Here is a 144179-nt window from a genome sequence, read left to right on the forward strand (position 1 = left end):
TCCCGCAAGCCATCAGGCTCCTCAACAAAGAACTGAACTGAACTCTCTCTCACACACACACACACACACACACACACACACTTACACACAACTGTGTGACTGATCCGCACAAACCGGACTCAACACCCATCATACACTTCGTTCACCCAGGTTTTCAATACCAATCACATTTTTCACGATCGCAAAATGTTTACATGCCGTCTGTTGCTGATTCCGGGACTTGTTATTTTGCACAATATTCTGTCCAAATCCTTTGGTTACTGTTAACTCTATTTTTGATTGCTGCTACTGCTGAATTGCACAAATTCTGTTTACATTTTTCTGTTTACACTGCACCTTATTCTGTTACGACAGGTTTTACTGGCGGAGCTATTTCTATTTTTAATTTTATATTTTGTGTATTGTGTATTGTCCTGCACTGTCCTGTGTTGTCTTGCACTGTCTTGTGTTGTCTTTTGCACTGTTTGCACCAGCTGCACACATGCACTTTATATGGCGAGGATCTTAGTTCTCGGCCCTGTGTTCTTCTGTTCTGTACTGTTTGTTTTATGTCGTTCTATGTAGCACCTGGGTTCAGGAGGAACGTTGTTTCATTTCACTGTGTACTGCATCAGCTATATATGGTTGAAATGACAATAAAAGCTTCTTGACTTGACTCTTGACTTGACCCCGCCATCGCATTCCCAAAGCGTTACGACGAAGCTTGAGTTCCTGAAAGGGAAATGTATTCAGCCCCCCTGAGACAATACTTTGTCGAACCACCTTGCACTGCAATTACAGATTCCCAATAGGATTTAGGTCTGGACTTTGACTGGGCCATTCTAACACATAAATATGCTTTGATCTCAACCATTCATTTTATCTCTGGCTGTATGTTTAAGGGTCATTTTCCTGCTGGAAGGTGAACCTCTGCCCCAGTCTCAAGTCCTTTGCAGCCTCTAATAGGTTTTCTTCCAGTATTGCCCTGTAATCAGCTCCATCCATCTTCCCATCATCTCTAAACAGCTTCCCTGTCCCTGCTAAAGAAAAGAATCCACACAGCATGATGCTGCCACCACCATGTTTTATGGTGGGGATGGTGTGTTCAGGCTGATGTGCAGTGTTAGGTTTCTGCCACACGTTTTTGCATGTAGGCTAAAACGTGAAACATTTTGGTCTCATCTGACCACAGCACCTTCTTCCACATGTTTGCTGTGTCCCCTACATGGCCTGTGGCAAACTGCAAGTGGGACTTCTTATTATTTAAAGTCAACAGTGGCTTTCTTCTTGCCACTCTTCCATAATAGCCAGATTGGTGGAGTGCCTGACTAATAGTTGTCCTGTGGACAGACTCTTCCACCTGAGCTCTGGACCTCTGCAGCTCCTCCAGAGTTACCATGGGCCTTCTGGCTGCTTCTTGGATCAATGCTCTGACAATGCCCTGTCCTGTCTGGTGTGTTCTTTAGTCTTCATTTTCTTCTAATGCGCTGTAACAAACTTTTGAGGCCTACACAGAACAGCTGTTATTATACTGGGAGTCAAGTCAAGTACTGACTTGAATAATTTATAAATTACATTAAGAGAACACACTATCTTGGAGTACAGAGATTAGTATAAAGCTCATATTTTTCTGACACCTGTAAGAAAACTCTAGGTATGAACTTGTATAAAGCAGCAACCCACAGTTTTGATTTTTAAAAGGTTGCCATGAAGCATGTAATGATAGGGTGACTATCTTTTGCGGTCATAGCCAGTGAAAAAGGATGCATACGAATTGTCCACAAACTTTTATCCATATAGTGTAGTATTTTTGATGCAACATCATCGCTTGCTAATGTCACTGTGGGTTTGGAATTTTTGTTTTCAAATTTTCAGCATTTGGACAACATTTCCAACTCACTAATAAGGAATTTATTTTTGGCATCAACAAGGAGATACAGTTGTACAGATACAGGCACAAATTGTGGTATATTTGTGAGTTTGTGAGTTAGACAGTTTTGATCAGTTGTATTAGTGTGTAAAAGAAAAAGTCATATTCATGTTGTTGTTCAGCACAGTTAAGTATTTATTGAGTAACAGGAATTCAGGACAAACATTTACATGCCTGCATGCTTCCTCAGCGTAATGGCAGCTATCAGAAAGAACAATGGCTCAGAAACGAATCTATAAATTCAATATAAATGTTGGTATTGTTTTTTTTTCCTAATAGATCTACTGCATACACAATACCGTTTTCTTTTTTTTTGTTGTTTTACTTTATATACACATAACAAAGTGAGCAGGTTAACCTAGTTCTTGTTCTTGTATGTACAACAATGATAAAAAGAAACTTGATTGTATTTTTTTTTTCTAATTTAGAAAACATTTAAAGCAAAGATTAGTCGTTACTATCCATCAACATATATTCAAATTCACATTTTCAGAGGCTTTTTATTTTCTTTCCAAGCTAGGAATTTTTAACATATGACATTAATGTTTTAACATTTTTCGATACAAAACAAAAACCCCTGGATCTGAATTACTTTTTCAAAGCTTTCTCGCTGGTTTTAAATACAGTATAAAAATCTTCAGTGCTGTGTATTTATTTTGTTGTAAATATAATCACCATGTGTACCTCACGGTACATTTTAACTGTGCTCAAATTGTCGCCTTCAGAACTGCTGACATGTTTAACCCCATCATTAATCTGTCAGGATATATTGGAGAAGAGGAATCCTAATTCTACGTTCCGCCACGGCCCTCCTTTAGGCTGTGGGACAAACTCAGTCATTTCTGTGGAGCCTCTGGGATCAGCTTGACCTGTTTTTGTAACTAAAAAGCCCCTTGGACTGGGCACACTTTATACGATGTCTCTCAAATCTTCATATGAAAGATTTTCCTAAGTCCACCACTTCATCCCATCAGTACATCACGGTGGTTTTCAAAAATAGTCTTCCGTCTGTAGATAAAGAAAGAAATATAGAAAAAAAAGAAAAACACAGGTGTGTAAGTAATTACTTTTTTTTGTTACAAAGTATATATCATGATGTTTCATTACACACAATACACTGGCAGAAGATGTCTACAAATTCTACAAAGGTATGTAAATAAGAATAAAATGTATTAATAACTGAAAATAATGGAAAAACCAAAGCTCACTCTGTGTTATTGTTTATTGTGTTTATTCAGGTAAAACTGTAACCAATAAGCACAAGCAAGTAGACTGCTTCTCAGAGTACTGTCATTTCATTATTCTCACTTCACCTCTCAGCGAAACCACATTTACTTCACACTATCATACCAAACACAAGCACCTGATACTCTCTGAAATGTGTGTTGTTTTTGTCTTGCCAATGTGACAACCGTTACTGGACTCAAACTCTTTCTCATGAAACTTTATGCACTTGTTGAGGTTTCTACTTTGTACTGACTGCTGCATTGTAATTCTGCATAGTTTACTATAATATCAGATCATTTTATCACCCATTACTACTAGTAATTTAATTATATTCACACCAATTATGTGGAGTTTACAGAAGTGGCTACCCGGTTTTATCATATCTATCACAATGTCACTCAATACTGCTTCTCAAAATAATTTGCCAGCACAAATCTCAATTGGCTTAAAGTAGGCTATTGTACCAAAAATTACTGGACACTCAATGGATAAATAATATCCTACAAAAAAAAAAAATGACTGAACACTTTAGAAGCAATATTATATCCTAAAAATAGATCAAGAATTTACACAACTCAATATCACAACTTATTGTCATATTTCATTCTTTTGTTCCGCATTAAGTTCAAGCGCTTTAAGTCACATGACAGCCTGAGGTGAGCCAAAATTTTTTATCATAAAACATATATTTAAAACTTCAAATAAAAGTCATATTCCCTGATAATATAAAAATGTGAATATTAGGGCTTGACTTTATGTAAAGCATTTCTTCATGGAGCTGGCTTTGTGCACAGGGGCGCTGTCATGCTGGAACAGGTTTGTGTCTCTTATTTAATGTGAAGGAAAGATATACATAACATAAAGATAATTCTACAACATCACATGTCCCTCTAACTTTGTGATAACAGTTTGGAGATGAAATACATACTGTATGGCTGGTGTCCAAATAATTGTCTATATAGTGTGTATAGGTATGTGTGTGTCCTAAATATATGTAAAATCCTAAAACAGATCATTATAATAGTGCCTGTATGATTAAACCGAGTATTTCATGCAGCAAGACATACCTACATACAGTATATGTCATATATGTTTAAGACATTTCTTTTAACATGCTTGGGCAAATCGTATATTGCACAAATGATGTACAAATGACACTGCTTTGGTGGAGAGGCGTTTATTGAAAACGGCAGCCATTCTTCTTAGCTGCTATCTCTCGGCACATGCAATCTAATGAGTATTGTCCATTTGCAGGGAACATTCGCAGCGGGTGCATGCCTGAGTGAACAGCGGCCGTTCACTGCCTCCGTTGGTAAAAGCATCTGTTAGGCATGGCTCAGGAGCTTGTTTGACGTTTATTACTCAAACAATTCTTGTGTTCGTGAGACGCTCTGTTTTTTTCTGTCTTTAAGCAACGTTCCCTTGTTTTTCGGCAGTGTAAGCTAAATAATTCAGTTTGCAAAAGTTAAAAGTGCCCGAAATACATAAAGCGGTGACAGACAGACAAAATGGTACGATGGGACGAGAATAGGAACTTTACACTGTAATGTCCTCGGGGTGACCTATTTATTTTTTTTGGTACATAAAGTGTTAAGTTTTAATACAGAACGTGTTGCCGGTTCTGTGTGAATAAAATCACCTTTTTTTTTTTTTTTGGACTGTAAACAATATGCTCATAAATCATCCCAACATTCTGACTTTTCTGCTTCTCGCTAATAATCTGGTGTCCGCACCAAGAAAGGTTGATTAATATAAGCTCGAAAACCCTGTGAACTTTGATTAATTGTGGCTTGGCTATGTGGCGTTCTGTGTGAACAACAACAAAGCCACGATACACAGACAGACAAACAGTAAGGCTAATTACAGCAAGAAGACCCGAGTCTCTAACGTACTGTACTCTGACCCTCACCATTCAACCAACACTGTAAAAGTCATTACTGTGTGAATTGTGCTGCACGCTACAACCCTGACGGTGTGGGAGAAGGAATTGCAGCTAAATGGAAACTGTTTAGCATGTATTCACTCTGGAATTACAGCTTTAGAGCTAGCTTTCAGAATTGATTAAATATAGCCACAATTTGGCTTAAAGTAGGACGTAGAATTCTTTGTGTTGAGTGCATAAAAAACCCATAAAACCGCAGTTTTCATTTGAAAAGAAAGGACTAAGATTCAACTTCCGTATGCGTTCATGAGAAATATAAAAATCTATTAGAAGAAATTAGAAAATAAATATAGTTAGAATGTAATTCTAATATGAAGCCTGAAAGGGTTTAGCTTTGTATAACCAATTGAGGATCTCATTTCATTTGAAATGATGTGTAAAGATGCATATCTCTCACATGCAGCAGACTTGGAAAGTGTTTAACAGCATGCATAGAATATCATTACAATACAATACATAATACCACTTTTTCCTTTCATGCTTTAAAGTAGGGATGTGGCTTATAACTAATACAGCTAAAGAAAACCCATAGTGATATAATGCTAAGTGCTATTATGTCGGGGAAAGAGAATAGAAAAATGAAGCAATGAAGAAATGCTATTGTGAAGAAATATATTTGCCTGGAAGCACTTTTTTTTTTTTCCAGAGGAAATCTATGTATCAATGTATCAAATAACATATTAATTCAAAGTTTTTTTAGAGAGGAAAACTGTCACTAAATTCCACAGCATTTAAAAAAAATAAAAATAAAAATTGGAAGATAAAATAAAATCTTTCAGCTCCTTGAGTGGACAAAAATCATATGGCTGGAATGTTGTTTTATAAAAGAAACTCCTCATTAAAATATGCTAAAACTTTGGCCTTTTTTAAAATAAAAAAAAATATTCAAATCGAGACGAAAAAGTTCATTAAAGTGGATAAATATTTCATCAGATGCTAAATAAAACAAAGGAAATTTTTGGCTTCTCTCAGCATAAAATGCCTTTGAAAGATTAATTAATACATGTAAATTATGCAAATTATGCCCATGCAAATATTTTATGAAGACAATTAAGGGAACCATTAATTATGGCCTTTTTTGCTTCAGTGACACTCATTCATTTAATTTTAATTTCACTTTAACTGTTTTGATGTTTAATCTCGCAACAAAGAACTTTATCTCTCCTCACAGGGTCGTGTAAACTTGCAGCACACATCAAGAGGCAGGAAGCGAGAATCGGGAGAGATACGGAGTAGATATTATGTGCGTTATCGCTAGGAATTAGTGGCAAGATGCTCTCCCAGAAGCACAAGGCCAAGGAAAACAGGCGAGTTTATTCTTGGAATGGATTCAAAATGCTGGAAAAGCAATTAATAAACACAGACCGCGTTAATGTAGCAGAATTACAGAGTGTGACAAAAGACAAATAGAAATAATTAGTTCTCTGAAATTATGCCCTCATTATTATTTATTTATTTCCCCCCCCCCCAAACAGACAAGAGGTGAAATTATAGAAGGCATCGTGCTGGGCTTTAATATATATATATATATATATATATATATATATATATATATATATATATATATATATATGCAGATATTTGCACACTTGAAAATATTTTTCAGGTAGTAGGAGACTGTTGTACATTGTAACTGTTAAGATCTACCTGAGTTGTTACTCTACTGTGTGTCTATTTTTATAGATTGTGGTGACAAAGAAGCCTATTAACGAATGTTATCGTATTATGCACACCATCCTTGGGTTTTATTACGTGCCTTTAAAGTGACACCTTCTAAACATAACAATTAATGCATAAATATGATGAATCCTGAACATAAAAAACTTCATTATAATAATGTGCATGACTTTAAGTTCTAGAACAAATTTATTCAGGCCCCAGTTATCAGTGCAGCGAGCTTTGATTTAGTGGGGTTAAAAGACTCCTTTCATTGAATCCTTCCTTCACAAAAATATCTTTTAAGTAGGCTAATCAAACTGGGTTATGGGGCTTTTACTCGTGACTGGGTATTAAAATGCCATTTCCCACATTTCATAGCAATTTCCACGGACTATTTTCAAAGGGAAATTGAGACCAGGCACAGTGATAAGGGTGGTGTTCTCAGGGCGCTCCTGGGTGCACTTATTTCACTTTAAATGCTTAGGCATGTACGACTTGAGGTAAACTACACAGCCACACTGTGCACTGTGTTCAACACAAAACATCACACAAGAGCCAGTCTTAGTTTTTGTGGCTTATTTGACATCCTCTTGCTGTTTGGTAATTGAAATTAGATGTATGCTAATTTACTTCATTAGCACATAACTGATTTCAATTATCAGACTATTTTTTTTGTGTGTTTTCCCCACACACACCTACTGTGCTAGTAGCCTGGCAAAACAAACTGTTGTCACATTGCAGAGGCAGAGGTGTCAACGATGCTAATAAGAAAAACTAAGCTAGCAAAAAAAAAAAAAGCACAGTTCTACCACAAATCCTCATCCTACCTTAAAAATGTTTTACTGACTGATCTTTGTACTCAATATATGTGTACTCTTATATATGTATATTCAACAGACATTGCACTGGCTTGGATTCAGTAGAAACCCATTTTAGTTTCTCATATTTAGATCTAGACTCCAGATCAAGATGTCTTTATTTGATTACGTGATAACACCGATTTGCATGCATTAACACTACGTAGTAGTTCTGGCAGGTGTGATATTAAGATGCTGGAAAAAAAGGAGGTGGGATTGGTGGTTAATATAGTTTTTTTTTCTCTATAAGTGCCAAACATTAGTGAAGATCTAGCAAAAGTGTGGTGTGAGTGTTAATTATCAGCACTTCCATTATTTTTCAACCTTTTCCTTTTTGATTGGCTCACAATAGAAGAATCACTTTTTGTGCAGGTCAACATTCATAAAGTTTGCACAGCATGAAATGAAGTGCTATCTGAAGCAAATGCATATATTTGAGCATTTTTTGTGTAATGGATGTGAAATGTAAATTTCTTTCGCATTCCGTCTGTTCTTCATGTTTTTAGTTGTCTCCATTATCAGTGTGTTACTGTACCTCCATTATCTAAGCCCCGTAATCACAGCTGCTATTAAAAATATGTGGAATCTGATGCATGTAGGGGCAAAAAATGACAATAAAATAAAATAAAATAAATAAAAGGTGTAATTGTAGACTCCTTTTTTTCTCACTTTTGAATAAAAAAAAAAATCCAGGGTGTTTGCTATTTAATGTTTATGATTCTCAATTACGATAAATGAACGTATAATATCAAAGTAATGCTGAATTCACCCAGAGGATATCTTTGATTCTGATTATAAAGTGTACAATGCAGCCTAGAAGAGTCTGCCATGCCTCTTTAGAATGTCATCTGGTAGTCATTAGTTACACTGAAGCATCAATCTCCATTTTCTCTGACACACTGTTCTGCCAAATGAGTTTACGTCCGACTCGTACACGTGTTCATTGAAGAACTGGTTTAGTCGAATTAGATACGTATGACGAGTTGTAAGCTGCTGATTCAATAAAAAATAAAAATACAAATTAAAAACACTTCAAAATATAGCGTTCACAATCTTATCTGGTGGCTACTTTTGGAACAGGAGGGGCCCAACCCTCCAGATTCTAGACTTTTTTTACTCTCCTGCCTTCCGCTTCAAGATTAAAGATTAAAGATATACCTTATTACTGCAGTGCAAAGCAAAAGCAATATGGACATCTGACACAAGGATCAGAGGTTCTGGCAGTATATTGACAACAACTCAGAGTTATACTGTCTAAAATCAAATCTGGCCAAAATACTAAACTGGCAGACAGAGAATAGACACTAGTATTTAACTGATTTTTTTTTTTCTGTGGCCCTTCTGGTTATTTAGGTGAAATAGGCAATTATTAGTTCTGTAAATTGTATAGACACTGTTACATCCAGTCACTTTAAGGACATTCTGGTACTTCCTGTACACATACTATTTGTATACATTATTTGTGAAAAGTACAGTATTTTTCGTTGTCTTCAGTGGTTGTTTCTTTTGCTCTAGCTTGCACATGTACTTATGTTTATAATTAAAGCTGATTCATACATGTTTTGTAATTGGGGCTCATTTCTCAAGCCAGATATCAACAAATGTATTTGTATATTGTTTAAAGCATTTTTATACAAAAGACATGGTATTCAGAAAAGTTCAAACATGTCTATATCCTGTGAGAGCTCGAGTTAATGCTGTACATGTTGAAAGGCATTCAATAATATTTACATTTATGGCATTTGGCAGATGCCCTCATTCAGCCCTTATGCATCTGCCCATTATACAGCTGCCCATTATACAGCTGAGCTGGGCCTTGCTCAAGGGCCCACCAGTGGCATCTTGGTTGTGCTGAGATTTGACCCTATGACCTCCTAATCAAACGTCCAACATCTTATTCACTGGGCTATTACTTCCCCACTACCACAAATCATACACTGATATACTGATATGAAGCATATGTTCAACTAATCCAACTGGCACAAGTTGCAATTTTATATGCAGATTATTATTTCAACAGTATGTATAATATTTTGTTATACTCTTTTATTTCAGATTAGTGGATTAATATAGAACAATCCAAAACAAATACATAAATGAAGACAAATAAGATCAGCCATTTAATTACAAAATGGCTCCCTATAAAAGAGTTGGTGTGTGTCTATAGTAGCAGATATACTGCAATAGTTGAGTCTCATTACTGCAAGATTTAGCACATTTAGCTGTTTAGATGTTATTTTGTCCTGCTCAGTTCTCTGTGAGCTTTGGGGGGTTTTATGGGGTTCTTTGGGAGTCACTAAACGTAAATCAGCTGTACCATAAAATAATGCTTGGTAATTTACAAACATGTGAGTATGAAGAATGCTTTAACTGATACTTCTATAAACCTGACTAAAAATGTTTTGTTTTGTTTGGGACTATTAAACAGTTTACATAGAAAAAAAAACTAGGTGGGCACAATTGGACAAAAATCTATACATTTAATTCATGTAAAAGATACTTTTCAACTGCCAGACATTTTCCAGTAGATAGAATTTAGCCACACTTGTCCTTACTCTTGAATGGACTGCCCCTAGGTTTGACTAATGGGTTAATCAAACCTACAATGGGTTAGTGTCCCATCCAGCATGTATACTAAAACTCTAACCAGGAACTTTCTTTCGGCTTCTCCCATTAGGGGTCGCCACAGCGGATCATCCGCATGTTTGATTTGGCACGTTTTTACGCTGGATGCCCTTCCTAACACAACCCTCCCCATTTATCCGGGCTTGGGGCCGGAACTAAGAGTAAAACTCTAACCAGGAACTAAATTATTAAAAATGAATAAATAAAAAGATGATCTATTTCTCCTTACTTTAAGTGTATCAGTATATTTATTTAAAAAAAAATCCGGAATATTATAAAATTCTTAGCTAGAATGACCTTAAAGTAATTCTTATGTTAAAATTGATGTTAATGCACTAAATCACCTGTAGCTTTGCTTGTAGGTAAATACTTGCATTTATGCTTCCAGAAAAAAAGGATGTAAATGTGTAAACTTAATCATTGTAAACAGCCCAATTAATCTCTTTTTTTTGCTTGCCTGATGCTGACCATTTTACTGCACACTTTCTAAAATAATCATACACGCATTTGTTAGACAAACTGATTTTCGCTTTTTTTCAACAAAGTGTTCTCTTGACGAATCCCAGTGATCTTGACCTTCCTCTTGAACTGTGAGAGCTGTGGCCCAGATGGTAGGCTGCATGCTTGAACAGCTGAAACTAAGGCTCATAGAGAGAGATTTATAGTCTCCTCAAAAACATGTACCTTGTATTGTCCTTTCAGCATCTGTTCTGCCACTGCTGCGGTCAGTCTCTATCTCCTGGGTCAACGAGTCTGGCAAAATGAAAGGATAATGACGATTAAACATCCATGACATCTGCACTTAATTAGGGAAGTTTTTTGAACATCGTTTTTCATGATGGATGGAGGGCATATAGGCAGCATTGCATATGGCACAATAAAAGTTTAAACCATTCGCTAGGTGAGGGATGTTTGTGAATGTAAACCAGGAAGGCAGATTTTTTGCACATGTTAAACCAAACCTGCGCCTCTTTCTTCGTCCGAGACCTCAAACGTGATGCTTTTTGTGATACATCAGGAGTCTTTTATGGTGCATAAATCGTGGCCTCTTTACTGAGCTATATTGGAGACGAGGACACAGCCGTAATGCTTTCAAGAGCACGTCTCAAGTACAAGTCAAAATCAATCCTCGCATGGGATTCTGACAGCAAGCACTCAATCACGTCAGAACAAACCAGATTTGGGACAAATGTGTCAAGCGATTATACGGCCGAGAAAGTGTTTGTTTTGAAGTCCCTCTATCATTCAGTCAGGTTAATGAAGTTACATAAAATATTGCGCTGCAAACATTTCAGAATCATAGTGACGTGAGGGAACATTAGGATTTCAAGCGCAAACTGCAAATTTGCATGAACAAACCATAACGATGACACAGGAAAAAATTAGAATGGTTAGGGTTAGCGCTTTCATTCCGACAGTTCTTCAGTAGATGTGTATTTTTTGTCTAAATTCAAGGAAGATTTCTTTTTGTATTTTTTGTTAAACCTGTTAAACCTCTTGTACGATTCTAACACTACATGGACAAAAGTATTGGGGCACTTGAATTTCCCCATTGAATGTGGTTCTTCCACAAACTGTTACTACAATTTTATTGGATGCCTTTGAATGTGATTCCTTTACAATTCCCTTAATTAAACTGGCAGACCCAAACCTGTTCCAGCATGACAATGCGCCTGTGCACAAAACCAGCTCCGTAAAGAGATGGTTTTCATGGTTTGGATTGGAAGATCTTATATGGCCTCATATAGAGCGCTGACCTCAACCCTACTGAACATCTTTGACATGAATTGGAACACTGACTGCACCCCAGGCCTTCTCACTCTACATCCAAGAAAAACGCGGGTTATTATAACAGCAAAATGGGACTAAATGTGCAATAAGATGCTAAAAAAGCACATGCGAAACCCTATGGTCAGGTGTCCACAAACTTTTATCTCTTTCAACTTTATAGTGTATATAGTGTATTTTAATTTTTATAAAAAAATCTTGTATTTTTTTTAATGGTTGGAAAAAGAAATTGTAGTTCACAGCTTCCTTCTCAACGCAAATGTCAGACAAAACCGAGGTAATAGGCAAAACTGAGTTGCTGTTGTTATACCTGTCACACCTATAACACTTATTCTTGCCAGCTTCAACCTAATACCAGAATAAAGCAGCAGTCAGTAAGATGGCACTATAATGTTTCAGAAATGTTTCCACTGTGGGATGAATAAATGTATATCTTATCTTATGTAGTGTCAGGCCTCACCATTCAGGGATCGGAGACTCTCTGTAGGTGAGCTCTGTTTGAGGGAGTGCTCTACCTGTTCCCGCCGCTTACATTCGTACTCCAGCGCCTCCTGCAGTTTCCTTTTAGCCTTCTTCTCCTTCTTTAAGCGTTTCTGAATGATTGCTAAAGATAACACACACACACACACACATATAGAGAAAAAGTGGTTAAAAGCAGTCACAGTGATAGAAAAACTCAGAATTCTGGACATATTCGTGTCAGTATTGTTCACAGTAAATGGGGAAGGGATGTTCTCGTTCAGTGAAAATGGGCCGTGTCATTAGCAAAATAATTGAGCCAGAGATAACCTGGATTAACCTAAAGTTCGAATGCCAATGAGATGAGGTTCAGCGAAAAACTTTGGCAAAAAAGGAGGAAAAGCAGTCGCTGACATTATAAAATAGCCAACGGCTGCTGGGCTTCAGCACAATTACTGGGATACTTATGAGAAACTGCCTTATTAAATTCCACGTGATTCATTATGGTAAGTGAACGCACCGAACACTAACTGAGCTGTGCTCTATAGCGTTTTTGTCTACAATAGAATCCAAAGATTACAATATATACATATAATTGGATGTGTTACTACACAGCTAGAAAGTAAAGAGGAGAAATATCTTTAGGCAATGTAGAATGTAAAGAGCATTTGTCTTTTTTTTTTTAGGATGTGGCTGTAATTTATTAGCTGAACTATGAACAATGTCATCGTTCCCCCTTGAGAAATGATGTGCTACATTTAGAACGTTTACCACACGAACCTCTTTCCACATATTTATTTATAATTACATTAATATGAAATGTGCTCACAAGCATGAAAAAAGCACTGTATGCTCAGATATGTAATATGAAATAGATTTGAATTGTTTTATTGATTATCGGTCTCATCTGATACGCTCATGATTTTCTTAGTGAATGGTAGAGAAAAAGGTCTGGAAAAGCACATATTACTTAATCTAATGACAAAGCCAAAGTGATTGTGGCACAGAATAATGTTGGATGTCTTATAAATGTGACTGATTCAATCAGACAGCAAAAAAACGTCACCTAAAGTTGTGACTGAGTGGACCTTCTGGGACACAATCACTTTGGCTTTGGACATGACAAAGAGTTAATATGTTCATTCATCCTTAGAACTCACTTAGTCAGAGTGGTTTAATTTATGCTATAGTTTGTTCGCCAATTAAATCTATTTAGAAATATTGCAAGAAGGTAAAAACTGAAGTAATAACTGTGCAAGTAATATGTGTATATGGTTCGTATTTAATACAAAGAAATTGAATAATCTTTCTTCCAATTTAGGCCACACCCATATCATGCCCAAATCAGAATACAGGTACACTTACACCCCTCTTATACATTCATATGTTTGTAAGTGTGAATGTGATTGTGTGTACCTCTGTTCTTCTGTTCCATAGCCAGCTGCTTCTCCAAAGTCTCTCGAAGTTCCCTCTCCCTAAACAGCTCCATTTTCAGCTCAGTTTTTTCCAGCTGCACTTGTTTCTCCTGAGCACGAGCATTATCGATCGCCACCTTCAGCAGGCCCTACCACATCATCAAGAGCATACTTTACAATTCACACACACACACACGAGAACTGCGCTGCAAAGAAATGCTATGAGTTTAAACACCAATATACACAATCAGCCGAACTTAAGCTCGACATCCCAGTAATAATCACATATAATTGATGATATACATACACTGAGCACTTTATTAAGAACACATGTACACCTACCCATGCATTTTTATAATCAGCCAATTATGTGGCAGCAGTGCAAAGTATAAAATAATGTCAGTTAGGGCCCTGCAGCTTTGGATAACATTACCATGAAACATCAGAATAGGGAAAAAATATGATCTTGATCATGGCATGAATGTTGGTGAATGGCAGTTCTGCAGATGAAAACACCAAAAAGACAGCGAGTAGTGAAGCATTTCATCATGTGCAACATGTTTAAGCATGGGCTCGTCAAAAAAAACATAGCCTTCTCTCAAAAACATAGCCTGGTCTGATGAACTTTAATTTCTGCTGAAGAATTTGGTAAATCCATTGACCCAACCTGCATTGTTTCAACAGTCTAGGCTGGTGGAGGTGATGTAATAGTGTGGGGAATTGGCATAACATTGGACTTGTTAACACCAATCAATCATCAGTTCATGGTCATCTTCAAATGGCTACCTCAAGCATGATAATGCACCAAGTCACAAATTAGTTTCATGATCCTGAAAAATTGCAGAAATTGTGTGATGTAATCATGTCAACATTCGAGTCCATGTCAAGAAACAACTGAGGCTGAAAGCCAATGCAGATCCCAACCAGTTTTATTTAAATGTTCTTAATAAAGTGCTCAGTGTGTGTATATGAGTAATTTATTTACAAATCTTCAATCACTTTTTAAAATGTATATGAAAGTGAAACACAAAGCTTGCTTTGGTCAAATGTTAGATATTGAGAATCATTTTTGCATCACTAAAGTTATGCACTGCATCTGCCAGTGGCTAGAAAGTTTTAGTCAAAAATAGCTGTAAATCCAGTGTATTGTGTATTTGCAGTTTTGATAGTGCTGTGACCATTTACAAACAATTCTTTCCCACACACATGCAATTAAGGCAGAAGCAATGGGCTATATCATACTAATTGTTCCTCGTTATGACCCCAATTTAGACTAAGTTCCTTTATCTCAATTTTCTGCCTGGATTGCTTTTGTTGATTTGTATATGCGAGTGCTCAATCAAAACGTTACCACGGAATCATGATTAAAGATGACGAACTAAACTCGTGTGGCTGCGAGAAAGTCTGTGCATTCAGGCTAATTATCAGTGAGGCCATCAGGAGCAGCATGGCTCTGATGTCCCTATCACAAGAACAGTGGGCACTGAGGCACTCCCTATACTGTACTCACATCATTAGTCTCATAGGCCATGCTAATCAACGGCATTCATCTTTCTAACTCACTCGGCTGTGCATGGAAACAACACTGTTGAATTTGAAACATAACGCTGTCCATTTATGGAGACTATAAAAACAGAGAACTGAATGAAGCCATCATGGGTAAAGGCATTAGAGGCAGTACTATATCAGGTGTAACCTAAGTAGCAGTGATGATATTCCTGATTAGGTCAATGGCACAATTACTTTAAGGTTATAATGTCTATTCTGTGTAATGGTTTCGGAGTGCACTATATATATATATATATATATATATATATATATATATATATATATATATATATATATATATATATATATATATAGGGTTAGGGTTAGGGTATATATATATATATATACACACACATACACACACACACACACACACACACACACACACACACACACACATACACACACAAATGCTCACACCTTTGCCTATTACTGTGTCTGACTAATGGACACTGGCAAGAAAGGAGACAGAACAAACTCTCGCTGCACATACAGACCATTATCTAGATTTAGTGAGGAGAGGAGTTTGTGCTTTTCTGGCTTTTCAATAACATGGCAAGCGGCGTTTTTTCTTTTTTTATCTTGAATCTTCTTAACTTCATAAAAGACACAAAAACTAAAGCTGGGGACAAAGTGTTTATTTATAGTTGCTACAAATGATTGATATCAGGATGCTCTTTCAATAACATTAAAAGTAACTAAAAGTGGTTGTAATTGTTGGCACAATGCTGTGGTGTAAATGGATTAACCCACCAGGAAAGGTATTTAATAGGAAAATAATTCACTTCAAGGCCTTGCTATGGATTATTTCCCTTATACAGCACTTCCTGTTCTGTGGTGTTCCATTCATACAGTAGTCAACCATACTTACATGTTTGTGGTAATTTTGATTGACTTCATTAGAAGTTATTACACTGTTAGAATATCTGCAGTGGAAGGTTTACAGATCTATCTAAGATGCTTACCTGAATATTGGTCAGTAGGGTCTCTATCGATGACAGCCCGTCAGGAAACAGGAAAGGAGATGGGAACCCTGGTGGTAAAGCTTGACCTGCCAACGACAATCTTTCATAACTGTCCCTCGCTGTTGGAGTGCACATGGGGGCTTCTTCTGGTGGCAAAGTTAAGAGAGAGATACACACTCAGCACAACTGTATTCAACAAACACATTAGACTGCAATTGTAAGCATGTAGCATAGAATAAATCATCCTCCCCAAGAATTGGTGTTTATACTTAGATTTTGTTTGTGCAAAAATCACATTAACATCTATACAAGCAAGCCCGATCAGCTGGAAATGACTGATAACCCATTCTGAAACTGTCATGTGAAGCAATGCTGTTATTGATGCTACTATACGTGTGGCTGTTAGCGATGCTCAAGAGCTTCCATTCGCATGAATGTAATGAGATTCCTGTGCACCATGAGTGGTTCTACTCTAGGACTGTTGCGCTGGTGGTCATTTGCTGTACCGTCGAGGGCATAAATATGATAGGAGATCTGGGCTGCCCAGTCCATATGGCACGCTAACTTTCTCTGATATGAAGAGGCCACACTCAATCACATGCATATGGCAGGCCTTGATTACTAAAAGCCCTGCCTCTCCAACCAAGACCATATGGCACAAGGAGGTGAACCTTCATTTAGTGCTTTTCAACACCAGAGCAGCACATCTGACACAAGGAGCACTGCGAGTATGGATGAATGGATTTTAAGCCTTGAAAAAAAAAAAAGAAAGATAAAAATCAATAGGACAGACGCAGAAGTTATCAAACTAAAATCAAGGGTAACTCAAAATAGGTTTTAAAAGAGGAGGAAAACATTGCACATAGTCATTCTCTAGGTCCCCCAGTGGGGTGGCATGAGCATGAGGGGCTGAGAAGTGCTGAGTAAAAAGGTGGTCGCTAATCCCCAGTGGAAGAGAGCCTGAAAGACCTAAACACAGATTACCACTTAAAAAAGGAAAAGGAGAATCTACTGGGGCTAAGCATGAGCTAGACCTATTAAAGCAAGAACAAACTAAAATGGTCATCACATGCAATTTCAGAAATAGAATCAATTACTGGATCATGACAAACTCTTTAGAGATTTGCTTAATGTAATGGTCGTCTCTTACTATTTTAGGCGTGTTACAAATTCACATAAATTGCATAAAATTGGTTCAGCTGTACAAAGAGTAGACTTAAGAAAGAAAAGCCAGAAAATCACTGTAATTGTATTCTTATTTCTGTATTATTTCTAAACATATACAGCGGTGGCACCTTTCTTTAACAAGGAATCTTCTCAAAGTGACTTTTTAGTTCCAAGATATATATATATATATATATATATATATATATATATATATATATATATATATATATATATATATATATATATATAAAATTCTAATCCCTCTGAGAGACAGCTAGTTCATGAGATATAGCGAACTCATTTTTCTTATAGCAGAAAAGATCCATCAGCCCTCTTTAGGCTGCACTGTGGGTGGAGGCAGCGTCTTAAAGAGCATAAATCTGAGGGTGGACACTGAGCAGATGTCCTTTGTGTCTGAAATGTAAAGCGGAGATCAGATACAGAGCTCAGAGCGAGGCTTTGCTTCCTCGGAGGAGCAATTGCAGCATGTCAGAGCCCTGATGACATCATCCGCCATTCATCACGTTCGTGAGGGCAGGCCTCTGCCATCTGCTGCACATGCCATCATAACTCTACATCTATCTCTTTTTTCTCTCAGTCTCTCTCAGTCTCTCTCTCTCTCTCTCTCTCTCTCTCTCTCTTTCTCTCACACACACACACATACACACACGTATGTGATTACACAACCTCACAACACCATAACCACAAAAATCATTTCTCTCCACACAGTCGAGTGATGACACTATCTCCGCATTGTCACGGTGAGCAGACATTCAGTTTCTTTACACAAGCAGCAGCAGCAGCAGACGGATTAAAAAAAAAAAAAAAAAAAAAAAAAAAAAAAAAAAAATTATTCTGATTGTATTGTCAGGTTGTCACAAATCAATTCGGTAAATTCATTTATTTATTAATTACAAACAACACCGGCAGAAAATGAAAAAAAAAATTCTTTGTATCAGATCTGGCACTCAAATCCACAGCGGGCCTCTCATACAGAATTAATACGTGTTTGTATGGCCCTCTAAATCATGCGCAAACATGGCAAGACTGGAGGAGACCCACTGCTCCCATCAATATTCACTAATGCCAGCCAAGGCTTGGTAACAGCTGGTCTTACATTAATTAGTTTAAAGTATTTATTTCATCCATCTCCAGAGCAGATTGAGCAAAAACATTAGAGATTATTTCAAGCATCTGCAAATGCCCTGGAAACATCAAGCAAACCAACAGTCAAAAATCTCAGCCGCCAGTATCAAGGCTCGATAATTTACGATTCTTGGAAGAGGGGGAGGCTAAAAGGAGTGCTGCGCCTCCATAGAGGAGCTCCCAGCAGCCTTTCCCTAAATTTCAGCAGCACTTCCCTCTGGTTCATTACCGACAATGGATGGCTGCCTAATGGATAAACATTTGCTGCTAATCTAATTTCATAAATATAAAAAAATTAAAAATACAAAAGTCCATTTTTGGAGAGGTTATTACTGCCACTCAATGGATTGGTTTTCGTGCACAGATAAAGGAGTGAGTGTGTTAGGGGAAATAAAACCGATGTGATTATTAGATCATGAAATGGTTTTGGGGTATATTTACAGCCCCGGTGATTTCCAATGCATTGATACTGCGAACGCCAAGGAAGCGAAGCAATACGGCGAGATTTTGGACGGCGGCAGCACTGCAGTTGGTTTGCAGCCACTGTTGTCCCATATTTCATGTTGGCATTAATCATACATCATTGCTTTAACCAACTTCTGCTTGGGACACAGCAAGGGGCTCGCCGCATGCACAATGCTGGATCACAGGGTGCTTCAGAGTGCTTTGTTACGGGGGAAACAATCTGTCGCGCATTACAAAGCGAACAGCGCATTTCCTCTCAAATTACCAATTCGGCTCTCAAAATAACATAAACCCAGATGCAACTGAATAACTCAAGCTGCAAATTAGCGCTAATACACTAAGCAAATGCTCTCCTCCTTCACTCTCCTCCCATCATCCTACGTTTGCATTAGCCGTTCTCGACTTGTATTGTGTTCTCTTAATTCCCTCCTTGTTTCGTGCACTTCAGTTTTGGCCTGCGTTTGGGCTGTTTATTTCTCACTGTTGGTCCAGAATTATTGACTTGGACTTAATTACAGTGGCAGATGCCAGCGGGTTGGAGAGAGTGGCGGAGAGAGCTGCATTTTCCAGGTGATATTTCTCCACCGGGGGCTGCCAGCAGCAGCTGTGACAGGTCCGAGCTCAGCTCTACCCAATGAAAAAAAAACGAAAAAAAAAAAAACCCTTATGAGATCCTTTCGGGTCAGCCGTGTCACAAATAACATTTCATGCACAACTGTTTTGCAGGATAATAGGAGCCACAAATAAAAATGGGACGCTGTAAATACGATGCATTCTGAATAAAACGCCATAATTTAAAATGACACTCTCTCGAAGCGTTCACATCCAGACGTACGCGCGTACACTCCCTCCCTCCCGTGGCAGCCGCAGGAGTCCTTGACAGTATGCTTGCAGTGATAAATCACCTTTCCAGTTAATTTTCTCAGTCGTTATGTGTTGTGCTGCTAAAACAGGGGCTTAGGAATTGACTTGACAAACTATGAATGTAAAAATATCACTCGCAGGGATCTAGGCTTATCTCCAATTTACATGTTATTAGATTTGTATTGTGAACAGCACTTGGACGCGGCCGTGGCAAAGGAAAACCGAGTATATGAGAGAGAGAGAGAGAGAGAGAGAGAGAGAGAGAGAGAGAGAGAGAGAGAGAGAGAGAGAGAGAGAGAGAGAGAGAAAGAAAGAGAGAGAGATGCCTATGATAACAGAAGATAGGATACATCTCAGACCCCTCTTGACACCCTTTGATATCTCTGATGGAAAGTCACAACAAGGAGAGCAGAAGCCACTCAACTGATTTTTAATATGATAGACAAGACATTCTGTGATAAATTGCAGAGCAAACCTGGGGAAATTTAGCAACATTTCCCACAATAAATAGTTTTTAATTGACCTTGGGAGCTGAAAATCTGCCATATGTTTGGAGTTGCACTGTTTGAATTGAGGTCCCAGTGGGCCTTTCAAACAGCACAACTTCAGCACTGAGCCGGAGGAGAGAGAGCGAGAGAGAGGGAGAAAGGGAGGGAGAGAAATAGAGAGAGCGAGAGAGAGGGAGGGAGAGAGAGAGAGAGAGAGAGAGAGAGAGAGAGAGAGAGAGAGAGAGAGAGAGAGAGAGAGAGAGAGAGAGAGAGAGAAAGGGAGGGAAAGGGAGAGGGAGAGAGAGAGTAAGCGAGAGTAAGAGAGAGTGAGGCACAGAGGGACAGGGCTAAAGAGAGAAGGAGGGTGGGAGGGGGAGAGAGAGAGAGAAAAGTAAGTGAGCTGGAAGAAAGAACAACAAAGGTATGAAGAGAAAGAAATAGATACTAAGAGAACAATAGAGCGAGAAAGAGGGAGAGAGAGAAAGAGAGCGAGAAAGAGAGCATGGTAGCATTTGGTTTGGCCTGGCCAGTCACTTTGATATATTGACAGGTGAAGCCTGTGTCCTTGCAAACCCATGTTCCTCCCAGCAGGAGAACAGAATGCTAAAATCTGGAGGATGTCAGTTCGCTCTCGGCAAAGGCGGCTGCTGCTTTCAGCAGACAATTACATTTTATTTGACCTGCCAATGGGGCTGAAGAAGTTGCCGCTTTCCGGGGGAGTGGTTATGACCTTTCAGTCTCATAAATAGAGACAACCCTGCACTACACAAGAACTAATCTCCACACCCGTCTCTCCCCTTCGTGCCTCTGCTGCATTCACCGCTTTTATAGCAAAGTGCTATTTTATTCACCTATGTTACAGCCTAACCATTCTAGTGTCATTTATAGTGGTGGCATGCTGGCTTTTTTTTTTTTTTTTTTTTTTTTTTTTTTTTACAGTTATGTTAAAGCAAATTGGTAGAAAAACAAGGCAGACCTTTAAAGGAAAGGGGAAAAGAAATCATTTCCTCTGAGGGTGTACACATAAAACCAAGGAGAAAAATTTAAGGAAAGGAAAGACTTTAAGGTGTGTATGTTGTGCGCATGAGCAGGACATTAAACCACGTGGCTCAGGTGGCAGATACTTGCCTTTTTACCCTTTCCCACTCATTCTTTCCTGCTCTTTATTTATGAAACGAAAATGAGCCATTACCAAATATCTGCTGAGAGTCAACGTCAAGAACTGGTGTCAGTCAGGCCCGGATTAACAGGTAACATTTCTCTTAGAGGGCTTTGTATTTGAGAAATGCACCAACCTGTGTTTCCCCTTTCTCTCTCTCTCTCTCTCTCTCTCTCTCTCTCTCTCTGTCTCTCTCTTTCTCTCTCTCTCTCTCGCACGCTTTTTCTTTTAATGTTCTCTATACTTACAGATTAAATCGTTTGCTGCACAAACCCATTTGGGAGCAGGGAGAAGGTGAAGGGGATAATCAGCACAGCCACCGGAACGTGTTTCCTAAATGCGCTCCCAGACATTACTGTGCACGGCCATAAAATTAGCGGCAGGACCTTAAAACGCTGACATTTCGCATGACTTTTGAGAAAGTGACACCCTCATATTTTCATGTAGGGTATCATTAAATTTCAGCTGCCCCGTGGCCGAGCCGTGCCATTAATAACCAATTCTGCGTGTCACTCTGCTCCCCTCTCTTTGAAATAATGAGTACTTTGCTTTACCTTAATAAATTGAAATGTATTCTCAAGGCCACGCTGAAGATAGTGACACAGGTAAGGAAATATTCATAAATCCTTAAGTATCAGGGACACCCAAAATAAACCAAGAAAAAAAAAAAGATGCAGACGAGAAAAGGTGAAAGTTTCGAATGTAATCAAAAGCACTCTGCAAATGTTATTATTATGAGGCAGACACATATATACTGTATGCCACAAGGTGACACAAGGTGGGACAGAAACACCTGAAAAAAAAAAAAAACAGAACGTCCATATCGAAAGTCTGTGACGCACATCGAAGCTGAAGAAGACGTCTCCTCCTTTTATACTGCCCCTGTCATATTTATTGCATAAAGGTCAGCTTGTTCATTTGTTCAAAGTCAACGCTTCACCCCCTCCCTTCTTTTCCTCCTTTAGATCGTGCTCCTTCATGTAATAAATGCAGACGATATGTCGTTACCAGACCACTGAGGATTAAAGGCTTGACCGCCTGTAATGCAGGCATAAACCAACCCCCTGTGTGATGCTTTTGTTTTCTATGAGAGTGCACCTTGAAGCACAGTTTTCCGGCGAAAGCAGGCCCGCTCTGCTACACGGTGCACTTTTTCCCCCCTTTTTGTAAACAGACACCCAATTGATGTTAGCGAGAGGGTTGTGTAACCTAATTAAAAAAGGTAAAGCAGGCTGGATAACTAGTGCTCTCAAATGCTTGCAAATTAATTGGCTCTAATGTTTGAAAAGCAAATGCATTCAAGGGTTTTATTGTTTGTCTGTTAATTTTGAATAGCTGTTCTTATTTACAAATTTGGGAACTGCAGTGATTAAGTCTGCAAATGGAATGAATTATAGACTCTGGGAAAGTAGGAAAAGAAAAAGGAAAGTGATTCAGGCTGCAAGCTTTGAGGTCACTTTTTGAAAAAAAGAAAAAAAGAAAATGCAACAAAAAGGCTCGTTAATACCACAGAGATGGAAGATTATAATCATTAGATACATGCCTATAGATAAAATGGAAAGTTTAAATGGGGACCTTTTGATTTTTCCATTTTATCTATAGGCATGTTCATAGGAGCTGGAAGGAAACTGGAGAACCAGGAGGAAACCCACCTGAACACATGCGCGTGCTAATCAGTACACAAACTTTACAAGCGAAAAAACATACAGTGCAGTAATAATCTTCAATCTTTATGCTATTGAAAGAGCACTTTGGCTCTAAACAATTCTCTTGGTGAGCTAATAATCTCAATTTGCTACTTTCACCTGGTGTGGCTCCTCCGTCCTTCTGCTGCCAATCATTTACATTCATTCATCTGTGCGTCGATGGTTACTCAAAGTGTCTGAAGTCAAAATCCAATTTTCTAGTTAAGTAGTTATGGGTTATGTATCATGCTCAGTAGCTCAAGGGCGGCACTCAATCAACTCAAATGCTAAGCTATCACTGACCCTGTAATTTAAATCAGATTTTAAAACACTGAACTCATTTTCTTGTGTTTGTGCTTATGGCTAAATTAATAATAGTGCAGCCTTGTCATTTCATAGTGTTACCACTTAAAATAGAAAAAGAAAAATAGAAAAATATATATTTTTATTACCAGCTGCAAGTGGATTCGAATCTAATCATTTTCACATATTCATGCTGGAGAGACTGAGAGTGGGTCAGACTCAGGCCTCTTACACCCAATCTGAGTTGTTTTGTTAGCAAAGAGATATTTATCATTAGACAAAGCAGCATTATGCTCTTTTTAGACCACTGATTGAGATTTTCGGCTTTATCACCTATATTTTAACTGTAATCATTATTTATTGTAATATATTTTGTGATTAAAAAAAGATCTTGGTGTTAATGGTTGCTGTATGTTACACACAAATCAAGCGTTAGGATTTCAAACATTTCACAGGAGTTGAAAACATTCAACGAAAATTGGAATGCAGAACAATGGCAATGGCGAGTGAACAATGGCATGGTGACTGCAGCAGCATCGCAGAGGACGAGCACACATATTAATATCATTGTATTGCTCTGCATTCCTACAGGGAACGAGGATGTTGTTGTGTTCGCTCTATAGCCGAGTCTGGTGCTAATCCTGGCTCAACATACAGAGTGGCCTGTAAAAGGATGAAAAGATGAAAGTAAAAAAAAAAAAGTAAATAGAAATGTAAACTTTAGTAAAAGCGGGGCTTAGGAAGCCCGAGTCTGACTTCGCTCTCGCTTTTTCTAGCATGAGTGTGCGAAAATGGATGCAAATCCATTTGCGCCTGGTTCACAGTTATAAAAATACTTAGGGGTTTTAAAAAGCGGGCGATGTGTTAAACGTGTGGAAATCTGTTTTGATAATATTATTCATAGCGCTGGCTTTGTGCTGCTTGAATTAATAACACTCCATTTACAGATGGAAGAAAGCTGGCATGGTGTTTCCAGTTAAAGAGATTAATTTTTAAACACCTAATTGACAGGCTGGGGTTGGGTGGATAAGCAACAGCTTCTCCGGGGTTTTTCGGCTGCTGCAAAGTCAAGGTGACTGGAATACTTAGGCAGGCTTTAAAACACACAAGTAAAGCCATAAGAGAGCCGAGAATTAGTCTTCCAGCAGGTTTGCCTACACCCCACATTCTGTTTTATTAGGACTGATTTACTTCACAGTGAAAGGATATAAAAAGCCTTAAGTATCAGACTATAATTACAGTAGAGTCGGAATTTAAAGGCTTGACTCACCATGTCTGCAAGTCAACTCCAACTCAGCACCATGATAAGAGAGCTCTATTAGACTGAGTGCCTGGCAGGGCTACACTTTAATAGGGCTCCAGATAGCAGTACAAAGAAGAAACACGGCTTTCCGTGTGTGCGGCGTATATTTACAGTTGTTTATCTCAGTAAAATGTTGTCTTGGTGACATCTCGTAATGGTTGTTTACAAAATAGTAACGTAAAGCAGGACAATCAGAGACACACTATGTGGACCGCACTTGCTAAGAAAATAAGCGGGAATAAATAAAAAAAAAAAAAAAGAAGGAAGGACGCCAGGGTCAAGTTCACCTTCTTGAGACAGTTGTTCGGCCGTGTTTGGTATTCTGCATCGCAAATTAGCGATGAAAAAGAAACAGGTTTTGCTAATTGTTACATTTCATCTGTCCAAGGGCAAGCAGCTAAATTTGTTCACAGCAGTGTGCATTTGCTTACTGCCAGATGCGCAGATATGCCCCTAGAATTCACAAGGAGGATTCATTCAGACAAAAAAAGCGCAAATCAAATGTCTGACTTTTTAGTAATACTGGGAAAAAAAGGGAAAAAAGCCCCAAAGGAGTGGCAAGAAAGAAAAAAAAAAAACATACCCCTTTGTGAGTGCACGTGTCTCTGCAACACATTTGTTCTCTATTGAAATGAAGGGTAACATGAAGCAGCCCGGCATCTCGTGATGGACAAGGAGATTTCACCTTCGCCAGTGAATGATAATACATTATTAAATTTGCCTCTCCGCTCACTAGATACACTTAGCTGACCACAGCATATTTATCTCCCTGTCTAAGCCTTACATCTTGGCAGGGGAAAGCATCCTGTCACTTTTAAGGCATTTCAAAGATTAAAAAGAACCTCTTTCTTTTCAACATGCCTAAAACAGCCACCTTTTCTTTTTTTGATGAAATGTAATTTAGCAGTCAGTGGTGTCACGCACCGGATCGTGCAAGAAGGAGAGCAAATATCCAAATGAACTGCAGGGTCCTGGGGGGGAATTTCTCATCTTGCATCATCAGCACTATTTGTTACATCGCTCGCAAATTTGATTGATCCTCTATTGAATTTTTTTTTTTTTTTGCACCCTTTCTTTTGGACAGGACACACTGACAAGTTGTTTGATCATAAACCCTGACTGCTTGCCAAGTCACATTTCGGCTCCTTATGGCTAATGATCCAGCCTTTTGTCTTACGGAAAGTCAGCAGAGTCAGCACAAACCTCCATCCGCTGCTTTTCTGAAGCCAGATTGGCAAGGACACTAAAAAGGCAAAAGAAAACATGCTTTGAATGCAGGCATAGCTGATGAAGCGAAAGGAGACAAGCGTGAGCTGATAATAAACACCTAAACCGTAAGTTTGCTGTAAGTGACCTAAGTTTTTAAAAGAGAAAATTAACACCTAACTTCTTAATTACTTATACAATAGATCACAGATTTCTCTACATTTCATGTGGTTTCAGGCATTGCTTCAGACCCTTTCCCTAAAATGTTCAAAAAGTTTATATTCCTGCAACATCAAAACTATTTTTACATTAACCTAAATATTAATGCAATATTTCAAACGTATCATATCCTGTACGATGTTTACATTTAGTTAAAATCTTCATGTGAAACTTGTGATTAGTACACAGTAAGTCTATAGTGTTATGAGAAATCTTACTAAAGAGCAAAAGGTATTACAGAACGGACGCAATATATATTTAAATTACGATAAGCTATAAGTGAAATCAGCACACTTATTTTTTAAATGCTCTATTATAACGGAAATGAAGCTGTAATACAAGGAGACAAAAAAAGCCTATCAGAATAAAAAACAATCAGCTATGATTTTCCATTGCTACACTACACCACATTATATCCGGTTCTATTAGATTTCCTTTATTGCTTGTACATGTCTAATTTAATACATAACAGAAAACAATTTTTTTAAGCATGATACCATGCAAAGCACAACCTGAAATAATTGCCTGCATTATACACACTGAACAGAATGACCGGCTTAAAGCAAAGCACGAACGCGGTGCTTTCTAATTACACCCTTCTACTCTATCATGCCTCGCATCTCTACTTTGATTTCGGCTATAAAAGCAGGTCAAGAGAAATAAAAACTTTTATTCTGTATCTTTTGATGTACTTGAGGAAAAGGTCATTCTTTTCTTTTTCCTTTTTGTTTTTTTTTTCTTTCATGAAATCATTTAATGGCTAACACATGCTTCTCCATTCACTGACCAGCTGGCAAATTATCTAAGTACTACTCATTCATCTGACCGCATCCCAGCGCCTGTCAGCTCGCACAAATCAAATGTGATTATTCACTGCACATTTAGAGCCGAATACCGCGGCTGATTGTACGCATCAGTTCCTGCGAATCCAAAGGCACAATGAGCTGTCAATAGAGAGGTTGGGTTACAGTAAAGCACTCCTAACTTCACCACAATGAGCTGCGTTTTTTTTGGTGTTGGTAGGGGGGACTCAATGACAAATATAAGGCGTAGTTTAAGAAACAATTACAATTCAACACAGGGAGACACAATAGAGTTGTTATTATAATATTCCCCTGCCTGTAAATAATACACATTTACAGTAAAGTAACTTTGTTGGATTCTTAGTCCTAATTTTACAAAGTTTACCACTTAAACTTCAGCTAAACTTTTTGATGATCACCGTAAAAAAAAAAGTCATGGCATTGAGTAATGAATAGATGTTAAGACTTGAATTCTCTGAATTGGTGTATGGTGATGATTTCAAAGAAATGAAAGGTCCCAATGGAGAACTGGACAAAGCCATGAGCTCTTCTTTCAAACAAGCAGCGTCACAGTCAAAAAGATTATATCCAATTAGTTCCTTTAATCTTACTGCCATGTCACCGTAATTAATCATATGCAAGCAAAAAAAACACACAATTTAAAGATAAATCTATTTAAGTCATCTGTGAACAGGAAGTAAATGTTACTTTACAACATCCATTATGACATTTCCTGTTTTTGTCTGCAGGAGCTTGTAATAGCTCTTCCTGTCATGACTCTAGTTTTAATGCTATAAATGTACATACTGTATATACAGCTGTGTATGAATCTCTGTGTGTGTACATATTTGCCCATTCATCCATTAAAGCATTTGTGAGGTCAGGCACTGATGCTGGATGAAAAAGTCTGGCTTGCAATCTCTGTTCTTGTTCTCAATGGTGTTGGATGGGGTTGAGGCCAGGGCTTTGTGCAGGCCAGTCAAGATCTACCACACCAAATTCTAATCATGTCTTTATAGATCTTGCTTTGTGCGTTGAGCTCTTCAGAATGACCATTTTTTTCCACATATGTTGGTAAATACAGACCTGTGACAATAGATCCATTTGAAACACTCTTATTTTCTCTTTCTCTCTCTATGTATGTATGCATATATGTATGCGTATGCGTATGCGTATATATATATATATATATATATATATATATATATATATATATATATATATATATATATATATATATATATATATATGTATATATGTATATAAGCATACGCATACATACATACATACATACATACATACATACATACCACAGTATTCTTGAATTGTATTGGATTGTAAAACTAGTAATAACACAAGAGATTTAACTGTGCACTATTAACAGAGCAAGTCTAAAGAAATAAACGTTAATTTAGTTAAAAGTTAATTAGCATAAATACACACAAGAGCACCATAGACAGAATGAATAAGCTCCTAATTCCAGGTTTTATATAGACAAAGCAGATCAGGCAGAAAGGAGAACAGAGATCACAGCAGACTGAAGCGAGATGGGTATTATCTTAATAGCTAGTTTCATTGGGCTGCACTGTCGATACAACATGCCTCACGGAATTTACCTCTCGCTGATTGTGACGTAGGGTGCAATCATGTACAGTAAACCCACCTGTACATCTTTCACATGCACAACCTCAGTTGTCCTGCGATTTACACTTTGCAAAGTCCTCAGTGTTTTCATACATATTCAGTATTACTGTTGTTGCATTTATTCTAACACTGTAGTACTACTTATGGCTTAAATGTCCCCTTTAGTAAGGACTGTACCCCACAATGTGCCTGCCCATCCCATGTGGGCATGTGTTCATGAGCATCTTCCCCCAGGAGAGGATCCATGTTAAATGTTTGATGTCAGAAATGAGTTTTGCTGCCAAACCTTTAGTACATTTCGGCTTCCTTGTTTGTCAGCTACCTGCTGTTTCATGATTCAAGGTTTATCAAAAGCGCTTCTGACAGATTTCCTTTTTACTCCGCTTACTTTTTACTTCACTTTGGTGTGAATTGGTACATCTGCCGGCTAAACCATATGCTGACAGTGTGTCGTATAATACTATTACCTTACATATATTATCGTTCCATATAATGTGTTAGCATTTCATTCAATAAAGCAGATGAATATAAAGAATACTTCACATACATGTATTGTCTGTGTCATCTCTTTACAACCTCGAATGTAACCGTTTACACGGCCCTGGAAGTATAGCGCATGAAATTAATTTAATGCCCTGCCAAGACCATAAAGATTAAAGAAGTGGAGAAATACCATTAAACCATTGGAATGTAATCTCATTTGTCTAAACAAACTGATCCGATGAACAACCCTAATTAAAAAGGGGCCCATCATAAACAAAAGCCAAGCTAGCCATTGACCCTCCATATAACAATGAGCTACATTAATTTTATTAATCTAATGCATCATGTATCATATCATTACAGTTCAATATATCTATCATGAATTTTTATTCTTTTCACTTCGGTTATTAGTTGGTTTAATGTATTGATTACCTCTAGATCTGGCTGCACAATCACTCTTATCTTGCGGCATAAACCTGTGCGTGTTATTCAAATTGCCTCATTTATTATGATAGCTTCCTCATGTAAATTGTGCTGACTGCTCGCCCTTGCACAGTCCTCATTAGACTAATGAAAACCTTCAAACGAAAAAACTAAACAACCTGCCAAATAAAGGTCTGGGGTTATTATGAAAATTACAACTCTGGGAGCCGGGAGAAGCTCTGTTCATTAATTCATGCTCAGCAAATTGGTAACTAATTTAGTTGCACTCCTCTGCATTAATGGATTATTTTATAAAAATGTTTTCCACAGCCTGAGACCTTTGGCGTGCACGTTAGAGAGCCCTGAATTCTAATCAAGCTGTGTGACATATTAGGGATGGTGGGCATCTAAATGGTAATGCAATGGTAACACAAATAGACAATGTGGATTTTCTCCCAGTCAGAGAGAATCAAGACCAATCTGGCTCAATTGCCATCTAAAAAGGTGGAGTGTGTGTGTGTGTGTGTGTGTGTGTGTGTGTGTGTGTGTGTGTGTGTGTGCATGTTTTGCTTTAAAAAAAAAGAAGCTTTATACAAAGCCGATATGTCACTGCTGGGGAAAAATACAAGCAAAGGATCCCGAGGAATGACAGGTATCATGATAATATTATCATATACAAGCGAGAACATCCGTCGAGTCTAGCCAGACATGCAGTGGGTGCACTATAACAGAAAAGAATTTTAGGACCAAACACATCTGTGCATTTCTCCACCCATCACACCTACATCCTGACCTGTAAATTCATATAATCATGCTAATTACTCTGCTTCACAAGCTTGCACTATCTATGGGCAGGTCCGGTACAGTCCCTCCTCGCCGGACAGATCCATCAGGGAACACGCATGCTAGTGATTTCCACAGTGGCTTTAATATCATTATCACCCCCAGCCAACAAATTCCCCACCCCAGGCCCTTGGCCATCTGAGAATACTCAAATCTATTATTCAAGTCGATTCGTATTTAATCCAAATGCCTGTGTGTGCACGCTTTCTTTCCTTTTCCCCCTTCACCAACCCAGCATACTTAACTGGCTAATAATAAACGGAAAGCAAACAGTAATCTAAAAACAATACGATTACACATATTGTCTTACTCCAAAATGGATGCTGATGATGATGGGTGATTGCAATTAGAGAGGTCTAGGATTCACTCTGAATTGTGTATTACATTAGACGAGCTGGTAAATAAATATTTCCACAACATTTCTCAATTGAGTTCCCTGGCACTAATCCTTAGCAGGCAGAATTTTTCAAATTGGTTCGTTGCTTAAAATAACAAAGAGAAAAGAAAATAATAATTGGGCAGATGATACTATACCGTTAATAATAACACAACACAAATAAATAGCTGTCAGACATCTTAAAATCCGATGTTTTTTTTTCATTTGAAATGAGTTAGCCATTTCACTCATTCACACTGTGGAGACTATCCTTTCTGTACAACACTGGTAATTGATCATTTTACTAGCATTAGTAACTTGTGGCTTTTGAGAAACCACAAAATGATACCACAGCGCTGCTGAACGCTCGATTGATCAGAAGGCGTTGGTTCAATTCTGTTAACAGTACAGCTTGGACACTTCCAATTGTACATTTATATCAGTGCAGCCATTTTTATAGATTATTGTTTCTACTTTAATATCCATCACAGGGACTTTAGGGCAGATGCTGTACATAAAAGTATAAAGAAAAGGAACTAGTTGTTGCAAATGTTCCACAAATAAATGTACAAACAGAAAGTATGATTTTATTCTTTGTTAGCTTGAAATTGTAGTGATTAGTCAACTGCTGTACTATAAGAGTGACACATTCCCAAAGGGCTGTTATTGGGAAAACTGTATGTGGCCTCATGTTCAATAAAATAATAAAACACTATAATAACTACAGAGTTCCCAGTTGTCAGAGTAACTACTAATACAATATACAGCTTCAGGACTGACTGACAGATTTGACCATGTCATATTATAGATGCTTATTTCAACCAACAGTAAAGTATGTGACTCATCACCTGATAATTAAAGAACAGGACAGTTTTTAATACAATAAAATGCTGACCTTTCTCAGAGTGCATTCTCTTAACATCATGGCCAATGTCATGAGTAGCCAGGTCACCTTCCTTGGGGCCGGGCAGGATGCTGGGAGAAAGACCCAACAGAACCTGGTTCATGGCGAGCCCATTCTGATGAATCGCTTCACATGGAAAAAAAAACCACACAAAAAATGGTCTTACGGTCATATTTTCAGAATAAAAAACCAATAAAAAAAAACACATCTTTTAAAGAAGAATGATTTGCACTTTATGGCAGTGCTTTATGCTAGAGAAGGTGAATATGTCCTTGGCTTTCATTTGTTTGATTTGAGGTAAACTTTGTCTCCAAATCAATCGGCCAGTTATTCAACCGCCCCCCCCCCCCCCCCCCCTATTTGTCATTGCTCCGTCTAGCAAGTGGATCCGTCACCACTGTTTTTAAAATGCAGTGGTGATTGGATTCTGAATGTGTGAAAACGAGGGGAAAAAAAACAAAAAAACAAGTAGAATGAATAATTTGGATTTGTGTTGGTGAAGGACAAGATGACACTCAACACCAAAGATGGAGTGGGAGTTCTACTATAGATTAGGAGGGGAAAAAAACTCAAATGCTTGTGTGAAAGCACATGCAAATGACTTCTCAGCTTGATACAGCTAAATAAAGATTATTTAAATACAGACACCGTGTCCAAAAAACTTTCCTTATCGTTAATCTACGCTTGATGGAGATGTGATATGGGTCTATTGATACGGTATTCCAATTAGGAGATAGGAGTGTGCGGCTTCTGTTTGAGACTTAGTGAAAGGACTATAAGGAAAGGACAAGATTGTGTATTTTGGGGTATTTTGTTTCCATAAAACATTTATTTTGCAAATGATGGAATTTCATAGTGGATATATTTGCTAGTGCTGTTTACCATTTTACTGAGAACTGATAATGAGTATATACATATGGCTGAACAGTATAGTGATCACATATGTGTCACTGGAGAACCAACACAGTACAGGACTTAACAAGGAAGTATATGAGGACACAAGATGAAGGAAACATTATATATATATATATATATATATATATATATATATATATATATATATATATATATATATATATATATATATATATATAGGTCTTTCATCTGCTAAAAACTAGAGGAATGAGAAGAGGGACACACATCTCTCGTGACAATGTGCATTTTTAGCTCAAGTGCAGACTCTTAATATGCGGCTGTGTGCAGAGAAAAGAGTAGAAGAGGACAGCAGAGCAGAAGTGGGAGGGAGCAAAAGAGAGTGAGAGACGGAGTAGACATACGCATTCTGTCGGAGGAGCTCTCGGTGTGTGCGGGTGAGCTGGAGACGCTGCTGCTGCGCTGGGATGAGGGCCGGCTTCCCGGCCTCCTACCATCTTCCAGAGAGGGAGCAGGGGAAGGACTGTCAGGCACCCGCTCCTGCGACACACACACACATACACGCACGCACACAATTCCAGACACACACAAACACACACATCCACAGCTATTACACTACACCCAGCTGGCAGCCAACAGCTCTGAAAACAGCTTCTCGTGCCGACACTTGCTGCTACAGCGACTGTCAAGGCGCTACTCTAACGGCACAGAGCGCAGGCTTTTAATGCTGCGATCCTCCATTTTTTCTTCTCCCCCATCCCTCTGTCTGTCCCCTCCCTTCTCGTCTATCCGAGGCTATTATGGGATCATGCAATCATGCAGCGGAGCCCCATCCTCCAATACAACTGATGAGAAAATGTGCGCAAGGCAAAGAGCCAGCGGCACCGTGTGTTACCTTAATCACTGATGTCACCATTCTGGAAGGGGCACTCTGTCCCTGCGCTGCGGCGGCCATATTGGCGATGGTGCTGAGGTGGTTCATCTGACTCATTGCCATGGTGACTGACGCAGGAGGCAGGCTGACAGGGATCAGGGGGTGGGGCATCATCATGAACGGCAGTTCCAAACCTGAGAGAGGGCAGAGACGGGCGTAATTAAACACGCATTTAAAGGACTCATTATTTTGGCATTAAAGTTGAGTAAATACTGGTTAAATGAAGAGAGAACGAGCGCTCAGCATGGAACAGAAGTTAGCATCTTATTTGCCATTCTGCCATGTGGCTGCTGCTGACAAACCAAATGTTCGTCGTTAGAATAACCACTTTGTGCAAAATTCAACACTGTAATCTTCCCCTGTAGTATGTTTTCAAACCATTGTCTTCATTAGCAGCTAGGATAAATATTTTACCGTCAATGTTAATAAAACATAGAATTACACTGATTGTACCGCAATAATAGTCGTGGTAATGATAACAGAGACGATAAAAGTCTTCAATGTATTACAATTAAGGTCTACACGGAGAGATGTAAAATTATGGAAATTAATGTTGCACTATTAATAGCAAATTCATTTAAAGTGCTGTGTCTCTGCAAATGCAGGCGGACCTGAAAGTCATTACTGCAATAACTAGCTAAAACAGTGCTAATTAAAAATATATAGGAGCCATAGACCACACATGCAGGCATTTATACACACCCATCACACACACACACACACACACACACACACACACACACACACACACACACACACACACACACACACACACACACACACACACACCCATCCCACACACACACACACACACACACACACACACACACTATTACTAGAAGCCTTATATTAACTAAATGCTAGACATTCCTTGATTTCCAGTAAAAAGACAGGATGACATTTGAAGTTGTGTTCAGTTCCATATAACTGGAAGTCAGTGTGCAACATTCATGTCTGGGATTAAATAGGTGGAAGCGAAACTGTCCCCAGTTTCAAAGGACACGCACACAAATAAGGTCACAGCCTGGTGTGTGTCCCTGAACTGAGGACCTACTCACTGTCTCTCCTGTCTTTGAACTGGCAGATCAAAAGTAACGTGGATATTTTTTGGTCTTCAGCATTCAAAGGCTCCGCTCAAGTGCTTGAAAAGAAAACTTCATCGTCTCCTGTGGAATTGACTGCGCTCCTGTGCCTCATCCTCTTTTCTCTCTCTCTCTCTCTCTCTCTCTCTCTCTCTCTCTCACTCTCTCTCTCTCTCTCTCTCTCTCTCTCTCTCTCACACACACACACACACACACACACACACACACACACACACACACACACACACACACACACAGCTCTGCTACTTGGCTCAAGGTAAAAGGGACAAAACCGCAAGGGGACAATACACCAAACAAGGCCGCACTGCTTTTATACAAAATATCAGTGTCCAAAGTGTGAGAGCGTGGATCTACATGAGGAAGCCTTCAGCTGGAGCAATTGAGAAGAAATGACTAAATAAAATGCACTTCTCTTCTCTTCACTGTCATTGCTTTCCTTGGAAAAGCCACTGATTTCCATAAGAAAAGATGGCCAGCGGATTCACTAGCAAAACAAATTTCCTAACATTAGAAAGAAAAAGAGGATTAAAGACGGAGAAGCCAAGCAGTAGCATGTAAAGGCGATTCTCTTCAAGTGCTGAGTGTGAATCAATTACCATTCCTAAGACCAGACTCAATTAAAACGCAGGGCAGGATACTTAGATCGCCGGATACTTGTGCTGCCACGTCCAAACAAACCGAGCGAGCTGTTCATGCAAATATCCACCTTTCAGAGTTTGCTGAGAGCCAGATGGAGCAGTGTGATTCTAAAGCAAGATCTGGATTTCAGCAGATCCACGTATATAAAACTTGTCTGTGTCTGTGTGTATAACTATGCCTTTGTTATTTAAATTGCCCTTTAGCTCCCTGCAATGAATAACAACCAAGTTACACTGAATGTAGTCCTTAAGTGACTGTGGCTTGGTTATACAGTAGCGAAGCGTTCTCCAGCGCCGAATCTACCCCTTCTTCTACTTCCTTTCATGTACTTAAGTGATGTTTCAGCCATTATGTTATATTGGGGGCACAGAAATGACTCCAAACAAACTAAGAACAGTTTCTGCAAGACCTTCGAACTAACAATTCAATTAAATCTTTATTTATATGGCACCTAACAACTACCATGTAGAACCTAGGTGCTGAACAAAATGCAAAATAAAATGTGCAAATAATAGTAAAAAATTTAGGTTAACATGAAAGTAATGATATAGCAATATCAGAAGAAAATAAAAGTAAATAGTAGGAACTAAGAATTATCACAACAAATTTGTATAAATGTTAAGAAGCAGAAGACTAAGCGCTCTCTCTACTACAAAACAAAGGCTTTGGTTCATAAGTATGCCTTTAGTTTAGCTTTAAAGGTAGAGCATTCCCTTTCAGAAGTAAGGAAGGAAATTCCAAAGCTTAGGAGCTGCCACTGAGAAGGTGCGGTCACCCCACAATTTATATCTTGTCCTAGATATGACTAGATGACCTCAGGGTTTGGCTATTGGTGCGCAGATAAAGGGTTATTTAAATAGGCTGGGGCCATGCCAGAAAGAGATTTAAAAACAAATAATAAGATTTTATATTGAATTCTGTACTGTACCAGAATCCAGTGGAGAGAGGAAAGGACCGGGGTGATGTGTGCACGCTTACTGGTACCTGTAAAAAGCCGTGCTGCAGCGTTCTGAACCAGCTGTAGGCGATGGAGAGAGGACTGAGTAATTCCTAAATAAAGAGCGTTGCAGTAAGACAAGCAAGCAAATAATCACAAGTATTTGTGTACACTGATGGATAGAATACTTCTGATTCTTAAAACGAATGATTTGTTTTATAATTGTCTAACTTCCTACTAATTAAAGCATTTTTGTTACAAAAAAAATAAAATAATAATTAACAAGCGGCAGGAGTAAATAAAGTGAGAAAAATACTGCCAACAGACCAGTAACAGTCAAAAGGCTGTTATAGTAATTTACAGAGCTGTTTGAAAATAGTTTTTGTACATATATTTCATAAATCATAATGGATACAACATAACAGCCTGACCTTAGAAATGAAAGAAGGCTGTGTAACTAAATCATCTACAATCCCATTTTGAAAAAAGCTGGGAAAAATATAAAATTTAAATGAAGACAGAATGCAATGATTTGCACTTCTCATGAGCCCATATTTTATTCACAATAGAACACAGAAAACATGCAAATGTTTAAACTGAGTAAATGTACTATTTTTAGGAAAAATGATAAACTGCTGGAGAAACGTTTTGCAACTAATTACATTTATGTCATTTAGTAGGCTATAAGTATCCTTATTCAGAAAGACCTACAGTTATACAGCTGAGCAATTAAGGCTTAAGGGCCTTGCTCAAGGGCCTTGCAGTGGCAGCTTGGTAGGGCTGGGATTTGAACCTATAACATTCTGATCAAAGGCCTAATATCTTATCCACTAAGCTACCACTTCCACCTACGGGTAACTGGCAACAGGTCAGAAAATATGATAGGGTATCAGGTAGAGTCTCTTAGAAGTAAATATTGACAGAGGTTCCCCAATCTGCGAAAACTGTGAAACAATTTCCGAAAAATGTTTCTCAACATTAAATTGTGAAGACTTTGAATATCTCAATCTATAATACATAATCATCCTCAAAAGATTCCAAGAATCTGGAGAAATTTATATTGGACACACATGATCTTCGGGCCTCGCATTTTTTAATGGAAATCACTGCATGGGTTTTAAAAACATCAAAAATCATTGTCTGTGAACAGTTTTTCGTGTCTTCCACAAATGCTGGTTAAAGCTCTATTATGCAAAGAGGAAGCCATATGTGAACATGATCTTGAAAAGCCGCCATTCTATCTGCCAAACTTAATTTCAAAATGGACTGAGGCAAAGTTAAAAATTGTTGTGTTTAGATTAATCAAAATTTAAAATTCTTTTTGGAAACCATGGATACCTCAACCTCCGGACTAAAGAGAGGGACCGTACGGCTTATTCTCAGTGCTAAGTTTAAAAGCCTGTATCCCTGATGGTATGGGGTGCATTTATGCCTATAGAATAGGCAGCTTGCATGTTTGGAAAGGCATCATCAATGCTGAAAGGTAGACACATTTTAGAGCAACATATGCTTCCATTCAGACAATATCTTTTTTAGGAACATGCTAAACTGCTATAATTATAATATTACAATAGCATGGCTTCATAGTAGAAGAGTCTTGGTGCTGAACCGATTCGCCTGCAGTCCAGACCTTTTACCATTTGAAAACATTTGGTGCATCATAAAATGAAAAATATTGGGAATTGTAGAGCAGCCCAAAACCTCAGTTTCCAGCAGTGGTAAACAAAGTACATAAAGCATGTACTTAAATAAAAGTAGAGATACAGTAGGTAAAATATTACTCCATTAAAAGTACCGTATTTTCCGGACTATTAGCTATTTTTTTCCCACGCTTTGAACCCCGCAGCTTAAACAACGAAGCGGCAAATTTATTTTTCCAGAGTTTTTCCTGGTTTCACAAACTTTAAGCCAAAAAACTGAGCCCCATAACATTTAACCAATAAAATTGACGAACGCACTTCACCTGTGTTCTGAGCTGCACGGCATCGGGAGAAAAACTTCACCGATGGTGATTTTTAAACGCACGACGATGCCAAAATATAAACTATAGAGAAATAGTTGTGGAAGGAAGGAGGAAGACAGTGAACAATGACTTTCTTGGTAGGCTACTGTTTAGATACAAGCCGTTGTAAGTCTGGGTCAAGGGAGAGCTCACTAACTCCAGTTGCAACAGAAATGATTTAAGCACAGACAGGTTTCCAAATCTCGTGCTTTTTTTATTTTTCTTGGCAACAGAGTTACAGGTTAGTCTAAGAAACTTCAGAAAATAATAAGGACATATTCCTTGGCCTTGCACACATGCAGTAATAGCGGAGAAATGCGGCGGCAGGCTATTCCCAAAACGCAACTCTGCTCTTAAAGGAGCCACAACATATTTCACCCGTTACACCGTGTAACAGACACTGTCTTTCGTTAAAGCCTGTGTAAAGTTCATTAGTTTCAGTGTAGACAGGTGTGGCTTATTTATGTTCAAAATAAAAATCTTTGTCAAATTCAGTGGGTGCGGCTTATATTTGGGTGCGCTTTATAGTCCAGAAATTACAGTAAGTGTACCTTTAAACATTTACTCGAGTAAAATTACAAAAGTATTTGTCTTCAAATGTACTTAAGTATCCAAGTAATATAATTTATTATGGCCATGATGCCTTCACATTTTTATCACAAGACTTTTTGTTTAATTAACTCAGTTTCTATCAATCTATTAATAGAATGATATTAATGAGACAAACACTGATTGATATCTATTAAAATGATCATGAGCCCAAAACCTTATTTTCAACGACTTTAAAATGATCGCACAAATAAGTAGTGGCAAGTTCGAGTCAGGAGTTCCTTTCATCATTTATTCCTGTTAAAATGTTCTGCTTAATGTTGAACTGATGCTGAACTGTATGTTCGTGCTAAGTAGATACCACTGATGGTGGTTCTAGCTTGAATGACACCCTGGGTGAACCACGCCATGAACCAACGTCTCCCCCGTTGATTAGTTTCAGCATTAAAAGCTCTTATCTTCTTTAGCTACAGTCACTGGAAGAGTAAGAACATGTTCTCAGAGCAGTCCACACATTTGGAGACATTTCTAAAAGCTCGCTTTCATGTATAAAAATCCTCCTAAATGCTTTTTTTTACACAATTAAATTCACAGGTCATTGTGCACAATTTATCAAACTCTCGGAACCAAGAACCAAACAACTCATTGACTAACTGTAGCGATACGATACATGCAACATCTATATCCTTGTAATATACTATGTCTTGTAAAATAGCCTTTTAATCTGCTCTGGAGATTCCCCTTTCTGAACTCAGTTCAAGACCGAATCAGTACAATCACAGAAAACTTTTGACGTCACCTCATTTAAAGGTAACCGAATCAATAATTTCGAGTTTAACTACAATCCAACTAGGCTAGTTAGGATTTAATTGATTTGTTGCTACACACATTATGATAAACTTCAAACTATAAATTATAATATTATGTAAGCTAAAAGAAATAGTGTTGCTATATGAGTAAAAGCACAGCAGGCAACACAAAATAACCTAAATGATATACAGTTATTTGCTTATTTTATTAAATGCATTTCCAATACTTAGTGGTGGGCGATCAGGGCCAGCAAAGCCTTCTCTGCTGGCCTAAACACTTTTAGAAGCACTGACCTACATATACAACCTAAATTCTAATATTTGTTCCATTAAAATTTTATTATTTTACTCCCAACAGTTCATTCTCTTCATGCTTCCAGTACGTGTATGTGGATGTTAGATTTTTTGTCCAATCAGATTTCAGCCTCTATGTGCTGCCATCTCTATCTAATCTGCTCAGGGCCTGCAAAGTTAATACAGCTGGTTCTTTGGCCATAGAGAATATTAGCAACAGGTCTGTTTCTTGAACCAATCAGATTTCATATTTGCCTCAGAGCTAGCTGGCACAGAATAGCGTCAGCATTTTTTCGTCCTCTGATTGGTTTGTCTGAGGGGAAACTGTTACAGCCAAGTTTGACTGGCAAAACACGTGTGTAGCTCTGCCCACATCTGAGTTAGACTTTTTTACGCCTATGGAGAAAGAAAAATTTATTTGGTCTCAGACATACTTAAAAATCCATTTTAAGAAAAGAGGTCGGCCAACCCCGAAGCTAGCTAGCTTGTCTCAGCCCAGGAAAGGGCTTGTTCTCCACTTCCAGACGAGTGAATATGAGCGGTACCACTGGATTACAGCCTCTGAGGAGCGGTGCAAATTATGACTATGTAGCTCTGGTGAGTAGGTTGTATTTTATTTATATTTATGTTTTTGTCATGTTATTAGACAAATATTGAATCTGAACTGCTCCAGATGTAGGTGGCACAGTTGGGGTTGGTAGTGTAGAGGTTTGGAGTCTTAACTGGGTTTCTTGCTTTAGTAAAATGGTATTCACCCTCCATATGTGAAATGCCTCTCTCTCTGTAATGCCACGCATTGTTATATTGCGTTTTTGTATTGTATTGATGGTTTCTATAATTGCGACGTGATCGTGGTGGTATTAAAAGGTGGATTAAGTCAGGTAAGAACCCACTGAAGGCCCAGGTTTCAAATTCACGGCCCACCACTGCAATACAATCCTCAAAACAAGATGATAAAGATGCATACACACCTTTATCTTTTGCACGTTTCCCGCTACTTCTTTCCTCTTTTTATCTGACTTGGGCTCCTGAAGTTTAGACCTTTTTTTGTCATCTATAATTTTAATTTGGGTTCAGTTCTCCCTACTGCTGTGACGTCACCCAACCCCCCATTTCTTTTTGAGTGTATGAGTGAGGGAACTTCACTGGGTGTTGGGTGTGCACTCCAGGTCCCAAACAGGTTCATTCACCGTGACAATATTCATTCGACCGTCAAAATGAGCAGTATATAAATAATAATAATACAAAAAACACTTGATTTATTAAAATGTGTGGAATTGTGTGGAAGCCCTGTGCCGCCTAACCGGCAAGATGCATCCCTGGTCGGCTGCCCATGATGCCTAAATCCACCACTGCCAAGCAGCAATCAAAAGAAGTTTAAAACAAAGCGCACACTCGACCCTGATTGGTGGCTTGCTGCACGTTTGACCAGTTAAGTTTTTATCCACTCAAATAAAAAACATTTTATTTGCTACATGTGGTTGAGTAAAAAGTAAAATGTTTCACTTTGAAATGTAGTGAAGTTTAAGTTAAAGTCTCCCTAAACGGAAATACTTAAGTAAAATACAGATACACAAAAAAACAACTTGCGTACAGTAACGAATTACATTTACTTTGTTACTCTCTACCACTGGTTTCCCAGATGTACACAAACTGTTGTTATAATAAGAGGGGATGCTACTGTAGTAAACACGACCCAGACCCAACTTTTTAATTTTTATTTTCTTAGTTTAAACATTTGATATACTTTCTATGCTCCATTGTGAATGAAATATGATTTTTATGAGGGTTGCAAATTATTGCAATTTTTTTTTTTTTTTTTTTTTTTAAATAAAAGGATGGAAGAAATGTGTATGCTGTGCAAAATTTTGTATTTATTCTCAGATCGGCTTTTTTTTTTATCCATCACTTGACAACAGTGTGTACATACTTTATGCACATTAGGGACAAAAGTTTTGGGACATCTGATTTTTCTAGCAATAAGTGGTCTGCTAAAGATCTCTGACCTCAACCCTATTGAACACATATAAGCAAAATTTAAATGCTGACTGCACCCCAGGCCTGCTTAACCTATATATCGGTGCCTGACTTCACTAGCACCCTTGTGAGCACAAATCTCTACTTGCACACTCCAAAATCTAGTGAAACATCTTCCCAGAAGAGTGGAGGATATAATAAGAGCAAATGAGGACTAAATTGGAAACATGTTCAAACAGCACATATACATCTTATGGTCAAGTGTGCTCAAACTTTTGTAATTTCATGTAAATTTGTACTCTCTCTATAAACTATTTAAAGAGCAAAAAAAAAAATAAAATTACATATTCAAATAATATGCAATATATACCCAGAAAACCATGTGCTCTTCTAACAAGCAATTCTTCTTCTTCTCCCATTAGGGGTCGCCACAGCGGATCATCCATATTCGTGAGCCGCATGTTCGATTCGGCACATGTTTTACACTGGATGCCATTTCTAACGCAACCCTCCCCATTTATCCGGGCTTGGGACCGGCACTAAGAGTGCACTGGCTTGTGCAACCCTAATGGCTGGATTTGGTTCCCTGACCGGGTATCGAATCCGGGCTGCGGCAGTGAGAGCACCGAATCCTAACCACTAGACCACCAGGAAACCCTCTTCTTTTTCTTATTATTCCAAATTCGCAGAATACTTAGCAATCACATGACCCCTTATCTCCATGTACACCTGATTAGTAATCATACACACCTGTCTTTCATTCACACACCCGGAGAAAACCTGGAACTTACACACACACAAACACACACACAAACACACACACACACACACACACACACACACACACACACACACACACACACACACACACACACATTTACACTTAAATTCTTATTCCATAATCTTTTCTTAGTTTTTTTGTTTTTAGTGGAGTTCATCTGAAGACCTTCTGGATGTTTTTTGCATCTTCATTAATAATAAACATAAGATCAGATGAATTAATTAGCACCCATGTTTCCTACACTCAAATGAATAAATTAATTATTTTCAAAATGGATCTGAAATCTGATATCTTTTCTAACTAAACTATCTTCTGAGTTAACTAATGCAAATATTTCTGAATGAATAATCTGTTATACCCTGTGCAGCCAGTAGTCGTATGTGCTTGAAGACATATTAAAACATTCAACTCTATTCTATTTTATTTGTATAGTACTGTGTACAATGAACGTTTTCACAGTGCAGCTTTGCAAAAATATATAGATTAAAAACATACATTTTAAATTCATTTTCAAGTTTATCCATAATGAGCAAGCCAGAGGCTACGGCGATGAAGAAAAACTCCCTGATATGAGATAAGAAAGAAACCTTGTGAGGACCCAGACTCAAAAGGGAACCCATCTTCATTTGGGTGACACGGGACCCATGCAAAACACTTCTCATATTACAGCTGTGCTTCATTTTCAGAGTTAATTTGAACGAACCCTGAATATTGTCTTCTGCCAAAAAAATAATCAAAGAGAATGATGAAAAATGCGGAGTTTATAGATCTTACATATTCTTTCAACTAGGCCTGATGGCAGCTTTGAATATTATCTCCATTATCTCAAGCCACTTTATATGAAAGCAGCCTCTCAAGAAGAACTTGGAAAAATTCCCAGTACTTTATTCATACAGTGCAAAAGCAAAGGCATATTTCTGAAATATTTGATTAAATATGCTTTCAAAAATACTATAATTATTAGACTTTATCATGCTGTAAACAGTAACCAGTAAAACAATGAAAAAAATAAAAATGAAATTAACTAATTAAATGCAATGACGTTGCTTTTTTTTTTTTACTTTTCTATTTTTAACTGTACAAAAGTCGGGAAGTATTTTTTAATGTTAGTTAGTTCATTTGAAGAGCTTGCTACATGTCTCTACTCTGGAAGTAAGCCACGATGATCTACTTAATATTATCCGTTATCTAATAAAATACAAACCTGTCAGTTTTTATAAGGATAAAATCATTGGAATTTGATTTTTTTTCTTTTTTACTGACACTGCTACTTCATCAGAAAACAGCAAAATAGACCCTCAAGACAAAATGTATCTACAACAGATCAATCCCAAGACTTTTACTCAAGAACTACTATATATTATATAGAACCTGTACAGGTTATATCATTAAAGCAGCTGTGAAACAGTACTATGTATGAGCACAATAGCGAGAATGAGAGTCCTGCTACCGCTGTAGCCATGAGCTCTTTCTTCTGCATTATTCTGGTGAAGCTGGGAGATTTCCCTTGACAAAAATTAAACCAGTTCCTAGTTGGCACTTTATTATCTCTTCAACTGAGTGATTTATTGTTTGTGGAATGAAGGCAAAGAAGGAGGAAAATTACATTTTCTTCTGTGCTCGGGTCCACCCTGCTTCTCCTCCTCCGTCCTGAAAGAGCTCACAACAAACAATAATGTCAGCTGTAATTGATCCGAGGTCGCCAGTTAGCCCTGCAGTAAAAGCCCACTATTTAAGCGACAATCCTCCCCTGCCCCGCTCCTCAGAAGCTGTCTAATGAAGCTGTCTGTCTCTGCTATTTACCTTCGCTAAAATGGAAGGAGAAAGATGTACTGTATGAGTCCGGGCCAGAGAAGATTTGCTTTCCTTCCATGAAATAGGACCTGTGGATGCCTGTAGAATGTATAATTGGTTGCTGCAGTCAGGGATGGGCCTTCCAGCACTAATTAAATGACTTGTTTCCAGCCTATCTGTCTTTGTTTGTGAGCGCACTGTGATGGAACGATATGTCACACATGCCTGTGTATGAGCAAACACTTTCTGTAGATCTGAACGAACAAAATCCTCGGCCGTTTGAACTGACATATTTGAATGCAATTTATTTTCATCGTTCTCACAAACTAATAGACCTTTTTTTTTTTTATTTTAGGCTGAACGTGAAGCTGACATTTCTACTGCCCACTAATGTAGATAAGACTGAATGAATGGTCTTCATATAAAATGCAACATCTTTATTAGCCATTTTTATTCCATGGTGTGTGATGGGGCTTAGTGCACATGACTTAGTTCACTCTGCACTTTTTGAGGGATTGGAGCAAGGTGGGAACAGTGCAGATGTTTCTTTGCGAAACAAAAACCCGCTTCCTGCTCGTCAAACATCCATTAAAATATAGTGTGTAATGTAAAAAATCATTCTTGCTGTGATCTATTTTTTCTTTTTGGGCTGTTAAACCCAGCAGAACAAAGATGCACACAAGGTGCTATTGGAAATAAAAGCAGAGATCCCTTTGGAGACCGAGAAGAGCCTGGCATGTTGGCACAGCCATCGATTGTTTTCTTATTCACAGATGGCATAGCCAGACAAGGCTGCTAAACCTTGTAACTCATTAGGAGCTGCGGAGGAGAAGGTACTTCACTTTGATGTAGCCACCCACAGCCTCCCACTGTTGAGAGAGACTCTTGAAAAGAAAAAAAAAAAAAACACCAAAAGAAAAGGAAAAAAAGTCAAACAGAAAAAAATACCTGTAAAATATCCTTGCAAACACATGTTGCAATTTACAATCGCCAACAGATGATACATGATAGCCATATTTTTTCTAAAGCCAATAGAAAATTTTAGATGTTGACAGAGATAGGGAAACTGCTTCAGCATGCAAAATTTACTATTACTGATCTAAAGTAAGGAAACTTAATAAGAAACAGAGGGTAATAGAAAGAAAACAACTATTACGCACTTGTGAGGATAAGGGAGTGTAAAAAATAATGGCAACAAAACATCTCTGGTTTGATGAGGTAGCATAATTACACCGCCACCCCCAAGAACCATCAAAGTAAACATGTGGTAGGAATTACAGAGGAGACAGACAGCATTGTTGTGCGTTATTTTTATTTTTTTCCTGCAGAACGATAAAAAGCCAGCAGCAGTCTTTGGCATATGGTGGACTGTTTTTATTCCAGTAACACTACCTGTTACGCAGACTGGCCATTAATAGACAACATGATGCTAACCATACACTCTCTGAAGCTTTCATACCTCTACCTCTTCGCCGTGCTTTAGCGCACTTTCTCGTTTTCTAGAAATCTCTAGTTCGGAAACTAGTCGTGTCTCATATCTACAGTGCTGGACAAAACTGTGGAGCTGTAACACGATCTGCTTAACATAATTATCCACATCAAAGATATCCAGACACGAGCCTTCAGGATACATTAGTGCAAGCACGCCCAATCTGGATTCGAATTGGTTTCAGTTTAAATTTGTCCCATATCATTCTCAATAAACCGCAGGCAGTGCGGCAGGGAGAGACATTACTAGCAGCTGTTTCCACTGAAAGCACAATATATTCAAGAACAATCAATAACCTCCCTCTCAAGGGACCATGACACCCAAGCAGAGTGAAGAAGCCTCTCCATCTGATATTTAGCAACGGATCCCTTTTAAAAAGATTGCTTTCAGTCAATGGCAGGCAGTTGTCATTCGACTCGGACTCTAAAATGAAATATACTGAGCGGCATTATCAATCACAAAGCATTGGGATGTTTAGCGAGGTGGAAGGGTTGCCAAGTCAGGAGAACGGGTTTCGAAGGCGACAAGGCTGACCATTGCACATCTCTTTTAATTATAAAATTCTCATCCCATCAGACTGCTATTGGGTCAGAGTCAAATGCTGACCCAAAGACACTCTGATGTGATGGGATGTGAAATTCCTTCTGATGGTATCTGATATATCTTTTATTCGAATAGTTGTACTAAAACAACATTACTTTTTGACTGTGTCTATACTGAACTAATGATTAATGGAATCAAGTACACCTAATAGCAACATAAAATGCTTCATCCTGACTGAAACACATAATGAAACGATCGGATGCCAGAGTCTTTCTGTGTTTGGTCACAAATAATTAAATGAAAAAAATATATATACATACACACACACACACACACACACACACACACACACACACACACACACACACACACACACACACACACACACACACACACATATATATATATATATATACACACACACACTCAAAGAGGACATGAGGAGAAAAGCCTTAAGAAGAACCAGACACAAAAGTGAACCCATCTTTTCCTAGGTGACAGTGGGATGTGGTATAAACCATTTAGCACATACAGATGTAGAAGAGTACAACATATGTGATGTGTTTTGCCATACGGAGAGATTCGCTCGTCTAACTGGGGTTAATGGTGTTCTGTGCATGACAGATGAGCTCAATGAACAATCCCTGCATGTTCATTTCTCATGTCGTAATTCCAGGATTGTCCTAATTGTAATAATTGTTTCAATATTCACATTGTGCTTTATGAAACTGCACCTTTCCTGTCATCACAATCGTGGCGTGATGCTAACTCCACTAATGCTGATCCTGTGCTCATTCGGGGCTACCTAATTAAACGCTGACCTATCAGAAATTATATGTTTTTTAAGCAGCCAAAGCACATACATATTCCACATTGCAGACTGCAAAACCTTATCATCTGTGAAAGGTTGAATGTCATTTATTACACGTATCACATTTACACCAAGTGACATTGTCTTTTCAAATTGCGCCGATCTCTTCACTCCAATCTTTACCTCCAAAGGTCACTCAATTCCACTTATAAATTCAACCTGACAGAGATTAGTAAAGAGGGACAGGCAAACACCGCCGAATCCAGCGGCTTGAAATTAATTCATCCAATTAATGAAGAATGAGCTCTAATGCTGATAAGGGCTGACAAGGAAACTGGTCACTTGTTTTCTTTTTTTTTTGTTGTTTTTTTTTGTCTTCACTGTTGTGAAGTAACCCGATGAGACAGCGATACAAATATTAGCATTATGGTGCTTTATGTACCATGCGCCTCTTAGCTACAGTACTAATAATAATGCACGGGCTGTGACTTGTCTCTGAAATGACACAGCTTAAGATGGGTCATTACAGAATATAATGTTTCATCATTGCCTATTTTGTGATCTGTCTCTGAGTAAAACTTTGCCGCCCCCCAAATTTTGTGCAGGTTTTAATATATAGATATGAAGATATACTGTATAGATTTGATTATTGAGTTATCGTCTGAAATTCTATTAAAATGTCTGCCACTTTCCACTTATCTGTCACCTGCCTCCCAAGAGCACAACACACTAATAGAGGCAGAAAGAAGACGAATGCCCAGGAGAAGCTTCATCTCTCGCTGAACCCGGGCTGCGTGTCTCTAAACCCCAGATGTGCAGCTCTTACTTATGCTTCCACCCAGACAAAACAAAACGGAGGAATGTAAACACGGATAGGTAAAAAAAAAGTCTCGTTTTGAAGAGAATCTCGCCTTAATGACTGCGCCAAAGTGGCCATGTGACGTAAAGACAGAATGAATCATTTCCTCGGCCCTGTGTTAATGTGGCTGAGAGGTGGCTGAGAAACAGCAGACATGTTTTCACCCACTGGCTGCAGAGTGGACATTTTCTCAACAGCCCTTGTCAAATGAGAGAGAGCGAGAGGAGAGAGAGAGAGAGAAAAGAAACTAAAAGAGTGTTTGCAACATGATGTGCCACATTTAGCTGTGCAAGGCCACCAGCTGAAAGGAGGGGGAAAAAAATTACAAAGAGAGATCCTGGTTGGATTTGTCCTTCCACGGTGTAGAATTTATTATTAGTAAGGACATAAACAGACTAATTAAATCACAGCAGTGGAGGCTGAGATGACAGCTGGTGCTGTGTGTGACCAAACAGATCCCTATCAAAGAGCAGGAGGCATGCCTCACTCAATCCAGCCTCTACGGGAAGCTATTTTAAGAGGTTCTCTATCGAACACACATGCTTTATATGCTAAACATGGGCTTAATGTACAGGCAGGCTGAATGCACAGGACCGTGATCCTCCAATCATTGATGGCTATAGGTGCATTAATAGATTGAAGTGTGTTTTTTTTTGTTTCTTTCTTCCTTTTTTAACATGTGCCATTCTCTCATACCTTGCTGGCATTCATTTTCATTACACATCATCCCAGATCCTGAAGGAAGTTCACTATTAACATGGTGATACATTGACAAGATGACAACATGTGGCTTTTACCTGTTCATAATTCACATTTAAACCTAGATGTACAAAAACTTCAGCACCCTTTACAATATCACTGTGCATAAACTGTAATTGTGTACTTGTCTCTCTTTTTTGTTTGATGTTGTCGTGCACACAAACACACAAATTGTAAAATTTGGCTCTGTAGAGCAATACTTCAATTTGCCAGGAAGATGAATAATTAATGGCAGCTTTTAAGCACTGTTATTGGTGAGACCGCAAATCTGAAACCATTGACGAGAAGAAAAAAAAATATGGTTTTAACAAGTCAATAATGGCAAGAGCAATGGGAACAGCTCAATCAATGGTACCGCTACATTTGCAAACAAGGGCTTGAATGATAACGGCAATAATTGCTTATCCTCCTCAGTGATTTTTTTCCTCACTCTCTCTTTCATATGATGTCATTTCCTATTGATTCCTTATGAGATGCCATAATGAGAAGTTTCCCTTTTTTTGGTGCGTGTGTGTGTGTGTGTGTGTGTGTGTGTGTGTGGGGGGGGGGGGGTGGGGGGGGGGGGTGGGGGGTGGCTTTCCAAAAATGACTTCTTCACCCCCTCTCCTAGCGGAAATTTGCAAGACCCACTAGCGGCTAAAGCAAAAAGGATTAACTCCCATATCCAACTGAGAACACAGATAATGCTGGGTAATTGGTAAAAAATGAAGATGAATGGGACAGCAAGATAAGGACCAATTAGCTCCTCCATGCTTACAGCTGTGGTCCCGCTACAGATCCATCTTTGGAGCCGTGGCCTCCTCTGCCAAGAGGAGTGAGGTGGAATTAGCGCTCCTGACCTGGCTGGTGGTGGTGGGAGGCCCACCCATCACTTCGTCTTTAATTCTGTCTTTGTCACACACACCTGTCACCGGGTCCCATCGCGCCCCCTGACAGCTTTGTGCCAGGGCTGGGCCAGGCCTGAACACGTTAACTCGCTAAATTCGCTGAACTAAAGAAACACTCAAGCACACAAACACTCATACACACACGAGCCTTTAAGTTTGCACTGCTTATTTCATTATGGCAGCATCATCTGGTTGGTGATACACACAATTCCCCCATCTAATTATGGGGAGGATTTAAGGTCCATTAACGTTGTCGTGGCAAGGAATCAGATGCAAAATGGCACCCAGTGGCCACAGGAGCAGCTTTCTCCTCACCTCCTTTTTTTCTCTTTCCTTAGCCCACAGCTTCAAAATACTCAGGCTATGATTTTATTTGCTATTTCTTAGACTTAAAGAGAAGCATTAAATGTACTGAAATCAGCTGTGTAGGTGTTTGTTAGGAGGCAGCTGACAGCATTTCTCCAGTGGATGACGGTTCTGGTTCAGGTCAGTTTAACCGGCAGGAATGGATCACTGTTTATTTGTCTCCCGGGCAGCGTGTCGCACATGTTTTGCTTGGTTTGTGATCCATAATTGTGGCATTTCCTGCGAGTCTACGGTGTATTTTGTATTGTAGAAGAGAGGAACCCCAACCCCCAATCCACCACCGCCCTCTGCACAGGCACCAACACCAACACCACTAGCTCTGTTTAAAGAACCAAGGAAGTAATCAAAGGGGGCCAAGCGTTCAGTCTGATCACTCAGGATGTTTGGCTCTAACTAAGAAGGGCTGTCTCTCTTTTTTTGTTACAATTAGTAAAACCGATGCAAAGAAGAGGGCGACCGTATTGAATATTTAATGCAGGGGGTGGCATTAGCCTGTTCAATTTACATCGACACAAAGACAACACAGGCAAAGCAAGTCCAGAGGAGAACAGAACGTCCTTCACACTCTGCCTCGGCCTGTCTGTGTCTCAGACAAGATGCAGACAATGCAGGAAATCTGCATCAGAAAGGAACCTTTTTAAGTGGAGGGCAATAGGATAGGAGGAGGATATACTACCAGTATGCACTCAGTAATTAAATACTGCCCTGCTTTGAATGTTTCTGCAATCATCATTATTACTGTAGATATTTCACATTGCACTGCTTTTAGTATCGAAAAGAGTAATAAGAGTCTCAGGTTAGTTGGTATAATACAGCTAAGTAAAATAGCTTCACCAAAAAGGTTATGTGAACAGCTGCTCTAATAAAGAGAATTAAATCATGTCCTGCTCTTGACTGTTCCCAACATAGCAAAGTTCCCCACTACTGTAGTCATCGCTATATCTGACAAATGATTTAGAGCCCTGCATTCCAGATGCATAATTTGCTTTGAAAAATAGTACATATTAGGAATTCAGGATCTAAAAACATATCACAAAATTCACTCTGCTCTTAAACCAGATAGCAGCACAGTGTGCATTTGTACAGTTCTGTTGTTTCTGTTCAATTTTCTCCCCCTTACTGCTTGTGAAATGACCTTTCTGGTTTATTGCAGTAATGATTGTGTAGGGTGAGAAAATGCACTTGGAGACAAGAATGGAAAACACTGTCTATTTCACTTAAAAACCTAATTTATGTGGCAATTAATAGCTGAAAGAAGCAGCAACTCCTCCCCGGTAGGCTGAATAAAAAGCAGCCATATTTCCCCACTCTTATCATGCGGGTGACTCCTATTGGCCACCCTGTCACAGTAGAGTGCTTGATATAAACAAGAGATTGCACAGACATCCAGGAATCAATATTAGGATGGCTTCAGTACCCAACATCATTTGTCTCGGCCCCCGTTTCTTTGACCAAACGAAGTATTAATTCAAATCATAAATCTGAGGGTGATTTAAATCCCGGAATGAGAGGCCTGCCTGCCTTTAATGATTTATTTTCTACTTTTCTGCGAGCGAGAGATTTGTCCATACGTGGTGACAGGTCACCTTCAAACGCCAGAGGCAGACTGTTCATCACCATGCAGACTAGCATCTCATCGCTGCGAGTAAATATTAAAGTAAAAGAATCCAATTGATTGTGGATGGGCTGGAGAGGCGTCGCTGCCATATATTTTACTCACAGTCACTAATGCCTCTCTCCTCCTGCTACTTCCCCCCACCAACGCTGGGCCCCGAATTATTATTCTTCTGGGAGCAGGCATGCTCAAGGTTACAATTTAAATTGTAAAAAGATAAAAACAGTTTCTTATTAGCTTCATTGCCACAGCCTTGCCTATTCCGATTCGCATTTATCTCTATTTCAGTGACCTCGAAGCCCTAGCTTTGTTGGCTGTGGACTGATGACCTCAACGCCAATGCATTCTCTTTTGTTAAATCTGCTTAGGACGCTTCCTGTTTGGGCCAAATACATGGTGTCAAATGCAGCTGGGAAATCCTAAACACATGGCGGATATGTTCAGGGTGGAACTCGCATGGGCAATTCAGCTCAGGGATTAAGGGTATCATATGTAATGGATTTGTGTTTTTTTTCACACTGCAGTGTGATTTCCACAAAGAAATGGCTTTAAGTAATGTTGCATAAAAAAAAAAACCTAGGGATCTAAATGTATCTACAAAGAATTATTAAATTGAAACGGGACATTCAAAGGCAATTTTCTCCACCAAATTGAATTAGTGGCTTGCTTAATAGCTATTAGCTGAGTGCTCATGAGTGCTTTTAATTTGTTGCTTTTTAAAAAGAGCTCTACCTGGTAATTATGGGGATTGAATACAAGTAATGCTTGTTCAAAGCTGCATGTTGTTGTAAGGAAATATAGAATTAGCTTTCAGATTTCACTATTAAAAGTTGTTGCATGCCAGTCTTACAGTTTCAGAGCAGGGGCCTAGTCTTTCAGTTTAAAACTAAAAATTGATTTTGGGACAACACATCTCTGAACCTCGAAGAGATGAGAGATGGCGTGTGACTTACCCACGCTGGAGCTCAAGTCTCCGTTGTCGGAGTCGGCGCCGTGGTGCGTGCTGTTGGCGTGGTAACTGCTCATCACCTCCAGCTTGATCTTCTTCACCTTCATGGCCTCTGCGATGGCTGCGTTGGTTGCGGCGGCTGCAGCAGCAGCTGCGGCTGTGAGACCTGTGAAGGAAGACAAGACACTATTTAATGCTGATGAAACGCAAAAAAAGGGAACTATGCTGATTATCGGATGTTTGCATGTGGAGGTTAGCGAGAGTGAAGAGGAATCATTCTTGTCAGCATAGGCGTCTGAGTAAGTGAGTAGTTAATATTTAAACAGACTTGAATATGGGAATATGGCACGCCGTGGTCTTAAAACGCTTGACAAATCGCACGGCGCAGATACCTTCCAGTGATGATAAAGACAGATGATCTTACAGGTAAAAGTAGAGACAATGACACACATCACTTTGTAGCTCCTCGACACTGTGTAGGCTCAAACTACCAATATGTCAGTTGATCATGCTGGCTGTGCTGTAAGTAAAGCATAACTCTGGCTTCCTCATCAGCACGGTTAGTTTTCTCTTACACAACTGATCATTATAATGACGGGATGTTTTTAGTCGGCAGTCTGACTGTCGTCTGCGTCATCTCTGATTTCTCTCGCGCTCGCTCTCACTGCCTCCCCGAATACAGAGCAGACGCCACAGTGCTTTGATGGTGACAGATGGAGTCGGGATAACATTTCAGAAGTGACATGTTGCCATGATTTCTGTTTGTAAATAAACAGGTTGAAGATGTATGACAAAGTGGAAGCAACAAATCGGCATCCGGAAGAAGCTTCCAATGCAAACCAATCACAATTGCACACAACACACACACACACCTAATGTTATTTGGCATTTTAGATGCAAAGTTTAACTATGATAATGCAAATAATTAAAAGATTTTGAATGTTCAGTATTTAACAAACTCTTTTTCAATTTCTATATAACTTTTAAGCTTAAAAGTGCATCACTGTAAACCACGAAACACAAATTTAAGGTAAAGTTTTTTGGCATGGAAATTGCCCCACCTCCCCCCAAAAAAATATAATCAATGCAGCCTTTTCACTTATAGTGTACATCAAATAATTTCATCTCACTCTACTGTCATTCATGCAGCAACTGAATGAGACGGTGGACATTGACATTCTAATTTTCCATCTATCATTTTAGTAATAAGTGAGCTCCATTGTGTTTAATGTGGTTAAAAAAGACACCACTGTGCAGGAGAAGAGAAAAAAAAGAGCAAATTGGCTCACTGTCTTTTTGTCATTTTCGATACACCTGAGCGACTTTTTCATAGGCTGAGAGAGAGAGAGAGAGAGAGAGAGAGAGAGAGAGAGAGAGAGAGAGAGAGAGAGAGAGAGAGAGAGAGAGGGAAAAAGCTGTGAAATAAGCCTTGAATTCATAAAAATTGAGATTAATGAAATGATGTGAATGGATGAATCAAAGCAGAGGTTCCAGCTGCAATGCTCGCTCAGCGCTGTCACCTATGTCTATTTTCATACATACAGTAAATACACTGCTGAATGTGTGTTCAGTGCTATAGTAGTATTTGGTGCAATATTATATCAGCAGTGTTTGAAAAAATTTCTTATGGTTTTAATTGGAAATGGTTGAACAGTTTAGTTTAGTTCAACCGCTGCGTATTCAAAGTGCACACTGAGAATGTAATACTGAAACAGTGCATGTTAGTATTCAAACTTACAAATTCTAGTGTAATTGAGAAGTATTATGGGTGATTCTGAAATTATATCCATTTCCCTTATATGGTATATTAGCTAGAGCACGGAATAAAATTCATTCCAGGTAAAATAACTGTCTGACAATTAGATTTCCCCACAATACCTCATGTTTTTCACAAGAAATACACATTGGTATTAAAGTGACAATGGATTTTTTTTTTTTTTACAACACACACACACACACATATACACGCACACACACACATCTTCATTTAGTTTTTAGTGTGCACACTGCAAAAATGTCAAAAATCAAAAATAATATAATAGTTATTGTTACTGCACTGTGGAAAATATATTGTACATTGTAAGTGTTATAATTACAATTATTCATACAGCAATTCATTGGCAATGCTTTACAGGGTCTCTAGAAGGGCGAATGTGTGCTGCCACTGATAAATACAAAATTGCAGTATATATAGTTTGCTCTAATTTGTTCATGATTTTTTTAGACACCTTGTAGATTAGATGTTCATTTTAGTATTGGCCATCTTCTTTGTATATATCATTTATTTATTTATATTAAATTTTCTCTTACTTTTGTGCAACATCATGTCACATTTGACAGCTTATTTCATGTTCTGACCACTCCGATATGTATTATTTTTTTTTTGCTTAAGAACAAGTGAAATAGGATTGAAAGCTCATAGTCAAGGCCCTGTTGATCTGAATGAGTTGCTCCAAAAATCTACTTAAATCTAACAAATTTCTTTGCATCAATATTCACATAAATACTAGTGACTAGCTTTATAAAAAAATAAATAAATAAATAAATAAAAAAATTCCTCTCACATGCAGTTCGCAATACCTAAATTGCTACAAATCCCAATACAAGTGCAGTGCTTTGGCAGGTAACGCCTGTCATATCGTTCAATTCATCCTGTTTGGATGTGGACAATCGGTGAATTAATCATCGCTTAGCTGTCACATTTCACTGACAAGACTTGATGGCGCCATTAGTGGTTGTGCGTCTGTGGGCTTAATGCGCAGGCATGGAGAAATGGAGCATGTGGCATTAGTACACCGCCCTGCTTCCTCAGCAGCTGATAGGCAGATGGCGCTGGGCACTGTGTGCAGCTTGGGACGAAGGTGCATCTCATTTCCTGGCCTTGTTTGCATTTTAGAATACATCAGGACCATATTGATGTACAGTATACATGATGTCAGAGTGGCCACACTCGTTTGCTAGCATGCATATGGAACAGCAGTCCCCCGGCTGCACGTGAGCTGGGTGAGAGAGCTACTCCTTGCCGTAATGGATGTGGCCTCCAGTCCATCTGAAGGTCAGTGTTCATTTACGTATAATCAGACAGAGTCAACTGTTTTCTAAATAACATGCATGCCGAAAAGGGGAGGTGGTGGGTCGGGGGGAATAAATAAACGGAAATCTGCTTTAGGATGTTTTGTACGATGAAAATTGGCCATTCAGGTAGCTAGCAGCCTTCTTATTAGACATTATACTGTACCTAAGCAAGCCTTCCATTATTTAATAAGATCTTAAAATGGCCTCTTCCCTAAAGTGTAAAAGGCATTGATAAACAGACTATCGTAATTTTTCCTTTTTTTTTATTAATGCATTGTGTTCACTTAAAAACGTGTGAATACTTACTACTACGATCCCAAATAGAGCTGCATGATTCTCTGTCACACCTTGTTTAAGTTTATAGTACATTAACAATGCAGCTCTCCTGTAATAGCCATCCAAAATCTGTCCCCTCTTCATCCAAACCTTTCTGTCCTTCCTCATTTGCACTAATTAAAATGCAAGGCAACAAGTGCAGAGATCACACCATTTTCTTTTCTTCCTTTTTTTTTTTTTAAAGTCACCTTTAAATAGCAGCTCTTGTGACTGGTCTTTGTGTCCACGGAGGAATCTCCTCAGCCGTAAACAAACAGCTGAGGTGTCCGACAGGCCGGAAGGGGAGACGCTTCACAAATAAAGAATTGCATGGTACTGTCACAGTGTGCACCAAAACAGCAAATAATAGAGACGGGGTCTGATCATGGCCCTTGAAGCAGCTGTCATATTAAATAATAATGAAGGATCTATTAATATGCAAAGGAACCAGCAGCAGACTGGCTTAATGCTGTCATGCCTCGGCATATTGTCAGAATGTTCATTATTAATTAACATGCAAGCTGCCCCATACCTGTGCAATGTCAGAACATTCTTCGAACAAATACTGAAAGTATGTGCCCCTTCTACTAATAGTGTAATTAAATTAAAATCAGATTAACTTCACATCAGTACACAAAGAGTGACTTAGTAGCAGCAGTGCTTATCTGCACCCTTTTCAGCCATTAATAAAGACGCAGGCCAAAATCACACGAGGTTTATCGAAAGGGGAGACAAAAAGGGTGCAGCAGGCATTCCAACGTGGAGTTTGTCGTTCGGTGGAGAAAACTGAAGAACAAAACACTCCATTTGCATTGCAATTCGTTTTATAATCGGTTGCATGTAAAAACTCGTGACATAAAGGGGAACGTAGAGAACTGCGTTTAATCTGACTGATGTGTTTATGACAGTGTAATTTCACGTCCGGATGAAGGAATATGTAGAGGTCTGAGGGCACACAACATTTCATTAACCCCATTTGGTGTGGACTTTTCTGTGCTGAGCTGACAAAGACAAGAATGCACATCAGCTTTCACATTTATCCAGGCTTACCTATATTTCCTCTTGGCTTTTTGCACTTTTTAACCTAATAATACAAAGAGATTCTGGAGGACAATTCAGTATTGGAAATATTTTATAGACTTACTAATACTAAACGTTACATCTATGCATTTTTGGCTGATGATTATGCAAGATGGACTGCTATAATGCATCACAGACCAGACTATCCACAAGTACAGTAAGACCCCTATATACATAAAGCCTGAAAGCTGCTGATAGCAGCAAGTACTATATACAACCCCAAATCCAAATAAGGACAATGTGCAAAATGTAAATAAAAACAAAACGCAATGATTTGCAATATATTCATATTGTTTTTACAATGAAACAAAAAACACATCAAAACTAAGAATATACCATTTTAAGGAAAAAATGAAGTCATTTTGAATTTGATGAATACTGAGAGAAAATGCTGATCATTCACATATTGTTTACTTTTACATGCTTAATTTTTTATTACTTTTAAGCATTCTTTTGTGAACACAAAAGATTTTTTGGTATTGAATTTGAGATAAAAATGTCAATTTCCAATGATGGTTGCATTCCCGGATCACGTTCATGCATGCCTTATTATTTATGATGAAAATTCAACCTGCAATTGTGGATGACATGGCAAACTTTGGGGAACATTATACTGAAATTGTCCCACAATTTGTAGACGCAGTCTTTCATTTCCATCTTTACTTCTAAAGAGACTCTGCTTTTCTAAGATACACTGTTTATACCCAATCATCTTACTGACCTGTTGTCAATTAACCTACTTAGTTAATTAACGTAATTGCTAAATGTTTATCTAACTCTTTAATTGTAATAACATTTATATTTTCCAGACTTTTGTTGCCCTCCCACCCTCAACCTTTTTGAGACGTGTTGCAGCCGTCTAATTCGAAATTACCTTATTTTCTCCTTAAAATGGTACATTTCCACAGTTAAATCATTAAAAATGTTTTCTATGCTCTACTGTGAATAAAATATGGTTTATAAAATTTGCAAACCGTTGCATTCTGTTTTTATTTCAATTTGCATAGTGTCTTAACATTTTTTTGGAATTGGGGTTGTATTTTACATTCATGTACAGCTATGATACATTTATTATAAAAAATTAGGGACAATAAGACATTAACAACAATAATACACTATATTGACAAATGCACTGGGACTCCTGACTTTTCCAGCCATATGGAGTTTACCCAAAAACGCCATACCTTAAAGTTGAAGGCAAATAATTGTATAGGATGCTGTAGTATTAAATGTTCCCTTCACCTGCTCCATGAACATATGGTTTACATGGGTTAAAGTGGAAGATCTTGAGTGGCCTCCTCTTGAGCTCCAACCTCAATCCTACAGAACACCTTTGGAATGAACTGAAACACTGACTGCACCTCAGCCCTCCTCACCCTACATCAGTACCTGATTTTACTAACGCTCTTGTGGCTGAATGAGCACAAATCTCTACAAGCACACTCAATCTAGTATAACATTTTCCCGGCAGAGTGGAAGTTATTATGACAGCAAATTGGGACTAAATGTGGAATGGGATGTTAAAAAATCTCCTATGAATGTTAAACTCACAACATAAGGTCAAGTTCATATGGTGTATCTTTTATCAGTGCAAAAGTGACCTGCAATTAGAAGGGATCCTGTTCATAGATGAAATTCAAAATTATAGTGTATTTATTGAGTCATCTGTGACGTATTATGCAGCTCCAGGATCACAGTGCACAGAGGCGGGCCGCTAATTTGCTTATCTGGCAACGTCACAAGTACTACACCACGTGCCATTACACCGTTAATTCGCCCTTTATGAAGTGTCAGAAATGTTTATAACACACCCTGCCAAATGTTTTAGCGTGCTCTAACATTATGTAGCTTAGACAGATCTTGAGATGTTCTTTTACAGAATGTCATCCTGTTCTTGCACGATGGTAAAAAAAAAAAGCCCGCCCTGCTGTTTTACACAGTGCCCCTTTCAGTTTTGATCAGGTGACTCCATTTAACACGAATTAAGAAAAAAAGTCCCCACTGAATTTAGAAAATGATCAGACAGCATGGAAAACCTGGAGCTCGCTCCAGGCTAAGCGATCTGACAAAATGCATACATGTAGCTTTCATTCACTGTTATATTAAGTTATTTTGCATGCTGTCTATTTTAAACTTAGGCTGTGTACAGAAAGACGTGTTTCTCCCTGTTGATTCTCAGATGTGGCACATATTTTCTTTAAAATGCCAAATCACCTTAATATAGGTGTGTAAGCATGATTGTGTCAACTGTTATGAAGCTTTTACAGGTGCTGAAATCACAGACCTCATCTAGATGCATAGCGATATATATATTTATATAATGGTAGACATCCTTACCATGCCTGAGATTTTTATTAGATAGATCTTCACAGAATGGAAACAGGAGCACATATATAAAACATGTCTGCTTGTCCATGTGAACAAAAGTGTTCTGAAAACCTGAAACTGGTATGAAAATGCTCTTGTGAACATGCCAGATCTATTAATACTATCAAAAAATCTCCTCAGAAAAATTAACAACGACCACATGCACACGACAAAATGATATAAAGATTGCAAGGAATGAACATGAATGAGCTACTGCTTAAGATTCAAAAAGTCAACAAGACCCAAAATTTTCATCCATACCACGTTTTATGTACCATCAAACCCAGAGCACTGACAATATTAAATGTAACAAGTAGGTCAGCAGCCAAAACAAAGTCCATTAACATTCATAACAAGCAAACCGTCTGTGAGTGACTTAAGTTTCACTTAAAAATTAAACTCCTTAAAAAGATTTTCCAAAAAAAAAAAAACCTGAACTTGCATGTCAATCTTATGCAGCCTCTAGAATATCCACACTGTATTTGTTACCCAGTCATTACTTAATAGCTGTTTTACTTATCAGACTTTTTAACTCTAACAATATTTCTGGGAGTTTTTTTAAGATACACTAAGTTTGTGGACACCTGACCATAAGATTTGTATGTGCTTTTGAAAATCCCATTCCACATTTAGTCCCCATGCTGTTATTATAACCTCCAATCTTTTGGGATGATTTTCCACTAGCTTTTAGAGTGTGCTTGTAGCAATTTGTGCTCATCCAGCCACAAGGGTCAATTAGTCAGGTACTGATGTAGGGTGTGGAGACCTGGGGTGCAGTCAGCATTCCAATTCATCCTATAGATGTTCAGTAAGATTGAGGTCACTGGCCACTTTAGATCTTCCACTCAAACCCATGTAAACCATCTTTTTACAGAGTTTGTTGTATGCACAAGGTCATTGACATTCCTTGAAGAGGTTTGAGTCTCCTAGTTTGAGTGAAGGGAAAATTTTATTACACCACATCTAAAGACATCCTATACAATTGTGTGGCATGTATGGTTAGAAAAGTCAGGAGTCCTAAAATGTTTGCTCATATACTATATGTATATACCCACAAGCCATTCTTGCTTGGCTTGGCTTATGCACATCTGTGTAAACAATTATTTTACATAATGTATGTTGAAATGTATATCCTTATGTCAGAAAGTGTCTCACAATGTCCTTAACAACAAATTAAACCCCTTGCAATGCTTGTAAAAATATATTACTTTTTCTAAGTAGCCAATATATTACTTTTTCTAAGTAGTTGGTATGTTCGCAGTAGAAGACGAGAATGTGGCATGGTTTGGTGTGGCACAGTGATTGAATCTAACACAGTTTTATTTAATAGCTTTTGAATATCATACAGGTAAAGATTTTACCTGCTAAAACACCTGAGAGAAATCCTGAGCTTTCTCTAGCTTTATGTGCTAGAGTATTTTTATATAGTTGAACTATGAATGCATAATTCCGTTCTTGCTAATTCAATCTGCTTCTTGTTCAATTTAATATGTACATCTATTAGCTAATATTCAAGCAACTATACACAATCACTAGCTTAATGTTCTCACACAAATGTTGGCTAGTCACCGTTCAGGTTCTTATTTGTCCATTACTGCGCATATCAATTGATATTAAAGTGGCTTTACTACGAGGTATATATTCACACTCAAGACATCAAACAGGCCAGTAATGCTAACATGCTGCTGAATTAGGGAATTAGCTGTCCATTAAACATTTTGACAATGTCATGTGGTGACAGTTTAATGGTAGACATCCTTACCATGCCCGAGATTTTTATTAGATAGATCTTCACATAATGGAAACGGGAGGCAATAAATTATTCATTTCAGTTGTGTAACATAGATCATTGGTAGGACTCTTAGCATTAGCATTACACCTGTAATCACATTCCTGCTGGGGAAGGTTGTAAATAACATGCTGTCTTTGCGAAAGAGCTTATCAGCACTCTCATTAGTGCAATAAAATCAACTTCAAATTCAATTTGGAACAAAATAAACAAAAAAAACCCACCTTTTCTATACAAAGTCTTCTTTAACTAATATTATTTACTTTTATTTGGTTTACTTCAGCTGATATTGTTTCGAACCTTAATTTATTTCAACCATTCATACAACTTAAACCTCAAAAGCAAGTAATTGAGCAAGTAATTGAGCAAGTTCAGACCTATTAAGTGATTTTTTTGTTGAGTGGTAAATAAATACACCCACACTGACTAATGTTTATTCAATCCAGGACTAAAAATATGTTCACATTAGCAAATTAGCATTTCAGCATGTTCCTAAAAGATGTTAATTGGCATTCAGGAGTAAATATTGAAACTTGCTTTAGACCTAAGTTCAGACAGTTAACAACCTTTAAACCTTAAAGTTGTTTATTCATATTGGTCATTGTGTGCTTAATTATATTTACGAACAGTATGGTTAATGCAAGTGCTGGGTTAATTGAATAATTAATGATATTATTTTTATCAATGTGTTTTCATTGTTAATGTTATTTATAATGTATTAATCATGGGCTACATGGTTTTTATGTTCACTAAAATCAGTTAAGTGAAGCTTAATTTAAAGACATTACATTTGACTTTTATATGTTGTACTAATATCATGAAATATAATGTATGGATTGTTTTAGCTTTATACAGATTTTTTAGATTTGTTACTTAACCAGTATCTCAATACATATATAAATATAAATTTGCCTCTACCAATAAGTGTTAGTAAAAAGTCAATTGTTAACCAAAATATATCACCAAATGCATGAACTACACAAAAGGCTTTGAATGTTAAAGTCTATGGTTGTATGTGAGCTAAATGAGCCTTACTCAAGAATTAAACTGTTTTGTTTGAACTGTTGGCATCATTGAACTCATAGTAAAACTTTGTAAGAATGTGTTGCATTTCTCTAAAAAACCTTCCAAGAAAATGTCAGGATCAGAGCTTCTCTCTTCCTACTGAAAGCCAGAACCAATATCAAAGAAGAGTTGTTTTTTTCCCACATGGTGACATTATAGTTATGTTGAGGTAAATAAGACCACTGCTCTTGCCCTGTTCAACTCCAATGCCCTCCAAGTCTGCATTTCCAAATGAGTCATTTACAGGCTGACCCTGCTCAGACAGAGAAGGGGACAAAGTCGGCCCCTTTCTCCTAAAACTAAAGGCTTTCAGGATGTACTGATGCCATTGTTGATGATTGTTGCCTATTCTGTGTGCTGGGTTGGAATTCAAAATACACCCACCAGCACCCGATCTGTTATCTTTCTCAAAGAAAATCTGTAAGTGCTATAATAATGGGAGGGTGGCTCTTATTTTTGACTTTGTGAGACACAGACATAGTTTACCTTTTGAAATAAATAAATAACATCGCAATATGATTATTCTTTCCAATGCAAAGTGCAAATTTGTGTTAAACGTAAATAAGTATTAAATACTGCCAAAATCTGAGATGCTGATATGCAAATCGGGCAACTTTCTTGCACACAACATCAAAGCTGACCCGATGAAAACCAGCTGCAAATAGAACAAAAGCTTCCACTGTAATAAGACCTGCTTGAGGGGAACTAAAGGCACATGCAGCTGATGTTGATTCTTGTGGCGATAAGCTTACTTTTACATAGCTGCCTATGTACATATACAAGCAGGGTGGATTTAATCGGGCTAATTAAAATCCACTCAAGGCGGAATGCGGCATCTAGTGAAATAATCTTTGAGAAGAAAACTCTCCACTCCAATTTACTCTGTCTTAGTTAAACCAGGTGCAAAAGAGAGAAGGGTCAGCTGGTATGACTGGTGGTTTGGGTGGCACTGTCAGTTTAAACTATGTGCCATTTAAAAGATGACCAGAGGGAACCCTGAGAGAATGCAGGGGCTGAGTGTATTACCTGTAGGGGGAATCATTCCTGGAGACATGAGGCCCGGCACTGAGTGAGGCATTATGTGGGGATTCTCTGGCGATGTAACACTCTGGGTTCTCTTCGGAGGCCTCCCGGGTCTTGAGCTAAAACAAAAGATGGGGGAGGGGATAACACAGGGGGGTGAGAGAACAGGGAGAGAAATGTAAAAAAGCAAAAAAAAAAAGGAACAAGATAAGAAAGGGGGAAGAAGAGGAGAGGGAAAAAAATAGGGTTAGAATTGACACTCGGACAACTTTACAATTGCAATTCCATTTCAAAGCAGCCACGCACTGTAAATATATTTCTTTTCAAGGACGGTTGTTTTCTGCAGCTCGACATAATAGACTTCCATAACTAATTAGATCACATGCAGGAATTCATTTCCTTTATTAAAGATCAACTACTTTTTGATGCATAAATCATAGGCTGTACCTCGTTACCTACTCCTCGGTATTAATACCCCTACACTATTTGAATTGCCTCGTTTGCATATGCTAAGATCAGGGAATGCTGCTTTCATCCTGGAAATTACAGGTTAACTTGTTATAATTATTGCAGGCAGCCCACTATTGATTTATGAGACTTTTAAAACCCAAATATGTGTAGTTCTTGTAATGAATGATATGTTAAGGTTCTTCAGGAAATTAAAAGGCAATGGCTGCCTTAGGAAATGTTCTGCTTGCTTGATTTAATGTGAGCCGTAGCTGGAAGGTAGAGTGACAGAATGATTCAGGCCTGTTGTACATTCATGATGGGAACTTTTATTACTCCAAATGAGTGACCAAGATCAAGCGATGATTAATGACAGAACAAGCTCAAGCTGATGGCGGGGAAAAAAATGCCCCTTCGAGCTGATTCGCTCGTTATTATAGTTATTGCATCTATGAGCATAACATAATCTCATCGCATTGAGAAAGCAAAACAGCATTTATTAGGTGGAATTGCACAATAAAAAGCACCCCAACCTGATATAACCCGTACTAAAAAGAAAAAAAACAAACAAACACAGAAAACAAAGCAGACTTGCTGTGAAAATCCACTGGGAACAGTGTCCTTTATAGTCAGCTACAGTCACAATCAAGCAAGATATGTTTCTAAATTCAGAGTTCCAAAATATTACCCTTTTGAGGCCTGGTATAGTACTGCAATAATCTATTGCACAATAAGCTTGCTTTAGTTCAGTGCAAGGCACTTTTTTTCTCACTAAGCATATCTTAGAAAGTAATCGAAAGCATGCTCTTACAATCGGCCATATCACAGAAATGTACTGTAGTTTTAACTCAATTTATAATATTACTGGAAATCATATTTGGCCAGATTAAGAATTTTTGTACAAAAAAGATCCCCTTAAAAATCCATGGCCATGTTTTACCATGGAAAAGACAAACTGACGTATATATACAGTGAGGAAAAGAAGTATTTGAACACCCTGCTATTTTGCAAGTTCTCCCACTTAGAAATCATGGAGGGGTCTGAAATTGTCATCGTAGGTGCATGTCCACTGTGAGAAACATAATCTAAAAAAAAAAATCCAGAAATCACAATGTATGATTTTTTTACTATTTATTTGTATGATACAGCTGCAAATAAGTATTTGAACACCTGAGAAAGTCAATGTTAATATTTGTTTGTTTGCAATTACAGAGGTCAAACGTTCCCTGTAGTTTTTCACCAGGTTTGCACACACTGCAGGGGGGATTTTGGCCCACTCCTCCACACAGATCTTCTCTAGATCAGTCAGGTTTCTGGCCTGTCGCTGAGAAACACGGAGTTTGAGCTCCCTCCAAAGATTCTCTATTGGGTTTAGGTCTGGAGACTGGCTAGGCCACACCAGAACCTAGATATGCTTCTTACAGAGCCACTCCTTGGTTATCCTGGCTGTGTGCTTCGGGTCATTGTCATGTTGGAAGACCCAGCCTCGGCCCATCTTCAATGCTCTAACTGAGGGAAGGAGGTTGTTCCCCAAAATCTCGCAATACATGGCCCCGGTCATCCTTTCCTTAATACAGTGCAGTCGCCCTGTCCCATGTGCGGAAAAACACCCCCAAAGCATGATGCTACCACCCCGATGCTTCACAGTAGGGATGGTGTTCTTGGGATGGTACTCATCAGTCTTCTTCCTTCAAACACGTTTAGTGGAATTATGACCCAAAAGTTCTATTTTGGTCTCATCTGACCATATGACTTTCTCCCATGACTTCTCTGGATCATCCAAATGGTCATTGGCAAACTTAAGACGTGCCTGGACATGTGCTGGTTTTAACAGGGGAACCTTCCGTGCCATGCATTATTTCAAACCATGACGTCTTAGTGTATTACCAACAGAAACCTTGGAAACGGTGGTCCCAGCTCTTTTCAGGTCATTGACCAGCTCCTCCCGTGTAGTTCTGGGCTGATTTCTCACCTTTCTAAGGATCATTGAGACCCCACGAGGTGAGATCTTGCATGGAGCCCCAGTCCAAAAGAGATTGACAGTCATGTTTAGCTTCTTCCATTTTCTAATGATTGCTTCAACAGTGGACCTTTTTTCACCAAGCTGCTTGGCAATTTCCCTGTAGCCCTTTCCATCCTTGTGGAGGTGTACAATTTTGTCTCTAGTGTCTTTGGACAGCTCTTTGGTCTTGGCCATGTTAGTAGTTGGATTCTTACTGATTGTATGGGGTGGACAGGTGTCTTTATGCAGCTAACGACCTCAAACAGGTGCATCTAATTTAGGATAATAAATGTAGTGGAGGTGGACATTTTAAAGGCAGACTAACAGGTCTTTGAGGGTCAGAATTCTAGCTGATATACAGGTGTTCAAATACTTATTTGCAGCTGTAACATACAAATAAATAGTTTAAAAATCATATATTGTGATTTCTGGATTTTTTTTTTTAGATTATGTCTCTCACAGTGGACATGCACCTACGATGACAATTTCAGACCCCTCCATGATTTCTAAGTGGGAGAACTTGCAAAATAGCAGGGTGTTCAAATACTTATTTCCCTCACTGTATATATATATATATATATATATATATATATATATATATATATATATATATATATATATATATATATATATATATACATAACAATCTCAAATCTATTGGAATTCTTATTTGAAACCATGGTACACCTGTGTTACCCCTGCACATGCATGTTTCACCAAAGATCAGTGAGTCACTCAGTCAGCCAGCTAGTCAGACAGACAGACAGTCCATCGGTCAGCCTTTGACTAGTCAGACAGACAGACAGACAGACAGTCAGACAAGCAATTAAATAGACAGAAAGTCAGTCAGACAGAAAGTTAGTAGGTAAAAACTCTGGTATGTGCCGGTGTGTATATGATGCGTATCATCCAGTCAGCTTAATAAGAATCTTTTTCTCTATGGTCAGTGATAATAATGATAAATTCACACTAAAGATGTGAAAACATACAACACAATAACACCACTTGTCTGGGAAGATGCACTTATATCATTTTACTTGCCATACTTTATTTTTTTGTTTCACGTTCATAGCATATTTCATGATTGAATAGGGCCTTCATGGAATCAAGGTCTGATAATACTTTTATCAGTGACTAAACCAAGCCTCATTTTCATGACCAAGTGCAAGGCCCAATAAAACTGCGTTTGTCTGCGAGAGACTCAAGGCCTTTTTTTAAGGCTCACTTATTCGCATTCCATTCTACTCTATCATGTGCATCAGTTTTGCACATTTAAAGACTGGGCAGATGAGCTGCGTTTCATTACATTTTATCATGTTTTATTCCTGACAGGCATGAAATTGAAACGGAAATTCTTCATTCCGCTCACTAAAACAAGAAAGGCCATAAACTCAGGGCAGTAGCCTCATGAGTGAACACTTCTCCATAGCACTGAGCCTGAGGCCATTCAGAACAGTGTACAAGGTTTATTATCACATCGGCATCCTCACAAAACAAAGGACAACAAAAACATAGACTGCACCACAACAGTGTTTAACTTCTCGATTCAGAAACGTGCAATGCATGGAATAGAACTGTTGCTAAAATTCTATTATACGTGCATGTAACACAGAGGTTTTTTTTCTATCTAAGTCAATGATGGGTATCAAGTGCCTGTTTAGTTTTACATTTACCTAAATGGCACCAGTGTCTTAAGGGGTAAACATGAAAGCATGCCAAGAGATGAGCTTGCATTTTCTTTATTAAAGTAAAGAGGGGATTGTTTTGCTTGTAGTGCTTCATCTTTATTTATTTATATTTATTTTTTTGGAAAGACTCCTAGGCCCATTTTTGCTTCCAAAGAAGTATCACTTTGATCTTCTGAGGGAGATTGCTCACAGTTTTGGTGTCATCAGTTCAATGTACAGGGCTGAATTATTTATGAACATTTTCAGTGTGCACTGATGATAAAGGCCTGTTTCCCACTCAATAACAAAAAGCAGGAAATGCCACCTCAACAAGAGCTTCAACCCACTCAGTGGATATTCAGGATCTTTGGTTTGATCTTTAGCTCAGGATTCTGTCCGTGTGGGTTTCTTCCTTCCCAGCTCACAAATTTATCCAAGTAGGTGCACTGCCCACACTACATTACCCCTCTGTGTGTCATGTTCAGGATAGGATTCTGATCCACCACAACCTTAGTGAAATCGATATATAAATTCTTTACCCCTCAAGTACAGTATTGTTCTAAAAAGTTGTTTACGAAAAGCCATTACATTATATCTGTCTCTTTTTCAATGTGAAGTGTCTGTGCTGCATGACAAACTTTCTTCATGGACAGCTGATTCTCATGAAAAAGCTTATTTTGAATAATATGGCAAAAAGCATACGGAATGATTTTTTTAACTTGATACTGTAGTCATATCACCAGTGTTCTCTATTCTCTGCCACATTTCTGCAGCCTCTGTATAAACTCCTGCCTACAAAGAGCAGGAGGAGAAATGGATTATTACAGACGGAGCAGACAATTTGTCAAGCTGTTGGTACTGAATTCTTAAATAGCCTGGCACAGAAAATCCTGAAAAGTAGGCCATTATAGCACAATGATTGTTCATCGCCTCCCCCTCTAACTGAGGTACTGTACAGCCTGATACTGTACGACTTCTCCTCATCAGCCTGACTCCAGGTTAGGCTCATAACACTTTTTCAGTCTGATATGGAAAGAAGTACGGATCTCATTTTTGATCGATTATCTCTGGAACGATGCCGGATAGACAAGACAATAACAGTAACTGATCCGACTCTCTGCAACGATATGCTTCTCAAGTTATAGAGAAAGACACAGGTGTGAGGTAGACATGCTGGAAGACTAATTAGAAGACCAAATATCTGGCATTTATGGTAGAGGTGTACATGTACTCTATGGACAAAAGTACTGAATGCCTGACTATAACAGCCATATGTGGTTCTTCGCAAAGTTTTAAAAGATGGAGGCACACAGTTGTACAGGATGTTTTGAATTAGGAGACCTAAACATGAAGAAGCATGAAGATCAAATATATTTTACTGCACAGTGAAATACTGTACTCCCAGCAAAATGATTTGTATTTGTTAATGAAGCTGGGGTCAGATATGACACAGCACTCCTGGAGCACATAGGGTTTAGCACCCAAGAGTGGCAGCCTGGCAATACCGGCACTTAAACCTCTGAACAAATCAGTAACCCAGAGCCTTAACAACTGAGCTACCACCTCCCTGTAGTTTACTTGGGTTGATATGGAAGCTCTTGAATGGCCTGCTATAGCAGTCTGACCTTAATCCTTCTGAAAATCTTTGGGTTGATTTGGAATATTGTCTCCACCCCACACCTCCTTAACCAACATCAGTGTCTGACTACTAAAGCTATTGCGGCTGACTGAGCACAAATCTCCACAAGCACATTCCAAAGTCTAGTGAACCATCTACCCAGAAGAGTGGAGGTTATTATAAGGGCAAATGGTGAATAAATGTGGACAAAATGTGTTCACATATAAATCTAACAGTCAGATGTACACAAACTTTTTTCCTTATAATGTACACACAAATGAAAAGTGATGACAAGATATATTTGACCTACACTGAGTCCATTTTTATAGTCCAATAAGTTAACATCACACACACACACACACACACACACATACACACACATATATATATATATATATATATATATATATATATATATATATATATATATATATATATATATATATATATATATATATATACCCACTACCCATCAGCCCCTGCATGTCACATGACAGTTACATGTCAAGGAATACTCACACCCTGGTGTTTCTTGTCAACCTTAATTAGCCCATATATTTAAGTCTCATCTTGAACCTCAACCAGAGTGGTCCTTAACAGTTGTTTTTGTTGGCTATATTACAGGGAAAGGTTCTAGTTGTCTCTTCAGTATAGTCTGTGTTTTGTTTCTTTGGCATCTTTGTTTATATTAGCCCTTGCATCATGATTTGTACTCAATACATGACAAATGTAAACCCTGCAATCTGCCACCAAAAACTACAACTCGCAGTCTTTATGCACTCACTTGTGTTCACATTCACCCAAACTACTGATAGCACACACCTGGAAACAGACACCTGCACACCCACATAAACACCCTCACTTCACACTACCTGTAAAGTATATACTGTCCCAATAGTTTAAAAAAACAATAGTTACTAAGGCTTTGTATGTTGAGTGCTGTTGTGGTTCTTTATCTTGTTTTCTGTTTTCCTCTGGTTCGCTTTTACTTGCCCTGACCATTGCCTGTGCCCCAAATTAGATTTTGGATGATGCCTTTGTACGGTTTGCAAAAGTTAATAAAGCTTGTGATTTGTGTGCTTGCATCCGTTGCCAAACATATATAGATGGGAACGGATGCAAGCACACAAATCGCAAGTCCCTGTATCAGTCCCTAAAACTCACTTCTGGATCAATGCATCTTTACTTATTATTTTTGTACAAAATATGGAATTAGATTTGATAAATCAAGCAAAAAAAATGACCACACCTGGTTTAACTGTTTTGTCTACAAATGATTGTACCTTTTTATTTTTCTTTGTGTTTTACATCTGAATAATACGACCTAATGACACTGAGCACAAAATCATATCAGTCAGAATATTATTATTTACTGAGGCAATGAAAATACTGAACATTTCTGACTGACCTCAATTCAGTGAAAAAAAGTAACTGATTTATGTCGTTCCTTATCGAACAAAAGTAATAAGGCTAAATAACCAAACACCTTTCTTCTATCTGTGTTTACTTTCCAATAGCTAAGCATAGATTCCTGGCTCCAATTTGGGAAACATAACACAGTGCACGTCCCCTGGGCTGTAAAGTTCAAAAATATGTTACAAACGTAGGAATTCTCCTTTTTTGTTTTGCAGCCATGGTGAAAAGAAAATAACGGTGAACTTTCCCTGAACCGTGCTTCCTTTAATGGCCTCGCTCCATGTTGACCTAGGAGCTCACATTGGAACATGATCCTCCCAAACCCACCACACTGCTAAAGCAATCAGATTAGAGCCACACAATACACTCCTATTTCAATACCTCGATGCAATAACCAGCAATAATTTAATACACCCCTCTCATCTGTTTTTCCCCTTCCATTTGTTTTAAACAGGAAAGGTGATATGAGGGGAAATACTGCTTTGCACTTAGAATAACACATTTTAGGTCGTGTGTGATAAAACGTCTGCCTGTCTGTATCTAGACAGAGGAACGACACACCAGCAGGATATTTCAATATCGAGAACCTGCTAATAATATATAACGAGTGAAAACAGTTTGCTCAGATGTCTGATAAAGACGTATTTTGACATCCCAGGGTGAAACGTTAACCTCTAGTCAGCGCTTGTTCAGCTGGAGTTTACCGAAAAACCACCCCGCTTTGATTCGCCTCAAATGGAGCAATTAACCTTTCCCGCCTAGCTTTTGTTTGCCGTGCGAAAAAGGTAAAGATGAAGATATTTATTCCATTTACTCATAGTGTTCCAAAACAAGCAGACGAATCATGGAGTCTCAGCCTCTGTAAATACAGCTTCCACCGGAATCCCGCCAATCAGGCCTTATAAAATATTAACTCAGTGTCGTTGCCCTTTTCAAATCTCACACACAGAATGTCCTAATTGTTCCTTTTCTTTATCTTACCCCAGCAGAGAGTAAATAAATTAACAAAATAGCTTTTATCAGTCCTCCCCAATAACCTTTTAACTAAGGGATTATCACTGGTTTATTTTTCATTTCATTCCCAGCGATAGCACTGCATGCCTCATTGATTACTTTGCTCAGGTGCTGACCAGCACAGGAGACAAGGACTTACTAAAAAACACTGCAACGCTTTCACTACAACAACATGCATTTAGATTAACCTGTCTAACTTTACACTGGACACTGAAGTTGTATGACTTTATTCGGGTTGACGAGCTGCAATAATAATTACTATTCTTGTATACTCAAGGCAGATGTTGGGATCACAACCATAAAGCAATAAGTGCTAATTATTATATGGTATGGCAATAGAACATGCCTACAAAGCACAAAATCCATCCACAATAGAGCGCTAGGTCAAACAAGGGTTAGTAAAAAAAGAGAACATGCAGATTGTACAAGTTCTAGACATAGCATGCATGGTCAAGCATGCTTTACTTTGCGAAGGGAAAAAAAAAAAATCAAATAACTCTTTAATAAGACACACACTCATGACAGCACCTGCATGTCTAGCAGCGGAAAAAAAAAAAAAAAAGCAAAGCACTGGAATTTGCCATGTTACTCGACACGTTGTAGCTTTCATGCACCTCTCATACCTGTGAGCAGATGAAAAACGCTCACAAAAGAGGTCACTCCGGGCTACGTGCTCACCCGCTCCTCTGCCACCACGGCATTCATCAATCCCAGCTCAGAGTTTTATCTCTGCCTTTATTTGCATTGAGCTGCTGTTGCTTTATCTCCATCAGCCCGCTCTCTCACACCTGTCACATAGCCCCCCTCAGCCAGGTAGCTGCTGCAGCCTTATCAGATCCAGATAGATGGATTAGCGCAAGCACTTCATATAAAGCCCTCTTTGCCTTTTTTATGAGCAGGAACAGCTGCATCCGCTGGTAACCGGTGAACTTTTTGTGAGCAACAATGCATTAGATAAAATGTAGACAATCAAAGGCAGTGCTAATACTAACACTGACAACACTTTAATGTAGCTCACCTCACTATCCTTCCCGGCGTCCGGCACTTGACGTGAAACATTTACAGTCGCAATGGTTATAAAAGCGGCCTTCCTGCTCCCTTTTGTGTACTGCACGCCCTGATTAAAAAGCCACTGGGCAGAACCATCAGATTGCTGCTTCTGCTGCCGCAAAGGAACTCACGGCCCAGTCGCTTTCCTTCCTCCATCTTATTTACATGGCTGCGTCTATCACAAACTGTGGTCACAGCAGCTCCAGATCAACACACAATGGCCAATTAGTCTCGTTATCAGACTACTTAAGACAGATCTTGACTGAGCAAAGGCGTGGAAGGGAGGAAAAAAAACGAGTAAGCTCTAAAAAAATAAAATAAAAAAATAAAAAATCCAGTGATAAACTGCTGCTTATTTTAATGCATCGTTAAAGGCCCTGTGCGGATTCTGTAATTGTGTTCCATAATTGTAAAGCTTAAAATTGTTTTGTATCAGTTCTATTACCACTAATAATGAGGCACCGGCAGACGCTCCACATCCTGGGAATTGATGAAGAATGCCTAATTGGTTGACTTTTCCGTGCCTAATGGACGCTTCTCTTAATTAAAAAGATACTGCGGAAAATGTTACAAAATCTGATATGAAATCAAAGAAGGAGAAGAAGAAGGAAAAAAAAACCCCAGATAAACGAAGTTAATCAAATGTAAGTAAATGAACAGTTCCAGGAAAGTCAAAGATTAGCTGATATGATTTTTATCCAAATATTTATTAATTGCAGTCACTTTAACAAAATAGAACCCTGATCTTATCTTATTATTATTTTTTTTTCTTAAACTATGAGGGAATTTCATGTGAAGTGCTTTGACTGATCCGGAGCTTCCATGAGCTGCAGTGCATATGAAACAAGTCTTTAAAACAAGGCTTTAAAAACTTACTAGTCAGGGTGCCTTTGAGGATATTTAATTAAAATCTAATCCTGCATTCATTAAGGCTCACATAAATTAAGCTGTCATTCATAAGATTTATGGATTCTCATTTGCATTTTGCATACAATTCATCAATTACTCAAGTATGAAAGGAGCACATTTCCCTTGGAGCTGCCTGCTGCCCTGCCAACATTTGAAATGAGAGAAAGAGCAGGACTGTCAGGCATTCGAAACAAACTTTCCCCACAATGTCTGTCTCCTGATTAATCTAATTTCCAAGGCATCCCTTTACAAGATTGTACACAGTCCAGCTGCAGTTTTCAATTATATCTCCTGTCCTCACTGCTAACTTTGAATGGGAGATAGATGTAGTGTAGGGCAGCTTTCCAACCCCTGGTCTGCTCCTTACTGCAAGCCTGTTTACTCCCATCTTCATAAATTAAAAAAAAAAAAAGTTTTAGAGGCAAATTGAAATTAGGTGGGGGAAGGAAAAAAAAAACCCGTCATCTTATTCTGGAGGGCTGTCAGGCAAAAAGGCTCGGCACATAATAACAGAACGTTTCCTCTCACGTTTCCACACTGACTGTCAGACAGAGGGAGGCTTCGCTCTCGCGAACATAAAGCAACTCATGTCTGGGCCACTGTGGGAGAAAAACCAATGTGGAGTAAGTGCTTAAGCCAAGCCAGGCATGAATACTTCTAAGATAAAAGGTCAAGCAAAACAAACAAACGCCTTGCAAGGATGAAGAGAATTAATTGAGTCATTAATATGCATGGCTAATAAAGCTCGAAAAATCAGGCAGAGGGGTAAAAAAAAATCATCAGGGGCTATTCTCTTTTAATAGCTCATATTTTCAGCATGAAGGGACCAAGGACATATACGTATTAATCTCTGGGGGAAAAAAAAAAAAAAAGAAAGTAGGGAGGGGGGCTAGACAAACAGGTTGGCATAACCTCAATGAATGTTCATGTTATACAAAGCAGACAAAAACAAACTTGTTCTGGTGAGGAGATTAATTCCCCATTAATCCCGAATTCTGGCAGAAGAACAGACCAAGTGGAGTAAATGAAAGTCAATCCTGAAGCGTACTTAATTGGTTCTCTGTCGTTAAAAAAAGAGAGCAGGATAACAGAGATCAAGAACTAGTTTATTAATCCATCTCATTGTTTTATGAAACTGTCATTGAAAGTAACTTTAGATAGGGCCAATAGCTAAGACTTTAATGTGCTTTTAATATTAACGGAGGGCCGCAATTAAGTAGGCAACGAACAATAGCACTCGACGGCAATGTGTTTTCATTCCTGCAGTATGATTGCAGAATCAATATGATTAACACGCTGTGGTGGGGCGAAACACACACACACACACACACACACACACACACACACACACACACACACACACACACACACACACACACACACACACACACACGCGCGCATGCATGTGCTTACTCATAGACACAAAGCAAAATATAATTTGCCCCTGTGGTAAACCAGAACCGAGCATTCACTGAAATGCAGGAAAGTTGAACGTGCACACAGAATGTGCTGGGATGCTGCCAAGAATGGATGAGTGGGGATTTGGTGTGACCATTAATAACAAATGTTAATGACTAATGTTTGCTCTTAGCTATTCAAAGCTACAAAATTAACTTTGACTGTAGAAGACTCTACTGTATATTTATTGTCTGTACAATATGTTTTAAATCTCATATATATATATATATATATATATATATATATATATATATATATATATATATATATATATATATATATATATATATATATATATATATATATATATACACACACACACACACACACTGCCTGTCTTTAAAAAAAGTCACCACCTGGCTTTAACTAAGCAAATAGGTAAGAGCCTCCTATTGGATAATTATGGCATGGATGATTGTTTTATCTGGCAACAAGTTATTTAACCCTAACTGATGCAGTAAATAGTTTCTCATTTCTTAAACAACAATGTTGGAAGACACTTCCTGTGGTCGTGGAAAAGATGTTGATTTGTTTCTGAAGGGTCAAATTATTGGCCTGCATCAAGCAAATAAAACATCTAAGGAGATTGCTGAAACTACTAAATTTGGGTTAATAACTGTCTAACGCATTATTAAAAACCGAAGGATAGTGAGGAACCATCATCTCCGAGGAAGAAATGTGATCGGAAATAAATCTTGAATGATCGTGATCGTCGATCACTTAAACGTTTAATGGAATCAAATTTGTAAAGAAAACAACAGTAGAACTTAAGGCTATGTTTAAGAGTGAAAGTAAGAGAATTTCCAGACTCACAATGCAAAAGGAACTCTAGAGATTGGGATTAAACAGCTGTGTAGCATTAAGAAAACCACTTATCAGTGAGGCTAATCCGAAAAAAAAGGCTTCAATTTGCTTGGGAGCATAAAGATTGGAGCAACAGACGCACCAGGATAGGAAGAGAGGTAGATGAACTGATGCACCCATCATGCCTAATGCCTACCATACAAGCCTGTGGGGGCAGTGCTATGATCTGGGGTTGCTGCAGTTGGTCAGCTCTCGGTTCAGCAACTTTATGTGCCTAAAGAATGAGGTCAGCTGACTCCCTAAATATACTAAATGACTAGGTTATTCAATCAATGGGTTTTTTCTTCCGTGATGGCACTGCCATATTCCTGGATGACAATGCCAGGATTAATTTGGCTCAAATTGTGAAAGAGTGGCTCAGGGAGCATGAGACATCATTTTCACACATGGATTGGCCACCACAGAGTCCAGACCTTAACCCCATTGAGAATGTGCTGGAGAAGACTTTGCGCAGCGGTCTGACTCTCCCATCATCAATACAAGATATTGGTGAAAAATTGCTGCAACTCTGGACGGGAATAAATGTTGTGACTTTGCAGAAGCGTATCGAAACAATGCCACAACGAATGCATGCTGTAATCAAAGCTAAGGGCGGTCCAATAAATTGTTTTTTTTGGACGGGCAGTGTATATGTTTCTTTGTTTGTTTGAAATCATCAATAATTCGCAGGCTGGTCCAGTTTCCTCCAGTTTTAATATTTTCCAACACAAATAAAACAAAGTGCATGAATGAAAACTGCAGCAATAAAAAAAAAATAAAAAAAAAGAGCTTTGACTCAGTTTAAAACGTTTTTGTTTCTCAATATAAAGAATGCAGAGAGCATTAACATGGCTTGGGATTTCCCATGTTTGGTCTATTTTGGTTATCTAAATGGGTGCATCTAAAAGGGTTATGATGTAATCATAACATGACCATAAGTCAGAGAGAGAGAGAGATCACACACATACACACACACACACACACACACACACACACACACACACACACACACACACACACACACACACACACATACACACAGATACATAGAGAGAAATGCAGAGATGGGTAGACTCTGAAGTCTGTATCCTCTTAGAAACAAACATTCTTAATGTTGAAACTAAACAGGAAATTCATAATGATTAACATTAATTGGACTGTGAATCGGAATGCTGTGAAACATTAAACAAAAATGATCCACTGTTTATTCTCCCCCCCCCCCCTTTTTTTTAATAATTAATGAAATGTAAATATCATAGGGAGTCCACAAATGCTTGATGATGGGAGAGGAAGAGAACTGTTTACATAAGAGCAGCGAGTGCTTTCTCAGTGCACAACAAGGTTATGAGTCGGCCCTGATTCTCTCCGTTCCAAGCCAGAAGTACTAGTGCTTCTTCCCAAGGGCCTGGCCTCGCTTATACTCGTATACTGTTTATGCAGATCCAATCATCTGCTAAGAGCCGAGGGTCCTGATCAATTCAGTTGGCGTGAGTTTAAACGCTGTGTACTGTAAGAAGCTCACAACAAACACCGTTTGCTGATTTCTAAAACCCCCACCAACACTACGTCCTAACAGCGAGCCTCATTTATCAATCTTTTACTAAAGTTGTGTGTAAATCTTTTCATAGGCCAAACTGAACTATAAATTCCCAACAGATTCACACACAGCAGTAAGCTGACTTTCTTCGTCCTCTACGTGCAAACGATGATAAATGCCAATCAGGATCAAGGCACAGCTGATTTGCATTTGGATGGCACTAACCAAACTTTCAGCAAAGAATCGAGCTCAAAAAGACAAATGATGACTAAACTGTAGAAGAACCTCCTATAATCACGTCACCTATATTTATTTTTGTTTAAAACTTGAATGGCTAGCGGTATATACTTGGTTATATAAATAAATAAATAAATAAATAAATAAATAAATAAATAAATAAATAAATAAATATATATTTTCTCCTATTGGATAATTACTGCATGGATAATTGTTTCATCTGGCAACAAGTTATTTAACCCTAACTGATGCAGTAATTAGTTTCTCATTTCTTTAACAACAATGTTGGAAGACACTTCCTGTGGTTGTGGAAATGTTGATTTGTTTCAGAAGGGTCAAATTATTGGCCTGCATCAAGCATATAAAACATCTAAGGAGATTGCTACTAAACTACTAAAATTGGGTTAATAACTGTCTAACGCATTATTAAAAACTGGAAGGATAGTGAGGAACCATCATCTCCGAGGAAGAAATGTGGTCGGAAATAAATCTGTGGTCGGAAATATTTAAACATTATAAAGTTATCTGTGCATAAATTAATCTGTCGAGGTTGACATTAGAGACTCCATCTAAACCTATTTACACAAACTCAAGAAATCTCACAGGACATGAATGTTTTTTCCAAATAAACTGGATTTCTAGTGATGCCACATTACATGTGTAAATGCTAGAGTTCGTATATAGTCTAAACACATACATGTAGACCCTATATATAAATATATATATATATATATATATATATATATATATATATTTTTTTTTTTTATTCTTTTATTTTTATATATCATAAATCTGTCATATCTCTGAAAGTCGAGTGGTCATAGATCAGGAAAACACAAACAGGCATATCTTATATATATAAAAAAGATACCTTTATATATATATATATCTTCTTCTTCTTTGGGCTTCTCCCATTAGGAGTCGCCACAGCGGATCATCCGTCTCCATACCCCCCTGTCCTCTACATCTGCCTCTTTCACACCAACTACCTGCATGTCTTCCCTCACCACATACATGAACCTCCTCCTTGGTCTTCCTCTTTTCCTCCTACCTGGTGGCTCCATCCTCAGCATTCTCCTACCGATATACCCCATGTCCCTCCTCTGCACATGTCCAAACCATCTCAATCTCGCCTCCCTCACCTTGTCTTCAAAACGTCCAACATGTGCAGTCCCTCTAATAAACTAATTTCTAATATATATATATATATATATATATATATATATATATATATATATATATATATATATATATATATATATATATAAATATAAATATATATATATATATATATATATATATATATATATATATATATATATATATATATATATATATATAGAGAGAGAGAGAGAGAGAGAGAGAGAGAGAGATTAAAATACAAGTCTTGAACATGCCGCCATCTTGTTCTTCTCCTAAGACCTTAAATGATATTATTTACAAATACATTTGTTTATATTGACAAATGAGGCCCATGGAGTGGCACACATCCCCAGCTTTGTGTTTGCACCAACTAAAGAGGAATGAAAGTGCGATCGAGTCACAGCGATCCATCATGAGGAATCCCTGACTGCGCAAACAATGGCAAACTGGAAAAGTAGTTAGAAGAACAAGTCGTCCACTCAGTCGGGGGAAAAACAGAGGGAGTGGGGGTTCTGGCATGTGGGCAAAGACAAATTGAATGTGGCGCAAACAAGTTTACTTTCATCCCTGCTGACTGATTGGCATCAACTGCCAAACAGAGCAGAATGGTGAAGAGGCAAGGGCCTGTACCATTTAAACCCACAGAATGACAATTACTTCAGACAAGCTTTATCAGAGCAGCAGCTCCCCTCCGCAGCACCAAGTAAATCACTTGCTTTATTCCTGGAAGCTGTAGATTCCATTAAAAAAAAACTTCATGAGGAGGGCAGAAAGTCCATTTAAACCCAGCGTGAGAGCAAATAGTCCGACTCAGCACATCTGTGCGACTGAAGCGACGTCCTCACACCACTTGATGATATAATTCTTAATGTACGACTCGAGAAGACATAAATCTTAAAGAAGACATCACCTGGGATTTTTTCAGCCCCCTTCTCTCTTGGCTTTTTTTTTTTTTTTTGATGAATTGTTTGCAACATCCCCGTGACTAAAGCCTTCAACCTCTTCAAGCCAATGCCTCTAATAACTCGTCGGCACGAGTGGGGAGGGCACATGACAGAATGATGAATATCACAACAGACAGCTCCAATATGGCACAATTTTAGCAGATCAATATCAGGCAGCAATATAAGAAAAAAAGGAGCAGATATGAGTCTACACAGTGTATTACAGATGAGGTACATCTCTCCTCTCTGCTCTCATGCTGGAGCTCGCCGTTAGTTTCACACGTCTCATCTGCCATGGCACTCGCAAAACATCACAAAAAACGGATCCCACCTCCAACTCCGTATAGGCATCTGCTTGGAATTATTGTGAGTCACGGCTGGTTTGATTGACTCGCCTGACCAAGGTTAGTTAAACGGATCCAAGCTGTGTCACAGGCCACAGGAACCCATTCTTTATTAAAAAATCCAGTGCATTTATGATTACTGCTAACATGGTCAGGTTACTATAACTATAAGAATGGATGTAGAGGAAATATATAGCAACTAATGTCATATGCATGACTACTTATCAATCTCAGATTAATGAAAGTGAGTGATTTCTATAAACCCTTGTGTTTATTTTAATTCTTTATAAAATTTCCAAAGACTTTCTCCATTCTCCAACTGTATATACTTCATATAAATGTATTCAGTTACTCAAACTACATTTCTATTGTAAAACAATCATTTACAAATCTCTCCCGCACATTGATATATGAACTTTGTGTAACAATGACTATTTTGCATATGTATTCTAAGAAAAAATGTACAATTATGATATTTGATTTATCAGGGTTGCCAGATCAATGCAAAATATGCAGCACATAGTTTAACAACTGTTTGGGAAAACGAAGAGCATAAATGGCCACATATAATTACACCTTTTATCGACAACTCGAATATATCTTTGAGAATGAATAATAAAATAAACCTGGCTTAAAAAAAACTCAGAAGTAACCCAGTTCTCCAAGAAAAACTGCACACCTGTCAGCAATGGCTATAAAGCTACAAGTAACACACACTGGTGCTAATTTACTCGTTTTTTTTTCCACAGCGGAGGAAACACTGTATGCTGCTAACTCCGGCAAAAAAAAATGGGAAGTCGGTGCAAAAAATGGGTGGAGAAATGAAAAGTGGCAGTTTAGTACATCGAACAGAATAAGTAATCAGCCATGCTTTCCATTTACCCTCCCAGTTTTTGCTCCGACATCCCACTGCTCATGTGATTCCTCCCTCAGATACATATGTATGGGTGGAGTTTTTCCTTGTGCACAGAAACCTTTTGTACATAATTGTACATAATACAGTTTTGTACATAATACAAATGACTTTTGAACAGAATGATCTCAGTACATCAAGTCTCTTATAAGAATAAAAACAATGGTAACTCTAATATAAATAGGAGGATTGATTCATGTCCCTCCTAAGCATGGTTTCCCTTAATTACATCCAGCCAAAGAGGTGAAAAGCCTAAAAACTACTCTAAAATATACTGATTCAGATTGTGTTGATATGATAAGTATGTGAGTGACGAGGCAAGGAAAGGATCTTGCTTGTAATGTCGGCCTTCGCCTAGACGCCCCTGAGCCATCCCTGCTAATCAGGCTTCATCACTGTGAGATCTCAAGGTCCTTTAAATGCTATTATTAGATCATAGATCCTTTGTGCTGCTAATTCCATAGAGATTGATAAACATCTAATAAAAAAGGGTATAGCAAATGTAAGGAGTGTGACAGGTGGGTTTTGAGTGAACTGTCCTACTGAGACCTGGGTCGTCTAGTGTAGAAGTAGCACCTTGGCCCCTGGAGGAACATTGTTTCATACTACATCCATTAGTCAGTACTACACCTCCATAGAGTCAGTATGTACACTATTAGTAGTCACATCCATACAGTCAGCATGTATACTTAGCAGCTTTGAGAACTTCTGTACTTATGCACTGTGCTGCTAAAGCGTGTATAGCAGTAAGTATACAAAAGTAAGTTGTACATTGTTGGTATAGCAAAAAATTATATATTGTCAATAAGTAGCAAGTACAAGTATCTGCCCTGGATGGCAAAGGGTGTGCATCACGTCCACAAGCTATTAGTCAAATGTTTTTGTAATGGGTGTACTAGTGCACAATATTCATGGTCTGGTATATAACTTGGTTTTTAAGTCATGTTTCGGTACAATTTCGGTACAGTTAGGGGCGAGAAAGGCAAAACATAAAATTGCTTGTCGTTTCTTTATTAATGCAGTTTATTATTAATAAAATTTGAGATCATAAACATTTCAACAATTTACATTTATAAAACAATTTTAAATAAAATGGCTGTTTGGTTAAATCATATATAAAATGTATATATAATATGTATAAAAATAAAATTGAATAAATCTAACTAATGCAATACACTTTTTTTTTTATACTGATCAAACTGAGTAATTGATTAAATTAGCAAAACTTTAACTGATTGAGTAAAATTAAATAACTAGAAAAATTCAAGTTTACATTTGTTAGACCCTATTTGGGTAATACAGATTGTGTGTGTGTGTGTGTGTGTGTGTGTGTGTGTGTGTGTGTGTGTGTGTGTGTGTGTGTGTGTGTGTGTGTGTGTGTGTTTTACATTTAATATTTAATTTTCTGAAGATATGATCTACTTAAATGTTCTACTTATTTCAACAGACTTTAACAAATGTCTTCATTCCTTCTATCCTTCATTCTTTCACTCCCTTGATATGTGAAATTGTCAGGATTTTCTCCTTTTAAGTGAAATTCTTGAAGCTGTACATAAATACCAAAGAATCCATAGTGCTAGCAGTAGCTGCTAACCAGGAATTGTGCTAAAGCTAACGCTTTGGATTCTTTAGTGCTTTCATGCATGTGCAAAACAAAACCTTTCGGTACGGAGTGAGTAGTCGCAATAAATGTCTATAATAATATAATCATTATATACATATGATCTATACATCAATATCATTAATATTATATTATATAATTCTTTAAAATATGTTTAGCTACAATGACATCTCATTATTTTCATTAGTACAATCCTACTTAAACAAATTTCACACTCTGTCAAATATCATTTCTGCCCTAATTTTTCATTTCTTTCCTAAAACATGTTTTGTATAAAATACCAGAGAACTGTGCCAAGTATTACATGATTATGATTACATAAAAATCATAAAAGCAGCCTTTGAACATAAGTGTTGATAACTTTCCTTTATATGCACATGCATAAATTAGTAAATGTGTATCTCTAGTTATATAGACCTTCCTGAAATAAAGCACAGTTTAAAATAGGAGTTAATCATAATAATTATTATTATTTTTATTATTATTATTATTATTATTATAGAATTTACAAGTATTTTCAAATCATTTGTTAATCATGTAGTTTTAATGACAGTTGTATAAGAGAGAGAGAGAGAGAGAGAGAGAGAGAGAGAGAGAGAGAGAGAGAGAGAGAGAGAGAGAGAGAGAGAGAGAGAGAAATTCGGGACTTTTGTACCGTACACTAATCTTGAAATGCTGAACAAGACTGTTATGCCTGTTACACCATCGGTAATTGATCACCAACACTGTTAATCAGTTAATGTTCTCTTTTTGCCAGCCAGTAAGGAGAATGGAGAGATAAATCATTAAAAACATGTCAGGTGAAAGTCCGGTGGTTTTACTCAGTCTATGTTCTCAGATTGCATGCTTTGTTCGTCTTATTAACCTTCCTGCTTCTCAGTGTGCCTTTAAATGAAATCTTTAGCCCTTTACATGTGAAATTAAAACTGCAGTCCCCTGAGCGCTTTTAATTATTCCTCTCCTGAAAAACTTCCTCTTTTGTCAGCCAGCTTTATTAGCAAAGCAGCCCTCTCTCTCTCTCTTTTTCACTCTCTCTCTCTCTCTCTCTCTCTCTCTCTCTCTCTCTCTCTCTCTCTCTCTCTCTCTCATGCTTCACTCCTTTGAATCTCTCCCTCCTTCTGCCTCTCTCTTTCTCTCTCTCAGTCTCTTTCCAGCGGCCCTGTTAAATTCTCACCTTGCACTGCCCTTGTCATCGGCCCGCTGAAGCACAAAGCTAGGCAGCGAGGGAGTGTTTACTCATTTCCCCAGCACATTATCTTTCACATTAATCACAGGCTTGGACCTTCTGGACACGGCACAGTCTCCTGATCTGCTCTGGACCTCACGCTCCCTTTCCATCTGAACAAAAGTCTCCAAAGCCTCTTCAGCTGTACTACTGCACCACACACACTAACTGTCTTTTATTTCTTTTCTTTTCTTTTTTTTTATTGCTACGCCTCTGACTGAGTCAAAATTCAAAACCGCATGCTTCTTCTTATTAGGTAAAAATCTGAATAGGAGAAAAATAAAGAAAGAAAACAATGTCCCTGTGACATAAATATGCATGAATATGCGACTTGGACGATGTAGAAGTCAGTGGATCTAATTAACCAAAAATAATTGCATGTAAATTGCATCAGTATTTTTTTTTATGCTAACTAGCTGTTTTTGAATTCCTTTCTCTTTTTTCCGAAGCTGTTGTTTGACAACATGTCATGGGACTCATTTTACAATTGTACTGAGTGGAAAGCTGGGGTCCTACAGTCTGATGAGTTCACTGCTATAACCAGGTAACTTGCCGGTTAAATCACAACCGAAATTAGGACTGGAGCTAGATGTCGACTTTTATTTTCCCATTAATGCACCGAATGCTGAAGTCTTCTGCTACAGAGTCATCTCATGCATAGTTAAGTTTCATTAAAACACCAAGGTATTGTATACCAATTCAAACTTGCCAAATGTACTACAAAATGAAACAAACTCAGTTGTTCAAATGTGCTGATTTCAACATTTTTGTAGAGCACAATATATTCCTGGCTTTCCCAATCCAGGTCACAGACACAGATTATTACACACTGTAACAAGACATCCATACAACCAATAGACATCGTTGTCTGAAAAGATGGATGGCCATGGGCAATGGACTGACCAGTACAATGTCAGAAACTTGTTTGTGAAACATACGCTAAAACTTTAATGAGGTCATGGACAGCAGCAACATTATCATTAGTGACAGTGGCCTTTTTTAGCATTGGCCCCGTGTCCTCCTGCAATTAGCATTTTTTGTTTTACTGGCAAACCAAAGGCAGAACTGGCGAGCAGAGCATCATCTGAAATTCAAATAAATGAGCAATGTAAATAGTTTACAGAGCGAGTTTACCCAGTGAACAATAGTCCCTTATGAGAAACAAGTGAGAAGAAACGGTGTGGGGACAGAAGCAGTGGGGGGTTGAGATGAGCCAGCACAATGTGGCCCTTCTCTTAGAGCAACTTGTTATCAGGCAGAACACAGAGGCCTTTTCAATCTGCATTTAAATACATTTCTTTCCACTGCCTCATTTGCATTCATTTCTCCCATTATATTTGGAAATGGCCAAATGTCTAGTCGTCACAATGTGGGAGCCTATCAGCGGCCAGAGGAGCCCACACCTGATGCCAATTTAGCCTGCTTGGATCTTTTCATTGTCATGGGCCGATCTGACAACTCAGGCTCTGTGCTGTCCAGGGGAGTTTTCAATTGGATTTGCTTCTGGTGACAAAATTGTTTCGCTCATGGAAGATTTTTTTTTTTTTTTGCAAACACCCCCCGCACCCCCACCCCCTCCTTCTCTCTCGCTTGCTCTCTGCGAGACGCTGGGCGTCTATTTGGGTGCCATGGGAAAACTAGTGCTGAATGATTCTCAGTGGCTTCTGATTTCCACTATTTGTTCAGCATTAGGCCCACTTATCTCTCAAAGAAAAAGCAACATGTGGAGAGAGAGTGACAGGCCGAAAGGCAGCCTCGCTAACAGGTCCATTGTGCACTTAGGATCTGCATTCATATAAGAGGGGCCCTCTTTTCTTTCTTTCTCTTTCTTTCTCTTTCTTTCTCTTTCTCTCTCTCTTTCTCTCTCACTCACACACACACACACACACACACACACACACACACACACACACACACACACACACACACATTCTCTCTCTCTTTCTCTGCCTCTCTCTCCCACACATACACTCGCTTGGTTGCTTTTTCACACACACAGACTCGGTTCTGCTGCAGTCAATTACCAGTGCTAATCCTGCCCGCAATAGGGAGTAAATATTTCATTACATTTTCAAATAAATACTCAGTGTGGACCAGTGAAGTGTCATTCACAGAGAGAGAGAGAGAGAGAGAGAGAGAGAGAGAGAGAGAGAGAGAGAAAGAAAAAGAGAGAGAAAAAGAGAGATGACAAATGACGACCCCTTTGATTTAAGCAATCAAAAACACAAAAACACAGTGGCACTGAGTAAATAAAAAAAACAGCCAGAATTCAGAATAAATAGTTTAACAAAAAAAGTTTAACAAAAAAAAGTAATATGTATATATATATATTACTTTTTTTTAAAAACTTTTTTTGTTAAACTATTTATTCTGAATTCTGGCTGTTTATATATATATATATATATATATATATATATATATATATATATATATATATATATATATATATATATATATATATAAACAGCCAGAATCTGTTCAGTACTGGGTCATTCAATGAAACCCTCCTGATTTTCAGCACTAAAACAAACAGCAAGGAGGTGCACTCAAAACCTCCAGACACACACACACACACACACACACACACACACACACACACACACACACACACACCATGTCATCTCCACTGTTGAAATAAGTGTAAGCTGTCTTGGAGGAATTAGCAACTGGACTTAAAAAAAAAAAAAAAAAAAAAAAAAACACGACGGGGGAAATGACAGGGGCATCCCAGTGCTTCGTGCTCATTAATCACTCCAGTGTCTTTGACCTTTCATTTGCCAAGGGCGCAAAAAAAAGGCGAGGAGGAGGAGGGTGCTCGGGGCCGATGAGAAAAAGAAACAAAAAAAAAGAAAGCTGAGGGGGGGGGAAATTGGATGGGAAACAAGCGGCGATAGGTAGGCGAAGTCCAGGAGATGCCACAACACATTCTTAATGAAGAGTGAAATTAATCAGCTTCACGGATTGTTAGATAAATCAGGAACTTCCCAAGCCTCTAGGTGATCTCAGCTGCTCAGATGCTTGATAAAGACTGAGAGGGCCCTTTGCCCATTTACACGTTATCAAAAGAATTACAGAGGTGCATGCACCTTCTTCAGGAGATGCCACCTTTAGGAGCGGGGCGCTCAAAATGGCACGATGGTGCGACACTGGCGTCACAATTATTTTTACACTCTCCAAATGAGGCTCATTCCAGGTGAAGAAGCAGGACGAATAAAAAAAAAAAAGAGAGCAAAAGAGTTGCTGAGGGCCTCTTCTCTGTCACTACAGGGGTGTGACATGTTGATTTATACAGCCAGATAACGGGGCACATGAGCAAACGCGAACAGAACGACACAGAGTGCGCTGCTCAGGGAAAGAGATGTCTTCACTTTTAGCTAACACATGTAGCAAAGCCCTCTTTTTTCTCTGAGAACAATGTGAGAGCATGAGAGTACAAATATTCCATTAGCTGTACAGTGAAAAGCCAGGCCAAACCTAGAAGCTCATTTACATGGAGGCTTCAATTCTCTTAGCAAGCACATGTTACAAAACTGTACATGAGCGACTTAATACGTGGGAGCTATAAATAGCAAGTATAGTATAGTATAGTAAAGTAGAGTAGAGTAGAGTAGAGTAGAGTAAGAAATGTCAAAAGCAGGTTCAGATCAAGTCTTGAAGCACTTCACACAACAGTACTGCTGAGGATACGACCAGACATTTTTAACATTTAACACATGCTATACGTGATATTCTGAGCTCGTAAAAAAAAAAAAAATTATTTGTGCAGTGCATCAATCAATGTCACTCTGACATGTGTCCAGAAAATACATAAATGATTTATTTATCATGATATAACATTATTATTAATAAGTTATTCATTATATGTATTATCATATAATATCATAATCATATAAACTCAATCATTTGCATTATTTGGGCCATAAAAGTATGTAGCTCTCAAAGACTTACATTCAGACTCCTAGAAAGTATGGTTATGACAAAATGATTTAAAACAAATGTACTATCCTACAAAACTTTCCAAAATATTGGAATATTTTGAAATATGAAATATGCTTTTTCACATAGTAAGTGTTGTAATATACAAAACCACTTGGACTGATGCAATAACACCAAACTTCCATGCTACTTTGCCAGCCAGTTATACAGGTGAACTATTAGGATGGTCTATTTAATGTATTAATTTGTGGTTTAACCAACCATCCGAAGTCATGACATCTTTCATAAAGTTTCACCAACTGTATTTAAAGCAATACTAATTCTGTGAATATTAAAAGCCAATCAAAAGCCGTCTTTATTTATACACTGTTGTTACATTAGGTACAAGTTAGGGCCTGTTTATTATACTTATTATACGTTACATTCTTTTATACGTGTCTCGATAAACCACAGCTACTGAAAGTTTTTCTTTTAAAGAAATTATCATCTTTTTTTTTTTTTTTTTACTTGTTACAAATCTGCATCTTGTCTTACATTTAACCCTAATTGCAGGCTAAGGTTAATTCAATCAGTCTATGAAGTCCCTGCTCCAATTTAATTGCCTATTTTTATTGCCTCAGTGAGGTTTTAATTGAAATCAGTACACATCTAACAACAAATGTGACATGTTGATGTCTGGGGATAGCTATAAATACTGTGCATGAAAAAAAATATGTGCATTATTAATGTGATTTCTTTAATGAATTGTTAGTGAGCACACACAGGGACTTTATTTCCATAAAGCAAGACAATAAAAATAAAAAAAACATACTTAATCGTTATGTTTTAAGATTTCAATCTCATTAAAAGTCAACGCGCCAGCCGATGATCGACATGCACGACACTCGTATTGCGTGTCACGCCTGATCAAATGAAGAACAAACATCAAGCAGTATTGGCATTGGTGATTTATCAGGTCATTGTCGCATGCATAGAGACAATCGATGCAATTGCACCGTGTCAGCTTTTTTCCCTACGTGGCCACGTATTATGGGCTCGGAAAATAAATAAATAAATAACATAAAGGATAGCACAGGCATTGATACAGAAGCGAGCATTCCCATGAATCCTGTATATCAAATTCTGCAGAGCAGCTTTGCCCATTGCAGTTGTTGATCTGTGTCACGGAAGGCGTTATGGCTGCTGATTGACCTGCTTCATTGTTTAAGATGTTCCACGCTCGTATTTATTTGATGCATGAATCTTTAGTCCATTATTTACGTACGCTGGAACGTCCTCGTTTTTTTAGTGACATTTTTGGTTTCTCACGCAGGACTGTATGATCGTTCATAGTTTATGGATGGTTCATAGTAATGTAGTCACTGCGGGAGATGGCAGCTGGGCACATGGCTCTAAATATCAGCCCTATTCCCCCACTTCTCATATGGCATGAAGACAAAAGAGAAGGCATGTGTGGAAAAAAAAGAATAATAATCTTTCTTGTTCCCAACATCGCATTAGTGAGTAAAGGGGTATATGGGCCTGTAGCTAGAAAAGGGCAAACAGTGCCAACTCAAGCCTGACATCTGTATAAAAACAAAAATAATCTGCTGTCAGCAGAATGTTCAATGACTTCTATCACCCTGGTGCTGCGAGAGACGAGCGGCTGCGAGGATTCGGCTGTTTTGCTAGGCTCAGTGGATCGGAATGCATGCTAATTACCATCAAAAAATATGTGTCGAGCCTTATGCTTTCTGGCACAGCTCTGCACCTTGGCGAAGGACATGCCAAAAGGTTCCTGCAAAAGCCGAGATTAATGAACACTGTTGAATCGTCGTAATGCCGTGTCAACAAAACGCATACATTTCATTACATAGGTCACGGGGCCCTGTGTTTTAATGTCACGCTTTAAATTTAACAACATCTGTCTTAGTCAATCGCAGGAGGCTGAAAAAGCGAGATAAATATTTAACTTGCTGTACACTCGCTGCGTTATTTGTAATTGTAATCGCACACATACAGTACTCACATATTCCTCGTACAGCCTTCATATATTGCACCAGCTAAAAGAGGAAACAATACTACAGGAGATATTCAACCAATACAATCTTTATCCTTGTCAGTTTAATCTACGCTGCCTGTAGCTAAACAGGAACGGGCTTCCGCTTTTAAATAATTAATTTTCTTCCCCACACCGCATGCTCTTAAAGCTTTGTGAAACGCTCTGGTCAAATTTTAAAAGTTTAACCTATGTAGATCAATGTGCTTCTCTAAAATAGTTTCATAAATTAAAGTGCAGAGGGCCTTTTTTTTTTCCTCCTCTTCGAGCAGAAAAAAAGCTGATGAGACAGGTTTAGTTTAATCTCAGGCAATAGAAGTCATTAACCATTCTCCTAGGAATTAAAATATAGCTTGCCCTTTTCTTCTCTCACTTATCATTAGCATCACTTTAATCTCCCAGCGTTTCACACTGCTATTTTAATCATTACTTACTGCCTTTTGACAACTGAAGAACATGCCTTCCTCTTGCTCAGGCAATATCCCCGTTTTAGCTGACAAAATGTAGGACATCATATAAAAATATCGAAATGTTCACTTTCCCTCCGCTTAACACTTCTATTAGGAGTGCATGGGAAAAAATAAAAGACTAAATGAGAAATTATAAAGAAAACAGCAGTAAAATAATTGAGACTAAAGCACAGGAGGGTTTCGCGTCATGCCGAGTAATGTGTGATAGTATTTGCATTTATCATGTTGTTTAAATAGATCATGGATTCTGTGTATTTTCTTATGTGGGTCATTTGGTGAGCTGGGGCCATCCATTTCTTTGTCCTTGACTCAATGAAAATTTACGAGAAAATTGCATCTTTTCCCAAGCCGAATATAAATCAAGCGTTATACACCGGCTTTCACTGTCTCTGACAGATATAGGCCACGTTCTAAACTTTGTTTCTACATTGTTCCTTGTTTGGTAAGTGCGTGAGGGCGAAAGACAAATATGAATACAGTTCATTTCACACATTAAACCACTGATCCTAGATAACTGAGGTAAATGCTTTAGTGAAATCTCCATCTTTGAATTGTAGGGTTCTGTACCGCTTGGCAGAAATGAAGTGATAAAAAGGTTCTCTACATGCCACCTATTACATGTGCCATGTCTTATACTAACAAAGTGTTTTGAAGAGGAAACATGCTACCTTTGAATATTTTGGGCTGATTAGGGTCGAAACTTGAATATTTTACAATCACAGCCCCATAGTCCTCAGACTGCTGCATAACCTCATTACCGAAGCAACTCAACTGATACACCGCATAATACGTGTCATTAAAGATGTGTTTTTAGATCAAATGAGGACAAATAATGCTTTTCGAACTGAATACTGTGCAATGATTGTAATGCTCACTTGTTATGTAACAGTACTGGGTCATGCTCACCTTTCCACTTTTAAACAATCTGGTGTCATCAAGTGCAGAAACAAAAGAAAACAAAACAGATTTAATCCATGAAACCCAGTGAAATAAAAAAAAAAAAGAGAAGAGAAATAAATTGTGAAGCAATTGTTATAATGGCACTCACTAACTGTACACTAATTATCTGTAAACTGTTCGTTGAAAAAAATAAAATAAAATAAAATAAAAAAAATAGAGCCCATCATGTCCTGTGGTTTAGTATAAAATAACACTTTCTTTTTTTCTTAAATTTTCTGGCACAAACTGGATTAAGCGGTAGATTACACCATTCGTTGTTTATAATTTATTTATAATGGCCAGTTTTTAGCCTTTGAACTATCAGTGCAATGTTGCGATTAGGGAGAGTGCTATTGAAGATGATATAATGCATATATGTTGACCTCTGTTGCTACCTGACACCAGAGTCCCTTTTCAAGTGAAACACTGGGTTGTTGAAAATGTGTCTTTTTTTTTTTCTTCATCACATGCACTGAAATAAGAGAGTTTTGTCCCCCCCTCCCTCATTCCTCTTCTTATTTTCTTCTTCTTTCTCTATTGCAATCCTTTGAAAATCAACACCAAACCGGTCCTCTGAAAACGGTTGGAAACAGTTTATGAACATTTTAACAAATCAAATCCCTCCTTCTGGTCTGAGTGGGGGGAAAAAAAGAAAAGGAGGAGAAGAAGAAGAAGTGAAAAAGCAATTCATTTCTGATCTCTCTCCAAGTTCAAAGGCAAACTTAAAGTGATACTTCAAAGAAACGTGCAATCAAAGACGTGCAGCTGTTAAAACAACCTTTTGTTAGCTCATTGTCTTCCAACCAAATTCTACAGAAACATCCAACAACCAGAGGAAACAGATTCACATCCATAACAGTCAGTCACTGGACGTCCCAAAACTTTGGTGGCTGAAATAACAATATTGCTTATGAGAGGTGTACAGTACGTCTGTTTACAGTCAATACAATAAACGCAGTGAAGGGATTGAAGAGGTCCTGACTGAACCCGCTGAAATCGAAATATATTCGGTTTAATAGACGTACACTGCACTCTGAAAGCAAGATACAAGATAACTGCTGTTTGTCTGCTTCGCTGAATAGCAACCACATTAAAGCACCAACCTAAGCCAGCTGGGGTTTTTTTTTTTCTTCAAAAGAGAATACTGAAGTGTTAAAGTCACTATCATCACATAAAAACGAGGAGCGGTGGAATTTTAATGCTAGGCTACAGAAAGGCTAAGAGGGAAAAAAAAAAAAGAGAGCTTTGCCTGCCCACTGACTGGACTTAATTTTTTAATACACGTTAGCACCTGGCTTTAATCCGACTCTAATGTTCATTGTCAAGGGTTAGCGGCGAGATATCGAAAAGCGCCTGTCAATCAAACGCTGGTCAAATTAAAGTACAGCTCCATTAAGTTTCAAATGGAAGCACGGTGGTCCGCTGTGAATCAATCACATAAGTGAAACTGGTTATGGTTATTATATTCACATTCCACAAAAGCCCTACATTAGTTTTATCAAGTCTACTACAGTGCTCCAAGACAGTTTAATATTTGATGCTTATATATTTTTACTCGAGCATGACTCTTTAGGAGCAAACGTGGATATTAAATGCTGTGTTAAATAAAAGTATTAATAAAGGTGTCAAAGCCCATCTGGGGGTATTCTGAAGGAATGGACTGAAAAGCATGTTTTGTGTGATAGTCAATTTTTTGGACCATTCCATTTATTAGGTATGTTTATATGAACAAACGTTTCTCAAACCGAAATGAATTTAAGTGCTCTAATCATTGCGGTCCGATTTAAATATGCATTTACATGGCTTTTCAATCTGTTTGAAATCAGATTGGAGTTCAGTCGGATCGATCAAGATGTTTACATGTACTGTAGGCCTTTTAATCTGATTGGTAACGGATTATTTGGCTGCAGGCAAACAATAACTCCTATGTTTTCTGATTGTTGAAATGTTACATACCTGTGGACATTTTTATTACTTCCTTCTGATCTAGATCAGAATGCATACAAATTGAACAGACTTACCTGATTCGAAGTGTTTTCAGAAGCAGAAATGCCAAACAGCCGAGGAAAGGCAGAGGGAAAAGAGAGAAAAAAAAGAAGACACACTGTAAGTGGAAACATGTAGGGCACTTTAACAAAATCATCCTGCTGACAGACAAAATAATCTCCAAATCCCTTTCATTTCAATCCTTGTTGTAATAAGTTACACAGCAGATGTACAAGCAAGAGGCCCCCATGTGCAATGCTGGAAAATGTTGTGTTCTCACCTGAGGTTGAAAGTAAATGCCTTTTTAAACAGATACAGTGTACGTATGTACATGTATTAATTTTGGTGCATATTTAAAGTTGGACAAATAAAAAATTCATTAGTTAGTTCTCTAACCAACTAAAAGCTTAATTGTACTTGTCTGATTCCATGCTTAACTTGCCCATAACCCAAATATTGAGGCTAAAATATGGTCGCTACTTTAACAAGTGAGTTAACTAGTTAAATGCATCAATACAGATTAAGTGAAACACATATAAATATGAATTTTCCATATCACCATAGTCATTCTAATGTAGAAGATCGTCTTTGTGCCCTCGACAAAATGTAATGTCCAGTGTTTTGGCTACGAGTCTGGCAAGCCTCTTTATTTTATCTCTCAGTAAGTTTAATTTTATGTGGTTGTACTAAAAGGAAAATGAGCTTTAGATACTTTCCACTTCATTTTTCTCTATTTCATCAACAATTTCTATATGTATACATGTGGCAACTGATTTGAAAAAAGATAATGCAGTAATGCAGGCGTAACCATTTAACTACCAGATCCTACCGTTAGCTAATGTGTATAATGCAGAAATGACACTCCCACAGCACCAGTTTTACCTCATAAAACACAAAATTACAATAAATAAAAACATTTGATTGGCAAGTAATGATAAAAAAAAAAGAATAGCGTAGGCCAGAGTTAACAATTTGCCTGTCCCGGGTGTCCAAGGTCCAAGAGAATTAAAAGCTATGCAGTCGAAAGTACATTTGACATGCTTTCCTGACTCTCACTAGGGCTTAAGATTTATGATAGTGGCTTCCAGTTAAGCAAAAATGCCAACTCTGGCATAATGCCATGGTGCCATGCCCTGAAACCCAGGACCAGCTAAAGTCTCGACAGTGAAAACACTACGAGTCACACATCAGTTATTAAAAGCAATAGCCATGAGTGGTTCACACACCCTTTTCACATTCTGTATATATTTGTAAACTAAGTCTGAGACTGAGACTGAGTCCAATATGATAATACTATTTTCCCCTTACCAAATGCTAAAGATATTCATGTGAGATGTAGAAGTGTGTGTGTGTGTGTGTGTGTGTGTGTGTGTGTGTGTGTGTGTGTGTGTGTGTGTGTGTGTGTGTGTGTGTATGTCTGGCTCCATCTGGAAGATTCAAGCACTCGGGGGCTGTCACACAATAGGGAGACGAAAGCCTGCTGAAGGATAACAAATGACTTCATGGCAAAACAGCCATTGAAATTCTTTCAGTATGTGGCATTAAAAACAACTGAACAAATAGAGATAAGAAGGTTAGTAGGATTTGAAATGAGATTTCTCCCTCTCTCCCGCTCCCTTCCTCTCGGCCTCCGTTAAAGAGCTAAACAAAACAAATGGAGCTTATTACTGCAGATTACCTTACACTGGACAGATTCGCTGTGTGGGGCCAAGTGTAAACAATGCCTTTCTCTCTGCTCACAAAGTACGCACCATTTATAACACTGAGCAATCATAGCCACTGCTCAGGCAGATAAAGGGAAATGTGCGCTGGTCGCAGCATTTAAAAATACAACCGTTTAAAAGGCTGTTTGTGTGTGTGTGAGTGTGTGTGTGTGTGTGTGTGTGTGTGTGTGTGTGTGTGTGTGTGTGTGTGTGTGTGTGTGTGTGTGCTACTATAGCAAACACTGATAAACTAATTATTGGCTGCTATAAAGGATTATATCATTGCTGTATACATAAAGCCTGGGGGATTGGGAGGATTTCAGCATGTGTGTTATGTGACTGACTCAAAGTCACTTCCTACCCAGAGGAGCAAGGACACAAAAGTAACAGGCCAGAGTGAAATAACACAACTTCAAAAAAGTGTCTATAGCAGAGCAAACCTTTTTTATATTGGCAAACAAAGAAGGAGGACATGCCAGGTGGGGCATCTTTACCAAAGCACAACTTAAAGTATGTTTTGAAGGGGAGATAATCACAGTCTACCTCTGGAATGCTTAAAAAAATTACAGGAACAGTGGCCTAAGCAGAGAGGCAAAATCTAGTGATTGCACATATATATTTTGTTCATTTGCCACTCTCTGTCCTGTCAGAAGGCCCCACTAAAGCTCTCTCATGCAATTGGATTTATGATTTATACATGGAGCCACTGAGCAACAGGCTCTGAAAGCGGCTCCAGCGGCGGACGCGAGATTTATCACGGGCCCAGTCCATCTAACAATCAGGCGTTAAACAGAACAAAAACCCATTCCAAATAAATTCCCACTGTATTTGTGTGCCGATTTGATTTAACAGCCTTCTGGGAGGCACCATTTGGTAGAACGAAAGCAGCAAGAGGTAGGTGGTGTCTAGGAGAGAGCTGAAGGAGGAGATGGGGGTGGGGTGGGGGGTATGTGCCAGAAGTGTTTATTGTGTCAGGTTGATTTATTGAGTGAGCTTCATTTCACTGAATGTTCTCAGATATTTATTTCCCTAAAGGCGCCACAAAGATATGAACAAGCCTGCATCCACATATGTCATCATTGCCAATTTTACAGAGTCAGGAGATTTCTGTTCAAACCAGGGAGAAAGGAAAAGAGAAGTGGAAAAAATACAGTAAAAAAAAACCTTTAAATCTATACCTTTCCCACAAAACCTTGTCTTGAAATATTGTTTAACACATCTCCATAGCCATCACACCGCTCTTAAAAAAAAAAACAGCTCTTAAAAAAAAAAAAAAAAAACCCAAAACAAACCACAAACCCACCTGCACTCTAATGTCAATAAACTCCATAAATTCAGCACAGGGAAGACTTTTTACAATGCTGAAAAAGAAACTGTCAAAAAATTCAGTGCCAGACCCAGCACATCGGCCATGCTGACAAACCGAGATGGCTCATAAATTTAGCAGCTCCTATAAACAACGGTTTGGTTTCATGGGCTTGGGCGAGAGCGCTGGAGGAGCGATCGGGCTGGCCGAGATGAGAAAACAGTGGGAAAGTAAAGCAGATGGTGCTGGCCTTTGATTTTCCAGATGGCTGTCCTGACTGGTGAGCCCAGTGACACTGAGGCTTCTCATTGACATTCTGCCTCCGCTGCTGCAACGGCCCCCGCGTCTCTCTGTCTCGTCCCCCACTTTCTCTTGGTCTGTTTGTCTCTCACTCTCTTCCACTCTCTCCTTCCCTCCAGAGCTGGGTATCTCTCAATGTCCCCATCCCTCAATCTCTCTCTCTCTCTCTCTCTCTCTCTCTCTCTCTCTCTCTCTCTCTCTCTCTCTCTCTCTCTCTCTCTCTCTCTCTCTCTCTCTCTCTCTCTCTCTCTCTCTCTCTCTCTCTCTCTCTCTCTCTCTCTCTCCATCCCTCGCCAGAATAGCCATTCTCATTTCATCCTGGCTGCCTGTTGCCACTGTTTATCCAACAGCCATAATAAGACACAATTGTACATGGCACCTTTTATTTAGAGAAGCAAAAGCAATTACTATTGTGTGACCTGACTGCAGCCATCACCCATTAAGAGACTTAATGTAATGTTAATATTAAAAGACAAATGCAGGCTAAATATAATGAAGTTTGGTGAATGCTGTTATGCAGGATGGATAATTAAGTCGTTCTGACTACAGTATTTGCGCACATCTACATTTATTAATACAAATCACTTTTCTCATTGCTGGCACGAAAAAAAATAAATGTCTGTCAATCTCAGCCCAATGATTATCTTCAGGGGGAAAAAAACCCTCAATATGACCCATCATCCATATTTGTTCATATATTTATAATTTACCACACAACATGACTATTAAGCAGTCTCTCCTAATTTAAATTGGCCAGGGGAAGAAAATTTAGTGCTGAAGAGGCCATTTCATGACCTTTTGCTACACCTCCCATTTTTTTGGGTCAAAGCATCATTACCATAGTGCAAGCTCAAAGAGGACATCTAAAATCCTTTTAATTATGCTGTGTTTACTGGAAGCTAGTGGACTGCACTCACTTTAATGAAACATCACAGCGCATGCATCTAGGGCCCATGGGAGATGAGGCCTGTGCTCGACCAATCCTGCTCCTTTACAGCATACACAATTAATTGATCCATGAACCATATTTTTCAAGCTGTTTCTGTGCAAGTTGGAAATATGACAGCATAATGCTGAACCATATGGCACAGGGAAAAATATTTGTATAAACTACAATTATTAGCCATAAAATAGGGTAACATTATACTCTGTGGCTTCAAAGATTAATACTAAGATTCTCTCTCAATTGGCGGTGTTTAGAGTAGAGGATAGTTGTGTATTGTCATTTATAAACATCGTGATGTTGATTTTGGGGATATACGTACGTTATTATAATTACTTTTATGTAGTTTGAGTCTCTGAGGTTGCCATATTTTTCTTGACTAGAAGTTTTAGAGAGTTTTTTTTTTATAGACCATTACCAAGTTAAAAGACAAGCACTCGCTTTTAAACAATTAATGGATAAAAATTGCAAACTAACCAAACAGATTTTCTCACCATCAAATGTACCACAGGGTAAAATCAAATCAAAATAATTTAAAAGATTACAAATTGAAATAACAAATTCAATTAAATGACGGTATATGAAGGATAAAAAGCCAAGGTCCCCTGGTGGTCTAGTGGTTAAGATGCAGCGCTCCCACCGCTGCGACCCGGGTTCGATTCCCGGTCAGGGAACCATCCCCAGCCACTCTTAGTGCCAGTCCCAAGCCCGGATAAATTGGGGAGGGTTGTGTTAGGAAGGGCATCCAGCGTAAAACATGTGCCAAATCAAACGTGCGGAGGATCCGCTGTGGCGACCCCTAACGGGAGAAGCCGAAAAGAAAGTTTATATGAAGGATAAAAAGCCAAACACTGGAATAAGCATCTAATCATAGTCTAGAATATATATATATATATATATACACACACACACACACACACACACACACATCTAAAACTCAACACTTGATACAGAAGGAATTATAAAATGCTATGACCTAGCAAATACAAAATGCTACTTATCTTGTTTACAATCATGGCTCAGGAGAAGCAATGTTACATCATTTGTATGGATGGATTGTGTGTGTGTGTGTGTGTGTGTGTGTATGAGTGCGAAGCTGTGAGAAGCAGAACTACAGCAGCAGTGCACTAGACAAGCCTAGTGTACCTCTGAAAGTGATCTCTGATTGCTGTGATGTCATGTCTGAAATGGAAGAGAGTACTGACACTATAAAAAGTGTAGCGCAGGCCCTCTCGAGTGGCAGATTGCTTTCTCCATGCAGTCTGGGATGCGGATAAGTGACGACAGAGGCCGCGGCCTCCTCCACAAAGGGGACTGGAAATGAGAAATAAGCGTTTCTGCTCAGCCACAAAAACAATTTGCAGCGAGAAAAAAAGCCTGCATAAACGAGTAAACGGGGTCCACTACTGGATGTAAAGGGATAAAAATTTCGGCCACTTCGAGCAAACATTTTTCATAAGCAACTTTGGCGCATTCCTTCAACTAAGCCAGACATTCTCATAGTCTACAGTGAATTCGCCTTAATATGAACAAAGCAGTTCAGGGAGATCAACAGGCCCTTTGGACTCAAAGCATTATTGGGCAGATGAAATAAGACATACTGGCCATCACTATTCCGAGCATCTTAACTCTGAAGTACTTTGGCTCCAGCTCTGGCTTGAGGATTTTGTTATTAAATGGTGACCATCTTCCTGGGGACTCTATGGCATGTAGGATGACATTAGTGGACAGCTGGATGGAAGCTGCCATGGGAATGTGTCTTCAGGTCAGTGAATTTAATGTGTGGTGCAAAGGTAGATAAGCCACAACACTATGACATGACCGTATATATATATTGCATGAACATGCTGGACCGAGCCCTGAGATTGCAACATCTTCCGGTTATAAAAGCAGTCTACAAAATACATCACTGTCAGAAGCTTTTCTGACATGCTCTACTTTACCCATAAGCCAGTTCCTATGAATCCTAAAAAGTATTAGGAAGAACCTGTTTTTAATTGTTCACCATCAGTCCTTCATTTAGTGAATTTATGGACCATCATTTTTTTTAAACCCAGACAGGCTGAGACAAAGAAAGAGTTGGTCTAATCTTGGCTGCCTACGAGAGGCTGTTTTCTCCACTTAAACGGAGCTGATTGGAGGTGGAAGATTCACAAAGCTCCAGGTGATTTCCATAAGAAGAGGAGGACGGCTTCTTAATGGGGGTCAATGCCAGGGCCGGAGCGTGAATTGGCAGGGGTGCATCAATTAGAGCGCAGCCAAAGCTCAAGCTAACGATAAGGCAAACGGATGATAGAGAGGTGTAATCTTCATTAGAGGTGTATAAAAAATGACAGTCTCACAAAGACGTGGCAAATGAGAGTGTGGAGAAGGGCAAGGAGTGAGATGCCTCCACTTACAGCAGACCCATCCCAAAGTACTTAAGACTTTATCACCAGTGGTATACTTGTACAGCTTTCTTTTAGGAGGTACATTCATTTTCAGTTATTTTAGGTTACTTGAAATAAAAGGATTTCACCTGAGACTTCGCTACATTACGAATAAAATAAAGTTTATATCAAGCCATATATAATTCATATCAGTCTAAAAGTTTACATTGTGTGTGCTAATTCATGCAATTGCCATTAGGGATGGTAAGATTCACCGATACGCATCGGTGCATCAGCATGAAAGGCAAAAATGTAACACATCGATTCAAAAAAGTTTGCATTACATACAATTTGCCATTTGCATCATGATGCATGATGGTTTTTAACATATTTGCATCGGTAAAAAACTATTTATTTATATATAATTATTAGTAGATGTGCTATACTGTTTATTATTTAAAAAGTGACCAGTAATTTGTGACCAATATATTATATGTAAATTGATTACATATAATTGATTACATTGATTGATTATCTCCTCGCGTTTCTCAAACGGGTTTTTTCAGCACCACTGCTGCTACGTGCTGCTGCTACGCTAAGTATATTACGTATCACAACACTGCAGAGACTGAGGCGTGTCCCAAGAGTCACATAGAATAAAGATTAACATGGCAAAGGTAGAGCTGCATCTTTCTGGAGACAGAACAGAAAAAGAATGTTTGGTTTTATTTCATTCTTCTTCTTTTTTTGCACTACAAAAGCCTGTTTGTAAAAGGGCCATACGTTAGAAGTCAGAAGGTACTTAAGTAAATCTGCGATTGGCTGTCTGTCTGAACTAAAGAAATAAAAGTGAACTATCTACCATATTGAATTGCATAGCATCATATTTTTTCCATTGCACCGTACTGCATTATACCGTATCGTTGAATATGTATTGAGATGCAAATCGCATTGGCCTTATTGCCTTAGCGTTTGTGATTTACTGAATTTTATTTTTTATTTATTTTTGTATATACTTATTTAGGTGCTATTAATATATTTGTTGTTGAATTTTAAGATTCATTTTAAAAATCAGTTTAAAACACTCAGTTTAGCTCATATACCACCTTATCCAAGGTTCAATCCTCGCTACTTTCCCACTCAGACATTGTTGCATTGTTGCTACTGGAGACCAATATTTATCCATAATTGCTCTATCTATGTGCAAAACCCATTTAGAAATTTGACGCTTAAATTATTTAGTCATCGGCTGCAAAAGGAAAAGAACTTTCCCTACAGACCGTCCAGGTTTTCATAGTTTACCTCTGTCCGACACAGGAAGTTTGATCTGCCTGAGATGTCGGGTTTATCTTTTATAGTGGAGATGAAGGGTGGAGCAGAGTTACTAAACAGGTCACCATCCAATCTACTCTAGTAGGATTGCTGCGTCATCACCTGCACAAATGACGTGCACAACTAAAAAAAAATAAACATACTAAAGAAGCGCCAGTTCTAGAGTTCTAGATGTTGCTACATTATTTACCTGTAATAAAAATGCAGGCTTTGTGAAGTAATTAACAAACTGCACACACTGACATTTAGTGCTTTGTGCCAGGAAGCACAGCTCTTTGATGTTGTTGTGCAGAAAAAGGTACACGCTTAATAAGGTAAGATATTAAAGTGCACATGTGTGAAGAGTGTTCACGAGTGTGTGAGAGGAGTGGGCGAGCTCAGAAGCAGAAAGAAATTTGATTACATTGCGTCCACCTATCCAAACGAACCCCATTATGTGAACATTGTGCATCCAAGCACACAAGCAGTTCCAGTGCCCACACAGCCAATCTTACACCATTTAAGTGTATATTTGGGGGGGGGACGAAAAAACAAAAAAAGACAATCTGCCCTATTGAACGGTTTTGTCCCCTTAGGCCAAACCGAAATGGTAATGCGCACCATATTTTCAACGATCCGAAAGTCTCCTTTATATTTCTGCGGAGCAAACAGTACGGTTCCGGGATCTCATAAACCTGTGAAGAGAATCGGTGGAGCAGATAAATTTGCAATGCCACAGTGCAATTAAAACCCAATTCGATTTGAGCGCATGCCGTCCATCTGTCAAAGGGAAACAAAAGCTGCGGAGATGCATTATTAGCGACTCCCTGCTTGCGTTCATTTGCTTCTGGAAAAACGTGTACGCTGGAAGTGGCACATGTTTAAGGGCCTGTGCAGTCAAGGCGAAATCTTTTTTCTTTTTTTTTTTTCAACAGACTGCAGAATTCCACCGCAATCCAGTTTACTTTCCTATAGCTATAGGGAACTGACTTACAGAAGTCATAATTATTTGTACAGATTAGTATTAGATTAGCTTTTCCTTGTTTTTACAACTACGAAAGCAAAAAAGAGGTGTGTAAGAGCAATACTTGTCTTCCTACGTTTATAAGTCACATAGCTCCGCGTAGTGGAGGAAATATCGGCGTTAATCTATAAATTTTGCAAAAAAAGGTAGCAGGAGTTTAATACTGTAGTGCTTACTATAATGAATTTGTTATGGCTGAGTAAAAGCGATTCACCCAAATTTAATGTTACAGGGTGAAAACATCTTTTAAAAGATAGGATTGTTAGGATAAAATCGAGAAAACAAGACTAGATTAGATGTGTGCTTTAATTTTATTCATTACACAAGTCTCTAGTTTTACATTTATATTTATGGAAATACTTTTATTGAACTAACTTTATTTTACTTTATTTATCACCATATTTAAGTAATTGTTTCACACCCGGATAAAGCTGGATTGATCGAGCAGCCTAGAATTTGTTTAATTCTTGTTAATTTGCTAACCCAATATTTGTTGCTAAACCCATTAAAAGCCTTATATTGTGCCATTTTGTTCCTGGCCCATTTCTTTTTTTTTTTTTTTGCCCAGAAGTGTATTTCCAGACTCATGATTCTGGTGTCATCATCCCTTAAGATTATTCAAAGCTATAATTAATTATTAGATCGTTGCAGCCATGATTTCTGTATCTGTACATGCATGAGCAAATTATTGTGCTGTTCTTGGTTCTATTAGGATCCAAATGTCTCGCATAATCCTATTTGTCCACTTCAGAATCAGCAGATAAAGATCTTTATTATGTGCGAGGAGGTTCAAGGGAGCGCATCTCGGGTGCTTTCAGCCTAAAAAAAAAAAAATGCTATCAACTTCAAAAGGTGGAAGAGGACATCAATTTAAAATCAGAAATGTATCTGGGATCTCTACGCTCCTTAAACTACAATACATCTCGGCTGATTAAAATACATCAAAGCCTCGTCATTTGTTCCTCTGAGCAATAAGGGTAGATTTTAATTGCAAAATGTTAAACCTCACAATTAAAGGCTTTGTGCTACTTAAAGCTAGCTCAAACAGACACCAAAGGACAAGCATACAAATTAGATGCGGGGAAACGCAGCATGCGCGAGTGGAGGGAATTAAATGGTGGCTTTAAAAGCTCCCTGCAAAATGATAATGCTTCAGATTCATCACTGTGTGTAGTGATAGTATTATGGGGAAAAAAAATCAGCCAACAGATTGCACTTTCATGAGCTCCTGTCCTCCCTGACTGAAGGAGATTCTTCAAAATAGAGAAGAGGAAAGTGTGAAGTAGAAGGAGACATCAACCTAGTGCACCTGCCATTAATAAATAAATAAAAAAGAAACACAACATTTTGTAGCTACACAGCCCCAAAACTGGAATCATCCTGCCAATGCAAACAGGTAGTCAATTTAGAGTCGACGGATGAGATAAAAGACTTGTGAGGTGGTACTCTGTTGCTGCAATTAGATTAGCTCACACTACAGAGAGCCTCGGCAGCCAAACATCAATACACAAGAGCTTTACAAGAAGCCTACTGGATATGAAAAACAACTGCGACTAGTCTTAAAACCGGATGTGGAAGTGTGTGTGTTAGGGGCAAAAGGGCCGTTCGACTTTCTCACCAACCATCAGATATGACCAAATGAATCTAATATCTGATATAAAAGCTTTTAATTTCTTAATTGAGCAATGACAGATTTATCATAAAAAAAAACATTCCAGGTCAAGGACCTTCTAGGTAGGAAAAAACTTTTACAAAACAAAAAATTGAGCAACTAAGCAATCCAAGCAGAGACACCTGATATACATGGGCTCAGTTTGATGTAGACGTTCCTGATATACATTATTGTAGACGTTTACGGTTTTGTGAACAACAGCACCAAAGGGTTTAAGAAAAATACACATCGGTATAAAAAAAAGCACAAATCGGGCTGATTTCTTTCGATCTCAGAGTGTGGGTTTATGTACCAGAGACGGCTATGTCGGACAATTACAGTCAAACACCACCTAGATTGGTTAAAAATGCGTATAGTGTTATTGGGTTGATTGAAAGTCTTACAACATTTCCTGTTTGGGTTCCAAATTCAAAGTAAAATTGGCATGAAGCTTGCAGAGCATTATGAATATAAAACACTAAAAAAAAAAAACAATAATAAATCAACAATGTTACTGTCTCTCTGTACCTGAGTATACTCGTTTGCGCCACATCATTTAGTGGGACCCCATGATATAATTTTAATATTAAACCTATTATTACATTTTAACCCTGTCATCAAATATTCCAACCCACCATCACTGGGGAAAAAAATTATAAAACCTACCCACCAAGGCTGCATTAATTAATACACTAAAACAGTCACTGAAGGCATCTAACAGACCCTCAGCAATGAAATTTGTGTTTGTCAGAAGTGCAATTCTCATGTCCCATATGAGTATTAATGAAAAACACTTTCACTGCTAACCAATCCAGCTAGGATGAGAGCAGAGCTGAAAAGGAAGCCAGCAGTGGGGTGTCATGTGGGTGACGAGAAAGTGTGACCTCTCATTTTATTCTTTAATAAAGTCGCACCCAGGTGGCCTCACAGTTGTCTGGGACTCTTGAGCACTGAACAGTAGACTGCTCAACACCCCCAACCCACACACACACACACACACACACACACACACACACACACACACACACACACACACACACACACACACACACACACATATATACACACTCACACCTTCCCCTTTCAGTCTACACAAACACATTCACATTGTTTCTTTTTCTACATGGTGGCCCATAAGTCTGTTATCGAGATGAAGCCCCTCCTTGATCTCTGCTGGCGAAACCTGTTCCATTGCCTCACTGATCAACTTTCAGACCTCTTTCTAACGGCCATTGTGCAACAACTCCTGTGAAGAAACTCTCAGAGCTTTGAGCAGCGACATGCGATCGCTATGTGGTTTACAGGTTTTGAGAAACTATAGGCTAGATGGCTTGCCGGTCTGGTAGCCAATGATACAAGATGTGATGCAACGTCGGTCTGTTTGGCAACATTATTACGATTTTACAATCAAAAAGCAAGACAATTTGTTCTAATAAAATGTTCTGCACTGCTTTTTTGGGGGGGAGGGGGGGGGTTGTTTGTTATTTGCAAAGCGTAGCAACAATTAGCTTAAATCTGTTCGGTTGACAGACTGGAGCTAAATGTGCCCCAGGCAGGTCATTTTTCAACTTGATACACTGATCCTAATACAAACACAGAGTGAGGCCCGAGACTCCGTTGTGCAAATGATCTGGGTGTAATTCTTTCATAACTTCCTGCAAAAAAGGAACCCTGTGGCAAGTTTTTCAACAGGCAGGCCAGTCAAAAAAAAACATTCGGGTTATCAGAATTTCTGTAGGCCATTTCTTTAATTAGCTTTCATAATTTGAGTCGTGATAATGTCACAGAATAGATGAATGGAGTCTTGAAAGGACAGTGGAAAGTTAAATAAGTACTTTTTTCGGGTTGAACGTCGGAGAATAAACATCTTCACTGACAGATGAAAAGATTCTTCTGACTGTATGCAGGAGCAGAAAGCACACAAAACGAACACACCCACACACCTGTCAAATCGTCCCCATTATCAGAGAAAACAACTGCGATTAACTAACTAAACTTATAATTTTTTTTTATACAAAATGATGACTTTAACAGTTCTCTTCTTTTGATTTGGATCCTCTTCTATGTCCCTCATTTGCCAGAGCGGCTTTCATCATGAGATAAAAGCAGAACTCCAATCGTAATAATTATCGCTTTAGGATGCTGGTAAGATGTAACGTGGCTTGCCACCAACTTTTCTGACACATACCTATTTCTCCGGTGGGTAGCAGGTGCTGAGTGAGGATGTCTACTGAGAGCCTTTCTAACTGACAGCTGGCGGGAGGAGACACAAACAGCTGCAGCTGAGCATTGGTGGAGGGGGGGAAAAAGTGATAGAAAGAGTGAGAGAAAAGAGAATACAAACAGCTCCAATACCCCCAGGGTTGTCAACACCAATCCCCCCAACCCGCAACGCTTTTAACCAGGCAAACAGAGAAAAAACTGTTGCAGTCACCAATACTCTGTGTCTTCTTGTAGATTCGGAAGCCAGCAGAGGCAATGCAGAAGAAGAACTAAAGCATCCACATACAACAATCAGCCACTATATTCTGTATGAGTCACTGTGTTTGTTACTAGTAAATAGCAGAGAAAGAGTCATAGTTAAAACTCAATTTAATAAGGAATGAGAAAAAGGCCAAGGTTCATTTTGTTCATTTGGAGGTGGCTTGCATCAAAATACATGAGATCAGCTTTAGTGTTTTGTTTGGCCCTGCCAAGGTTATTGGAGCCTCATTCCAAATTTCCTGAGGGGGAATTGTGTGAAAAATGACTCTGGGTAGATAAATCATTCAGTCCCCAATCAAAAAGCTAAATCGGCTGCAAAGACAAAAGACGCTGACGAGAGGCGAACAATGGAGAGTGCGAGACATGCCGATCACAGGAGGCAGCTCTGATAGGCAGTGCAGGTGGGCCTTGACAAGTTAACTGAGCGCCGGAGTCGCACGTGGAGCTGCTGCGCTCGCAACAGACGTGAATTTCGCAGGCCGGAACTTGCCGCAGCGGGCGCTCTTGAGCCTGGCGGACGTTAATAGGTGAAATCTGCACCATTTGCAACATGTAAGCGGACGGATTCGGAAAGAGAGAGAAAAAGCATCATGGTCACACACACATAAGCATCCACAGAAGAATAAGTAACATATCATTTTTATGGCCTGCACTCGCCAGCCATTAATGGGGCCATATGAGCACAACCTTGAGATGAAATGCCTGCCATGTTTAATCATAGTCTGTAATAAATTGCCTTTAACAATTTAAATGAAATGGATGCGCAGTGCACTCAGTTAATTGTGGACGTACTTATGCGGAGATGCAAACAGGAGCTCAGGTCAGTACATTTCCACTAATAGATTATCAGAAAGACTCTAATGTGCCTGCCAGTCGTTTTGCATGGATATAAATGGGTTCTGTGAGGCCCAAGTTCTTCAAACTCTGTTTATCAATAGAACTGCAACAGCAGAAAAGGGCTGGTTTTAGAGGCCTGCGTTCCCATTGCCAAAACAAAAGCAGGAAATCTCACATATATTTGTTCTGCTCTCTCTCTCTTGCTCTCTATCACTCGATCTCTCTGTCTCTCTCTCTCTCTTTCTCTCTCTCTTGCTCTGCCATTTCTGTATCCTTACCTTCAGCAAAAAGCGCCTGAAGCTGGCAACCACCTGCAAATGTATTTTCGTTCCTCCCTCCGACATTAAAGTCCTTCACAGAACTCAAAATTTAATAAATCACCCCAGAGTCTGACAGAGTTTATCCCACGGGATCTGCTCTAACTTGGGAGGAGCCAGTGGACAGACAAAGCCACACAAGATAAGATGTGAAACGAACTACAGTTAAAAGCTTGAAGGAAATGTGTCACCCAAATCCTTTTTTCCCCTACTTTCTTCTCCACTGGCACAAACGGCACACTCTACAGCCATTTAACCTCATTTGCATCGTGGCTGTCACCACATCGCTCCTGCACAGACACGTTTCTGTTCAAGAGCTTTCATTAAGACCTAAAGTTGACATCCTTTTTACTGGGATGTGGTGGTATAAATCACAGCCATGGCGCCCGCACATCTTGATCAAAGATCTGGCACTATCGTGCCATGTTTCCTTTCACATAGCAGACAGGTCAGACACTGCTCATCACTTACGGTAGAAGAGAGTTATGTACGTACATTTTATCTCCCTCATGCCTCCGTGTTATCAGCTCACAGCATGCTAAATAACTTCCATTATTTACATTGACAAGAGAACTATACAAAGCCAAATCAGAAACACGCATACCTGTTTTCATACTCAATCCGTGTACACCAAGTCTACCTTTCCCTGTGCAAAATCACTTTTTTTTACTAAACTAATACTGTTACACTTATCCACTCTCACTATGACTACAGTGCTCATTTTTGTCTAGCCATCTTTCATAAGTTGCGAATAAAGGGTTTGGAATTCTGAGTGACAGCAGCAGTGACCTGTTGTGTATGTTTGAACAGTTTAATAAGCTCTTAGTCATGTCTTTTATTAATAACACCCCATGTGAGCGGTGGGAACGGGTTGACCCGGGGTCTTGTGCCTAATCTTTCCTGATTCTGCCTGCTCCACTGGCCGCTCCCGCTATCTGTTTCTCCTGCTGATGTCTTCCTGCTGCGCCAGCGCTGTCAGCACATTGGCCTTTCTATGGCTCGGCTGCTATCTCTGTCTGGGGCATGCTGAAAGAGCCTGTCATACCCTGACATTCCTATTGGCTTGACCCTGACCCTACACCTTCAATTATCCTGCCTTAAATCTCCTCCCATGGCAAAAAACACGCACACACACAATATGTATACACACAAATATGTAAGGATATTTGAGTAACTCAAAGTAATCAAAGCGATCTAAAATAATATTGCACAGCAGTCTGCTGCTTTGAGAATAGTAAGTGCCAGAGAGGTATCAATACTAAGAACAAATGACATAATGATTAAGAGTTCTCTTCAACGGACAAAGAGTGGAGAAACACAAAGCACCATTGATAACAACGGTACAGCAGATATAAATAATATTGTATTGTTCACCTCGGGTTCCTGATTTCCTTCAATTAAACATCCCTGGACTAATAGCACCACAGAAGCCTGTTTGATCCACGTAATCAGATCTGCAGAACGGCTATTGTCTCACATTCCTTTTCTGACATTTGAAAGGTCAAGAGTGAGAGGACATTTGATAACTGCGAATCCCCTTTTGCTCCATTTCTTTTTTTTTTTTTTTTTACAACCCTTAATCTCCCTTCGCAGAATCGCTAACACATAACAGTTAATCTCTGGCTGAACAGCGTGGACAGAAGTTATATTGCCATTTGAGGAAACCGCTCGATTTCTTTACTCCACTATAAAGGTAAATCTCGGAGAACTTGAGTGAAGAGAAAATGAGAAAAGATATTGTGTGTGTGCACGAGCTGGCCACAGACAAGTGCAGTTTATTTCAAATAAAAAGCTTTCATGCACACTTTAGTTATAATAACCGCATCAAATGGGAAGAAATGTTCCTGTTTCAAAAGTCTTTATTTCTGAATGAACGGTTCCACTCTTTTTTTTTTTTTTTTTTTTTTTTTTTACATAATGACTACTTGATGCTATGATAGTGTCAAAATCTTGACAGTACTCAAAACGGTAAATTAGAAAAGCATTAAGTAAAACTGAATTTAGCTATGCATATATATATATATATATATATATATATATATATATATATATATATATATATATATATATATATATATATATATATATATAAAAGGAAAACATTTATATTACATGTATATGAAAACATACATACATACATACTAAAAAATATAAATTGTTTCTTACATTTTTTCACACCTTTAAAAAATTATATAATTAAAAACATAAACCATATAAAATGTTGTACTATATATTTTTTGAATAAATAATAATTAGTTAATCTATGTAATAGTATACATATTAGAACTGCCATTAGAACAACATTTGTAAATCAGTAAATTAATTAATTAAATAAATAAATAAATAAATTTCTTCAATACATTTCAGGGCTTAGGGCTTTTAATTATTCAGGGCTCAGGACAAGCTGTAGATGTGAATGCCATAAGTGGAAAAAGGTAAAGTATATTATTATTAATAGCTAGTTACTAATGAGTACTCTCATTAAAAAAAAAACACAAGTAAACGTTACACAAGTAAAAGGCTAATAAATAATGCAGAATAACTTGTTCTCAAACACATCATGCACAACCAAACACCCAAGATAGGTTAAATTCATGTCTAGAAAAAACTGAAACAGAACATTACATTACATTTATTTCCCAGTAGTTATAACACTTTTTTTTCCCTTGTCAGGTTGGTGCTTCAAAGAACTCAGTCGTCAGCACTGTTATCTGTGTAAAACACAATGTCTGACACAATACACAAAGCCTGGCATTCAGTTTCTGCCTCTCTCTGTGACAGTGCTCTCCTTTAAATACATCTTATTTCTTTTAACAACAACCTTGGGAGAGCTGCAGCGCTCTAAAGCACCAACACTTAACACCTTGTAGTCGGAAGGAAAACGTTTCTGATCTGCTCGTGTCATTTAATCATCCGTATTCTACCGAGCTGTGCAGAAACAATTTTGCAGGATATTAACTTCCAACTAAACCCTGCTTGTGTCATTTGTGATTCCACTCAACCAGTAGTCCCATGGGGAACACACCCTCCTTACAGCTGTAATGAGCTGCACGACACAGAATAAAACCATTTAATAGAAAGGTAAGATAAAAAAAAAAAAAAAAGACATGCATGAATCAGGAAATATTAGCCATTAAAAGTGTTGATGGAAAACCTACTTGGTTAAGCAGACGAAGCATGGCATGCTATGTATAGCTCCTTGTAGTGAGAATAGCAGAATAGTTAATATGCCATCTCACCTCCAAGACAAGTGCAGACTTCAGTGTTTGCCTTTAGGGAGACACTTTGTCAAATAGCATAGAAAATAACTTTCGAGAGAAAATTGAACGTGAGGGTTTTGAAGGGACGTGCTATCCGTGGGGACGTCACGCAATTAGGCTAATACTAAATTATCGGTTGTAAAAACACATAAGTAAACAGCAAACTAACTTATTTTTAGAGCGTAAAAAAAAAAAATCAAAGCTGTGTCTCTCTTGGCAAAAGCCTCTGCATTGCTCGCTTATGGGCTGCACAATACAAAAGAAAAGAGATGCCATGCCATGCCATGCAATGCAAACCATTTTTGTTCCATTGCGTAAAAGAAAAAGGGGAAGAAAAAAAAACTAGGTCATCCTCTCATAATTGTCAATCATGCAATAAATCTCTCTGTGCCACAAATGAATACTGCACTGGGAATGAAACAAAGCTTATTGGCATGCGATGTCAGCTCGACTTAATTCATTCTCCTTTTCAGAAAAGCCTATTCACATGTGAAGTTTATGGATGTCACAGAGTCTGCTCCGGAGCAACAGAGGGATAATACATATAGACAGATGTATTATGCTGTGGGGGGGGAAAAAACTTTTATCAGCATAATGCTTGGGAGCCTGTACAGAGCACAAAGCCTATGTTTGGATTTGACAAAATTATAAGTAGAATACATGAACTGGTGTGATGGCAGTTAGCAAAAGGTGACGGTCATAAACCCGGTGTTAAGCGTTTAAACAGGTTTATGAGTCACTGTGTGTATAAGCCTGTCTTCTAAACAAAAGAAACGAAGTCGTCGTCTCTTGTAGGTGATGGAGAATAAAACCGAGGTGTGATTTGAAAAGTGATGGTTTGATTAAAACTTGGCTTATCTTCAAAAAAAAAAAAAACACAGCTGTGAAAGACGAGACAGTGAGCCGCTAGACCTGTGTAATAGTCTACCCCGTCTTCCTGACAAACAAAGGCTATAAAAGCAGGCGACGTGTGTGTGCTGTGGCCACCGCCTGCCTGCCTCGCCTCGCCTTTCCGCATCCCCCAGCCAGGTGTCATCGGTTTACACGTATCTGATGGGACAGAAAGGGGGCGCGGTGGTCCACTTCCAGCAGATGAATTTGGTGTCATGTCTCTGCGGAGCAAACTGTCAGTCTTTACGGGGAGAGTAATAATAGCCGGGCACTAGGGCTCACCATGGCAGGGGCGATATTTTTTAAAGGGAGCCTCAGCGAGACAGTGACATTTGAGGCTGGAGGAGAGAAACTCAACCCAAGCATCATTGAAAAAAAGGAGAAAAAAAAAACGCTGGAGTTATTATAATGGCCCTCTCTTGCTCTCTCGCAGGGCTCGATGGATGAGCAACATGAGAGGCTCTGGATCAGGTCTAAAGGAAAAAAGACGGTGGCTTTTGTTTTGACACGGAAATACAGTGTCTCCTCCTAATGCACTCTGTGCAGGCAAACTCGAGCAGGGTGGAGGATCGGAGTGGATAGTGTGTAAATAGGATTTTCACTTTATCACAATTGCATGCCAAAAGGGGTTTCTCTGTGCCTTTGAATAGGTTTAAAAAAATATATTACATTTCCAGGGATGTCTCCCTTTTACAGTTAATCAAGCCATATGTGACAGTGATATACTTTGGACTTCTGTGAGCACTGCAAGCAGGGTTTACGCTACTCGAGTGCAGAGTGAAATAAATGTCTATTTGTCCTGAAAAAAAAAGTCAAAAGAAGTCATAGTTCATTCTTAAGTATGATTGGAGGACTGAGTAAAAGTGAGCTAATACTTTTAAACTCTGCAGCATTTGAACAGAGAGAGAGAGAGAGAGAGAAAGAGAGAGAGAGAGAGAGAGAGAGAGAGAGGGAGAGAGAGAGAGGGAGAGAGAGAGAGCGAGAGAGAGAGAGAGAGAGAGAGAGAGAGAGAGAGAGAGAGAATGGAGAAAAGCGCACTATCGGGGATTGATGCCACATCCAAGCACTTAGCATTTTTATCTAATAAGCAGCCGTTTGTGTTTCACCTTGAAAGTGTTTTATTCAAGAAGCAAAAATGCATAGCTAACAACTCTAGCGTGCAACATATGGGATCCTTAGTGGCAATAAAAAAACAATATTTGTGTTTTGTTATGATTATTATGATTCAATTTAGGCAAATTGACTTTCCACGCTGCTGTGTGGTCTGGGAGGAGTTCAGCAAGCGAGCGAGGGGGCCTGGAGTCTCACGTTCGTCAGAGGCCCGTCTGAGGAGCAGATGCTTTGAACGGTGATAGAATTCCGTTTTGTGTCTCAAGTGTCATTAGCTGCGAGCCATTCGCTTTGCCAGGTAAAGATTAGATAACAATCACAACTTTATGAGATGCTTCTGAAGGTGTCGGAGCTTTTGGCTTTTGTACTGGGCCAAGCAATGCTGACAGAAACGCTTTTTGTGTGTAATTTCCAGTTTTTGTTTCACATTCTGATTATCGCGCTAAAGCGGAAATAATCCGGTCGACTTTAAGTCGTTTTGACCGCGCAAGAAGCTACACAATTCCAACAAGGACGCTGCCTCCTTAACTTTAGAGAAATAAGCCTAAAAAAAAACATGTACATCCCATAATCAAAGAGCCATGATTTCTTTCTTTTTCAAAAAGGTTTCAAACGAGTGCTTTAGAGCCACATATTTCATGCTTTGAGGAGGGCTTGAAAGTGAATTCATTGAGCACTTATTTCTTTTGTCCTCAGCAAAATGGCGCAAGCACTCCAGAGCCTGTTGTTTTTTCCTTTAATGGAGTCATGGTGCTCTCATTGCCCTGTAAAGTGGAGCTTGTTCTGACCTAAATGAAAACAGCCTGCAGAGCTAAATAATCACCTGTCCTCAGGCTGGCACTACCAAAGCCGCTGGTGGCAGTTACCTCACCAAGCCCCGCTGCCATATCCCTTATGCTCAAACACACATTTTGCAAATAAATGTTGTCTTACTAACTCCATCATGGCCACTGTGGAAGAAATGTACAGCTCTGTCTCAGAACAGAAATGTTTACATACTATAAAATTGATCTCTGTGAGCCTAAATAACAAATTGGATGAAATTTTTAGAATCCCATTTGCGACTGATTCCCACAAGTATTCTTTTTTTTTTTCTTCCTGTCATCTCCGATGTGAAAATGAGCTAGGGAAAATTAACTCCTGATACAGCTACGCTGAATTAGACAGTGTGTGTGGGGGGGGGAGCACTTTTTAAGGATTCCAGCCTTGTCATTTTCAATTTTCTGCTCTTTGGACATGCGTGTATTCAGATTCAAGAACATCTACTCGGCATATCAATCCTAATTAGACAATCTGGGTCCGCGAAGGATGGGAGCGGCGTTATTTGCATAATTTAATCATAAATACTCAGTGATACATATTTCCAAATGCATTTGTACAATTATCTTTTCATCCTTGGGGCAAAAGTATTAATATGATTAGGCAATAATTCTTAAAAAAGAGCAGGAAAATAGAGAAGCGGCAAGTGCACCCTCTTTTTTTAAAACTCCAGCTTTGGGCTATATGAAAAATTAATTAATTTCAGGAGGGGGGGAAATCAATTTCTCTACGTGACCACATTAGACAGAGCGGAGCTACAGCCTGGAATCTCCGTCCAATCTAGAAATCTCATCTGCTCCCTCTAACTTCTGTCAGTAGTGTTTAACATCGCTGTACAAGCACCAGTGATCTGCGCCTTGCTCCCTAAATACGGTGTAATGTGGACGAGCTGCCGGCTAAAGACATGCCAGGCCCTACAGTGTTTCTCTCGTTCACACTCTCTCTCTCTCTCTCTTTCACACCCACACACACACACACACACACACACACACACACAGAGGCCCAAATTCATGGCTTCCTCCACAGCCAATCTGTCACAGGTGTTGCTGCACTATTCCAATGTCCTAACTATGCCATTTCCTACCTGCTTTATTCTTTTCTCCATTTAAATATAAATCCCCAAAATATTCGCACTTCAGTCCTGTCAACGTCACATAACGACACCCGTTATCAAAACATCAGAAACGCAGTAAGTTCTTAGCCTCCAGGAAAGATGTCCAAATCAAATCAGCTTAAAATGTTTACATTTACAAACAAACCTGATGGACTTTAGAGGCTCATCCATAAAAAAGAATAGTAAAAGCTAGCAAAAGCCTATCAGCTATATTTATTCAAGTGCATCAACTAAAAGAACAACTTTTACTGACTTTGGGAAAAATCCATGAATGTTCTAAATAAAAAAAAAATTGGAAAAGGCAAATAAACATGCCAGTCATCATTCTGAATCGCTATTCAATTTCATATTGACTTTTAAAAAGCAACACCACCAGTGCAATTGTCCAGTGTTTTCTAACGACATCACCTGCACCACGCAGCAAGCGCACAATTCATTTAGCTACTAATCCTTTCTAACAGCCGAGCGCCGCCGACTCATAGAGGCAAAGATAAAAAAGCCGGCTGTATATCCTCTTCCTTTCTGACCCATCAGCACGACACAAACTCGAGGCCAGAGCGGAGAAATGCATATTTGATTCGTAAGAAAGTGCTTGAATGAATTTGTGATTTTAACAAGCCTTTTAACATGCACACAAACCCCCCCTCAAACTCTTTCATCCTAATCAGACATCTGTCTCTCTGTGTTTTTTTTTTATTTTTTTTTTAAGTTATTATCACCCTGGCTCCCTCTTGGATGTGGTTGCTGGGTGACGGGTATCTTAGCACCCACTCTGACTGGGAATGATTTGAATCCGATCCAAAGATTTCCCATGAGTACCTGTAAACACATCTGTGCCCTGCCGAAAACAAATATATCAGAAGAGCACTGCAAAGAGAGGGAGAGCAAGCGTGTGCGCAAGAGAGAGAGAAAGAGAGAAAGAAAGAGAGAGAGGAGAGATAAAATCTGCCACCAGTGGTGAAGACGTAACCCCTGAGCGCTAGACAAAATAATCCCACTTTCCTGTAAATGGGAAAGGTTGAATCATAACAAACAAAACGCAAGCGACTTTTTTATATAAGTCCTGCTCTTATGGCTGAGCATGTAAATGTAATTTTTTTACATTTATATTTATTATATATGAAGCTACGAAGGAAAAAAGTGCAAAATACACACACACACATATATATATATATATATATATATATATATATATATATATATATATAAAATCCATGAATTTCTAGCGCTGAAAAAAATAGCCGCTATCCCAAAGGCCTCCTGTCGTCTGGAGGTACGTGTTTAACCTTCAGAGGTAGACAATGATTGTCAATTAAGTGCTGCATTGCTGTGCATGTACAGCTTGGCTCCGGTGAGAGAGCAGCACTGTTGTGATGTTTCAATAACCCTGTAAGTTCAGATGCCGCTGGGAATGAGCCGAGCCTGCGCTGTCCCGCGCACACAAAATGAAAAGGAAAACAAGTGGCTGAAGTATTGCTTCTCATGAGGCACTGCCGTAGCTCCCATGAAAGCAAGAGATTATGGGCCTTCTATCTGCTCAGCACCGGAAGGAGAGCATTAATCTGGATCGAGGCTCAATGTGAGGATGTAGCAGAAAGAGAGAAAGAGGGGGAGAGAGGAAAAGGGAAAAAGGAGTGTGTGTTCCTGCAGAGCGAGAGTGCAGATCGCTGCCGCTACTTTACAGCACATGCATTAAACAAGAGCTGCCAAAGATAAACAGCTATCATTTCGTCATTTTTTATTTTTATTTATTAATTTTTTTTACATGCCTCGTCTTGTCATCATTATAGTGTCGGAAATTCATGCACACGTTCACATCTTTATGTTCTGCCGAAATGTATTTTACACTACCTAAAAAAGAAATATTCACAAATACCACGAGGTCCCTCGAAAAGACCAGTTAATATTCTCTCATCGACGGCTGCAGAGACTCCAAAAACATGGGCAAATCCTTTGCTGCATCATCAAAACTCAAGTGAGCGACGAATACTTGAAGGCTCGAATTAGGAGCTAAAGTGCAAACCTTTCTGCTTCGAGTGGCAAACATACACACGCAGATTTAATCAGCAATGTAACGAAGAGCCGCTCCTCCTTTCACCATCTGTTTGTGTTCCATCTACACAGGATATCTTTGTCCATACAAATGATGTAATTCTCCAAATGGGAAGCAGCCATGGCGGATATGATTGATTTCAGCATAACACCGGCAGTACCAGGTGCTTTCAGAGACCATTACAGACCTCTCCGTGCAGCAGTAATAGGCGAGCACTTTAGCGTCATTAAAGCAATATGTAGCACTGCATTATCCTTTAACCCCAACACTGGCCACTCTCGGTGCCAGCCCTCAAGAGTTCAAATCACACACTACATCACTGTGGGACCAGGAGAGGTCCGGGGGAACTCGAGATTGAGGCGTCGCGGCTTAATCTTCAAACATCCAAAATAACCGTCCTCATTATATGTGCACTGGTCAAACAACCCAAAAATAAAAGCATCACGCAAGGTGAATAGCACTCATTTAGGTTTCTTTTCATTATTATTATTATTATTCCAAGGCTTTGTGTTTACGAAAAACTATGATTAATTAAACATGTATAAATAAATAAATAAATACGACAAAGGCATAATGTGGGCAGTATAGAAGAGACCAGAATTCTGTAATCAGGATCATGATATTTAGATTTTTTTATGGATTTGTTGTGTACCAACAAATCATATTATTACTAACAAAATATATGAAGGATTTCATTATACTACCATTATGTAACCTTTTCTCCTTTCTCTTAATGTAAACATGCTAATAATAAAGAGAATCGATTTATTTGTTTGGTTGCTTGCGTATTTATTAACATTTTTCACATACAATTAAACAAAAGTTATTTAAGGAGAAAGGTCGCATGTCTTGCACCCACTTAACAGTAATCTATGTTTCCACTACTTAAAATTAGCTGTAGGCAGTGAATCCGTCCTTATTATTGACAGCATGCACTTACTGACCACAAGCACTTTTTGTCTGACTGAATAAAAAAAAAAAAAAAAGAAAAAAAGAAAAAGAAAAAGAAAGTAAGAACAAATGCTAAACTGAATGTACTGTAAGATCACATACAGTGCACAATATTTTAACCATTTGCCCTATGAAGTGCTTTGATGTGATTAAAACATATTATAACAGCACTGTAACTGTACAATCAGGGCATGTTTATATAGCAGTGTGTACACACCCAGGCTTTCCTCAGTTTAAGATGACAACTGTTACTGTTGACCCTCATTCATTATACTATTTCTTTTACTCCTTTGTTATGAATACATCCCCGACACCCATGACATTTCATTCCCAAATTCTGAAAATGAGTTATCCCATTCTAAACTACACTTTATCCTATATTATTTTATATATATTATTAGGGAGAGTGTGCACATAAAAAAAAAAAAAAAAAAAAAACAGCCAGTGTTATTTATACAGTGCTTATTTAGAAAGGGCCATCTGTTCACAAATGAGGACTGTAAAAGTTAATCTTAAACACACTGTTGTCTGACTGTGTACTTTGTGTCAGTGCTGTATAACTGAATCTAATACACTGATGTTTAGCTGAGTACTTTGTGTCAGTGGAAGAAAAGTTAATCCAGGACAATGATGTTTAACTGTGTTTCTTGTGTCAGTGGTTTATAGATTAAGCTAACACCCTGTTTAGCTGTGTCCTTCGTGTAAACGATGTAAAATCTTAAATACCCTGAAGTTTTAGTGTGTATTTTGCATCAGTGGTGTAGTTATTGCAACACACTGATGCTCGATTATTTTTATTTTATGTTTTTTGCGGCTTTTGCATCTTAATTATTTGCATTTTATTTAGACTATTATCACCCTTGGTGTTGAGCTGTGTACAGTATTTTGATTCAGTTGTGGAACACATTGATTTTAAGAAGCTAGTGTAACACACTGATGCTTAGAAGATAGACCTTGATGTATTTTGTGTATTTTGCATTAGTGATGGAAAAAATGTGTAACACTGATGATGAGCAGTGTATTATGCATCAGTGCTGTAGATGATGTGTAACACACTGACGTACTTTGTGTATTTTGCATCAGTGCTGTAGATGATGTGTAACACTGATGTACTTTCTGAATTCTGCATCAGTGCTGTAGATGATGTGTAACACACTGATGTACTTTGTGCATTTTGCGTCAGTGCTGTAGAAATTGTGTAACACTTAGAAGTTACTGTTACAAACTGATGTGCAGAAGTTAAAATGACGCAGGTGTTTAGTTGTGTATTTTGCATCAGTTGTGTGTAAAAGTTCATGCAACACACGTGTGTTTTTGCTGTGCACTTTTTTTGTTTGCTGTCCGTGGTGTAAAAAGTTGAGCACGGCGGGTACCGGCTCCTCTACGTCATCATCTCGGTTGAGCTCGCGAGCTCGGAGTCGGTTCTCTGCAGCTCCGCGCTTCGCTCCTCTATACCGAGAATAGGATCTGAGTGCGCGCGAAGCCGTCCAGAAGAATCGGCTCTTAATCCGAGCTCACGGTGCAACCCGACAGCGTGCGCGGGATCTCTGCGCGCTTACCTGGCATTGGTGCAGTCGTTGTAGAGGGTCTCGAAGTCTTTCCGCGATATGAGTTTGCAGCGATTCACGCCGGGCTGGATGGCGCCGAGGCCGCGCAGCACGCGCACCTGCTCCACGTTGCACACCACGGGCGTGATCTCGAGCCGCTTCAGCTTGGTGTAGACGGTGTGCAGCCCGCCGACCAGGTGCTTTAGGAACAGATCGAAGGCCTGCGGCAGGCAGATAAGCTCGCGTCCGTCCACCGTGAACGAGGCCACCTGCGCGCCCCTCAGCTCCACCATCTTGCACTCGTTGTTCTGCGGGGTGTTCTCCACGGGCGACGGGGTCGAGTACACGGGCTTGGAGGCGAGCGGATTCGGCGTGACGGCGATCTGCATGACCGGGCTTCCCGCAGCCGCTCTCAGCTCCGAGCGGAACAGGTTCGCGCCGGCCGGAGCCACCGACGGACACGGAGACGAGGTGGCCGAAGGCGACGAGGTGTTCACCGACGAGGAGGAGGATGAGATGGGAGACGGCTGGACCAGAGAGGAAGGGGGGATCAAAGCAGCCGGCACGGCCATGATCAGCTCGAGCACGCGTTAAAGTTCAAAAAAAGTGGAGCAAAAAAAAAAAACAAAGCCCAAAGAAAGAAAGTAAGTAACGCGTGAGCTGGCCAAAAGGAGAAATCCACAGTAGCGCGCTCCGCCGAGAAAAAGTATTTATTAAAAAAAAAAAAAAAAAAAAGAAAAGAAAAAGAAAAAAAAGGTCTTTGGTAATGAATTAGGCTGCGCACGGAGAGACGACCATTTGGAGATGGGACCGGAACGGAGAGCCCGAGAGAGACACAGAGACAGAGAGACACAGAATGACAGGAAGAAAATGAGCCGAAAAGTGCAGCTCGTTCTCCGGGATGAGTTGTTGTTGTCACAAGGTCCAAAGTGGGAGGAGCCAGTGGACACTGTCGGCCTTTGAAGCACGCGCACACCGTCTGCGTCCGAAAGCGCGCGCTAAAGCGCTAAATATTTTTTTCCATCCCAATTACCGCTATTTACCGGAGTTACACATCTTTCTGCCCCATTCAACAGGGAATGGAAAGGGAAGGCGATGCACATCTCACCGCAGACCCTGACTTTACACTCTCCCTCAAATAAACTCATCTCTTACTGAAGTCTTGATTGAGTTTTATTTCTAGGTTGAGTTTGTCTGTCTACGATCTCATTGGTGCTATGCAGAAAACTACACCGTTTTGAATCTGTATAAATCTCTGGGTATTGATGATCATCTAATTGACTAATAATCAATAAATGACACATATAGACAAACTGATCTGTTTTAAAATATGAACTCTAGAAATGCAGCAATACTTAATTCTTTTTTTTACTGTTACCCTGCAAAGTGTTTGGTTATTATGCTTAAATGAATAACAGCATCCTTTATACTTCTATTATAGTATTCATGCAAAATATCAGTGAAAGCATCAGTGGCTTTGTCAATATGTAACAAAATTCTTCTTTCACTTCTTGTGACATAAGCTTTCTTCTTATTTGTACTCCCACCTGTGCACACAGAAAACACACCTGGCATTCGGACAGTCTCCCCACCCCCACCCCCAAGCGTAGGAAGGGGTTTCATTTCACTGTGTGTGGTTGGTCATTTTAAGAAGACTTTTGTGAACTAAATACGGTCTGAGCAGCACAAAGGGCATGTACGTGCACACACACACACACACAAACAAAGCAAAAATGAACCTGACCTTTCTCTATTTCGCTAAAACAATATAAACCATCTTTTACTTGTGTCAGACAGACTGACAGACTCCAACATATAATCCCAACACATTTTTCACATTGCATCACACACGAGTGAGCGAGAGCCCAAACAGATTTATGTATTGAACTAAAGGCCTCTGTCTTTTTATCTCCTGCAGTATAAGACATCGTCTGCAACTTCATTATTTAATTTTTCAATTTAATAATTATTCAATTAATCTGCACTTCTTTTGCCCTGTACAGCTGTAGATATTTAAACAATGTAGAAACCATAAATGTTCTACTTTCCATTAAAACATATAAAACGAGAAAAAAATTCTTGTAATAAATAATTGATTGATTGATAGATAGATAGATAGATAGATAGATAGATAGATAGATAGATAGATAGATAGATAGATAGATAGATAGATAGATAGATAGATAGATAGATAGATAGATAGATAGATTTAACACTATGATCACACACATTTAGCACTATGGCCAAATGATAAAAGAATATATTTCAGGAGTCAGGCAGTGAGTCAGAGAAAGAGTATGTGTCCAAATACATTTGATTTAGAATTCTGTTGTAATTATGAGAATAAATTTGAAGGGCAAGACTACCTGTGCCAGCATGAGTATCCTAAAAAAAAATGGCAAGTTTGAACCCTAACTGCATAGTAAAAATAAAGAAAAGCTACTTTTCATTTACAATCTTATCTACAGGAAAAAAAAAAAAAAAAAACATTCCACGGTGCTAAAAATAAATGCGTGCTTGTGTGTCCTGCAACAATCCGAACATACGGCAAAATTAACATAAAATATTTTGATAAGATCCTCTCGGTCTCCAGTGTATGACATCTGGCAGAGTTATAAAAGATATGTCAGAAAGAATCCACAAAGATTTGCCAAGCAATCTGGCAGTGCTAGAAAAGGCATGTCAGGAAGACCGTGTGTTCGAGGAGGCAAGACTAAAGGGAGGCCAACTACTACAACTGAGAGGATCTAAAGATGTTCAAGGGATAGACAAAGAAGCAGAAAGCAGATATCACGGCAAAAGGTGGTCATACAAGTTCTTAGAGATTATTTATAACAAGTTTAGAAAAGAAACCTCAAACTTTTTTTTTTCCATTACTAGTTTCTATTTCTTTTAATAATATGCATTATTATTGCATTTGATGATGAATGAAACATCTGCAAACCTAATAAAGAATATTTCATACTAATTGTTTCCTAACTTTTGCCCTCAACTCATTGATAGAGACTGAAAGTACTTTTGTACATTGCTCTGGATAAGGGCATCTGCTGAATGCTGTAAACGTAAATGTAAATGAGAGCACTATCTAACCCTTTGCTCTAATATCTCTCCTCAGTGTTCATTTGTTGACTGAAAAGACCATAGCATGTGATATATATCATCTTCATATCACTGAGCTCCTGTGCTGTGTGAAAGGAGGTAGAGTAATCCTGGTAGAGAGCACTCAGATTAGAATAGAAATGTTTCATCATATGATAAAGCTGGTCAGTCAGAAGAACTTTATTGATTTTCAGACTCTTCCCTCTGAGGGGACACATAAACATGAACCATGCCAACAACCAAAGCCACTGGACCCGTCACTGCAGGGGTCAAGCTTTCAAGCATTTGCTGTTCTCTTGGTGTCACCACACATGCACCGTGAAGGATGATTTATCTATCCACGTTACTTTTTCCCACATCTTGTAGACCAATTTTTGTGTTCTTTGCACTGCATTCTTGTGTAGTTTATTTATTTATTTTATAATAAGGGGTTCTGTGCATTGCAACTCTGTTAAAATATGCATTTCTGTGTAATTTGTAATTAATCTCATTCTGTATTTATATTCTTTGTCACTTCTTTACATATTTTTTTCCTTTACTTTGTTCACTCTTTAAATCTATATAATTATTACAATTAATTAAAACACTCATTGTTCCATAACAGTAAAAATCTAACAACAGTCAATATAATTTAGTGATTTGTTGAACAGTGCCTGATGGCTACTAAGACCAATAATGATTTCCTGACATTTTAAAGAGCCTAAAACCTACGAAAATGTGTCAAATAAAATATAAACAGCTCTGCAAGTTTATAGTAAACCTAGCATGTCTGCACAGCAAGAGAGGAAGTGTTCAGCAGAGCTGTACATGAGATAGAGTTGCCGTTTTCTGTCGATAAGGTGGTGAAATGCAAGTCTAGGTGATTCGCATAGGATTGCATTTCATCTGTGAGCACACCAAAGCAGCATCAGGACTGATGATGTAACGTCTGGGGGTGCGAGATGGTGCTGGTATCATTAACAAACAAACAGCTCAGGTTTTAGAATGTTACTTTTGTCAAATGTTGAATTCAAGTGTAATGCAAGACCACGTTCGGGGAAAGGTGATTTATTAGAGCAAGAACTGGGAATCCACACCTATTGCTCTACTGTTACTATTATGGTTGCAGCACTGCAGCCTTTGGAATGGCATGTTAGGTTAGGTAAATGTGCCTTAAGATAAGTAAGAGAACCAGTTCACAATTACCATTCAGGCAAAGAGGTAGTGTGAAAATCAATAACTGCTTTAAATTCATAGCCAGACAATCCATTTGCCCTTTATGTTGCTAACCTTTGCTTAAATATTCACCATATTAAGATTTCATTATAAACAATGAATGTCACAATAGTTTGCCTACTGTTTTTCATGTTAGCATGGGTTAACTACAAATTAGTCATAAACCCCCCTACGGAAAGTTGCAGGTGAAAGTGAAACACAAGGCAAGGCATCTAAAACACCATCTTTTCATTTCAACAGTTTTAACTATTATGCCTCACTTCCGTTCCTACAGTACACCCATTTCCTCTTCTTTTCACCAAACTAATGCTTTAAGATGAATAATTGAATAATAACCTATGGATTTACAGGGTTAATATGCTGAGTAGACTTGATGCTGACACACAGCAGCACCCACTGTGTTACAGTCGTACATTACAATTACACTAATGCATTCCAACCTTAAAGACTCATGCAGGGAGATATATTACTGTGAATTACAAATATGCAGTAAAAACAAAGTATTATAAAACAACTTTTCAATGAAAAATAAGTGTGCATGTCAACAACTTCACTCAGCAGTCATGCAAATCCAAAACTAAAAAAACAATTATAAGATAAGATAAAATATGGATAATATATTGGATCAATTGTGAAACTAAAATTTATTCACTGAAACGCAAATTACTTAAATCGTAAAAATACTTTCAGAATTTAAACAGCCCTACAACATTGTCAAGAACTATATCATCCCAATAAAGATTGTAGATTTTGTGTGAAAACTTGTTTATCTTCATTTGCTTGAGTGTAACTCAACTGTGTAAATGTTTCAAGTTCAAGGACATATTCATTACATTATTGCATAATAGATTTTCTTTTATTTAAATCTCTCATAATGCATCTCTTTCACTATACAGCTTATATTGAAAGAACTTGGCCAATTCTCTAATCCTCTGTTGAAAAACAGCTAGGGGAAGTTCTTTACCTAGGTGCCAGTACAGATAAAAGTTTCGATTCATGTCTTCCTTGTAAATCAGTTTGAAATGTTAATAAAATCTGAGCTAGAGAAGCAGTAGATTGTAATCCGTCAATAAATAAATCAATATTTAAAATGTAAAAAAGTCATACTTTTTAAATAATGTTTAAAATTTCATAAATAGAACTACACACGGATATCGGCAAACATGTGACATACACCCAGATGAACGATTCTGCTATTGTATGGCAATTAGAATCTAGAAATGGCAGTAGCTGATTATGTTTCAACAACATATTATGTTTGTTATTACAATTATGTTACAAAACAAATGCAGCAGGAAGTGCAAAAGGCATGGGGCAAACTCATACTGCTCTAGACCTTGATGAATAACCATAAAATTAATGAGCTGTGGCATTAAAAGTGTTTAAAAGTAAGGCTGTGATACGACTCCTGTATGATCAACGACACAGTGTATTGCTTGATGTAATAATTTATTCATCCTATAAGACTTTGCTAAAACAATGTTGAAAAGCAATTTAAATGAAATTCATTTAAATGTCAATTCTCATGGTTAGGATTTTTCTGTAATTGGCTATTTAATTAAAAATAATTTTCATAGTCATTAATAAAGCCTGCAACTTGTAGTTCACTGACATGTTTTAATTACATGGTATTAACGAAATTGATATGCTTAAGAAAGCATAATGAATAAGAAATAATTAGACCAATCATACATCATCCCTCTTATGGGCATTAAGTGTATTTCAGTATAATTGATGAACTCTGAAAAGAGAGATAAATAACTTTAATTGCACAAAGTTGGTAGTCAGTTGAAACACAACCAAGTTTAGATCACATTTGTGGATTGATTTTTTATGTACATGTACTGTTGTCTCTACACAAGCAATTATTAAACATTTAGCAGTGGGCAATTAGAATATAATGTATATATTGAAATGTTTAAAACGACATTAGGGCTAAATCATTTATCGTCCTCAACTTAGGTTATACAGAAGTATAGTTGATCTCTGTATACATAGTATACTCTATATAGTATACAGTGCATGGAGAACATTGTTGTATAAACACACCCCTTCCCTGTGCTATTTGCAAGAGAGAGAGAGAGAGAGAGAGAGAGAGAGAGAGAGAGAGAGAGAGAGAGAGAGAGAGAGAGAGAGAGAGAAAGAAAGAGAAATTCTTATTGATTTCCAATACTTGTCTCTTGGAGGTTGCATGACTTTGACCCCATCCTTGCAGAGAAACACACTGCAAGCTGAACAGAGAAAGGTGAAGGGCAGATGCCAAATCATACTGAGGGCCTTGAAGTGCTGTTACTACACAGCGACAGGCCACAAAGTCATAAATACAACATACCCAGAACCAAAACTACATACTTTTACCTTTACATTCACAAAGAGTAGAAATGTAGCTAATTATTATGTTTAAAATAATATGACAAACTTTCTCCTGACATATTTGCATAGAACTAACTTTAAACTTTTGTTAATGATGTATCACAGCATGAACCTATTTTACAGCATATACACTAAATAGATAAACTTTTGTGAACACCTGACCATACGATTCATATTCGCTTTTTTTAAACAGGCTGCTTCTGGGAGAATGTTCCAAATGTGGGAGTGTAGTTTTGGAGATTTGTGCTCATTCAGCCACAAGGACTTTAGTAATATATACTCTTTATATTATATACTCTTACTCATACTTTTATAGATAGATAGATAGATAGATAGATAGATAGATAGATAGATAGATAGATAGATAGATAGATAGATAGATAGATAGATAGATAGATAGATAGATAGATAGAGATATTATAATATAATAATATAATATAAAGATATATAAAGTTAACAGTTTATATATCCGGTAAAACTTACAAACACTGAGCATTGTGCAGTATCAAATCAGTGATTTACAGCTTGTCGGTTATAATGACTTGATTGCTTGTTTGGTGTAATGGCTTACTATTTAATGCAGTTTATGTGTAAAAAATTTTTTAAGGACATTATAAAGATATTTGTGTGTTAAAACATTTGCTCATATACTCAATCATTTGAAAACGACCCAGGCTCAAATCTTTAGAGTTTATAAAGTTAGAGTTGTAAGTACTACAGGTGTTTATGAAGCTGGTGAGATTTAAGTTGTTTCCTGTATTATTATTATTTATTTTGAATTCTATCCATGCTTATTGTAATTTTTCATGTTACTGTATTAAGAAAAGGATTTTAATGAAGTTCACAAACTTTTCTCCCAGTTATTATTCTTGGGAGTGTTTTATTGAAGTTCTGGAAGCTGTGTACAGTACAGTGTACAGTAAGTGTCATCGGTGGGGTACCTCAGGTATTCTTAGCTTTGAGAGTTATGCGTTAGCCCCAGCCTGTGAGTGCATGCTGAGAAAAATTGCATGAGTGTATGAGGCATGTGTTGTGGCTCACTCCTCAGTTAACTTTCCTCAGAGGGAGAAGCCATTTGCTGCTGCACTAATAATGCACCAGTTTCAGAATAAAAAATGGTGTTTGTTTGAGCCTTTGGGCAAAAAAAATAAATAAATAAATATAAATAAATAAATAAATAAATAAATAAATAAATAAATATATATATATATATATATATATATATAATATTAGTCCAGTTTTTTAGTCCAGTTTTTATGTGACTTTCAGTATAAAGTGGCATGATTTACATACAGATGCCACTATCTTACAGTTTTTCTCAGTTGTTTGAAACATTTTTCGAATCCTCCTTAATATTTGCAAACCAGTAAGTGCATTCTCAAAACAATTTGTGCAAACAGCACAATACATTGGATTTTTTGCAAAAGCCTGTATTTTCCACATAATCCACAGTTCATCTCTCAAAAGTAAGTGTTTGCGTCAATGAACGTGTCATTCCCATCAGAATGAAAAGTACTTTTGTCATTGTTCACAAACAAGATCATCAAAATGTTTAGACATGTTGTCAGTATGATGCACAATTTCAGTATTTCCTTATGTAAACTACGGTTTGGATTTTGGATTACAATGATTGAAAATGCACAAGGCTAAGGTTAGGCTTATCTTGTTAAGCTTGAAAGGTTATGACAACTGGTTTAACCATTTTGCGTCCAATGACTTATGCAATGAACTGATGCAGACATGTTTTGGGGGTTAAGACTATTTAGGTTTAACCAGTATAATATATTTTGAACAACATGACATTAACAATTGATAATGTAGGAAACAGCGGACAATTGTAAACAATCAATGTACACAAGTGACTAAATGACATGGAGGTGGAACAAGAAGTTTTGAGAATTTCATTTCTGATCTGAGAAATGCTCCAAAGCAACTGAGAAAAACTGTAATATACTTCAAAAGTCATCAGTGTGTGTTTGTGTGAGCTGAGTTAGTTATTAAGCAACATCTAACTTTTAGCTCTCCTGGTAATATCAGGCATGAAGAAGTCAAAAGTTTCATTCTACAATTACTCACACTGCCTCATACAGTATTTAAAGCACTTTCATAGCAGACAAAAAGATTTGTGGATATCAAAATTGCAAGGTAAACCTGTATAATTGGTGTGGCTTTGATGGTTGCTGTTGTGCTCGTTGGGCAACTGCAGCAGTGATTAAAATGAATCCCTATCGACTTCTCCATTAAATTGCTGGCAGAGGCGATCCTTTGACCTTTCGCATTGATTGAACATAACAATCAAAGTTCAATTGTAATGCAAAGAGAACATTTGTTATAATGTACATGAGATGCATGAGCCATTTCCACTTGGCTCAAGGTAATCAATGAGGTGACTTCAGACAGAGGCAGCACAAAGCTCCATCCCTGTCTGATTCATGGAGTCCACAATATATTGAACCCAATAATGTGTACTTAAACATTGTAATTTCTGGTGCTCTGCTCGATACCCTTGCACCCTGTGATCCTTTGTAGAAGCTTTCACCAAACATTTTACTATAATTTAATGTCTACACTGTACAAAACTGAAAAGTACTATTTTACTTGAAGTACTCTCACTTTTAAATCTTTTCATATATAATATATAGTCAAAGGTATTTGGATAGCTGTCCATTACACCTTTATGTAAACCATCCCCAAACTGTTGCCACAATATTGCCTATGATGTGCCATTAAGTTTCCCCCTTAGTGTAAAATATGAGACTCACATCGCAATTTCAATGCCCCTGTGCAAAGGCAAGGTCTATGGTTTGCCAAGGTTTATGTAGAAGAACTAGACTGTCCTGCACAGAGACTTGACCTTAAACCTGTTGGGATGAACTGGAATGCTGACTGCACACTGAGCTTTCTCATTTGACATCAGTGCTTGACCTCAGTAATGCTCTTAAGGCTGAATCGAGCAAATCCCCACACCCACACTCCAAAATCTAGTAGAAAACCTTCTGGAAACTAAAAATTCTTACTGAAAAAGGCAAAGGAAAACAATCTCCATGTTAATGTCTGTGGTTTTGGAACGGCACAGGTGTTTGCGATGGTCAGGTGTCCACATACTTTTAAGATATACCTTTATTCGTCCCACAGTGGGGAAATTTCTTACAGTTTTGTCATACTTTGTCCATCCAGTGTGTTTGACAGCATGTATTGGGAGAGCTTAGAAAATTTATTAGGTGTCACTATGTATTTGTAAAAACTTTAATCTGCCTATAGATTACCAGATTCTTGCTGGATACTGTAAATGTGATACTGATGTAGCACAGTAATTGTAGGCTTAAATGAGTTTGTTGGATAGTTACAAAGTAAAAGTGAAATGGATATACACCTAATCCATTTTGATTCCAGCTATTAAGTAAACCATTGAATGCAATGTTTTCCATTTTTAGATTTGGGGCTAAAATGTATGTAGGTATTTGTGTATGTATGTGTTTACAGATAGATAGATAGATAGATCCCAACACATTTTTCACACGAGTGAGCAAGAGCAAAAAACAGATTTATGTATTAAACTAAAGGCCTCTGTCTTTTTATCTCCTGCTGTACAAGACATCATCTGCAACTTCATTATTCAATTTTTCATCATCTGCCCTGTACAGCTGTAGATATTTAAACAATGTAGAAACCATAAATGTTCTACTTTCCCTTACAACATAAAAATAAGAAAAAAAAAATTATTAACGAGGGATTGAAGTGTAACACTTGATTGCATTGTAAAGACTTTCCAAATTAACATTAGACAGACAGACAGACAGACAGACAGACAGACAGACAGACAGGCAGGCCGACAGACAGACAGACAGACAGACAGACAGACAGACAGACAGACAGACAGACAGACAGACAGACAGACAGACAGACAGACAGACAAACAGATAGTGTTGCTCCAACACTATGGAACTCCTTACCCATTGCACTCAGAACCATCACCACTTTGTCTGAATTTAAATCAAGGCTTAAGACCCACCTTTTTAACCTCCACTATCAGTAAATACATATGTATTAGGAGTCCTTAATTTTTCTGAAATGTGGTGTATGTACCGTGTACTATGTAGAGTTCTATCTCTTGTACTGTATGTTTTTGTGTTTGTGGTGTCTTCTGTTATTATCTCATGCAGCTGCATGTGATCCTTCGTTCTGGGCAAATGTCCGACGAATATGTATATGTATATTCACTATATTTCATCTGTCTTGAATTATTAAATCTTGTAAAGCGTCCTTGAGCTTGGGAAAGACGCTATATAAATTAAACATATTAATATTAATATTATTATTATTATTATTATTATTATTATTATTATTATTATTACAGACAGACAGACAGACAGACAGACAGACAGACAGACAGACAGACAGACAGATAGATAGATAGATAGATAGATAGATAGATAGATAGATAGATAGATAGATAGATAGATAGATAGATAGATAGACATGAAAATGTCAGATACTAAGCATACTATCATAATGCTCTTATTACTTATATCGATAGATAAAGCGCAGAACATTTTATACTATCCTTGCAATTAAATTACTTACTGATAACAGCAACAATCAATTAAGTGACAAACCTGTGTTCACAATTAGCATTCTAAAAATACTGCATATATAAAAACAGAATTTGATTGCATTGTCGCAATACAACTAGTATACTAGTACTAGTATATAAAAATACAATCTTAAAAGGCAGTTTATCCAATGGAGAAAAGCAGTATGATCATTTGGGAAAGTCTTGTAGTGCAAACACTATGTTTGGTCTCCTCTGGCTTCTGGTGGATTTAAGATTTGATTAAAATTGGTCAGCTAATCTGAAATATAAGATGTGAAATGTTCCCAGAATGAAAGTGTTTGCCTAAATGGTAATTGTGCTGGCAAACCTCAACGATGACAGATTCAATTCCATTTAGTAAATGTTTAATAAATGTTATACAAACACTGCTGCCTATCTCACTGTATTCTGAAAACAAAGAGAAAATATAATTGCTTTAATCATACAAAGCTTTTTGACGTTGTTATTGGCTTTAAAAATAGCAGTTAACAGTAACTCTCTTGTAAAGGAAATTGAACCACATTTGCAAAATGATCTGCAATTAAGATATGTGCATGTCGAACGGCACGGTTGAACTAGGGTGTTGTGTCTAGGAAAAAGCAGTCGGAGCTATACAAAGCTATTTAATTAGCTGAAAGTCCCAAAGAAAAAACACTCCACCTAATAGGTATCACTTTAATCAAATTTAAAGAGATTGTATGCCTTTTGAAGATTCCCGAACACGGACATGTTAATTAACAGATGTGAAGATGGAATGATTTTCCTTTCACAGAAACTCTACATCTTAAACTTTCAGGAAGCTCGTCTGTAAACTCTTGTTAAAACCAGGAGGAGAGGAATATTTTATGCGAACGTCTTTACTCAAGACCACGGCAGTCTGTTTCAGTGCAAAACAGTCCTACCTTTAATCTGCACTAAAAGGAAATAATGCATTTCCTACCTTATTTGCCATGCTTACTTAACTAGTGTTGTACAATTAGAATTGTTAATAGATTTAGAAACAAAAGGGCCGTGAAGGTGGGAAAGTGCTGACATTATTTCACAGGGGAAAAAACGCTCCTAAGGGGGGGGAGATCTGCAATAAATAAATAGTTTCCTGCTCTATACTGCTATAAAATGTTGGTCACAATAGAAATGTCACAAAGACATAAATCAAGGACACTGAAAAATTTATTGCCAGAACACTAAAATACACACATTTGTACACCAGCCAACGATTCTGTTTAAACACTGTAACTTTTCTTTATTACTATTTTTTTTTATATTAAATATATGCAGGCACTTTACAATCTATAAACAGATCTGGAATAAAAAGTTAATAAATGTCAAAATTTGCATTTGAGAAAGCAGCATCTTGCTGCATTTTTGCAAATATCAATCTATGAACCTTTCAACATTTTGTCAGACAAAATGCTAATTGTACCTTTAGGAATTTAGGAGACAGTGACAAGAAATGAGATGCTCTGTCCTTTTAGATGTGGAAATCAACTGGGGTAGCATACATAAACCCTAGCAGGAGCAAAGCAAACAGCCTGCCTCAAATTCCATGTGGAATTCTAGGAGCATAATGGAGCATCTCTCTTAGACAGAAATGACCAGCTCGTGCTCCACCGGGCTCACTTTCTCTCCTAACCTACATCATCTCTACCTTCATAGCATGTTTTCAGCCACAGCAGTCTGTGTTTAAATCACTGTGCTTTATTTATTCAAGGTCCTTGCTAATAAAACAAATAAACTTGCTGTTAGAGTGGGAAATATACTACCATATATAAAGTGTACTCCAGTCATTTACAAGGAAGTAGCGAAAAGAAAGTCCAGAAAAAGTCAAAGTACAGCTCAGATTTTGTACACGTATGACAGTAGGACTGTATATCCTGTGATAAGAAAATCGGAACTTATTGCAGTGTCAATACTGTATGAATTATATAAGCTAATAATGTTATGACTGGTAATAATGAGTTATACAGCTACAAAGAATTTATAATTACGTGTTATTTCTACGCAGCACATCTTTCGAAAAAATAGTAGAATAATTTGGTTAATAAATAAATAAACAACACAGACAAATGCTGACACTAGTAAGTCAAGTCAAGTCAAGTCAAGTCAAGTCAAGTCAAGTCAAGAAGCCTTTTATTGTCATTACAACCATATATAGCTATATATATATATTTATACACAGAATCACGAAGAAGAAGAAGTACAATAATAATGTGAATAATTATAAACTGCAGACAACTTATTAAACATGTAAAAGTACATGAATCATATTGAGCTCAGAATACATACATATATACATTTATTTAGTTTTTTGAATATATTTATATAATGTTATTTTTTTTACTTAATAGTATTTTTACACTAATACCTCCAAAACGATATACTTTTTAGGCACTAAAATATATAGTTTTAATTGAATTTTATAAACATCTTAATTCACATTTTTAAAAAGGAAAACAAACAAACAAGCAAACAAATAAATAAACAGAAATAAATAAATAGCCTTTGGTGCATTATTCAATGTCTAGTCCCCCTCAGCACACACACACACACACACACACACACACACACACACACACACACACACACACACACACACACACACACACAGACACACACACGCACACACACACACACACACACACACACACACACCATTGTCCCATCACTGCAACACTGAGGCTAATTTAACAAGGCTAAATTAGCAGTGCAAAAGTGCTTACCCAAACCTTTCCATGTTATTTACTTAAAATTGATTTTAACACTTAAACAGAATCCTAACTAAGGGCTTATGTGAGCCAGGCCATCTGTACCTCTCCGTCACATCCTTATACATATGAGGAATGTCTATCAGAGTGGCTTAAAACAAGGGTCAGATTGTGATACAAACACCACACCACACCACACCAGACCACACCACACCACACCACACCCTGCACCCTGATTTACTGTTTATTTTCGATCTGAAAAATATACTCAGCCACATCTTTATGAGTGATTAGCTGTGTTGTTCTTCACAGTCCTTAAGAGAAGTTGGTGCTGTGATTCACAGCTTCACATTAATCCGGGCTTTGTTAAGAGGCTGCCATCTGGACGTGTGTTTCCGGCGATGAATATGATTTAGTGTTGATTCATATATGTTCCCGGAAGAGAGCGTATGGATTTCAGGAGTTAAATGGCATAAACAAATGTGGAGTGTAGAGCAAATGAAGATCTCTCATGTCTCCAGCTTTATTATAACCCCTCTTCCCCAAATTGCACATAGCAATTATTTCTACAAACACAAGCCTGGAGATTGAAAGTTTTCATCCTGACCGAGCTCTTAAACCCAAAACATGTTAAACATCTATCTGTAAGGATTCAGAGTGGAGATTTTATTTTTTATTTTATTTTTATTTTTTTTTATCTAAAATGAAGCAAGCTTGATATTATTAGCCACGCTGATGAAGATGCACTTATGAGTAGAATATTCACCACTAAAATATGTTTCAATCTAATAACATCAGAGCTGAAAGTTCTCAGAAGCCTTCTGCATCGTACAACAGTGACCTCTACAGGGATTGAAAATGCCGTGAGGTACAGAGTTTCAGTGCGCAATGGAAAATCAAAGCAGAAGAAAGTTTAACAGAAGCGCAAAAAATGAACAGTTAACAATTTCACACACATTTATGCACAGTCAGACACGTTAAAACACAATCTATTTATTTTATTAAGATTATTAGTCACCGCTTACTCAGTCATTCCATCTATATCTCTTTCCAATTTGTAGGAAACATATTGTACATATAAAAAAAAATAAAAAATGTACAGTACAGGAATGTAAATTGTCCTTGAAGACAGTGCCAAGGAAACATCCAGGTTTTAATGGCGAGATACCTGAAGCCGTCTGCCAAAACATTTCTTTCTGTCTTTCTTTCTAATTCTCAGGCTAAAGAGAGGAAAAATGTCTTTCATGGACAGAAAGGTTACAATAAATGTGTGCCAGACCACATGAGAGAGAGCCAAGTTCAGGATCAACTGGGAGGAATGAATGATAGAAAGATAAGGAACAAACTAAAAAAGAAAAAATAGACCAAACAGGAAAAGCAGGCAAGGAGCAAATAGGGGTGGTGTCTCCTGGAAAATCTGAGAGTGTGGTGGATATTCACGTTGCAGGCCTGCATGCCCTTTTTTTATTTGTTTGTTTGCTTGATTTGATTTTTTTAAGCAAAACTTGTTTTTCCTTTATTTTTCATGTTTTAAATTATACAAGTATAATGTAAAAAAACAACCATCAAACAACTATATAAAAAAATAAATAAATAAAAAAAAATAAATAAATAAATGAATGAATGAATGAATGAATGAATGAATGAATGAATGAATGAATGAATGAATAAATAAATAAATAAATAAATAAATAAATACATCAGATGTTACTCAGAGTCGCAATTTGCAACTGAGTTTTCTGTACCATTTTCTTTCCTGTATAGAAAGGGGGAAATAAAAATCAGGCAATGCCCTTTCAACCGCCGCTGCCGAGTTTCATTAATGTATTCAAATTTAGTTCAGCAGCATAAAATCCTCCCAAGAGGCAGCATTGTCCTGTCGACTGTCCCCCGGGTTTCCCATCACACTGTCGCATCTCTTCACCCACGCCATCCAACACGCTGAAGATCCAGTTGCGCCACACTTCCTTTAAGTACTCGCTCGCAATTTGAGGAAGATTAATTAAAAACGCGTCTGAAGCGACTGCTGATTGTGTCAATTCTCAAAGACCGTGCAAATGATCCCTTTTCTAGTGAGGCCTGCAATAAACTGGCTGAATAGCTTTTCACTGGTTTTACTTTTCAAACAATAAACATGTGCTATATCATTATGTGCCGGGATAAAAGGGAGTTTGTAATAAGGAGAGAACATTAACCAATTCTTTAATCAATGAATGATCTACATTTGCGTGGTTAGATTTGTATAAACACCGTGGTTTTGTAATGACTTGGTTCAAACGCTTCAAAAAGCTCAAGGTCTGCTCTAGTGAACTTGGATGTGGAGTCTGCGGTGCATAAAGGAAACATAAGGCCAACTGTCTACCACCAAACCTTTGCCTAATAGGATCCAAAGCTAAAGGCATACAGGGAAAAAAAATGTGTGGATACTGTAGTGTAATTGGCTCCAAACAAGTAAATAGGGAAAACAGAAGCTGAGAGTGGACAGCCAGTGAAAAAGGTGCTTATCATTTGAGCTATTTTACTAAATCGACACAGATCTATTGTTCATTATTTCAAATATCTCAAATACTACAGGAAATGACTCTGTATATACAAGACAATTAAACATTAAAATTGGATCCAATTATTTACAGACTTCAGTCTCTACACTGCCATTGAACAAAACAAACTATTGTCTCTGTGTTTGCCTTTGTGCATATCACCTTGCATTATATTTATCCAGCAGTGTGATGCAAATAAGCTCAACAGCGTTGTTTCCCATACAAAACTCTCCCTGAGGATTTGAGACTTGGAACATGGGCTCATTTTGCTCTATCCACTCAGCAGTGGAGTTCTCAGCTCTCTGATCTTCTCTAGACAAAATGAGACACAACAGCTCAAACAGAGGGAGCCTGGCACACACTATTCCCTCCGCTACTTGAATAGATAATGCTTCTCTTTACTTTCTTTATTCCTTCAAAAAGAATGCATCAGAGGCCAAATATTAATTCTCCGTGTCACCCGGCGAAGCAGGGGGAGAACGACGCGCTTGGCATACCAGGCTGTGTTTTACCATGATTAAGGCTCACATAAAGGCTTCCTTCTGCAGCTTTGAACTTTGCCATAGAGTTTTTTTCTTTCTTTTATTTTTATATTCAACTTTATTCCTCTTTACTGCTAGAGGCCAATTCTGAAAACCAACATTTATTCAAAGCATTACATGCGAAGACAATGAAATTGCTCCTGCCTAAGCAGCGAAAGTATCTCAATATGCATCGGCATGTGTGTAGTGCAGCCATTGTGTGTCCTCTGCACCGATGAATCTCCTTTAAAGAAATGCCGATAGTTGTGATTGCCTAATGCTCGATCCCCGGGTGCCATAAAGATGCGTGTGGAAAGAATCACATAAAGTAGTGACATTGACAGAGGAACTGCTGACTCGCATCAGTGTTTGTCTTTTGATGTGAGAAATCAAATCGATGTACACGCTCTCACAAACCATAGTGTGTGTGTGTGTGTGTGTGTGTGTGTGTGTGTGTGTGTGTTGTGTCAGTTGGGGGCAGGGGGTTGTAGAGATTAGTATTCTACAGCGTCCAGTACTGAAGGTGCCTGCTTGCCCTACATCATTAGCATTAACGTCTGGATGTCCAAATAATCCAAGATTCCTGACACGGGTTTCATTTAAGAGCTGGAAGGAAAGTGTCACAATTTCTACCCTATTCATTAGTAAGTAAAAGAAATTAAAATACAGAGACATTAGCAGGTGAGTTAAAAAAATTAAATAAGAAGGCACAGAGTGCAAAATGCTAGCTGTATCTTTACTATTAGGATTTAAAAGGATTCGCTTAGTCTGGATTGAAGACCAACAAAAAAAAAAAAAGGTGAGTCGTGAGCCCTGATGGACAGTGTTTGAAAGGAACACATACTGTAAACAGTAGCTATATTTACTCACACCAACCTATACACCAGGCCTGCACCTGCATGCTCCAGAAAATATGCCTTGTCCTACAAAAATAAAACCCACACTTAATCAGTGAGAATTTGTCCTGTTTTAGAAAATACAAATGGAACTAATATACTGTACTGAAGAAACTTTTGGCACCCTAATTGTCATATTTTTATTTCTACTTCTAGAGTAGGTTTTTATTGTTTTTTTTCTTTTCAAACAGTCAAATAAATACATATGGTCTACATACAGTAGGTCAAAGAGTTCTCAAATTATGCTTTCTGCCTTGTAACTTTGCTGTTATAGTTTTATTTACATTTCCAAAATTACAAAAAAAAAAAAAAAAGAAATCAACAAATTGTGCCAATTCACCGAAAGTCAAACACTACAGCATTCCTCACTGCCACAGTTATCTAAGCAATATTCCTTATCAATGCAAGCTACTTTTACAAAATGACTTCACACATCTTTACAAACAACGCATACGTGGTCTGTTTTCTTTGCAACAATCAATATTTTCATCACTTATTTGTTTAATTATTTCTGGATTCAGTAATTTGTTTGTTCAGTCAGTCATTTTCCCAATTTCCTATGCACATGTTTGTCTGCTTATTATCTTCCACTCTGCTGGCTTGCATTCTGAAAAGACATATGCATTACATATAAATGGAATAGGGTTATAACCAACGGTTGTCAAAAAAGAGCTTTAAAAAACAAACCAGCTCATCAAAATGGGAATCTATGCAAAGCCACATAAATTGTGTTTGTTTCTATGACAGACTCAAATATACAAGACATATGATGATAAAATACTGCATATGTGACAAGAGTCTGAGTGGAAAGAACACAAATAGGTATACAGGCAACAAAGTTCTGTGTTTATCTACAATATTTGGATTCACACGGTTTTCCTGTAACTCCATGCTAATGATCAAACCTGAAGGATGGATCTCCTGAGTGTAAGTTATGAGGCTGTGATGAACAGGAAAAAAACAGCTTTGCTGCCCAGCTTTGAACACTTTTACACTTTTTTTTTTTACACTGTAGTAAGCTTTGTTTTTTAATTGGCTGAAATTAATCTTAGGGATGTAGATGCCTGATTTGCATTCATTAAATCCCAACCAAAGAAGTCATGCCTAATTCCAATCAAATTTGCTTAATTATGCATGGCAAGACATTCCCAAATGAGTACGGGATTTTTGTTTGCCACCCCCCCCCCCCACCCTCGTTGTTTCCTATAGCAAAGAAAATGTAATGAAGCTGTCTTTTTGTGTTGTGTTGAACGCTGACGAGTCGGCCACAAGCACCTTGAGCCTTTGCTGAAAACAATATTATGGCTAAAGTAATTATATGAATCTGCATTTTTCATTGTTAATTGTGGATGTCAGCATCATTAATTTTAATTTACAGCAGGCAATAAAATTAAGAATACTTTGTGCTGATGTTTTAAATCACGCCAGTGAGGAAGATGCATTATGCAACTTAAATTTCAAGAAGATATTGATTGGAGCAGATAGCCTTTTCTATGAATCTTAAATAGGCAGGTGGAGCGATAAAGCTTAAGACATCACTTTTACTTGCTATCAGTGTGCCAGGGGGAGGGAAACAGTAAGCCAGACACCGTTTCACTGTCCTACCAATAAAGGAAAGATTAACATGAAGAATAATTACACTGCAAAAGCCAGTGGTTTTACCAAAACAAGCATATTACCCAGATTTTTTTATGCTTTAAGCTTTTGTTACTATCAGTGATAAAATGTGATTTATGCACACATGTGGTACACTGGTGCTTAAAAAGCGAAGAGTTGGACATTGCTGTTCATAACATGCAAAATAATTCCAGCTCATACCAGCGGTATTTTCACAACACAGCTTGCTCTGATGTGTAGGCTCCAAACAAAGACATTTCCCTGAAATTATGCAAAGTATACCTGCATAATGTGTTTTTCTAAGGAAAATATGAATGTATGAAAATCTGAAAAAATATTCCAAAACATTACCTCGCTCTTAACCACAATTTATTTTATGTTTATGACTTCTTTGGATTCTACAATCATTATTTACTACAGCAGAAACACATCGTTCAATATCTCAGTCTTGTTCATATTTACTATAGTCAACCATCCAGCATATCATCCAATCTTTTTTTTTTCTCAAAAAAATGTGTGCCATGGCTTCCTAACCAAAAGTGATTTAGCTTGTCTCTATTGTGCAGAAGGACAACACAATGTGCTCGCATTGACGCAATTTGATTAATAGCGCCCGTTTTTTTTTTCTTCTACTTCAGTTGTACAGGATATATCCAGCTGTACGGAGCTTTAGCACATTGTACTTTGAAAACAAAGGAAAAATAAAATTGATCTTTCCGGAAACAAAAATCAATGAATAGTTATTTCCTGTTTCATGCATGTTAGTCTGAATGACCTCCTCCGAACCTTGAACCTTTCATGTCTTTTCCATTTCAAGACTGGCCTTAGAAGTAAGAAACAATCATTACTATTCATACTTGGTCTTGTTTTTCCCTGATTCCTATATTATGCTTCATATCATAATAATCCCCCTTAGTGCTGCACCAGATAACTATAAATGGTACGTGTGTAAAGGGATAAATTGCTCCTGTGTTATACAGCAAAGAAACAGCATAGTATAGACCTTAGCTTAGTTCTATGCAAAACATATTGAGAGAAAGAGAGAGAGAGAGAGAGAGAGAGAGAGAGAGAGAGAGAGAGAGAGAGAGAGAGAGAGAGAGAGAGAGAGAGAGAGAGACTTACAAAAAAAAAACACTAAAAAGAAAGTATTCTCTGGAGATAAAACAGACATTGTACCCAGGCATAGCGGTAATTGCCATGTTTATGGTCTCACTAGTTTGATTTACATCCAAAAAGACTTGTCTCTACCTGTTATGCGTATAAGACTATAATTTCTTGGAGGTGATTGTGTTGCCATCACAAAAGCTTCTCCATTCAATTGTTCTGTTCTGAAGTTGGAGGCCTGCCCACTGCCTTTTTTTTTTATTACTCAAGCAACTCCGTCTATCAGCTCCACTTTTGTCTTCCTGCTTTTTTCCTGTCAGACACTAAGACAAGTCATTCGCAATGTAACAATGTGGGTGATTTCATTTGACTTATCACATGCACTAACTGTTAAACCAGCTGCCCTGACTTTGATCCAGCACACTTCCTGAAACAGGTCTACTATACACACAGTAAACAGGCTGAGAGGATGCTGTCACTGACACATGCCACAAAAAGCCTTTCCATACGCCTTTCCTTAGCCTTGTCTCTGTCTTTGCACTGGAAATGTTTCAGCAAAAGTGTTAGCAAATGCTAACAATACAACACTAGTACCAACACCATGGTGTGGTCATTAATGCCACATAAGCACTTGGAAAGGAAATTGTGTTTTCGAACATGGTATTACCATGAACCTATGAAATTGGCTCCTTAGCAACCAAGCAGTGGCCTTTATTCATCAGACTGTCTGTAAATCTCACCATAAAGTGAACACATGGACATTGCTATCCCTGTAATGTGAATGAGTGAAAACAAGTCACACACTCCTGAGGGAGTATCTTCTCCATTAACCATTCTTTCACATAAAGACCCGAATCACTGACATTGCTTTAGGCTTTATGGTCAACAGAGCTGAATATAAAGGCTCAAGATTAATACAGCAATCGGAGACATCCTTGTGTGAATAATTCATTTGGAAGGGCAGATAAGAAATGATCTGCAAGGAAATTAATAGTACTGATTTAATAATATTCTCCCAGAGATTCTCACGACTACATGGCAGAATTTCAGCAAAGGGGAGCAGGTTTTAAAACCCAAAGCCGGATGATTCATTCGAGCTCCTCTGATAGTTGAGTTTGATGGATCATTCTTAAAAGCATCATTGCTAATCTTCTGCTCCTCTTTTTTAGGTTATTCACAGATCAGTAAGTTTTCTGGCTAATCCGGGTTTTGATGCTACTCTGTCTGTGTACATGGCATTCATCATATCTTGACAAGTGGAGTCCTTCAGACAACAAATAACCTTCAGTCCGAGGGATGCGAGCCGTAGGTGCGCTGTTATTTTGGATCCGTATCACAGCGGAACATGAACACAGCAGGAGATGTATGGTGTCCTTGTTGACTGAAAGAATGGGCCCCTTTCTAGTCCTTCTGAATAATCATTCTGAACCGTAGCTATGCCTTGGACAACTCAATCAGACAGTGCTCTACCTGTAAAGTGGCTGAGCTGATTTGATTGCCATTTTTATTGGATGCCCCATCTATAAATCAAAGCAATGGGGCCGGTTGGGTAGACGTGACCACTCGTCATTCGCCTGTGGCCTTGGAAACATTGTTTCGGGGAGTAGTGTCACTGTCAGTGAAGGTAAATCAGGGTTCTGAAATTTCTCTCCTTTGCTAGAAAAGTATAGAGTTAAATCATCTTGAAAATTGATGTCAGCATGGCAAAGTGCTTCACCTATACCTTGATAGAGCCCCATCATCTTGTATCAATGTCAGCACTTTTACCCTTAGCTGGTTTCTTCAAAGTGGCTCTTTTTCACATGACATGCAACTAGAACATGACGGTGCTAATGCAGGTAACAGCACAGTGATAGCAGTTTAGCAGAAATTGTTTATTGTGCAGAAAGAGCTGTTTTGCCCCACATTTAAATGCAAACTTTGTCATTTCCACTATATATATATATATATATATGTAATGCAGCACACATTTCTGGGTTTTTTTTGTAAAAATATAAATAAATATAAAACAGGCAAAATCTGCAACACAACACACATTTGTTCATGATATCTTCTCTTTACTCTTCACTGAAATTTTTTTTAAAATCACTAAACATTTGTTTTACTGATGTGCCAAGTTTCAAATCAAGCATCAAAATCCACAGTGATGCACACATCCGCCAATTAAAACCGTCCGTGTGGAAACATAGCAAAAGTTCCGTTTGGTGTCCTGATGATTTACATAATTTAAAGCACCATAATTACTTTAAAACATTTACAAGAATATTTTGTCTTCGTGCTCTATGTAAAGTTTGGTTTTACTAATAATAATATTTGTCCATGGCCACATTGATTAGAGAATTAAAAACTTAAAAAGTATTAATTCAAGGTACATTTAGAACAGATAAAAATGTGCGATTAAGTTGTGTTTACATTTTTTTAATTAATTGACAACCTTAATATACATAGATATTTTGGACAATTGTGTGCTTTAACCTTTGAGGTAAATGTTTTAGAAACCACCTACAGTATAGGTGTGATTGAAACACATCCATAAACCTTCTATTATATATCATTTTATAGAGAAAATAACAATAGAGATTAAAAAGAAGCCCTATCGCCTCTACAATTGTAATTGTAGAAGTATATCACTATCTTCTTATGGAAAAGCAGAAAAAAAAATATTCTAAAATTATGGCAGGGAAGTAAGTTATCACTTTGATTAACAACATCATCTACATGCGTCTCTGAGGTAAAAAACATTAAGATGGTGGGATTTGAACATGAGCCTCATCACTGTCTCTTCACTCCACTGATCTCTGTTCATAGTAATATCATAAGGGAAATAATCACTGATTAATTCAGTGAGCACTTTCTCCCTGTCATTTAAGGATTTTATAAACTTTCTCTAGTGGCTGTTTGCAGAATTTAGCTGTAATGACATTTCATATACTGAGCACACACCTGGTTTAATGCTCCTTATGAGAAACATATATACAAAGATTTTATTTTACTGAAATATGTGTTACATCTACGTCTGTGACAGCTGTATTGCAATAACAGAATTCAGCATCACTGCAGAGTCTAAATCCCTCCCTCATTTTTATGTGGACAGTTTGATGCTCCTAACACCTCTGAAGTATATTGCAGTGTTTTCTTTATTACACAGAGCCTTGCATATTTTATTTGTATTACTTTGCCAGTAGGCATTTATGAATCAAATTCATTGAGCATAAATATCACTAAATCTGTGACAAATCAGATAAAAATCAAAAGCGATGGAAATGCAATAGGCCCTATTGAGATGTCCCTTCCAGCGATGTGTCAAACTCGGGGACATTAATGATATGCTAAGGGTTGAAAATTACCATCTCGGATATGTCTAAACCAGTAAACTGGTAAACAAGCCGGCCATTAGGAGAGGGGATGATTTGAATCAACAAGGGTGAACAGATATGGGGACTCTGCGCATTAGTGTTAATAGGAATAGATTATGGAGGGATTTTGTGATGTGACCTTCAGTGCACTAATTGAAATAGTATTCAGAGTCAGCAGTGGAGTAATCAAGTTAAACACAGAATCATAAATCATCATGAAAAGCGCTGTCACAACTAAGCCATTAGCCTCCTGGTTTTTTTTTCCCCCACTCATGCCCTCATGGAAATATCTGCCACAGAGATCTGAGGGTTAATAGGAACAGAAATGGCATTTAAAGCCTATTTAGATCAAATGTACTATATGCCTCAAAGCAGAACTTTACTAATTTGCAGGTAATGTGAATTGATGTACTTATGGATAGAGATACTTTGCACAACACTTGTAGGAAGCCGAGCATTATGCTTCTTTCACATATGGACTTTCACCTAGTTATAATGCTTTACATGTTTTCTTTACACTGAGCTCGTACCAGTCTTTTTGACATTTTCTCTGATATTTAAAAGGTTAGAGAGCTGTTTCTTTTTAGCTTAAGCAGAAAATGGTAGAGAAGAACATATTTTGCTAACATAAAATAAAAAGACATTGTGAATATAATCTTCATTAGGAATAAATGACCTGTATTTAAATGTAATGGTGAGATTTTTCCCTATGGTGCTTCTGGCTGTCTCTAGGCAATATAAAGATAACAAACTGGAAAGTGAGAATAATCTATTACCACCTTTTCAGTTCAGCATCTGGAGATTATTCTATTGTCTTCCGAACATCTGCTATTGAAAAAAAAAAAAAACAATA

The 144179-nt window shown here is 38.2% G+C and overlaps 1 protein-coding gene and 2 long non-coding RNA genes across 6 annotated transcripts; 1 reads left to right on the forward strand and 2 right to left on the reverse strand.

Annotated features, from left to right (window-relative positions):
- Positions 1-2020: 2020 nt before the first annotated feature.
- Positions 2021-120792, reverse strand: dachd (dachshund d). Of its 4 annotated transcripts, none has more exons than XM_083537016.1 (12): positions 119319-120792; positions 63563-63678; positions 52850-53011; positions 36409-36474; positions 33644-33816; positions 33153-33288; positions 31867-32001; positions 16395-16537; positions 13883-14030; positions 12468-12611; positions 10904-10972; positions 2021-2917 (listed from the first exon to the last, which is right to left on the reverse strand). In XM_083537016.1, the coding sequence occupies exons 1-12, from the start codon at positions 119876-119878 to the stop codon at positions 2880-2882; spliced, it is 1890 nt and encodes a 629-aa protein (XP_083393142.1). In that variant the 5' UTR covers positions 119879-120792; the 3' UTR covers positions 2021-2879. The 4 variants fall into 4 exon arrangements, with proteins under 4 accessions (XP_083393142.1, XP_083393141.1, XP_083393144.1 ...); XM_083537015.1 differs by having other exon boundaries at positions 16395-16540; positions 119319-120783; XM_083537018.1 differs by lacking the exon at positions 36409-36474 and having other exon boundaries at positions 119319-120783.
- On the forward strand, positions 25962-30285 carry LOC310723809. Its single transcript, XR_014532790.1, has 2 exons — positions 25962-28368; positions 28470-30285. It is a non-coding gene; the product is annotated as an uncharacterized lncRNA (long non-coding RNA).
- Positions 67055-73106, reverse strand: LOC310723813. Its single transcript, XR_014532794.1, has 2 exons — positions 71996-73106; positions 67055-71933 (listed from the first exon to the last, which is right to left on the reverse strand). It is a non-coding gene; the product is annotated as an uncharacterized lncRNA (long non-coding RNA).
- Positions 120793-144179: the final 23387 nt, after the last annotated feature.

Source organism: Silurus aristotelis, assembly GCF_946808225.1.
Source record: "Silurus aristotelis genome assembly, chromosome: 3".
Lineage (NCBI taxonomy): Eukaryota > Metazoa > Chordata > Actinopteri > Siluriformes > Siluridae > Silurus > Silurus aristotelis.

Bases quoted from the DNA above. Each gene is read 5' to 3' on its own strand.
- dachd (XM_083537015.1), bottom strand. From the start codon at position 119,878: ATGGCCGTGCCGGCTGCTTTGATCCCCCCTTCCTCTCTGGTCCAGCCG. The intron at 33,817-36,408 runs GTACCAGTAAGC...GCCCTCTCTCAG, and splicing joins TGCAGCACGGCTTTTTACAG to GTTTGGAACTGCCGTTCATG. The intron at 33,289-33,643 runs GTAACACACGGT...TGTGTGTCGCAG, and splicing joins TGGTGACATCAGTGATTAAG to GAGCGGGTGCCTGACAGTCC.